Source organism: Tasmannia lanceolata, unplaced genomic scaffold (assembly GCF_043159265.1).
Source record: "Tasmannia lanceolata isolate RefF3 unplaced genomic scaffold, GAP_Taslan_0.1 ptg000034l, whole genome shotgun sequence".
Lineage (NCBI taxonomy): Eukaryota > Viridiplantae > Streptophyta > Magnoliopsida > Canellales > Winteraceae > Tasmannia > Tasmannia lanceolata.
Genome location: NW_027518711.1, coordinates 426,028 through 570,206, shown reverse-complemented (window position 1 = coordinate 570,206; position 144,179 = coordinate 426,028). Strand labels below are relative to the sequence as shown.

Below are 144,179 nucleotides of genomic sequence, written 5' to 3'. Positions count from 1 at the left end.
TGCATTAAAATTTAAAAACTCATCTTAAGTTTCAAATAAAATTATGTGGATCCTTTTTCCAAAAACTTAACATTAAATATACATGAATAAATCATGTGAAACTGTAAATTCTTAAAACTTGTATTTCAAATTAGTCATGAAGTCTTATTTTCTACTTGCAATCTGTTAACTAACCAACTTCTCCAAAAGCTTAAGCTAGTGGAGAAAGGCATAATAGCTCTTTTTTTTGTGGGCTGACCATCGCATGTGGATTTTTGCTATCCGGGAGGTTTGAACTCGAGACCTTTGACTCTGATACCATGTTAACTAACCAACTTCTCCAGAGAAGTTGGTAAGTTAACACAATCCTTACCTATATTAACCCTTCTCCCTAACCTACTACAATTCTACTCTTTCTATATACTTCTTGTTCGCTTCCATTAAGGCTTCTTGAATTCCAAAGACACTTCCTACACATTTTCTTTTTACTTTCTTTAGAGCATTTCACTTCCCGCATTTTCTCTTTTCTGAACCCTTTGCTTCTCGCTTTCGCTTCCCACATCGCTTCTCGCACTCGCTTCTCACTTAGGCAACTATGTTTCATCTAAGCAATAACACTTCCCTAGCTGTTGTTAGTGATTGAACCAAGTCTTGTCTATCTTAGATATCAAGGCATGAGCCTTCATTCATGGCTCTGAAACTCAGATAGGATGGTGCCAGTATTTTCCTGCTTTAGGCACACCGGTGCACATTTACATCTTTCATTCATTCTTGTTTCTATACACAAAAGACCGAACTACCCCTCATATACATGAACTCTATAGGGTGTAATTGGTTTGTTCTGGGTAGAAGTTGAGAGAGTATGTGACAGGACTTCGAGGTTTTCTCTGCTTGCTGGTCGAGTTTCAAATTATTAGATTGAATCAAATTTCTGATAAAAATGTCTGCAGATGTTCTCATCAAAGGGAAAGTAGATTATGGTGCATGTCAGGTTACTAATTGGTGTAAGTTTGTCTAGATTTGCATAGATTGGGTCTTACAGCTTTCATACTTGAAAGTTTAGTGTTTTTTCTTTTGTTGGTATGGCTGGAACCCAGGCTTAGTGTTAAATAGCTCTTTTTTATTTAAAATATTTATGCTTATGTTTATTAAACTATTTGTGATCAGTTTGTCGATTAGCCACTTAAGTTATAATCAGTTTGTCGATTAGCCACTTAAGTTAAACAGATATGATCATTTCTACTATGCCCTGTTAGTCTCCTTTCATTTGCAAAAAGTAAGAGCGTAAGCGGAAGCAGGAATCTATAGCATTGGATCCACAAAGTGGTTCTTTTTGGGCCCCATTGGTGTCTTGGATTCTTATGAGACAAGGCTAAGAGTAGTTCTTCAGGGTTTAAGGATATTTGACCCTGCTCTTCTAGATCATGTCTTAGTGGAAGGTGATTCCCTTAATGTGATTAGATTAAAGGGAAACCTATCTCCCCCATGGCGCTTTGCGCATTGGATGGATGAGATCATGGACCGGATAGCAGGATCAGCTGTTTCCTTTTGCCACATTAAAAGATTGGCGAATAGTGAGACTGATAATGAGTCTGATAGGCTTGCCAGTGGGACTTTGGAAAATTTTGACTTACTTCCACCTTGAGGGATTATATTTGTATCTATTACCTGCTTTTCTCTTTGTATTGACCACCTTGGTCGCTGGATTTTATCATATATAGTTAGATGTTGGATAGAACATTGTCAAGTGGATTACTGGTAAAGCATGGCTGCTGCTGGACTTTCATATATAGTTAGATGTTGGATAGAACATTGTCCCAAGTCACGAAATCCAATTGCAGCTTCGTCCACCTGTGATGACTACATATGAAATGACATTTAAATCCACATGTGCTGAAAATCAGCTGATTGTGGAGGCAGCTCATGAAATCCACTGGCACTTTGGTCATTTGGTGTGTGGGTGAGATTGATAAGCTGGGTGCTGAAGTTTATACTTTTGTCAAAAAACTGCAACTGTACAATGAGGAGAGAAACTTCAAGAAATTCCTTCCTATTTGGTTTGGAAACTCAAAAAGGTTTAGTGCTCATGGCGTTCCTGCATTGTAAATTTCCACGGTAATTTGTTTCATGATAAGTTAATGCATCAACTCTTTGGTGGAGGCCCTTAGTCAGATGATGACTAAGGCAAATAGATCGGGCTTGATTCGTGGGCTGCAAGCTGGACCTACTGGTGAAGAAATTACTCACCTCCAATTTGTGGACAACACACTAGTATTCTTGCAAAACAACCCCCATGCCATCCCTAACACCATGAAGATATTCAAATGGTTTGAGGTCACCTTTGGCCTTAAAATCAATTTCAGCAAAAGCATGCTCTGGGGAATCAACATGGATTAGCCAGAGATCCAAAGGCTGGCAAGGACAATTGGGTAGTTTTTTAGGGTAGTTTTTTTATTTCTTCTCTCATTTAAAACCCTAAATTAAATTCATTATATTGGCGCCATAAGGGTACTAAATCCCTTAACAAATCTGCGATAAAAGGTGACCAATCTATGAAAACTTCGAACCTCAGAAAGTGTAGTAGGAACTGGCCAATCATTAATTGCTCTCACTTTTTCAGGATCTGTAGAAACACCCTTTTCCGAGATGATAAAGCCTAGGAATATCACCTGGGTTTGCATAAATGAGCACTTCTTGAGATTTGCATAAAATTTAGCATATCGAAGAATAACAAGAACTTGCCTAAGGTGATCCAGATGTAATCCTTTTGATCGACTAAAGATTAAAATATCGTCAAAATAAACCACCACGAGTTTGCCTAAGAACGGACGTAATATCTGTGTCATTACCCTCATAAATGTGCTCGGAGCATTAGATAAACCAAAGGGCATGACTAACCATTTGAATAATCCGTCTGGTGTCTTAAAGGCGGTTTTCCATTCGTCTCCTGGACGAATTCGAATTTGATGCTAACCACTACGTAAGTCGATCTTACTGTACCAACGCGACCCAGCTAATAGATCTAACATATCCTCAAGACGGGGAATGGTAAATCTGTACTTAATTGTGATTTTATTGATAGTGCGACTATCAACGCACATTCGCCATGATTCGTCTTTCTTGGGTGTAAGTAATGAGGGTACAGCACAGGGACTAAGGCTGTCTCGGATCACACCACACTCTAGTAATTCCTCTACTTATCGATGTAACTCTGCTCTCTCAAGAGGATTCATGCGATAGTGTGGAACGTTGGGCAATTGAGAAACTGGAATCAGGTCAATTGCATGCTGAACATCCCTCATGGGTAGTAATTCTGCAGGGAGCTCATCAGGAATTACATCGTGAAATTCCTGTAAGATCTGATTGACCTCAGGTGGTAGGACAACAGGTTGCTCAAAAGAGAGCTGAAGAGCTCCTTCATCCACTAAAGCCAACTTGTGTCCTGTCTCGTGACTTGCTTCTTCAAATTCTTTACGGTTCAGAATATGGAGACTCTTTTGTTTAGCGGGCTTTGATGGTGGAGTAGGCTTAGAACTCTTAACCTTATCGACAGGTAGCGTGGATTTTAGCCTAATTGTTATACCACGGTGCTTAAAGACATGAATTTTCTTGCCCATGATGAAGTACATCCATATCATAAAGCCAGGGGCGGCCGAGTAAGATGTGGGCAACATCCATTGGTAGGACATCACACCATATCTTGTCGGAATAATCTCCCATTCTGATGGGGACAAGACATCGCATTCTGATGGGGACAAGACATCGCTGGGAAACAGGAAGGGATGTCTTATCAACCCAAGCGACGTTGTACGGCTGCGAGTGTGGCTCAGGTTTGAGCTTCATCTTCGTAACACCTGCTTGGGAGACTACATTCATTGAACTTCCTCCGTCGATGACTATCTTACAGACTTTGCCTCCACAATCAAGATAAGTGTGGAAAATGTTAGTGCGCTGACAATCATCTTTTGCTGTAGGCGTAGACAAGATTTAACGCACTACACCAACATGTTGACCATCAGGTGCTTCATCAAAGTCTTCTTCATCTGTCGAATCATCAGGTTCAAGTGGCACGATTTCTTGCTCGTAATCTTCGGCTTCATAATCTTCACCATGCTCCTCGTCTATAGTAAGTGTACGCTGAGGACAACGAGAAGCCAAGTGACCTCTCTTGTGGCAGTTAAAGCACTCTGGACCCGATTGAGATTGACGGGTGTTTGAACTCACAGGATCTTGACGGAAATTAGAATTTGTTGGACCTGTATTTTGATTTGAGCTAACTGCTGGACCAAAGTTATTGCTACCTCTAGAAAAACTGTTTGTGTTTGTTGAAGCAACTGGTCCTGACTGGGCGACTCTACCAGTCTGCTGTGAGGACCATGATCTACTCGTTTGGGTCTCTCTCATTTGGGACATCCCACCTCCGGGGTTAGAGTACTTAAAGTACTTTTCGTACTCAAGAGCCCTATGAATGACATCCTCGAAGGTCTCTGGAGCATGGAGCTCAACCTCTTTCATAATATCAGGTCTCAACCCACGTATGAACCTAGTGACAATCATGGAAGACTCTTCCTTTATATTGCATTTTAGCGCTAGTTCTTCAAACTTAGTCAAATACGCAGCAACCGTCAGGTTCGATTGCGTCAAGTCTAACACTTTTCCCCTAAGTTGAGATTGATAGAAAGGGGGAACATACTTAATCCTTAGTCTAGTCTTCATCTCATCCCAGGTGAAACCATCTAGTTGTCCTCCAAGACCTAGATCCTTTTGAACAGATTGCTAATGACTCTTGACTAATCCTACCAGCTTTATCTTACAAAATCGCACGTGCTGGTGATCATTCATATTATACCACTCAAAGAAGTCTTCTAGGTCTGCTAGATCCATCCTTCCATCAAAACTGGAAACTTCAAGTCTAACCTGTTTAAAGACATCCTGTTGGTCATTGTTGTTCCGATCTAGAGGTCGTTGATCGACACGACGATCCTGATATCTACCTTGAGGATTAGGTGGATCATAATTGTATTGATCGTCCCTGTGAAATTGTGCTTCTTCAACAAAGTCATCAACGGTTTGGTTGACAAAGTGTTGCCTACCATTGTGACCTTGCACATTGACTGCCCTAGGGTTGACTTCTCTCCCTATAGGTGGCTGGCCCTGGGGAAGAGGAAGAAGGCCTCTTGGACCTATAGAGTGTCTAACAGCACTATCGGATTGGCCTGCGTGAGACCCAGGTCCTTCCACGTGAGTGGTAGACCTGTCGTCGAACTGGCTCTCTATAGGGCGTTTGCCCATTGAGGTGTTCTACTGTTGCCAATCCTCTTTGATTTGTCCTACCATAGCTTCGACTTCGTAATTCTGTTATCAAATTGTACTACTGATACCTTTAGAGTGTTCAGTTCGTCTTCTAAGGATTTAATTCGATCTTCCATTTTGGTTTGGGAACTGGTAACTACACTCATGAAAATGGGTGAGAGGATGAGGGCTACTAAAATCTATGGATAAGAGGAGGGGAGTTTGCTGATATACGGCGCAAAATACTAAAATTAATGCAACTAAAACTATGCTAATGTAATGCAAGGAAATATAAGGAAACAAGTACGTAATAAAGGAAACTACTTAAGGTTGGTGTAAAAAATGGGGTCGGAAAATCAGGGTACAAAGGGGTTTTAATGTAGAGGAGATAAGGGTTTGATGAAAACAAGATTTATGTGGGCCCTTTTTGCAATTTAACAGTGTAACTACCAATATAAATATTGAATCACGAATTCAATAAGGAAGATACGTATCATGGTAGCCTACTAATTGCCTAAGAAGTCTTGTTGGTCTTCTTGACAACTTGTCCGTCGTGGATCGACGATCGGAAAGATGTGGATCGGATGAAAGAGCGTGATCAACGGCTGTGATTGCTCCTTAAACTGTGCTGAAAGTCACTGTCTGCTGCTGAAACTGATACGGGTGTGTTCTACTAATCAAGCACTTCAACTTTCGTGTTGAGGCCGCAGACAAATTGCGAGCGGAAATAGCCCGAAAGTAGAGAGGCAAACTAGATAGAGAGAGGAGAGAAAACAACTATATTTTCTTCTCTTTTCTGAAATTTCTGAATTTTTTTTTTTTTTTTTTTGGGGGCGTGGGGTGGTGCCTAAAGGTAAAAAGAAGAGGGGGTTAAATAGTGCTTATAACTGGAAAGGGGTGCCCAAGGGAAGAATGGCAGTTGGGGTAATAAGACTCCTTTTATTTTCACCGGTCACTTGTACTGATGAAATAAGAGGGGGTTGTCCAAGAAGAATGTGGGGCTGATAACTGGTTTTGATAAATGAAAAGGAGTGTGCAAGGGAAAAAGGGGGGTGTTGAAAAATTTCCCTTGGGTTTAAGAAATAGGATTATACCTTTAATGGGACTCTACTGATACCTATCTAATGCAACAGAAAAAAGGGAGGTGGGGTATATCTTTTACTGTGACTTGTGGGTTACCAAATAAGGATAACTATTGAAGTTAACTTGCCTTTTCTTTTCTTTGCTTGATATCTCTCACAGAAACGTGCCACTCACGACTAAGGATAGAAACTTGCCAATCACAACCTAGGGTTCTGTTGGGTAGAGGAAATCACTCCGCCGAGGTGCGGAAGCTCCGGCAAGGGTGGGTTGTCGACGGCTCCGGCGGAAGCTCCGATGGAATTGAATTCTTTGTTTTTTTTTTTTCTGTGAGTTAGGTTTTGGACGAATCTGGGTGATGGTTCGGGTGAAATTTTAGGGTCGTTTGTGGCTAAGAAAGAGGAAAAGTAGAGGTGATGGTTACATGAATATATAGCTGCTACAAAAGGGTTTCAAGATGGGGGTTTGGGAGTTAGGGTTTTGGGTGGTAAAGGGCTGGATTATAAGGTTTTGAAGGGTAAGGTTTTGGGTTCACTAAAAGGTTGTGGGTTGAAATAAGATGGGGTTAATTCAGGGCAGCAGCACAACCCAGAAATCGGGGCTGTATTTGCAGCAGATCCTTGGGGAAAGGGGCTTGCAAACCTGTGCAAATATGGATGTTGGTGTTCGGGGGACTTGCAAGGCTCTTGATCTTCACAGTGACGCTTGGATCTTTGGCTCTGATACCAAATTGATGTAGGCTGGGAGGAGAAATTAGAAGAAGAAGAAGAAGAAGAATTAGTAGAAAAGAGAGAGAAGAATTGGGGAAGAGAAGTAGAAGAACACGAGGGGAAGAATAATTCACTCAATTCAATTGTATTTCATGCAAAAGTGTCTAATAATCTGTAGTTTAGCCTATAAATAGGCAATTAACAACCAAAGAAATAGAAACTTACTAAAATAAGATTTCCTAAAAGACTAAAACAACTTAATGACTAAAATATCCCTAATAACATCAAGTAATCCCAAAAATATCCCTAACAACAATAAAATAACCATAACATAAATAAAAAGATCCCTATGGGGGCCACGAGTGCGACTCCGTCTAGCATAAACGCGCAATGGGCGTTGATCTCCATCATTCCTATTCGAACTGCGTTGGGCTTTTGAGAACAACTAATGTCCCCTAGTTGTCGGAGGGGACTCTACCAATGCCGTAGCCTGGGCCGCCGGTTTCTCTAAGGGACCCTGGAGATTGCAGGAACTAGTTGGGGAAGGATTGGATCTGATAAGGGTACTTGATCCGAGGATTGAACACCGTAGGCGATCGGCGAATGAGGTAGCGGACAACTTACCTAAGGCTGGAGCCCAAAGGGAAGAAATTGAAATAGCATCCTTCGTGTAAGTAAACCCAATTCCGGCTGTTGTAAGGATGGAAGGATTAATCTAGGATATTGTACTTAACTCTAGCTTTTGTTCCTTCAATTTGGTTTCGGGTATGCCCGGGCCTTTACTCTAATATTTTGTAAAGCAGGTTGGGACTCTTGGTCCTGAATGCCACCTTAATATTAATGAAACATGTCGACTTTCAAAAAAAAAATGTGGGTAGGTAAGGTTGACTATCCATGAATGTAAAAAAACTTTAATTAGAATAAAAGATTCCCATAAAACATACACTGAGTGTTCCTTCCTGTTATCATTTCGATAGTTTTGTTTGTATATACTGATTAACTGTTTAATTTTTCTTACTATCATGTAATGCAGATAAGATCATGTTAGCTGAATTTCCAATTGCATTTAGACTACTAGGCCACCTTCTTATTGGTGTTGTAAGGATATACTCAAAGAAGGTTGAGTATCTTTACCACGACTGTAATGAGGCTTTAATCAGAATAAGAAATTCCTTTACCTCTGGAAAAATCAGCTTATCTAAGCAAGCAAGATGGGCACCATATTTTTCTATCACTCTGCCAGAGAACTTTGAACTCGATGCTTTCGATCTGGAGGACTTGGAAGATGGTCAAGGGTAAAAACCTTGTTTTCCTTAAATTGTGTTCATATTTTCCATTCTCTTCCATCATATTTATGCATTCTTACCTATAATTTGTTTTGCTGACTTTCCAGTAGCAATATCAAACCCAGCGAACAAATCACGCTCAAAGGTATAAAACTTGTAGTTGCCTTTGCAACCCTGTTTGATTTTTTTCATTCTGTATAATTAAATCCTTTCATGAAACAGAGGTGTGGACAGGTGAAGCAAGTTGGAGGTCCTCTCATGGTGAGGTCTGTACCATAGTGTGCTCTTAAGTGTACTCTACATAACTAGGGCAGTCCACTTTATAAAAGTATTAAAAGAGATGTGTATCATAGACATGATTGCATGGCTACTTGGTTAAAACCTTATTATGCATGTTGTTTTTTTTTTCTTCTTTTGGGTATTATTCTTACAATACTTTTGTGACTGTAATGTATCTCTATTTATATAGATAAGTTTTACTTAACTCATTTGAACAGACACTATATGCTAATATATCCTGCGAACTGGCATTTCCACCCATTTGTTTTAAAAAAATTTCCTTGTCGACCAATAAAAACTCTGAATAAATGAGATGGGGATGGAAAGCACCGAAACAGATGCATGACAATATCATTTCCCTGCTGTGTTGCATGGATTCCCCTATGCCGTATCCATCTCAACACGTTTATGCGCGAATAGGACATGGATTTGCGTGGAACACATCTGGGTTCTTGCTGTAGCCATTGTCTCTTTTAAAATGTGATTCCTATATATATTTTCCCTTTAAATGTGTTTTCCTCTCAACCTTTGTTTTATAAATGCACAACCCATCCTCATAATAAAAAACCTACCGCCTCAACCCTCCATCCTCGAACATCAACCCCCTTCCACCCTTCTTCGTCTACTCTTGATAAAAACCTCAGTGCCTCAACCCTATACCTTCAATTCTTTCACGAATATATATATATATATATATATATATATATGAGGAAAGTGTTTCTACTCGGTCCCCTAGATAAGCTTATCTACTCCTCCCTTTAAAAAAATACAGTGGGCCCACGCTGTTTGGATGATCCAAAGCATTCATTTGATAGGTCTTAACATAGATAGGGTGTGCCCAAAAAAATCAGCACCAAAGGGTCATCCTAGCCCTTCGTTTTGTTGGGCACACCGTGTCCAAAATGGACGCATATAAACGTGGACGTTTATATGTGTCCATTCTGGGCACCACAAGGCACTACAAAACGAAGGGCTAGGATGACCCTTTGGTGCTGATTTTTTGGGCACACCCTATCTATGTTAAGACCTATCAAATGAATGCTTTGGATCATCCAAACAGCGTGGGCCCACTGTATTTTTTTAAAGGGAGGAGTAGATAAGCTTATCTAGGGGACCGAGTAGAAACACTTTCCTCTCTATATATATATATATATATATATATAGAGAGAGAGAGAGAGAGAGAGAGAGAGAGAAGTGTATCTATTCGATCGCGTAGGTACACTTTTCTCATACAAGTATAGAGAGAGGGGGAGGGGGGGGGAGGAGAGAGAAGTGTATCTATTCGATCGTGTAGGTACACTTTTCTCATACATACATATATATATATATATATATATATATATATATATAGAGAGAGAGAGAGAGAGAGAGAGAGAGAGAGAGAGAGAGAGATCCTACTCCCTGGAGTAGATAACTTATCTACTCCGTGGACTTAAGATACAGTGGGGCCCACATTTTTTGGGTGATAGCATTCATTTGATGGGCCCGCACATAGATAGGGCATGGAGGCAAAAATGGATGGGTATAAGCCTCCACACATCTGTCCATTTTTTGCCTCCACAAATTGAAGGGTTAGGATGCTTCTATGGAGCTGATATTTTGGGCGTATAAGCCTTCACACACATGTCCATTTTTTTGCCTCCACAAATTGAAGGGTTAGGATGATTCTATGGAGCTGATTTTTTTGGGCACACCCTATCTATGTGAGGGCCCATCAAATGAATGCTTTAGATCACCCAAACAATGTGGCCCCCACTTTATTTTAAGCCCACGGAGTAGATAAGTTATCTACTCAGGGGAGTAGGAACTCTTTATATATATATATATATATATATATATATATATATATATATGAGGAAAGTGTCTCTAGTCTCTCCCCTAGATAAGCTTATCTACTCCTCCCTTTAAAAAAACACAGTGGGCCCACGCTGTTTGGATGATCTAAAGCATTCATTTGATAGGTCCTAACATAGATAGGGTGTGCCCAAAAAATCAGCACCAAAGGGTCATCCTAGAACTTCATTTTGTTGGGCACACCGTGTCCATTCTGGGTACCACAAGGCACCACAAAACGAAGTTCTAGGATGACCCTTTGGTGCTGATTTTTTGGGCACACCCTATGTATGTTAGGACCTATCAAATGAATGCTTTGGATCATCCAAACAGCGTGGGCCCACTGTGTTTTTTTAAAGGGAGGAGTAGATAAGCTTATCTAGGGGAGAGACTAGAGACACTTTCCTCTATATATATATATATATATATATATATATATATATATATATATATATATATATATATATATATATATATATATAGAAAACAGTTCCTACACATATGTGTAGATAAGTTATCTACACACTAGCTTAAAATACAGTGGGGGCCACATTATATGGGGGATCCAAACCATTCATTTTAAAGGCCCTCACATAGATAGGGTGTCCACAAAAAATCAGATCCATAGGATCATCCTAACCATTCGAACTTTGGAGGCAAAAAATGGACTAATTTGTAAAGGTTTAAAGACATCCATTTTACCTCCACAAATCGTAGGGTTGGGATGATCCTATGGATCTGATTTTTTGTAGACACCCTATCTATGTGAGGGCCTTTAAAATGGATGGCTTGGATCACTCTAACAATGTGGGCCCCCACTGTATTTTAAGCTAGTGTGTAGAGAACTCTCTACACATATGTGTAGGAACCGTTTTCTCATATATATATATATATATATATATATATATATATATATATATATATATATATATATATATATATATATATAAGAAACCTTTTCCTGATATATATATACAGACACACATACATATACACATAAGAGAAAAGTGTCTCTAGTCGGTCGACTAGAGAACCTTCTCTTGTCCGCCGACCAAAAACATAGTGGGCCCACATTATTTTGATGATCCAAAGCATTCATTTGATGGGCCCTGACATAGATAGGGCGTGCCCAAAAAATCAGCTCCATAGGATCATCCTAACCCTTCGATTTGTGGAGATTAAAAATGGACAGATTTGTGGAGGTTTATACGTGTCCATTTTAACCTCCACAAATCGAAGGGTTAGGCTGATCCCATGGAGATGATTTTTTGGGCACACCCTATCTTTGTCAGGGCCCATCAAATGAATGCTTTGGATCATCCAAACAACGTGGGCCAGTGTGTTTGTAACCTCCACTGTCCATTTTTAACTTGCAAAATCGAAAGGTTAGAATGATCCTATGGAGATGATTTTTTGGGCACACCCTATCTATGTCAGGGCCCATCAAATGAATGCTTTGGATCATCCAAACAATGTGGGCCCACTGTGTTTTTGGTCGGCGGACTAGAGAAGGTTCTCTAGTCGACGGACTAGACAAACTTCTCTCTCTCTCTCTCTCTCTCTATATATATATATATATATATATATATATATATATATATAATTTTTATTTTAGTAAATAAAAATTATCGAATCCACTGATCTTACTTTTTGGGGTTTGTTGGGGTTTGCCGAATCTTTGTCACCTCGAATCCGTGTCAGATCCCAACACGCGTATCCAAATCCATGCAACACAGTTTTCATGTATCTTCTAGTATCATCATGTCACCGTATTGGACACATTGTCTCAATGTTTGATATGGAATATTTTTTCCATGTGTAACTCAAATTATATTCAAGTTTCTCTCATGATTTGACAGTTGAAACTTCCCAATACCATCTAGCAGGAGGATCTTTCTTGCTCCTCTTATAGAGTTTAGCTGTCTATTGTTATGCGTACTAACCCTTAGCAGCAGTCACATGCTACACATAATAACTTTCTCAGAAATTCAAGTAAGTATCTATGCACAGATGTGGTATGATCGTGGCGGGAGCACAGTTTATCGCGAATCTAGCTCAACTGGCTTTACACTGGCAGAAGAGTGTGTATATTAAGTCCCATCTTCTTTTCTTTTGTATGATCTCAATAAAGATGCAGTGCTGATAAATATTTTTTTTGCAGAGTTTTTTCACCTTTCCCCATGGATATTGATCTGGAGATTAGTGATTTGCATAACATAAGTGGCCTAGAAGCAAGCATGGAGAAGCTACAAGACAATCAGCCACCTCCTGAAAAATGTCTGGACCATGAAAATTTTTGCTGGGAGGTGGAATCTTTGGACCTCAGTGAACATTCTGATGATCTGGGTAATCATGGAGAGCAGATAAAATTACAGGACATGACTCCTCCGGATATTGGAAGATCTCATGTTCCTACAGGAGGATACCTAGACACTACAATACCTGCTGGCACTCCTGAGAAATCTGACTTCACTTATGCTTCAGGTTGGCAGCTGAAACCTTTTGAAATAGTAATCTAACTACTAATATTGTGGAATAAAATTTTCTTGTGTCAGGGTGCATATATATATATATATATATATATATATATATATAGAGGAAAGTGAAGCTACACCGCCGGTGTAGCTAACTTAGCTACACCGCCGGCTTAAAATACAATGGGCCCACATTGTTTTGGTGATCCAAACCATTCATTTGATTGGCCCTCACATAGATAGGGTGTCCACCAAAAATCAGCTCCATAGGATCATCCCAACCCTTCAAACTGTGGAGGCAAAAATGGACAAATTTGTGAAGGTTTTTACACGTTCATTTTTGCCTCCACAAATCGTAGGGTTGGGATGATCCTATGGAGCTGATTTTTGGTGGACACCCTATCTATGTGAGGGCCAATCAAATGAATTCTTTGGATCACCAAAACAATGTGGGCCCATTGTATTTTAAGCCGGCAGTGTAGCTTCACTGTCCTCATATATATATATATATATATATATATATATATATATATATATATATATATATATATATATACATATAACAATGCCATGAGTGCCACTCAAAAGTAAGTACATACGTCCAAAACATATAAAATGCAGTTAATCTATTATATATATATATATATATATATATATATATATATATATATATATATATATATTAGATATAGGGATTTGCTAGGGGCCATTGCAGAAGGCATTTCACGCCTGGATTGTTGCATGTGAGAGCAGCCACATCAGATGAATTAAATGAAAATGCAACAGCCCAGCTGCGAAATGCCTTCTGCGATGGTTGCTAGCATATCCACACCCCCCCACCCAACGCACACACACACACACAATATTACAGTTTGAGTGTATTTCTCGGTAAAACTGCTATTAAATTGAATGGTTTGCTATTCAAAGCGTACGATTCTCTTATTTCGATATTCCGATTGAATCCCATTTTACCATATTATGAATGAACTCTGTCTTAAAACACACGAACCTTACCATTTGGTCAAAAAATGATGGCATATAATTTTGTAATTGTCAGTGGTTTTAAAGTTAGTTTTTTTTTTTTTGTGCCGGGGGGGGGTTGAAATTGATTTATGTCCAATGTTTGATTAGTTTCGATGCTCCATGTAGTCCATTTCTTTTTCTTCTCTTTTTCCCCATTTTTGAATGTTATCAGTCAATATTTATTTAGATGCTCTATATGGTTCATTACTCCATACAAATTCATTGAATACTAACCAAATTTTGGAATGTTAGAATATGACTAATGTGGGATATCTGACATTTCCATAATTTAGAAGTATTGTTAAAAATTTAAAATTATGTTTTAAAATCCACTCTGGTCTTACTCTTATGAAGAGACCACAATATTGTCTAATTAAAAGAATTGGGATGGAATACAAGGGGGATGAGACTCATGATGTGTGTATGCCATATATTCCTGTAACCACCACCTCTACTTTTCCTGAATTTATGGTTATTATATATTTTGACTAATTGCAACTAATTGAAGTTATCATATATTTTGACTCTAGTTTGACGACATTTGTTATGATGCAGTGGCTAATATTCCTGAATTTATGGTTATTCCTACTCCGACTATAAAAGAGCAAGAACGGATGCCAAGGAAAAGAAAATGGTCCTTTGATGAGACCACAATATTGTCTAATGAGTAAGTGGTGGTAACATTATAATTATTTTACTCTTCAGTTGTTTTGCAGAGTACTTGTTGTGATCTTGGGTTTTGTATAAATATCAAGGTTTTAAATTTCGGTTTGGGTTCAAGTCGCCATTGAAATGGAAACATTTCAGTTTCGGTTAGAAAATTCTGTAAAAATCCTGTAAAATCACGTAGCCGTATATTAATGATAGAATTTTAAGATGAAACTTCAGGAAATACTTGAATAAGCACGGATACCCACTTAGAAACCATCACATAAGCAATACCATAATAGTTTAATAACATCGAACCCCAACGACATGCGTTGTCACATGTCTGATATCTTGGTATATACCACATTTTGCATGTAATTCATGATATTTTATAGTGCGTGAAGTCTGGTATTTTTCAAAAAGTATTGCAGGGCCCACTTCATATGATCATCCAAACCGTTCATCTGCCGGGCCACAATGTAAATAGGCTCTACCCCCATAGATCGTTTCCATAAGATGATCCCACTACTCCGATTTGTAGAGGGACTGCAGATTATATCAATCTCTATAGATCGGAGAGTTAGGAACATCCCATGGAGATGATCCACAGGATACAACCTATTTACATCGTGGCCTGTCAAATGAACCGTTCGGATCATCCTATAAAGTGGGCCCCACCGAATTTTTTGAAAAATAATGGACTTCACGCCCACACAAAATATAAAAACTCATAATTCATATAAAAATGTATACATAATACATACACCACATTGCGCATGCAATTCATATATATATATAATTATGCCAGATATATTGATTAGTATACCCCTAATGTACGTATGACTTGTATTTCTGTATGCGTTTTCGCTTTTGGTATTATTTCTGTGGGGATGGAAAACGGAAACATTTCTGCAATTTCATGATGGGTTCAGTGGCAATTTAAAACCATGATAAATATTAGAATATAGCAAAATGTAGATTACCTGCAGTATCTCTCTTAGGGTTTTAATCGTAGCTGGAAGTGAAATAAAATGAACTAGCAAGGGAATTACTAAAGAACATATAGGACTTCCCATAACTTCCATAAAAGGTAATCCGCCAACTGAAATATAAGTTAAAGTTCCCTTATATAAAGGAGCAGGAGAAATGCACTAACCAACTGTCCGAAGAACCTTCTTGTTTTATTTTTTTTTTGTTTAATAATTTGACAATAATGTTAAAGATTTTATAAAGAACGAAAAAACGTACAAAAGGAGAAAAATTGCCCCATTACTAACGCTTCCCTTCATAAGCTGGCTAAAGAGTTCGCAATCTCATTAGGAGAGCATTAGCAAAGTTACATTAATGTTAGGTATGACAAACTGTGTTTTCCAACACTAGTCCATTTCATTTGTATCGTAGTACCTGAAATCATGTTATTCTATCTCCTTTTTTACAGGAAATTGAGGCAGGGGTTACATGATGCAAGTGGCTTGGTAAAAAAACGGATGAAAGCTCCTCATACAGCTCTGGATGCCTGTAAATCCTACAGAATCTCTAATCTATGCCAGATTTTTTCAGAGCCTTTGATTCTTTGTGAGTTGGCGATCATTTATGTTGCAGTTGTTTGATGCTCGTCCCATCTCCAAAGTCGCATAATTAATTTTTGTACTTACAATCCATTTTCCTAGCAGGTAGGTCTTTGCTTCTTAAGGCTCTCTTCACGAATGAACATTTCATTGCACCGGCTTGCACCAATTTAGATGATGCAGGATATGAAATACCTAGTACATCTTCAGATCATCAAGCTCTTATTGATCCTTCGACACCAGTGGCATCTTCAGAGGCTCCCACAACTAGCAAGCCAAAAGAAGTGAGATTTGAACAATCAATTGAAAGTGAGGAGGAGCTATCTGCTCTTGATTTTCTGGATATTGAGCTGAATCTAATAAATGAGGTAAAATATATTTATTCAGTTTCTATTGTAAGTCCATACAACTTAAATATGGAGTCGCATTGTCAGTGTTAAGGAATCCAGTGGCATCAATCATGGTCAGAAATTGATTGACGCCAGCTGCCCCTTCTAATCAACAATTCCATACAAATGTAAATAATTTTAAATATCAAATTATTCCCTTGCATAAACTGGGAAATCCCAAAACTTGTAATCTCATACTTCTCTATATATTCAAGCTCTCCCATGAAAAATGGCAGGAGAGAAATTATTCAATCAATATATGATTTCATGGTATCAGAGCCTATAGTTGTGGAATCCTTCTCTTCTTTGTTTCTGCGGTTTTTCACACCAACCAGGTCTTCCCTTCTCATCAACTTATAGATCGAACTTTCTTCATCTCCTTTTCCTCTTGTTTCATTCAACTAGCCACCCGACTTCCCCATACTATCCCACGTGAATCCTATTATCTTTTACTCATTCTACCCTCCCCCTCAATCTCACCTTTAATCTATCCCACAACTATACCTAGCATTACATGGCCCATCTACCTTTAAACTCAAGCACCTCCTCCCTCCGCATGGGGGATGATCCTGTAGCCACATCTCCTCTACTAGTTGCACAATCTCAATAACTCTTTACTCTTCTCAGGCTCCATCATGTGATCGCTCAAGCTTGAGCGCACCAAGTACCTTCTATGAAAATCACGGTTCCTTCTTGTTAGGAGATAAGGATGAGAGGAGAAGAAGAAGAAGAGTGAGGGAGAAGATAGTGAGATTCTCCACTAAGGAGCTCTTCCATGTAATATGATGTATATATAGGCCCAACTAGGGTAACATGAGTACAAAGACTACAATACTCCTCACTAATACATATAATGACTAAACTACCCTCTAACACACTCTTCAACACTCCTCAAGCCGGGATGTATACACTATGGAACTCTAGCTCGGTACGAAGAAAACTACAATACCCATACAAACACCTACAAAACCCATACAACAAAAAAACAATAAGCAATAATCCCGCACACACAGCCAGGTTGGTATAACACGCCCTCTCAAGCTGGTGTGGTGAATAAATAATGTAATGCATAATAATAAAAGACAACGGCCACCATGAGAGTACAATCGTCAAGATCAACGACCCTTAACAATGAACAGCTCCCCCTAAAGCAGCACTACGGTGGGAGCGATCACAATAGGGCCTCCCCATGAATCAAAGCACGACGAACAAATCCGCATACCAATGAGCAATGGAGGTGCTTCGATAGGAAACAACAACGATCCTCGAACAAAATAAGGACACCAAAGGCGCGCACATGAGCAACGATGAAGCACCATGAGAAGATATCCGCTGAACAGAACATCGCCATGAGAAGAACCACCAACTAACCAAGAACGATCAACCAACCAACAAGGCGATATAAAGATCAGCCCATCACAACAACCAACCAACGACAACCACACAACACGTCCCCTGGAAGAAACAACAATAGGGTCGAAAGCAACACTAACGACCGTGTATATAGCCCCAACAACAACAAGGCAGAAAGCAACGCTAACGACAGGGCATATAGCCCCAATAACGACAAGGCCGAGACCAACACTAACAACCGGGCATATAACCCCAATAACGACGGCTGAGAGCAATGCTAACAATCGGGCATATAGCCCCAACGACGACAAGGCCAAAACCAATGCTAACGATTGGGCATATAGCCCCAACAAAGTAGATTGCAACGCAAACCACTATAACCACAACAAAGGCGTAACACTACGCAAAGCAACTACACTCACCATGTAGAAGCAACAACAACATCCACCAATAACGGCGATCAATAGATCAAAAGAGGCGATAAAAAATCAGCCCACCACCACAACCATCATCAACCAACCAACTAACAGACCACAACCAACAAACACCAACCAAACACTAGCCAATCACCAACAACAAGCCAACCAACTCAACTAATGACGATCACAAACCAACCACAAACACAACCAACCAACAATGAACACACACGAACAACAAACCAAACAACTAACCACACCACAACCAACCCCCCAAAACCAACCAACCAACCCTTGTCCACCAACAAACCAACAACCAAACAACAAACTAAAAGACTACCAACAAAGACAACACCACGACAACAAGAAGGCAACACCAAAACCACTAAACAATAACAAGACCACACCAAGACAACACTAAGAAAAGATAACTACAACAACTACATACTAACACAACTACATGATAACACTCCCCCTCAAGTTGAAGGCCGAATGCCTTCAACTTGCAACGAGAAAAAAAAACTTTCAAGGCACGTCACCTCTCTTAAACATTTTATTAAACACTTAGTGTGCACCTTTGACATCAATATAAGACATGGAAAACTATGAAAAGAACAAGACAACAAAACAAGGACGCAACACACTCCATCCATGGAACTACATGAGGGCTACACCACTTCCGCTCAAGTTGAGGCTGAAGGCCTTCAACTTGCAATGAAAACACGACCTTCAACACACAATATCCCTCGTGGACATTTTAACAGACACTTGGCGTGCACCTTTGAGATCAACACAAACGACTTAAGAAACAACGGATATAGAGGGATAGAACAAGAATTGGGATGGAGTACAAGGGGGATGAGACTCAAAATATGAAAAAAAAGAAAGGATTTAAATTATAAAGAAAGAAATGATGGGGAACTAGAATGACCCCAACAAGAGGGGATTGATAAAAAACCAAAACAAAAAGATAGATTGGAGTGGGCGGCTAGAGTTAGGTTTGAGGAAAAAATCCACAAAGAAAGGGGTTCATCTAGTCTCGTCGCATCTGCAGATGGTGTGATTGGGGTGTCCCGTCTCGCGTCTTGTCTCGTCGCGTCTTCAGGATCATTCTCTCATTTACGGCAACAGAGAGAGAAACACAAGAGAGAGAGAGATGGGAGAACTCTTCTTCTTTTCCTTTCCCTTAGGATCTTAGCTTTGATATCATGTTAGAAGATAAGGATGAGAGGAGAAGAAGAAGAGTGAGGGAGAAGATGGTGAGATTCTCCACTAAGAAGCTCTCCCATGTAATATGATGTATATATAGGCCCAACTAGGGCAACATGAGTACAAAGACTACAATACTCCTCACTAATACATATAATGACTAAACTACCCTCTAACACACTCTTCAACACTTCCAATCCTTAGGGTTCATTATCTCCTTGGATTTGTCATCGGGGACTCCATCATTTTTTTGAACAGTTCATTGGAGACTCCATTAGAGACTCTTTATCATTTTTTTGAACAGTTCATTGGAGACTCCATTAGCCCCCTGATACTACTACCATTAGGGGTGCAACTTGGGTCGGGTCGGGTTGGGATTTTGCTAAAAAATGCATAGGTATTAACCCAAACCCAACCCAATTTTAAGGTAAAACCTCGACCTGAATTCCAAAAAATCAACCCAATTTGCACCCCTAACTACCATCTTCTTGTGATAGTGCTACTCTTTCTTTTTTTTTTTTTTTGGGGGGGGGGGGGCCGCGGCGCGCGTAGGTAAGTCGGGTATGGTACTCCTGCTGTCAACCCTGTATATCACACATGGGTTCATCAGGATCAATTGATCATCAACTGGATTATATCATCTCTCTCTGGAGCATGGTTTTAAATTTCGGCCGAAATATTTCATTTCGGCCGTGACCGAAACGAAATTTACATGAAGTCATTTCTTTACAAGATTTCAACGAAAATTTCGGTTTCACCGAAATTTCGCCGAAATGTCACTGAAATTTCAGTTGAAATTTTGGTTTTAGCCTTTTTTATAAAATTTCCACCGAAATTTTAAATAGATCTACCGAAATTTTAAAAAAGTCCACGAAATGTTATAATTCCCATTGAAATTTATGAAATATTCACCAAAATAGCCAAAATTTCCACCGAAATTTTAGACATTTCGGTCACAATGAAAAAAAAAAACGAAATCATAATCATATTTTTACATGATTTCGGCCGAAATTTCGGCCCGAAACCGAAATTTAAAACCTTGCTCTGGAGGACCATTATGACATGTAGTCGGCCTCTCGTCTTCATAAGCAGTTTGGTAAACATTGGCAAGGTTTTAAATTTTGGTTTCGGAATGCGTTGAAATTTCAGCCAAAATTTCGAAATTTCATTGAAATCTATCGAAATCAATTTACTTTATATTTTATCCCGTACAAAATTTCAGTAATTTCAGCTGAAATTTTGGGATAATATTAAATAATAATTAAAACACAGCTTTTTTTGGAGTTATCCCTTAAATTTCCGCCCGAAATTTCGGGGAAAACAAAATTTCGATCGAAATTTGTTAACTTTTCGATTTAACCCAATTTCGATTTCGGTCAATTTCGATTTCAGTCTCGACTGAAATTCTGAAATTTCGGACTTCGGTCAAAATTTAAAACCTTGGACATTGGAAAAGCTCTACGCGCCCTCTCAAATTCATATCATACATCTCTGTCGTCAACTCAACACCTTTTAAAGGGCACTTGCTCTGAGTGACCATCTTCACAATGCCAAATCTCTGGTTGATAACCTTGCATTTTGTAGTTATCCCATTGCTGAGCCCGATTTAGTTGTTAGCATCCTCGTCGGGCTTAGAGAAGAATATAAAACGTTGGTAATCACCCTCAATGCCAGATTTGAATCACTTCCTCTTGATGACCTCCATGGCATTCTCTACAACCATGATGTGTGCATGCAAATGCAATTAATGACTCTCTCTTCCTCTTGATGACCTCCATGGCATTCTCTACAACCATGATGTGTGCAACTGCATGCAAATGCAATTAATGACTCTCTCTGACATTGCCTTGCTAGAAGAAAAGTGTGCGTCTATTATGGCCACTCGAATCGGTGCTGCCCATGCGGATATCACCCTTGATCTGAACTCGAGGTCGAGTTCTTTTCAAGAAGGGGTGTATGATGCAAGTGCATCTTGACGGATCATGAAGATCAATGGCCAATATTGTCAGATCTTTGATTGGGCTATCCATGACCTCATATCATCAATCCGACGATCCATATCGTCAATCAATCCCGACATAATGTTGGATCATGTTTTTTAGAGGTAGATCACCCTGAGATCATAATTATCAGACAACGTCCAAATCAACGGCACAAGTTGATTACTACGCTTCAAGAGTCCTAAATTAGTTTATTTTCTTTATTCGTTATTTTTGTATTTTTAGTTTGCCAAATTTTAGAGATTGACTTGGACGAAATTAAGATTGAGTTGGAAAAAGTGTTTTTAGGATTTGTAGGAATTGTAGAGAGATTTTAGGGAAGTTAGAGATATTTTAGTCTTTTGATTTCTATCGTCTAGTAGTAGGATTCCTTTGCAAAGTCTATAAATAGACTTCATTGTAACTAGTTTTTTACATCTTTTGATTAATAAAATCTATAATTTTGGTCTCTCGATTTGTCCTTCAGAATTGTCCCGCCATTGAAGTCTCGCTGGTCGCCGGAAAATCAAGCCACCCGCTACTTATTTTGGCCGGGTTTCGAAGGAGCTGCTTATCACCATTGATGGAGGTAAGCCTCCTTTCTCCGTGTTTTGTTTGATCTCAAAACCAGCCCTTTTCCCTTTGTTTCTAGTGAAATCAGTCCCTAAAATCCCTCCCTTTTTGTCGTCTAACCAGCTACCCCTTTAAACTCAGCCTGTCTGTCTTTCGCATTAAAATTCAGCCACCCTAAATTGCCTAATGCAACCCTTTCCGTTAGACGCCACCTACAACTATCTCTCCCTTAAAATTTCAATCAATTAACAGTCCCTTAAATACCATACCTATTCTATTTACTCCATCAACACCTCACAGCCCATCTATTGAGCCTTTATTTTCAATAGCTCATAGCCCCATTAAATAGATTGCATCTTCTCTTGAAACCCCATAACGATACCCTTTAACCGATTACACTTTCACCTCCTATTATTTCTTGAACCCACCTTTCTTGATTCATTAACTACCAACACGCAAATTCTTTAAAAACACCAAGATTCCCTTCGTCAAAACCGGCCCCTTCTTGCCCATACTCAATTCACCCGTCTTTAATTTCGTAAATACTTTATTCTTGAAAACAATTCAAGAACTCCCTTCTTTCTTTCTTTAACAACCTTCAACCACTGTCAACCCACGAACCACCTTTTACCTTCAACCAAATATCCCTTCGGATTCCCTCTAGAACAACCTACCCTTCAATTAATAATTTCCATTAGTTTCATTTACCTGTTAATCCCTTTGAAGTGTCTCTTTCTACCCTTTAGTAGCCATTTTCCTTAGCATTTCTTTCCCTTGACCCCTAAAACTTCTGCTGTCCCTATCTGCCCCTGCGTCAGAAAGCTATGTAATGGATGTCCTTAACATGACCGAGATGGTCATTCATGAAATGGAAATTAGTTACCTAATCTCAGGCCCTCCCTAACTGTTCCCTCTTTAGTATGATTCTGTCCTGTAAACTGGCTTCATGCTGCATGTGTTGAAACACTAAATTTAGAATTCCAGTCTTCAGTGGGACCCTCAATCACCAAGGACACCTTTTGCCTTTGTTCTCCTACCTAATCAGCTTTAGAGAATCGTCCTCTATCACATATTGACCTGGGAATTGGGTTATAAGAACTCTAATGGCGAAGGCTATGCCTTCATAAATTCATTTATGCTCTAAGGACCACAGAATGCTTATCTCACCCTTCCTATGTAGTCTCTAATCACTCCGCCAATGCTGCCGGTCCAATGTTACCTAAAAAGCAGAGTAAATTAACTAAGCGTGGAAAAGATTAGCAACTTATATCTTTTCAAAGATACTTAAGTTTTTTATTGTGAGAAAGTCTGATGATAGACAGAACAATATATAAATTTTATATTCATCCTTGCTTATTATATAAATATCTATCTTCTTCCCTACTCCTTCATGATTAGGCTAATTTTTCTGATAGTACCAAAACATTGTTTCTCTATGCAGGAGGTTAGTTCTAATGAAGGCTCTCACGACCAAAGTAAGTCCTACCAGCTTTTATTTTTTTCTGCCTTTCTTTTTCGGGGGTCCACGTTTATTAATTTTTGTTGTGTTAGAATGGTTGGTTTTTTTTTTCCATGAAATATTCTCATCTAGTCTCATATTGTATCTCAGATAGATGGTCGACTAGAACCAGGTAAGGTGGATGGAGCTTCTTCCGGTTTTTCTGTTTAATGATGGGTCCAAATTCTTCTCATTATGCTCATAGTCATCTCCCACGGGACTGTGAATTTGCAGGGCAGTGGCAAACTATCTGCATAACAACTTCATAGGTGGGAAGGAACAAAAACAGAAGGGAATGCTAAGTTTGACCAGAGTTCTGGAAGGGAATACCAGAACAAAATGTGCTAGGCTGTTCTACGAAACACTGGTATGCTTGCTCACTGTCTCACCATCAATAAATGTTTGTGACTGGAAATTTTTGAAATTCTTATTATAGCGTAGTTGGTATTCAGATTAACTGCTAAAGTGGGTTTCTAATTAAAGTCATGCATGTTTCAGAACTTCTCTACTTAAATAGGGAGAATTATAAGTCTAGAATTACTTGGGAAAACTACAATCTAAAGAGATAGTTATGTTACTTGGGAAAACTACAATCTAGAATTACTTGAAAGACTTGGCCTTTTCACAGATTCACTTGTATTGGAGCTTCTTTAATTGTATGGAATGCATCTTGACACAGGAATTGAAAGAAGACGCTAGTTATGTTTTATGTTGATAATATTTACTCATTATTTATGCATTTGATATGTCTCATGATATATGCAATTGATATATTTCAACATGTTTGCAGTCTGACATGTAATCTTGTTGGGAAAATTTTGTGAAACAAATATAGAACCCATGGAATTACATAAGTTGTGAAAATTGTTGATTTACTCAACTGTTAATAAGTGAAAAATAATCAGGTCAAGTGGTAGGCAGTGGCTACTTCCTGTGTATTCGGTGAGTATGGTATTTGGCAAGGTTGTAAATTTTAGTTTCAGTGTCGGTTTCGGTCGGAACAGAAACGGAAACATTTCGGTTTCAGTGGAAATCTTGTAAAATCACGGAAACATATGGAAACATATACAAATGATGAAATTTTTTAATCATTAAAAAAACATATGCAAATGATGAAATTTTAAGATGGAACTTTGGGAAACGCTAGAATAAGCAAAAATACATACTTAGAAACCATCACAAAAGCAACAAAACCTTCCATAATGGCTTAATCACATCAAACATCAAGTGACATGTGTTCTTGCGCATGGGTAGAACAATAAAGTCAATAGAAGTATAAGAAAATACAATGACCAATCTTCCCTGACGCAGCCCGGAGCCTACGAGGATGGCCAAGATTCTTTGGTCTCTGCACTCCGTAGTCTAACCAAAAACTCTTTTTTTTTGAAAGGGCAAATAGATAATATAATAAGAAACGGACAAAAGTCCCAAGAAAATACAAGATAAAAATAAACATAAACTGTACAGTGATAAAAAAAACCGGAATCTCAAGCGGGGAGATAGTCAAACTGTTCTAATCTCTCCCTATAGACTCCATCTTTGGCTCGAACCTCCGTCTCATTTGCATTCGAGATCCCAATGGGACCTAAGAATGCCCATACAACCCTCCCTTGATCATCTCTTAATACCCCTCCAATACCAAATGGTCCAGGATTCCCCATACTAGATGCATCAAAGTTAAATTTCAAAAACCATGTGCAAGTGGTTCCCATACTTGATCCACCTTCGGACTTCCCCTATCTCCATTGCATATCATCAGCCAACCATGCCACAAATCAAAGGCTAATACAAAAGCAAAGCTGGGGGTGAGTCTCACCTAGGAGATGATGAGCTCAACAACTTTGTTGAAAAGGAAAGAGGGCCTCCTGGAGTATCCTTTGAAGACCCTAGCATTTCTTTCCTTCCAGCACCCATATTATAGCTAGAAAGGAAATACTCCACAAAATTTCACCCTTACCTTTCCATAGACACCACTCCCAATGTTCAAATAGTTCTGATAGCTTTGCCCGGAAAACCCATGGTACACCAAATCTAGATACCAACATGTTCCATACCTCTCTTGCTACCTTGCAATGCAGGAGCAAGTGATCCACCGATTCCTCCTCCTCTATGCAAAGGGCGCAGTGATAAACAATTATAATATTCCTCTTTCGTAGGAAATCCACTGCCTGAATTCTCTCCATAATAGCCGTCCATGCAAAGGCTTGCACCTTGGGTGGTGCTTGTATGCTCCATACCTTGGCTACTTTGAAAGATACAGCATGAGGCACTAGGTGATGATTGAAGGATTTAATAGAGAAGTCCATCCCGAGTCCCAGATCCAAATTCTTTTATCCGAGCTAGAACGATTGATGTAGATCTTTTCCAATAAAACCAACAACCTGTTCATTAACTCAAGCTCTATGTCAAAAAAGTCCCTTCTAAACATCAGTGCCTAAACCACCCCATTCTCACTGCGAGTAAAGCAATCCCTGACCACAACATCTTTAGGTGTTGCAACCACAAACAAATCTGGAAATATATCCGACAACGGTCTAGAGTCACACCATGGATCCAACCAGAATCTAACACGATCCCTTTTGTATACCCTGAATCTTACGCCTTTACCAAATTTCGATTTAAATTTTATCATATCCCGCAATATAGTGGCACTTTTCTTTTTTATAATTGTCAATCGATTCCCATCTACCTGTCGCAAAACCATACTTACTTTCAATCACTTTCACCCAAAGCTGAGAGCCTTCTTTCCCAAATCTCCATAGCCACTTTCCCAATAAAGCTTGATTTGTCTTCTAGATTCTGTGAATACCTAGACCACCCACCTTGATGTGCTTACCACCCATAGGAATCTCCTTTGGATTTTTTTCAATCTTAGCGCCACATTGACATGACATTTGACCAATGGAAGTTTGTAGATTGGGATATTAACTAAAACAGCTTTGATCAGGGTGATTCTACTTCCTTTAGAGACAAGATTTCTCTTCCAAGTGTCTAACCTCCTCTCTACTCTTTCAACAATATGTTCCCAACTTTCCTTTTTAGGTTTACCCGCTCCAAGGGGGAGGCCAAGGTAAGAAGAGGGGAAAGAGTCAACCGGGCAACCCAAAATGCCTTTCAAACCCAAAACTTCTTCTTGATTCATTTTAATCCCGGGTACCTTTGATTTATAAAAATTTGATCTTTGACCGGTAATCGCCTCATAACATCGAAGAGTGGCTTTGAGATTTGCAATCTTGAAAATCTCATGAGAGCTAAATAAAAGTGTGTCGTCACTCAATAAAATAATCTCAATCATAAAGTAAGCATAAAGAAAAGAGAAGGGATAGAGAGAAGTGCTCCAAGAAGTAGAAGACGATTGCACACAAGATTTATAGTGGTACGGCCTTAAACCCAAGACCTACTCTACTCTTCTCAAGTTTGGTTCCTTGAGGCAATCCACTATACGATCTTCCTTTCTTACCGGACTGGATCAATGAACCCTCTTACAATGCGATTCACCTCTTTTAGCGGGCCGAATCGGAGACCCTCTATAAAACACTTGATTCTCCTCTCTTAACGGGCCGATTCGAAGACCCTCTCTCTACAAGCTTGATTCTCCTTTCTTATCGGGCCGAATCGTAGACCTTCTCTTTACAATGGTTGAAGGAAGGAAGATTGAGCACACTTCTTTAGCCTCTTTGTAGGCTTGATTTACACAAATAAAGCTCACTACAAAACTCTCAAAGAAAATTACAAGTAAAGCTTAATCCACTCTCAAAAGGGTTTAATCAAGATCAAGACACAAATGAGGTTGAGAGAGTGATTTCCTTATTAGAGTGTGATAAAAACCCTTATTAATGCTCAAGGAATATTTGGTGAGTCATTAAGAGTCTCCATGAGGACTCGCAACTCATATATATAGTGGAGTATGAAATATAGACTTTTTAGACTCCCCAACGGTCATTACGAAATTGTCGCACGGAATTCCGTAGTGGCCGTTGCCACTTTTATTTTTTCAAACAGAACATTTCATGGAATTCCGAGAAAATTCTCGGAATTCTAAGAAAGGCATTTTCAGCAGATTTTCCCGATTTGTAAATTTCATAACTCGTTTCTTGTCGGATTTTGACGCTCTTATACTTGATTTGAATGGAAATGATGAGATCTTTCTGTTAAAAATATTTGCATATATTTTGGACCTGTTATGATAGGATTTATGTGCTGGATCCATTTTCAAGTGCTAATTTCATGTCTTTCCATTTTGAAACTTAACTTAGCACTTGGGCTTTGGGGTCATTTGGTTTTGGGTCACTTTTGAAAACGTTTTGGGGTATTTTTTAGTGTGCCTTGATCAAGAAAAAGTCTTAAGAGAGAGGGATATACATTCTACCATTCGAAGCACTATCTTGAATGACTTTTCTCATAGTCTTCATTTGATCTTCACTTTAAGTGCAAGGCTTGCTTTGGGATCTTCAAACTTGAGCTTCTTGCTTTGACATCTTCCAAGGATGATGCCGCCAATGTGGTGAAGCTCTTTTCCCTTTGAGCATGTTGATCCTCAATATTTGGCCTTCATTGATATTCCTTTGAATGTTCACTTGCTTGGGATGCTTGAATTTGAGCTCCACCTTGGATGTACCTCCGAGGCATGATGAATCATATTTGTCCTAGCTCCTTTGACATGTGAATGGTTCATCCTCAAGTCTGCCATGTATGGTAGTGTGCTAGCATATGTCAACTTGTGAAACCTGTCTATAGCACAACACTCAAGGTAACTCGTTAGTCCATAAAGGACTAATCAATTTTGGTTTGTTAGTCATCAAAACAAGGTGATTAGTTGAACCCATGGGGAACCCTTGGGCTAACAATCTCCCCATTTTTTATGATGACAACATAATTGATTAGGAGGTGAGTGGAACCTCTGTAGAGGCATATATGCATAAGATAATGTTTTACCACTCCCCCTTAACATATGCACATACCAAAATATCAATATATAGTATGCAATGCATATGGAATCATGGACAACTAATCAATTCTACAAATTCTCCTCCTTCTGGAATCACCAAAAAGGGCAGACTATCCATTTAAGCACAATACTTGACATAAGAGATATTCAATAGGCACTCCCCATAACTTCTTATCATGGATGCTAGATAAACAAGTTATAGGAGCATAAGAACATAGGAAATTAGATGAACTAAGACAAAGTAATCCTATGTTGAAAAATTAAAGAGATATACCATTTTAAATTAGTTTTAGGGTGTATATGAAGATATCAATAACCCTATGACCCATTCAATTAGAAATAGATATGACAAGTTAAAGTTTATTGTATACTTATCATGAGAGAAGTAATGCAATTTCAAGGTATAGCATGACAAGCCCCCATATTTTTTTTTTGAGTATGTAGAGAAAGATATGCAGTTTAATAGTATGAACATTCTTAACACAATCCTATGAAGCCTATGATCGTATATGATTTGACAGCTAAGCTTCCCCCTAAATTTTGTTATGCGTGAACATAGATCGATCATGGCATGGCATAATAAGCAAAAAGATTAAGAAGATATGACATTAAAGGTTCTATTATGAAACTATCATGAATATAGGATAATCAATCTTGAAATACACATGATAGGAATATGGACAAGCAACACATAGAGATATGATTTGCATTTGCAAGACAATTCTATGTCTGGTCCTATGTGGAGCTATGTAAGATGGGCACATGCAACGGATATAGAAATACTACAAACTAACTCTATGGCCTATGAGAACATGAATGATATGTTAATTTAAGCTCTCCTAATGCTTATCATAAGAGATTCAACAAGAAAATTCAGACAAAGTTCATGATAAGCAGTAGTTTTTTTTTTCGATCTAGAGGATTTGCAATTTAAGCACAACTAATGGGGCAATGGACATTGTGAGCATATCACTATGAACCATATAAACATAAAGATGAGACACTTTGGCTCTCCCCCAAAGTATTTGTCATTGGCCTTGGGTAAAACCTATGAAGCAGGGCATGACAGACATGAAAGCTATTGGTATAACAATGATAGCTCAACTAATCAATCTTATCATGGATATTGATACGAATAGCTTCAAGAGCACATGATAAGTGTGTGAATTCATAGGAAATAGAATTATTACAATGATACAATATCCTATGAATGGGATTCTAAGAGATTTACAAAATTAGATTTAGAATGAGATACTTATCAATGGTAAAAATAATAAACATGAGGCCATCCAAGATAAGTTTAAAACATGGGAAAGATATGAAATTAAGGCACAAGTTAAGGGCTTTTATCAATACAAAAAATAAGAGATGTTCTCAGAATAGGGACACAAGACAAGCCCAACAACACAAGTGAAGCTATGTAGCTTTGAATGTGAGTACTTATCATATGTGAAGAGATATATACTTGAAGAAACATATGATAAGTCCAAGATAGGACACATATAACTTTAAAGCTCTCTTTTTGTTATTAACTCATACATGGTATGAATCTAAAGGGCTGTCCTAAATTAGTCTCCAAGGGTCTTTAGGTGAATAGTTGAAGGTGAACCCTTGGGCTACAGTTGCATGTTTGCTCATACTAAATAGAATCATGGGATAACTAAGCGAAACATGCTCCCCCTGAATATGTCAATATAGTATACATATAGTAAGGCAAGACACATAAGACTGATCATGGTTTAGATGCTGGCAAGAAGCCAAAGGAATTAGATGTCTTAATTAGGGTGATGGTACCGTTCCTTCAAAAGATGGCATGAGCACCTATTGAATAGCTTTTAACTTTAAGGTTTAACATCTTTACCATGCAGCTGATACGGATCAAGGGGTAATAAATATATATAGAGTGCTACATATTACAAGTTTACAACCATCAAACAAACATACTAAGGATAGTAGATACAACCATCTAAGGAACATATCCTAGGTGAAGCAACTCTAAGACAAGTAGTTCTTTTCATATTTTCTTATAGAAGCAAGCTAGTTATCATTTTAGGGAATGCTCATTTTCATTTTCTTATCCCTTATTAAGTTGTTTAATGTGTTTTGATGGATTTTAGTTTAAAAGATTAAATTATATTAACAAAACACATTTTAGCCCATTGCACATATTTCTAAGTTATATATCTCACCTTTAGGCACAAGTTGGGCTTATATGACTAAAATCTTATGATTTTAAATGAGATTTTCAATTTAAATTAAACGATCTCATGGGATTCAAGGTTGAGTGTTTTGAGGAATTTATGATTTTACTTAACTCAAACTTATATGATACATAGTAATCTAGCTTAAGAGTATTCCAATATGATATACATAGATCACATATATATATAATAGGCAAAAATTTATCAATTCAAATCAAATGCCTTTAATTAAAGGGTTTTAATGATTATTACTATTAATGCTTCCTCTTTAATTTGAAGTTCACACAAATTTGGATTATTCATGATTATTTAAACTTTGTGAACTCATCATAAGTCATATGGATACAATATATGTTCAAATATGAAATACACCCCATAGTGACAATATGTTGGATTCCCATGTGCACTCTTATGTAAGATTTACATGATTTTTCATTTTCCAGTGCACCTAAGTTTGTTGTGAAGGGTTTTAGGTGATTAAGCACTCTTAGAATTTCTCTTTCTTTAATAAAATTTCACTTGTTTGCATATTTAAGTTCATCTTAGAATTCTTTAAAACAAGTGATATCAACTTATAGTTTTCATGTCAAATATACATAATCATATAAGGTTCATAGACATGACTAGTTCAATGAGAGGATAAGATAAATCATATAGATTTCTCATATTGAACTAATATCATTTTTCCTTAAATGATGTAAAATTTTAAGTTCAAAGGAATTATTTCAAAAGCCAAGTGATTTCAAAAATTTCTCATAGATGAGAGTCATCTTAGGCTAATGAATCAACTTATGAATTTCTCATGATATATTTTTATAGATTTTGAAATTCATTAAGCTTTGTGTTTTGACCCATCTTTGTTTATTTAGATTTTCTTATTTTAGCTTCATAATCATTTAGTTCTTTAAGGATTGTGAAGGTGACTTTTGACTTGAACCAAATTAAACCTATGGGTAAGTTATCATAATAAAGTGCAATGATGAATCTCTAGAGGGATTGCCCACTAAGTTTGATTTTCCAATTAAGCACAACTAGCTAGATATACAATTTTATATCAAAATTGAGTGCAAGGTATCCAGACAAATATGATTTGGTACTAGATCAACAATCAATACTTAGTATAAAGTGACTAGTATCCAAATATTATAAGATATATCTTTAAGGCATAACATGATTAGATACAAGAATGCCAAATTCATGTAATATGTTGTATCTAATAAACTTTGACTAGATATATGATATTTAATTATGAAGCACTTGATATCTAGCAAACAAATTTCAAATGATATAGACATTTAAGCACAACTCCTAAATCTACTAAGACCATGAAATAGATCAAGTAGGGGATTTTGGAACCCAAAACCAACTTGGGTCCATTCAAGTTTGTCCTATACAATGAATCTATACAAACTTGTTACTTTTTACAAATCTATGTCTACATATAGATTTGTAATGTCCAAATTTACCACAAAAATCACAAGAATATGAGCTAGTAGATGAGGAACGAGATGAACTACAAGAATGGTTATGAGAACAAACATGATTAGCTTTTTCTTCTTGTAGCTTATGATTTTCCAACATAAGTTTATCCTTTTCTAGTTCATCTCTTCAAATTGTTCTTTCAATGTGCTAACTTCAATAGATGAACTTGTCTTTAGTTCTTCTTCTTCTTGTTTAAATTTCTTGTGTTCCAACAAAAGTTTTTCTACTTTATCACTAAGAAATTTATTTTCTAAGATTAAGCTTTCATTAGTAGAGGCAAGTGAATCATATTCTTTCTTTAAAATGTCAAAGTCTCTAGTTATGTTTTGCAAAGAATTTTTCATAGTCTTATTTTTTTATATTTGAAAATCCAAGTTTTCATAAAAATTTTCACATGCAATTAACAATTTATCATTAGTGAATTCATGTAAATCATCATCAAAATTATTTTCTAATGCCATAAGACAAATATTTTCTTTATAGTTCTTTTCAAGTGTAGTCCAAATTTCTTTGGCATTTTTGCAAGATGAAATGCTTTCAAACATGTCATATGGTAAAGAACAAAAAAGTGCAATCATAGCTTTTGAATTCAATGAAAACAACTTATCATGATCACTAATTTTTCTAGATTTAGAGTTTAGTACAAAACCATTTTCAATTACTTTCAATAATTCACTATCTAGACTCTTGAGATAAGACCTCATATGGATCGACCAATATCCATAGTCGGTTCCATCAAAACAAGGAAGTCTAGAAGCTATTAGGTTGCCAATATAGATCTTTTCTCTTGAAGAAATTTGAAAGTTCAAAAATCTATATAAGAGCCTTTAGCTCTGATACCAAGTGAAATCCCAGTAAGCAATCCAAAGGGGGGGGGGGGGGGGGTTGAATTGGTTGTCTTTAAATGTTTTGCCCTTTTTAAAAACAAACTTTTGCTATTTAGATTTCTAATGTTGATTTTAAATATTTAGGTTGATTAACAACACTTAACACTCAACACTAGTTAGTCCCTAGTTAATCCCTAGTTACAAGTTGTTTACTTAATCAAGACAAATTGATTGACTTAAGATAATAACAATGATAAGCATTTAATCCCTAGTTAATGCTTGATTAAGAAACTATTCGGCCTATTTGCAAGATGTTCATATTATGCCCAATTCAAAGTTCTGCAAGTAAATCACTCAAGAAAATAATCCCAATCATAAAGTAAGCATAAAGAAAAGAGAAGGGATAGAGAGAAGTGCTCCAAGAAGTGGAAGACGATTGCACACAAGATTTATAGTGGTTTGGCCTTAAACCCAAGACCTACTCCACTCTTCTCAAGTTTGGCTCCTTGAGGCAATCCACGATACGATCCTCCATTCTTACCGGGCCGGATCAATGAACCCTCTTACAATGCAATTCACCTCTTTTAGCAGGCCGAGTTGGAGACCCTCTATACAACACTTGATTCTCCTTTCTTAACGGGCCGAATCGAAGACCCTCTCTCTACAAACTTGATTATCCTTTCTTATCGGGCCGAATCCTAGACCCTCTCCTTACAATAGTTGAAGGAAGGAAGATTGAGCACACTTCTTTAGCCTCTTTGTATGCTTGATTTATACAAATAAAGCTCACTACAAAACTCTCAAAGAAAATTACAAGTAAAGCTTAATCCACTCCCAAAAGGGTTTAATCAAGATTAAGGCACAAATGAGGTGGAGAGAGTGATTTCCTTGTTACAGTGTGATAAAAACCCTTATGAATGCTCAAGGAATGTTTGGTGGGTCATAAAAGTCTCCATTAGGGCCCAAGCAACTCATATATATAGTGGAGTAAGAAATATAGACTTTTTAGACTCCCCAACGGTCATTACAGAATTTTCGCACTGAATTCCTTAGTGGCCGTTACCACTTTTATTTTTTGAAACAGAACATTTCATGGAATTCTGAGAAAATTCTCGGAATTCCGAGCAAGGCATTTTCAGCAGATTTTTCCGATCTGTAAAATTCATAACTCACTCATTTCTTGTCGGATTTTGACGCTCTTAAACTTGATTTGAATGGAAACGATGAGATCTTTCTATTAAAAGTATTTTAAAAAATATTTGAAAATGTTTTGGACATGTTATGATAAATTAATGTGTTGGATCCATTTTCAAGTGCTAATTTCATCTCTTTTCATTTTGAAACTTAACTTAGCACTTGGGCTTTGGAGCCACTTGGTTTTGGGTCACTTTGAAAATATTATTTTGGGGTATTTTTTAGTGTGCCTTGATCAAGAAAAAGTCCTAAGAGAGAGGGATTTACATTCTACCATTCGAAGCACTCTCTTGAATGACTTTTCTCATAGTTTTCATTTGATCTTCACTTTAAGTGCAAGGCTTGCTTTGGGATCTTCAAACTTGAGCTTCCTACTTTGACATCTTCCAAGGATGATGCCGCCAATGTGCTGAAGCTCTTTTCCCTTTGAGCATGTTGATCCTCAAGATTTGGCCTTCATTGATATTCCTTCGAATGTTCACTTGCTTGGGATGCTTGAATTTGAGCTCCACCTTGGATGTACCTCCAAGGCATGATGAATCATATTTGGTCTAGCTCATTTTACATGTGATTGGTTCATCCTCAATTCTAGGCCGTGTATGGTAATGTGCTAGCATATGTCAGCCTGTGAAACCTATCTGTAGCACAACACTCAAGGTAACTCGTCGGTCCATAAAGGACTAATCAATTTTTGTTTGTTAGTCATCAAAACAAGGTGATTAGTTGAACCCATGGGGAACCCTTGGGCTAACAATGACCTTGTGTATTACCCTTTTAATACGGTCAGCTAGCACTTTGGCAAGAACTTTATATAGACATTTGACCAAGCTGATAGGACGGGAATCTTGCACCCTTGTACCTCCCTTAATTATAGGAATGAGGGCTATGAAAGTGGCTCTCGTCCCTCTGTCTAGCTACATCCCCATATGAAATTGGTGGGAAAAATTAATCACATCCCCCGTGACATACTTCCAACAACGTTGAAAGAATGCCATACAAAATCATCGAGACCCGGTGCCTTATCCTTTCCCAAGGAAAAAACTCCCATCATGATTTCCTCCTCAGAGAAAGGGGCTTCCAAAGCCTCTCTGTCCTCTTGCTCAAGACACCCAAACTCCACCCCTTCCGGGAGTGGACGTAAGACCTCTTTTGAAGAATATAGATTCTGATAAAATTCCACAATTTATTTGATAATGCTTTCGTATCCTCCACTAAGGCACCGTTCGCCTTCAAAACTTCTATCCGATTACCCCTTCTGCGCACACTAGCCATAGCACGACTCTTGATTTTTGGCTCCATGGTATTTCATCTTGCAAGATGATACGATTATGTTCTTCCTTTAACTTTCCTGCTTCTTCCACTTCATCAACACTAGTCTAACCCACTTCATCCTTGTCAAAAATTTCCTTGATGCAAAAAGATAACCATAACTTCCTCTCATTTTTCTCTCTGGCATTTTCCTTGTTCCACTCTTTCAACTTTTGTTTCACAAATCTGAGTTTTGATCCGATGACCACATCCGCCTTTCCAAAAACCGTATGTTCATTCCACCATCCCCCCAATTTTTCCTCCATCTTAAAATTTTCCATCCAAGCCAAATCAAATCTGAAAGGTGAAGGGCCCCATGACTCAAGTCTCGGATGCAAAAGAATCGGACAATGATCGGAGATAGAATGCTGAAGTGCGATATGACAGGTTTCCAGGAAGCTATCAAGCCAAAGAGGGCCAAAAAAGAACTTGTCGATTCTGCTTTTGCTATTGTTTCTGGACCAGGTGAATTGACACCCATCATGGGCAAATCAATCAGTTCATGCCTTGCTATGAAGTTACAGAAAGCTATCATATTTTGGTTAGATCTTGTACTTCCCACTGATTCCTCCACCAATCTAATCTCATTAAATTCCCCACTGAGAGACCAAGGATGAGACATTTTACCTCTAATCACATCCAGCTTCCCCCAAAGAAGATTTTTTTTCCGACCTTAGTTCCGGCCCATAGATGCCAGAAAAGATCCAAACAGATCTATTGTTGACATCTCGAACAACAATAGATGCTGAAAATCTACCACACGAAGAATCAATGAGCTTAAACTTAGCCTCATCCCAGAGAACAATAATCCCTCCTAATGCCCCAATCACATCCCTTAATAAGAAATTCCAGTGACCTGGAGTACCCAAACTCTTTATAGCAGCTCTATTCACATCAGACCACTTTGATTCTTGAATGCTGAGAATGCCCGGTTTATATTTTCTAAAAAGGTCCCTGACTCGAGGGCCCAATCCATTGCAATTCCAACATAAGATCTTCATGATAAATGAGCATTACCCTTGCTTTTGCCCTTGGAAGCACTTTTACTGCCTCCACTCAATTCAATTCCCCTATTCACCGAGGATGCCATCCCATCATAGTTTACATCAGATTTCAACCTGGCCAATTCCCTCATCATTTTCTTGGAAATTTCATTTACTGCTGAATCTGATTCACACCGGAAGGACATCTCTCTGGTCAACCTCCCGATACATTTTCTTTAACTTGCCCAATAATCCCGAATATGATAGGCTCAATTCAATACTGGTTTCCATAACATGACTGACAAAGGATTCTATTATGTCACTCTCTGATTCAATTCTCCCTGCATGCTGCTCACTTTCAGATTGATACACAACCATTTGTAACTCAGCTTGTGCCATTTCTGAACCTTCCACTTGCGGATCATTAGTTTTCATGAACTTCCCAGACTCTGTATCTATGTCAAAAAAGCTTTGAGCCTTATCTGGGGACTTGAGAGAAAGGGGACAATGGGGAGTGATTCCTGAACCTTCCTAGCATGTCTCCTAGCATACGTTTGCACATTTCCGACATATGTATGTACCCTTCTAAACCTACCCTAAACCTAGTAGAAATATTTTCCAATTTAATCACATATTTTAGGATCCAAAATCCTACGTCCCTTACATAGATTCATCCTACATCAACTTGGTATTAGAGGCTTAGAGCTGCATATACAGTGATCTTTCTTAACCCGTTCTGCATCTTATTGGTATTAGAGTCTGGGTTAGAAATTTAGAATAGCTATTATGCATTGCAGAATTTTTATGGTAAGATCAAAGTCTATAGATCGTAATTCATACACTATAAGGATTAAAGATATACCTGATTTTTATGGAGTAGTTGAATGGAAATGTCTTTATTGGTTAAACATGGTGCAGAAGTATTTGTGGCAACATAACGCTGCGATGATGAAATGATTTTCATTGCTAAGCTAACTTTGGTTGAGCGCGTGCCAGAGGGAGGTAGATGACATTGGATCAACAACTAAGCCTAACAAGAAACCCACTCATCAGTCGTTGGATCGACATGAAGAACTGGATTTTGAAGATTTTTGCGCCAAAGACTTTTCAGAGATACTAAAAGCTACAATCTAGAAGGATTCAATAGGAGAAAGCCAAGAAAGCCAAGGCTCGTGCAGAGAAGCTATTTGATTGTCTTAGGATCCAGAAAACTTGGTGAAACTATCAGGCCATGCGTACAAGAGACAACTGAATTCGTCCATCTAGATACAGACTTGGGTGTGATAATTGATAGTTTGGAAAGCGCTCGACATCAAATGACATACGAGAGCTGGACTTGTCATCCAACGACTATTCCCACAGTATCTGGCTCTCTCACGTTCACTTAAAGATTAAGAAAATGACCTTCATAGCTCAGATTCAGTCTCACCAAAAGTTAGCCCATAAATACTAAGAATCAAAAGGGCAACAAGTGTTATCAAACATTTCTGGAAGAGGAGAATCGTTTGATATACTTAGTAGGAGCGTCAGATGATGTGTAAGGAAGTTTTTGCCTATGTTAAATTGTAGAATCACGTTGAGGAGCTTGAATGAAAACTGCACTAAGGCAACTAAAAATTAACATGGAAAAAATGTTGACGGAAGAAAATGAAATTTTGGGATTTGTGTTGCAAAAACTACAATGTCAATTCAAGGAACTGGCCATGCTTCTGATAGAAGAGCAAGAGTCTGTGAAAGGAGAATTCATTCAAATCGAGAAGAATATTTCTTTCGATACATGCTCATCAAAGTCGTCAATCATCTTATATGGACCCCTTGCGAGTATCTACTATCGAATTATGAACACGTGAGCAGATGTCTATAGGCCTACAGAAGCGTAGGGATGAAATTTCTTTTTGTCCAAAGTCCAAACTAATGTAGTAGAAGGATTACATTGAGAGCACACCTTCTAACCATATCATTTCCAACCAACGACATGATTGTTCGAAGTTATTTGTCCGTTGTGAGTACCTATTTTGTTCTAAATGACAACCGTATTCGATACGTGCAAGATTCCAATTGCAGAGCTCCCACCTTTCATGCCAATCCTTATATTCAACTGGGACAAATCTTCTCAAGTGGGGGAGAATGATGGGACCATCCTAGGCCCCACATTTTTAAGTGTCTTAAATTATAGAAGGGGTGCCAATGTCAATTAAGGTGGGAGAATCAAATACATTAAGTTTATCTTTACTCCAACTCAACAAAACCTTTGTCCCAAACTAGTTAAGTTTATCTTTACTAAATATAGTAAATCCGTATTTAATAAAAATAGTAATTTCTGGGTTTACTAAAAATAGTGAGTTTGGGTTTACGTAAAATAGTAAGTTCTATTTTACTAAAACTAATAAGTTTGAGTTCTAGTTTGTAGAGACTTTCTAGTTAAGTTTAGAGATTATAATTTTTTTCAGTTGGTAATTGGGTTCTGCTAGAATTAGTGGACAGGAGACATGCTGATTTGTTTGTTTATTTACAGTACTTTGACTACATTTTCTACAAGCCACAGACCATAGTCCATGCGGGTGAGGTGGGGAGGCAAGGGCTTGCAAAGTGTTGAGGGCTTGCATCTATGGCAGTTGGCCACTAATATAGGTCTTTTTAATGAAACAACTACATTTAGACACAAAACTAAATGTCTCTATGTTATTCCATGGCCCGTTCTTGGGATGAGACCTCTTCTCATTCCCTTGGTTCCTTCCCCTTTGCCCTTGGAGTGCTTAGTATCAGGGTTGTTCTTCTTGCTTGTAGTGTAATTCATCATATTATCAGTTGTCTAGTATCAGCTTGTGCAAATGCAACATCTTGAACTCTTTGATGCTCTGCCTAGGCCCAATTTTTTTTTTCATTTTATAAATTGGAAGAGTTTGTCCTCCTCTGACATGCTCTTAATGTCTAGCATCAAGGCAGAGAATTTCTTCACATAGTCCTTGATTGTCTCCCCAGACCCCGCAATGGCGGGAACCTCATGCACTGGGCCGCCCCTTTTATTCCCTGATTGTCCTTGCATGCCGGAGCCGCAAGTTCTTACGAGCCATGAACTATACACTATTTGCAAAGAAATGTGCCTTCAACTCTTACGGTCCTTATATGTGGCTATAATACACGCCCAACGTGGATGTCTTCTGTAACGACCACTATTTTCCCTTTTATTTTTTTCTTTCTTTTAAATATTGATAATGCCACGCTAATTAAAAACCACTTAATTATAATGATAATGACACCCTAATCGAATCACTTAAACATATTGATAATGACACCCTAATTAAACAACTTACACATATTGATATTGACACCATTGATGAAGCACTAAAACATATATGGAACCAAAGTAAGAAACCCCAACTTAAAAGTAAAATAAAATATTTTATATATTCCCCTCTCTCTCGCACGCCGCGAGATAAAAGAGAGGGAGAGAGTTATCGAGAGAGAGAGAGAGAGAGAGAGAGAGAGAGAGAGAGAGAGAGAGAGAGGAAATTAGGGTTTCTCAAATTGGTTTTCTTTTTCCAAGTAAGTGATCCAAACTTTTATTTTTGATGAATTTAGGGTATGTAACCCATGTTGTATTGTTGTTTAGACAATCTAGTTAGGGTTTTATGATTTATTTTGTCTCTTTAAAAATCAAGAAGCTTGTTTTTGAAATTCTTTTTCAAAATCTAGTGCCATAGATATAGGTAATTCTCAATTTTTCTATGTAAAACCGTATAGGTTTTATGTTAGAGGTTTAGGGAAGTTTGTTTTGGAAAATTTAACCATTCTTGTGTTCTTTAAAAATTTGTAAGGCTTTTAATTTGAGCAATCAGCATGTTTAGGGACTTGTTTTTCAATGAAATTGTGATCTAATCTATGTATAGTACATATTAGTTATCAAACCTATAGTTTTGGGTGTTAATATAGTGCATGAGAATTTAAAGATGTTTTTTTTTTTTTTTGAAAAATCAGCAGATTTTAATGATTTTTAGGGGCTGTTTTGTATAGCTTTCTTCCCTATAAATTGTATAGGTTTGTAAGTTTGATCCTTGTAGTTATATATATAATATATATGTGGGTTCTAAACTTAAAAAGGGGGATTCTATATAAAAATCAGCAGTTAAAAGTGATTATTTTGCATAGGTTTTATTAAGTTTTGTATGGATTTTTCCTACTTACATATTGTATAATTTATAGGTATTGTTTTATGTGTTGTATATGTACTATATGTGATGTTATTGAGTCTAAAGGGCTGATTTGTATAAAAATCAGTAAATATTATTAAGGTTGAGAACTGTGGTATCCGTGGCAGCCATTAAAATACTAAAAGACAAGGGGAGTTAGTGCAAGTATCAAAATATAATTACGATGAATCCTTTAATCATTAAAACACACATAACACAAATAAGCCCAAAATTTCCAACACCTTGATAAAACGAAATTTAACCAATTGACTTGAGAAGACAAGTAGGTTAGTTGAACGAGAAATTTTGACACTATTGATAAGTAATCTGTACAGGGTATTTTCCTGACTAATTCATAGAGCTTCATGACCTCTTCTCACTCGAAAACCGAAGGCAAGTGATAGTTGACTTATTTTATAATGGCATTTTTAATGGTTTGATATTGTAATTTTGTAACATGCATGCCTTTCGTCGTTCATGTTTTAGAGTTGCGAAAAGTAAAATTTGAAAAGAAAATCGTTGATGGTTTTTGTTTTAGGCCGTATGTATATACTGATGTTGTTCTTCAGTATTAATTTGGTAATACTCTGGCCTATATATATACATAGTGTGTGTGTGTCTATATATATGTATAAATATATATACACACATGAGAAAAGTGTCTCTCGTCTGCCGACTAGAGATCATTCTCTAATCCGTCGACCAAAAACACATGGGTCGCACATTTTTTGTGGTGATCTAAAGCATTCATTTGATAGGCCCCATCATAGATAGGGTGTCCACAAAAAATCAACTTCATATGATCATCTTAACCCTTCTATTTGTGGAGCTAAACAATGGACAGATTGGTGGCGGCTATAAGCCGTCCATTTGAAGCTTCACAAATCGTAGTGTTGGGATGATCCTATGGAGCTGATTTTTTGTGGACACCATCTTTATGTCAGGGCCCATCACATGAATGCTTTGCATCACCACAAATAAGGTGGGACCCATGTGTTTTTGGTCGGTGGACTAGAGAATGATCTCTAGTCGGCGAACTGGAGAATGATCTCTAGTCGGCAGACTAGAGCTTATATATATATATATATATATATATATATATATATATATATATATATATATATATAAAGAGAGAGAGAGAGAGAGAGGTTGCTGACTTGCTGCTAACGTTAGCATAAAACAAGGTCGGGCCCACATTGTTGAGGGGACCCAAAGCATTCATTTGGAAGGCCCTTTCATGGATAGGGTGTCCACCAAAAATCAGCTCCATTGGATCATCTCAGGGTGTCCATTTGTAGGGTGAAAAAATGGGCAGATTAGGGGACAAATAGTATCTGTCCATTTTCACCCCCACAAATGAACATCCTATGATGATTCAATGAAGCTGATTTTTGGTACACACCCCATCCATGATGGGGCCTTTCAAATGAATGCTTAGGATCACCCCAATAATGTGGCCCCACCCTTGTTTTATGCAAACTGTTAATCTACATGGTGGAGGAGAGAGAGAGACATGGAGAGAGAGAGAGAGATGAGTGAGAGAATGAGAGAAAGAATGAGACAAAGAAGGAGATCAAGATAGGCGTGAGAGGGAGAGTTCATAATTAATTTCTCTCCCCTCTCACATTATAAATATATATATATATATATATATATATATGTAGAGAAAACATTTCCTACACACTTGTGTAGGTAAGTTACCTACACACTAGCTTAAAATACAGTGGGGGCCCACATTGTTTGGGTGATCCAAACCATTCATTTGAATGGTCCTCACAGAGATAGGGTGTCCACAAAAAATCAGATCCATAGGATCATCCCAACCTTACGATTTGTGGAGGTAAAATGGACGTGTATAAACCTTCACAAATTAGTCCATTTTTTGCCTCCATAGTTTGAATGGTTGGGATGATCCTATGGATCTGATTTTTTGTGGACACCCTATCTATGTGAGGACCATTCGAATGAATGGTTTGGATCACCCAAACAATGTGGGCCCCCACTGTATTTTAAGCTAGTGTGTAGGTAACTTACCTACACAATATATGTCTCTATATATATATATATATGTATATATGTCTATATAATGAAATGACTAAATTGCCCTTATGGCATCTAACACTCCCCCTCAAGCTGGAAGGTATATATCATACATGACGAGTGAATACTGTGCAAATTTCACCACTTTGAATCCGATGACGAAAGATCGAGTGAATACTGTGCAAATTTCACCACTTTGAATCCGATGACGAATAAAGTGACAATCTACTTCAATATGCTTGGTCCGCTCGTGAAATGCTGGATTCATTGTAATATGAATTGCAACCTTATTATCACAATACAATTGTGTTGGAGATGTCGATGTGAACCCAATTTCTGATAAGGAGCGAAGCCAGATTAGCTCTCCGCTCGTGAAATGCTGGATTCAACCTCTGCACTTGACTTGGAAACGACGTCTTGCTCTTTTACTTCTCCATGACACTAAATTACCTCCTACAAATGTGCAATTTCCAGTAGTTGATCTTCTCTCTGCAGGAGATCCTGCCCAATCTGCATCACTGTATCCTTCTACCTTTTCATCTCCATACTTTCTAAAGCACAAGCCTTTACCTAGAGTACCCTTCAAATATTTGATAATTTGAATAATAGCCGCCCAGTGAGAAGGACGTGGAGAACTCATAAAACGACTAACCATACCCACTTCAAATGATATGTCTGGCCGGGTGACGGCAAATAAATTAGCTTACCAACCAGTCTTCTGTAACGACCAGGATCATTCATCAACTCCCCCTGATCAGGAAGAAGTTTAACATTTGGATCCATAGGAGAAGCTGCAGGTTTCACACCCATTGATCCAGTCTCCTCCAAAATATCTAACATATTTTCTCTATGATAAAGAGAGACTATGACGTGAGCGTGCTACCTCAATCCCAAGGAAATATCTGAGCTGACTCAAATCTTTAGTAGAAAATTCTCCTTGGAGAAAGGATTTCAATTTTTGTATGCCAGACCTGTCATCTCCTGTAATTACAATGTCATCAACATACATAATCAGAAGAATATATCCAGCTGCGGACTTGTAACTGAACACGAAATGATCAACAGCACACTGCTTCAATCTAAAACGCAAAACCGCAGTACTGAACCTTCCAAACCAAGCTCTCGGTGATTGCTTCAAACCATAAATTGCCTTCTGAAGACGACATACTGAGGAGAACATCTCCCCCTAAACAACGTACCCAGGAGGTTGCTCCATATAACCCTCCTCAGAAAGATCACCGTGGAGAAAGGCATTCTTCACATCAAGTTGATACAGAGGCCAACCACGATTAACTGGTAGAGAGATCAGTACCCGAATTGAAGGAATTTTGGCGACGGGAGAAAAGGTCTCCTGATACTCGACACCAAATGTCTGAGTATACCCTTTAGCAACATGACGAGCTTTGAGACATTCTACCGATCCATCTGGAAGATACTTGATGGCAAAGACCCAACGACACCCAACAGGTCGTGCTCCAGAAAGGAGAGGAACCAACTGCCAAGTTTTATTTGACTGAAGTGCAGCCATTTCTGCGACCATGGCAGCTCGCCATCCAGGATGATTTAGGGCATCCGTAACTGACTTAGGCAAAGTAATCGGGCTAGAGACAAACGAACGAAAAGATCGTAAAAGATGCTCATAAGAAACAAAATTAGAAATGGGATGTGCAACAGTACAAGACCGAGTACGGCTAGCAGTGGGTGAATCTGCAATAGGAGAACAAATACCTGAAGGAGGACAGTCTGTCTGCGGAGGAGGATTAGTTGGCTGAGAGGGTGCCTCATTCATAGCAAGGGGCAGAGATGGTGCTTCATTCGTAGGAAGAACAACCTATCGAGGTCTCCGAGTATAAGTTCGCACTTCAGATTCAGTACTTTTCCCTGAAGAACTCGGGGCGGGGTCAACAACAGCTGTAGGTATAGGTAGAGAAGGCAGAGTGGGCTGGGCACAGGAGGACCCATCACGATAGGAACTGGCACACTGGGTACGTTAACTGACAAAGGAGGAGGAGAATCAACCGAATATGGCTGGTCCTAAAAAAACGTGACATCTGCAGAGACATGTCTTTCAAAGACGTGGACTATAACACTTATAACCCTTCTGGGTACGAGAGTAACCTAGAAAGATACGCTTCTCTGCTCAATGCTCCAACTTGTCAAGACCAGGAGACAAGTTCTGAACAAAGCACGTACAACCAAAGACACATGGCAATAAGGGAAACAGATCTCCTAAAGGATACAAGACTGAAAACGGTGTTTTTCCAGATAAAACAGATGAAGGAAGATGATTCCCTAGATAGCATGTTGTAAGAGCTGCATTTCCCCAATGAATCTTAGGAACTTTCATCTGAAACATAATGGTCCGAATCATATCAAGTAGATATCGAATTCTCCTTTCAGCAACACCATTATGTTGCAACGTATATGCACATGACGACTGATGAATGATACCACGAGAAGCAAGAAAATCATGAAATCCATTATCCACAGAGAAATATTCTTTAGCATTATCAGTACGTAAACAATTAAGGCAACAGTTAAATTGGTTAGCCACTTCAAAATAAAAATTATGAAAGGCATTAAAGACTTGAGATCAATCTTTAAGTAAAAACAACCAAGTGGCACGAGAAAAATCATCAAAAAATATGATAAAATATTTAAATCCATTTATTGAAGTAGTTCTAGAAGGACCCAAAACATCAGAATGTATAAGTTGAAAAAGATGAGACACTTGACTACTAACTCGAGAAGGGAAAGACACACGATGGTGTTTTCCCAACTCACACGACTCGTAATGAAAAGACGGAACAGAATCTGGAACAAAAGAGGTTTTCCTAAGCATGTCAGCAGGTGGGTGTCCCAAACGACAATGCCACTGATAGGCATCAACTGAAGTACGAAGTGCGACACCAGCTCTGGCTTGGTCAAGGTAATAAAGGCCATTAATCTCACGGCCCAAGCCAATCCTCATCCCAGTCTTCATGTCCCGAAAAACACAATAGGAAGAAAAAAAAGGAAACAGAACAATTTAACGACTTTGTTAATTGGCTAAAAGATAACAAGTTAACAGGAAAAGAAGGGACGTAAAGAACATAAGACAATTGAAGAGCCGTTGAGGTGGAGACTACACTCATCCCGGATACAAGAGATGTAGTTCCATCTCCTAAAGTAACAGTACGAGGACCCACAGAAGGAAATGACTGGAAGGAAGAAGAATTGTAGGATTACCAGTCATATGGTGTGATGCTCCTAAATCAATGAGCCATGATCCAGAAGAAGTATCAGAAAGAAAACATGGGGGGCTACCTTGATGTGCAAATGTGGCAGCTAGCTGCTTCCCTTTTTCCCGGAGACGTAGCAAATCATCATATTCTGCACGGGGGATTACCATGGTGTCAGGAGTCATAGATGGAGCAGCAGAGGAGGAAGGACTATTAGAAGCTGCAACAGAAGCACTCGCAGGTTTGTAGGGACGAAACTCAAGATGTAGATCATAGGAATAATCAATAGTATGTCCCTCCATACGACAACAAGTACAATAACGGGACCCACGACCATGGCCTCCTCCATCGCGGCCTCCCCCTGAGTCACGGCTACTGCCATGGCCACGCCCAAATCGGCCTCCATCATGACCACGATCACTCCCGGCATAAGTCACATGAGCAGACCCATCCACCATAGGGTCACTATGCTGAACTACTCTCATTCGTAAAACCCTAGAAAATACATCTGCAAGGGTGGGAATCGAACCAGAACTGACAATCTGCTATCGGAGTTGGAGATAGGGCCCAACGAGTCAAGAAATCTAACCACACGTAACTCCTGACGTTTTTTAAGTACGACAGGATCTGTAGTAAACAGCATCAATAGATCAAGCTCCTGACAAAGTGCTAGATAGTCCATGTAGTGGCTATCCACCGGTTTGTCGCCTCTTTGAAGGCTAAACCACTCGGAAAAACGATCACATATACGCGTAAGATTATCCACCCCAGAATACATCGTAGCCGTCTGCTCCCAAATCTCTTTCGACGACTGAAGATACATCAGAGAAGTAGCAATATTGGGTTCCATACAACCCCATAGAAAAGAACGGATCACAGCATCGTCCTCACGCCACTGATCATAAGTCAAATTGCTGGTAGCCAGTCGCACACTCTAAAAAACTGGATTTCCTACGTCCTAGTAAGAGTAGACAGCCATCTTCCACGGGGGATAATTAGTCCCATCTAGCTTTATAGAATTCATCTGAAGGGGAGGTTCGACATGGGAATAACTAGACTGGCCACTGTATGATGAAGAACGAATCTCAACAAACTTATTGTCGGCAGGTGGCTGAGAAGATTGCTCCACAGATTCCATAATGAAGGCCCCAAACAACTTGAATAACACCACTATGAATATTCCAACACCCACAACACCACAAAAAAAGTACCCACCAACCACAATAGAAAAAAAAGTCACTAAAATCTCCAACACATCAAGTTACGATAAAATAATCACCAACAACCAACCACGACACCACCAAAACCACTGATATCATCCAATCCAATGACAAATCCACAACAGTAACCAATCACCATCAAATCACAAACAAGTCACCCACAACACCCACATATGCTATCTCACACAGTAACACACGATTCCGGGATAGAAAGATGCGACAACATCACAAACATACATCACCAATATGAGAGAATCAACAAACAGTAGTCCGGAACCCACCACGAGATGATAAAGAGCGAAGAATACCTGTTTAGATTATGAATATGAAGGGTTGGAAGTGGATTAAAAATGAGTTTAGGGGCTGATTTGTATAAAGTCGCGGGTCAAGATTAGGGTTTGAGGGTGAGAAGATCAAAGAATAAAGTTTTGAAAGGTACGGCTAAGGTTTAGAGGGTTAGAGTTTTCATTATTCAAACTAAAATAAATATGTTTTTTTTTTTTTTTTGGTTTTTGGGTTATGCGCTCAATATTTTTAGAGGTCTTGGAGAATTTGATATGGTCACTTCTAGTGGTAGTGGTTATGCGTACAGTTAGGGATGGCTGGGTTATGGATGGTCACTTCTAGTGGTAGTGGTCATGGGTTTGGAGATTTGGGTTTGTGGATTTGGATGCCTAGGGTTAGGGTTAATAATCATATCTTCGCCTTCACAGAGAAAAAGAAAAAGAAATTCTTGGTTATTCAACCTGAAGCTCTGATACCATGTTAATCTATATGGTGGAGGAGAGAGAGATGGAGAGAGAGAGAGATGAGTGAGCGAATGAGAGAGAAAGAATGAGACAGAGGAGAGCAAGATAGGCGTGAGAGGGAGAGTTCAGAATTAATTTCTCTCCCCTCACATTATAAATAAATAAATATATATATATATATATATATATATATATATATGTCTATATAATGAAATGACTAAATTACCCTTATGGCATCTAACACTAACGGTAGCAGCAACATACGTGTAGCTACACATATGTTGTAGCTAACTTAGCTACACCGACGGCTTAAAATACAGTGGGTCCCACATTGTTGGGGTGATGCAAACCATTCATTTGATGGGCCCTCACATAGATAGCGTGTGCCCAAAAAATCAGCTCCATAGGATCATCCCAACCCTACGATTTGTGGAGGCAAAAATGGATGTGTAAAAACCTTCACAAATCTATCCATTTTTGCCTCCACAGTTTGAAGGGTTGAGATTATCCAATGGAGCTGATTTTTTGGGCACACCCTATCAATGTGAGGTCCTATCAAATGAATGGTTTGGATCACCCAAATAATGTGGGCCCACTGTATTTTAAGCCGTCCGTGTAGCTAAGTTAGCTACACGTATGTGTAGCTTCACTTAACTCTCTGTCTCTCTGTCTCTCTCTCTCTCTCTCTCTATATATATATATATATATATATATATATATATATATGAGGAAATGAAGTATATGCAGCTGCACAAACCATAGTGGGGGCCACATTTTTTTTTTTTTTTTGGGGGGGGGGGTGTCCAAAGCATTCATTTGTAAGGCCCTTCCATGGATAGGGTGTGTACCAAAAATCAGCCCTATAAGATCATCCTAACCCAATCAAAGTTAGAGGGGAAAATGGACAGACACTGTTTATGCCCATTTTTTCCCTCCACAAATGGCAGGGTTAGGATGATCCTAAAGGGCTGATTTTTTGTACACACCCTATCCATGGAAGGGCCTTCCAAATGAATGCTTTGGATCCCCCAAAAAAGTGGCCCCCACTATGGTTTGTGCAGCCATGCACAGATAGCTTATCTGTGCAGCTGCACATACTTCATTTCCTCATATATATATATATATATATATATATATATATATATATATATAGAGAGAGAGAGAGAGAGAGAGAGAGAGAACGGTTTATACACACAAGTGTAGATAAGTTATCTACACACTAGCTTAAAATACAGTGGAGGGCATATTGTTTGGGTGATCCAAACCATTCATTTCATTGGCCCTCACATAGATAGGGTGTCCACAAAAAATCAGCTCCATAGGATCATCCCAACCGTACGATTTGTGGAGGTAAAATGGATGTGTATAAACCTTCACAAATCTTTCCATTTTTTGCCTCCACGGTTCGAAGGGTTAGGATGATTCTATGAAGCTGATTTTTTGGGCACACCCTATCTATGTGAGGGCCCATCAAATGAATGCTTTGGATCATCCAAACAATGTGGGCCCCCGCTATATTTTAAGCTAGTGTGTAGATAACTTATCTACACTTGTGTGATCTTATCTTTATCCGAATTACATTCCCAATATGATTAATTAATTTGGGCAATCACTTTACATACACCACTTCTACGATAAATGCACTTGAGTGCATACACCAATGCTAGTGTGTATATCCTCCTATTTTACACATAATTAAATATAAATATATGTGTGTGTGTGTGTGTCCATGTACTCAATAAATCCAAGACCCAAATTCTTCAAGAATTCTTATTGGTCAAGCAATTTATGAGTGGGATCATCATAGGGATCCAATGACTCATCCTGCAGGACTCGAACAGTCCCACTGCGACCAAGCTCTGTAGTTCAACTACGATCGCACTTAGGCTAGTGGCCGCCACTAGAGCATTGCCCTAAAGATGAGTGTCAGGTTACCAAATTACCCTTTTATCAAATCTCCGTGTGTATATACTATATACTTCCTCTGCTCCTCATTTACATGGCCTGGTGGTCCTATGGGGGTGGACGTAGTTATTATCCCTTGGCCCGCCACATGGTATACCTTCCAATTCATTAGCAGTCTGGACCATAGTTAGCAAAACTCCGTTTTAAATGCGTTTTTTTCTTTTTTTGAAAAAAAATGTGTTTCATTGTTGTGCCGTTTAAAACTTTTACAACCAATTAAACTCCTTTTTTTTTTTGAGGCAAATGTTTTAAACATGTTTAAAATGCGTTTTAAACACGTTTTTTTGCTAACTTTCGAATTTTACCCCCGCCATATTTTGTAAATGACAATTCTGAACTCATTTTCTTGTATTTCCGTTTTTTTAACTACGGTTTAACCAATGCCGTACTAAACTCGCATTTTTGCCGTCCCCTTTTTTTGCCGAATCACGTTGTGCTAACTATGGTCTGGAACCTCAATGGATCTGGAAATTCCATTTAAAACATACATATATACACCTATCTGTTTGGAAATCCATTTGATAAACTATTTATCAAATCACAGGGCCAGGTTTTCAAAGGTCTGTATTGTGATTTAAACTATAAATGACCTTCCTCTTTTCGAGTTGGTGGATTCCTTCTTGGGCATCCTTATTGATCTCGTGCTTTACCCTATAGTCCAGCATACCCAAATATGATTCCTGATCAAGAATCAAGATGGCCAAAACTACAGGGCTGGCTCACAGACACCATTTTCAGTGCGTGAACCATTCATCACACCCATGTTGCTTGCTTAGGGTCTCTAGCTCAGTGACCGAGATGAGTCACGCCAATGCATGTATGGGATAATACTAGTTGTGTGCCGGAAGATACGTCCAGTCTCAACCCCAACTGGGAACGTTTAAGATCTGCAAAGGACTGGAATGTCATATCCCCCCTCCCCCTTGAATCTGTGAATCCCTGGACATGAAATTCCTACTTTTCTACCTAGGGAAAACATGCGGTCGTTATATAAAGCACGTTTCGCATTCCTTCTTCTTTACCTAATAGATGTTATGAAATCAATCGACTAAAATGCATTCCTTCTTCTGTACCTAATAGATGTTATGAAATCAATCGACTAAACAAGAATTATTACATTAATACTGGCTTTTAGGGCGTATAGTCTAGCAATATGTTTCCCTGATATCAAGAGGGTTTATTTTTATTCTTAGAAGGTCTCCATCATTGCTCCTCTTGTCATCACCAAGGACTTCCATTGCTCTTCAAAGTGGAACTATTCTTGCTCTTAACACTTCAAGCTTCTCTCCTACATGAGTACGGTTTGATGCCAACTCACTCAAATGACTTCAGTATGACTCGAGATTAGCAAGGTGTTCTTTCGTGGTTCGTTGTTGCATGGTCTTCTCAAGTACCTTTGGTTGTTGTATAGGCTGTCCAAGTCCACTCTTCAGCATGCTATTGCTTATCCACTTCTTTCTCAGATATAGGAGCTTGGCTCTGATACCATCAGTCATGGCCCTACAGTCTTTTGACTTGGTATGTGTGACACTTGTGATCATCCCGTGACAAGACGAATCAGCTAAGTAGAGTTGAAGGGTCTTTAGCATACATGGTAAGCACAAAAGGAAGGTTATGTTAACACAAACAATGAAGGAGCCACAGGCATTGGAGATTAGGAGTCTGATGATCTGACGGTCATCTTCAGGGTTACGTCTCGATGGAGGCCACTGGTCCAATGCTTTTGTAGTCTTAACTACAGAGCGAGATCGCAGTGGGGCCCATCTTTGGGTTCTGCAGGATCGACCATCGGATCCCTGCTACAATCCTACTCATTACTCGTAGACCCGTTTACATCCTTCTAGGATCAATGTCCCGCATTTGCTAGATTGCACGGACAGATGGGATCCCTTGTATTGGATATAGGGGAAAGGATATACACTGTTCGTTTGGTGTATGTACATAAGGACATATAAGGTATATACATATTAGTTAAGTGTTAACTAATGGTTAAATGAGGAATTTAGAACTAATTAAATGGAGCTTTAATCTCATTGGATGAGGGTGTTCAAGTGGTGCAGAAAATAGAAAATGCAAGCATTTAGAAGTTTAGAACATCTAAAAAATGCATCATAGAGCTCTTTATGTTGGCCGAATTAATTTTTGTAGGCCTATACGCCTATTATCTTTTGGACGGGATGTCCTTTCGGTATGGGACGATGGCCATGTGGGTCACCTTATGATGGTCTACAAGATCAAAGTTTTCGATTCGACATGACCACGTGCAGGACTCGGCCTAAATGATTTACATTAGGATGGATCGTAACATTACTGTTTTGTCTAGTCCCATTGTTCTTTCTATCATAGTTTTAAATCTCCCCATGTTATTATTGTTATCGTCAACTTGCCAAGTAGACTCCTTTTCATCTTGTCTGTGTTCTTGTCCAAAGTGTACATTTTTTTCATATAAAACTCCTTCGATTCTCCTAGGTCATGATGGTGTCAACCGAATATAGAGTTGGGTCAACTAATTACTTGATTGTGCCATGCCAAGTTGGCTAAGATTAGCTTTGTTCACATTTTGGCCCACATCCATATTTTGAAACACTGAATTTATACACAGATAAAGGTGTCAGTGGTTTGCAAATGATCTTTATTGGTGAAGTAAATGTACACAAATTCAAAGGGGACGTCGGTTTCTTGTTGACTAGAATACGATCCATGTTAGGTCTGGCACGCACCACTCAATGGACAAGCAAACTAAGAGGGTAAAGGGGTAAGGTGTCTACCCACCTTAGCCAGAATTGTCCTCCAAAGAATACGACTAAGAATACGACACGCGGCATGCTGATTTGTTTGATTATTCACATTACTCCAACTACATTTGTTACAGGCCACATGCCATAGTCCATGTGAGCTGTCGCTAGACAAAATGGCCGTGACACTAATCAATCAAACCTAGCTCCATCACCTAGGCTAAGGTACTTAGGGCCTTAGGATCATAGACAATTGCTCAAGGTTCTAGGCAAGCATTACCAGAGTCAAGGTGACTGTACGTGATTGGAGGTGGGAATCTGGAGGTGAGAATCACCACCAAGCCCAAACTTTGCATGTCTGGTTAAATAGTTCCATGCTACTCGTGTAATTTTTTGTATTATTTTATGGAAACTAATACTCATGCCCTCATGTTTTGAAAGATGCACCCCTCTTATTTTCAACATTTTCACTGGTTGTTACGATTCCCAACAAGCTGTCAATAGCCAATGAGAAACATTCATGACAGAGAGAGGGCTGCATCCACCAGCTTCCAATTTTAATTGCCATATTACTTTCTTTATTATGGAATTACTCATACTACTCTTGGCGTCACAAACTATTTTTATCAAAAAAAAATCCCTGATTCACTCGGGGGAGTTCCTTGTCGAGTCAAGGAGTTTTTAAAAACTGGTTTACGTCATTTCCCGCCGCCACGCTGCCACCATCTCCGGCCACCGCCGTCACCTCCACCACAGACAACGAAACCCCACCCCATGGCTACATCAAACCCACATTTCAAGAAAAAAAAACATTGATAAAAACAAAATAAATCCCTAAAATATTAGGGTTTATGTGCAAATCATGATAATGATGTGAATGAAGACAAATAGAACTCCAAAATCAAGGGTTTATGTTGCTAAATAAACAAGGGTTTGAATGAAACCCTAATTTTCAGTTTTAAAGTATGAAAACCCTAATTTCAGTTGGGGAAGACGAGGGCATAACGGTCATTTCCCCCTTTCCGTCCACTCCGTCACCTTAAAAAAACCCATGGAAAGTTGAGGGGTGTCGTTGGTAACTTCCAAACCATAGGGTTTAAAGTGGAAAATGGCCAAACCACGGGGTGTTTATGTAATTTTCCCAATATTTTTATATTTATGTAGAAATGTGTCCATGGTATAAAGTTTCCCGCATGAGTCTGACACCTCTGTCCAAGCTTTATTGTCCTTCTTAATCAATGTTTCAATTTGCAACACAAGGAAAAAGTATGATATTTTTAATCTCAAAAAGAAAAAGAAAATGTAATCTGGCTTAGTAGTGAATTGCTTATTTTGATTTTTATGACTTCTACGGACATTCTTCATTGACGAATTGTGAAGAGCGGACATAAGCCCTTTGGAACATACAGCAGTGCTGCTAAATGAAAAGCTTCTTGCAGGTTTTGAAGAGTGAAGGGTTTATATATATTAAACAAGAATCCCCTTACGGCGAGATTCTCCTGCTCCCAACTCCACAAACGGAATTTTACTGTTCTAATGAGAGCACCGGCATATGTACACCATGCCGAAAGCCGCATTAGCCTGCAACACTTGAACCAAGAGAAGAGTTTGTTAAGTGCAGTGCCTGGAATTCGCAATTTATGTTGGAAAATCGTGGTGGTAGGAAGCTTCATGTTCTATTTGTATGTAGATATTGACATTTTTACTGTTATTATGAAGAGAAGACATGTCAAACGGCCTCGCATAAATTAGGCCTGTTGTATTATGAAGATATTGATGCTGTGAGACTAACACTAGAAATTTCATGTCAATGTATATAATAGAGTTGCCACCAGCATTTCTTGTTTCTTTAGTCCTTCCTCTCAATTACAGGGCATGATTTGTTCTTGGAACTGCCTTCTTTATAATAGCCCTGTTTCTCCTTTTCTTGGTTTTCTCTTTTCAGTTTCAAAGGCTTCTCACTGGCATTGGGGCATTTTGGTTTGGGAATCATTCAAAATACAGCACTAGATTAGAGAATTGTTAAGGCAGAAGAATTCCCAGTCTCTTCTGTTATTCGTCTTTATCTTTTCTTCTCTCTAATTCTTTCTGTGAGCAAAGGGGCTAATTTGGTCGCGGTGGAAATGCCCAATTTTGAAATGACATGTCAATATCGAAATGTGAGAAAATAGTAAATCAAATGAGACAACCCTTAGTTACACTTAGCCTTAGTTTGGATTGCAAAAAAAAAATTATTTCCACGATCTAGAGGGAAATGATATGATTATGATTTATTTGGGCAGATACTATCATAAACTGATGGTCCCTGTAAGTAAAAATTGAACTAGTCTGGTTCAAGTTCGTGTTTAAAAGAAGGAAAATATAGAAATATTTTTCTTTTCCAAACTTTTCTAGAATGTTCCTGCAATCCAACAAGGCCTTAGTTACATAGTTCGGATTGGGAATAAGACGAAAAGGCAATTGTTCTAGAAAATCAGGAAATATCTGGGAGGTCGATTTACCTGCTTTGCCCTGAAATCAGACATTTAACTATTTGGGAAAATTACATTTACACCCCCTCTAGTTTCTGACATATCCACTTCTACCCCTATAGTTTAAAACGTGACAAATACACCCCTGTAGTTTCAATTTGTTTAAGATTTGCCCCCTCGGCTGAAGGTTCGTCGATAGATTGAAGGGTTAGGATGATCCGATGGAGCTGATCTTTTGGGCACACACTATCTATGTCAGGACCCATCAAATGAACGCTTTGGATCATCCAAATAATGTGGGCCCATACCCGAATCCAAATACTACCAAAAAATCATCCAAATAATGTGGGCCCACATTGTTTGGATGATCCAAAGCGTTCATTTGATGGGTCTTGACATAGATAGGGTGTGCCCAAAAAACCAGCTCCATCGGATCATCCTAACCCTTCAATCTCTGGACGAACCTTCAGCTGAGGGGGCAAACCTTAAACAAATTGAAACTACAGGGGTGTATTTGTCACGTTTTAAACTATAGAGGTGGAAGTGGATATGTCAGAAACTAGAAACTAGAGGGGGTGTAAATGTAATTTTCCCTAACTATTTTGTGAAGAGTTGAGACTAATCTAATTAGAAGGTGTGGTTTCTAATCTCAGCCGTTCCCAAAATAGTGAATGGCTGATTTATGGGTGACACACTTAGTCGTCATGGAGGTAAAACCATGGTTTTAAATTTCGACACCAAAACCCATAAAAAACTGAAACGGTCATTTATTTCAACAGAAATTTGACTAAATTTTTTTTTTAATATTATTTTAATATTTCACCGAAATTACCGAATTTCGGCCGAAATTTAATATTGAATAAAATATTACTTTCGGGGTTTTGTACCAGATTTCAACCGAAATTTCAAAATTTCAAACTCCGAAACCGGTACTGAAACCGAAATTTTAACCCTTGGGTAAAACTACCTCATGTAGTCATGTTTGGGAAAGACCATGTGTTTTTTCTGGGTGACACACTTACTGACCAAATATATGCGCTTATTTTTCTTAATGGGCCACAACAAAAGAATGGAATGGCATTAAAGTGCATATATTTCCTAAATTAAGTTAGAGTTCAATTTTCACCACAATATCTTTCCCAATAATTTTGAATTTCGCATGAGATTTATAAATAACACTAAGGGTCTGTTTGGATACCTCCTATTTTGTATTTGGATTTGGAATTGAGTTTTGAATACAAAATGAATAGGTCCGGCAGCTCATGTAGAGGGAGACAAAGAGGGAAGGGGGTAGTTTCTATTGGAGGGGAGATGTTGAGGAGCAAAGAGGGTGAAGGAAACTGCTAGATCTGTGAATTTCCGACTGCTTATTTTCACAGCAAACTTAGAAATCTGATTTTTTTCATTGTCATCTGCTGAATTAGAAATCCAAGAAATTGATCCGATCCAAATTACAATGCAAAAAGGGCTGCAAATGTGAGAAATCAAAATCAAAATCTTCTCAGCATGCAAACAGGCCCTAACGAAATTGGTGAATTATTCCTCGGTTTCATGGTTATTTCAGAAAATTTTGTAAGTTTTCTGCCACGTTTGGACTCAAAACTGATAATTGGACTCAAACCTTTCCACGTTCGAAAGCTTGTTTTATCTCCATCTTAATTACTTCTCCCACATAATTGCAAATAATGATTATTATTATGATTAGGGGAGTGATAAATCGATCCCCATATATCTTAAATCGACCCCCTGTGTCTTTCTCTCTCCTCTTTCTCTCTCTAATAGGGACTGTTTTGCATTAAAGTAATTAAAATATGGCCTAAAATTAGGAACTCTGTATTAATGAGAATTTGTATGGTGGAAGGCCGCCCATCCACGTGCAGCCCAAAAATAACTGTGGAGCCCAATTTTTTTGGTGATCTAAACCGTTCATTTGTTGGGCCATGACGTAGATAGGGTGTGCCCAAAAAATTCTTTCCTATAGGATGTTCCTAACCTTCAATTTGTGGAGGTTTAAAATGGACGGCACAATATAAAAACCTGCACGGATTGGAGGATTTGGGTCATCCTATCTACATCCGGGCCCAACAAATGAACGGTTTGGATTGCCCAAAAAACGTGGGCCCTACTGTTTTTTGGTGTTTCACGTGCATGCACAGCATTCCCATGTAATTTCTCCTGTTTTGACAGGGGCTTAGGGACTTTTTTATGAGGGTAACATGTAGCGTCAGCAAGACTGTGTCATATGATCAATTTTGCGGCAAAATTGAAGCCAACCTTTCAAAACCGAGTGCAACAGGGCTGGTTTTTGTGGCTCACTTGCACCATGTGATGGGCGGTCAGATTAGGTAAAGGTGGGTCCCACTTTTGGCCTATCCAATCATCCAAAAGTGGGACTCACTATAGCATCTCATTTTATCACATTGATAAATATTAATATGATGGGTGGTTGGATCTCATAATGGCCTATGTGACGGAGGGTTAGATCAAGGAAAGGTGTGAGTCACAGCGGGTCCCACTTTTGGCTAATATGAACCGGACCAAAACTGTAATAAAATGAGGCGGGTCCACTTTTGCGTCTCCAAGTTTCCAACCCGTGAGTATTTGCGGCGTTTGTCATTTACATAAAATGAGGCGGGTTCACACATTGGCGCAGATAGGGGGCATTTTAGTCATTTACTTGATTTCCGTTTGGATTCCGTTAGGCTCTGTTCACTTGTTTTCCTGGAAAGGAAAGGAAAAGGTTTCCAAGGAATCTGACATGGCAAAAACGAAAAGGAATCCAGGGAAACTGTGAACGAAAAGGTCTGAACACGCGTACAGGAAATCTTGGGAAAGGTGCAAGGAAAAGGTTTCACTCGCTTGTTAAAAATAATGAGAAAGATGAACAAAATCAAAAAGAGCGGTTTTGTTTATTGTGAAAGATGAACCCACATTTAGAACAGAATAATGAGAAAGATGAACCCACATTTAGAACAAAACGCTCAAAATCTGTACAAAAACAGTAATGAGAAAGATGAACAAAGCAGTCCTTGCCTAAGGAAAAAATCAGACAAATCCTTGAGCCATTTCAACCAAAAAATGGGAAAAAATCAAAGAAAGCTATGTCTGAGACTTGCATTAGCCATGAAAACCTAGCAAAAAAAATGATCTTTCCTTTTCACCTCGAATCCCACCAACTCTAGCCCTCAAACCCACCTCAACCCAAAAGACCATCCCTCGGACCACTGCAAATAAATTTTTCACTGGAGAGGGGGTTTCCCCGGGAACACCACAGAGGAGGAGAGAGAGGAGAGGTTGAGAGGGGGGTTTGCGAAAAAAAAAAACAAAAAACAGAGGAGAAGGAGAACGAGAACGAGAGAGAGGAGAGGTTGAGAGAGGGGGGTTTGCGAAAAAAAAAAACACAGAGGAGAAGGAGAAGGAGAAGTAGAGAGAGGAGAGGTTGAGAGAGGGGGGTTTGCAAAAAGAAAAAAAAAAGCAGAGGAGAAAGAGAAAAAGCCGAGAAAGAGGAGTACCTGCGGGTACGGTTATCGCCGAAGGGGGGTTTTGGCCGGGAGCACGACAGAGGCGGCGAAGGTTTTCGCCGGGAGCACGACAAAACCGTACAAAGCTCTCGTCTCTAATTTCTCTCGAAAGCAAATCCGATATATTTATGTGGGAAAAGGAATCCAGATGGAGAGGGAAAACCCCATTTCCACGTAATATTTAATAAATTCCACATCTGATATTATATTTTCCCTGGAAAGAAAGTGAACACCAGAATTCTGTTTTGTCAAGGCCTTGCCAGGGAAAAAATAAGCTATTTTCCAGGGATCTGCTTTCTAGGGAACGCAACTGAACATAGCCTTAGGTAAGGTGTCTAGAATCTCTAGTAGATGATGACCTGATTTGCACAAGAAACCAAACCAAAGTAGAAGACTCTTTCAGCAAAAATGTTATTTGGTGGGACTATTTTTGCAAATGAACAATTACCAATGGGAAACATAAAAATGAGCGAATTTCTAGCTGGACGCACTTTTTTAAAAAATTACCAAGGAGGGACAAAAGAAGTCTTGTCTGTAAAAGTTGGACGAAAATGCCCTTTGGCATTTATAACACGTTTTCACCTTGTTTTTTTTCCTCTTCCCTCTTCTTTTACTTTTCTATTTTCACCTTTTTGATTTTTTACCATGCCAGTCATCTTCCTCCTCGTTCAGCCACCATTGTCACCGGCAAGTCTTGAAAGGTGAGTTCTTACCATCTATCTCTCTGTATCTAGGTTTTGTTTTTTTGTTTTTAGAGTTTTGCACTATTTTTCATTCCTCTGTTTCAAATTTATCATGTTTTGGGTTTAAGTAGTTGGAATTTTAGGGTGTGTTCTGGAGATAATGCATGGATGGCTTCACTCACTTGTTGGAAGACAAATGGATTAATTGTATAAATTTTTTTTAATGTAATACATGAATGGATAGCTACACATTTTTTGATGTAATTTTTTTTTTTTTGTAATACATGAATTGGGATGTAATAAAAGAAGCACATTTAATGAATACAACATCCATTTCTTTTGTTATTTCTATCATGAGCAGAATTATAATGCCATTAGAAGAGTTACTATAGCAGGGGGTTTTGTAGCAGAAGGGGTTTATCAACTCTCTGGAAGGGGGTTAGCAACTCTCAAAAGTAGGGTTACCAATTTCAGAATGGGGTTATAAACCCTTGGAAGGTGGATGAGGGTATTGGAGTTTTAGAAGGGAGTTTTCAAGTCCCAGGGATTTGGGTTATCCAGTATAAAAAATGGGGTTACCAATTTCCAAATGAGGTTATGAAGTCCTTGAAAATTGGCCGAGAGTACTAGAGTTTTGGAAAGGGGTTTTCAAGTCTCTGGGATTGGGGTTATATAGTTTCAAAAATAGGGTTACCAATTCTGAATGGGCTTATCAAGTCCCTAAAAATTGGCCGAGGGTACTGGAGTTTTGGAAGGAGGTTTTCAAGTCTCTGGGATTGGGGTTACCAATTTCCGAATGGGCTTATCAAGTCTGTAAAAATTGGCTGAGGGTAGTGGAGTTTTGGAAGGGGTTTCATGTCTCTAGGATTGGGGTTATCTAGTATCAAAAATGGAGTTACAAATTTCCAAATGGGCTTATCAAGTCCCCGAAAATTGGCCGAGGGTACTAGAGTTTTGTAAGGAGGTTTTCAAGTCTTTGATATTAGGGTTATCTAGTATAAAAAAAGGGTTACCAATTTCCGAATGGGCTTATCAAGTCCCTTTAAAATGGCGGATGAGGAAGAAGAATCGTAGGGTAGAAAGAAAACAAACGGTCATAATGAACGAGTGAAAAAACAAGAAGTAAAAACGTGTTCATAAGGGAAAAGGGCATTTTCGTCCATCTTTTGTCCCTCCTTGGTAATTTTGAAAAAATGTGGGTACAGCTGGAAATTCCCTCATTTTTGTGTTTGGTAATTGTTCCTCTTGCAAAAACCCCTAAGATCAAATGGAGCAATGTTATTCACAAATAAGCTTAAATTAGAGCAATCTTATTTGCAAATAAGATAAAATTAAAATAATCTTACTTGAAATTAAGATTAAATTAAGGTAATCTTATTTGAAAATAAGGTTTCTCCATTGTGACCAGGTGGTCACAAGTTCGAGTCATGGAGACAGCCTCTCTACAAAGCAGAGGTAAGGCCGCATATATCTAGCCCTCTCCAGACCCCGCAATGGCGGGAGCCTCATACACTGGGCCGCCCTTTTTCTATTTGAAAATAAGGAATAATTTTGGTGGAATACAAATTGACGCATAAGCTTATGACATTTAAATCTTTCCAATTAATTAATGATGTTGATGTTCTTTGTTGAATGCCAGTTATCATTCTAAGAACCAAACCATATGCCTCCTAACCCATGGCAGATACATGCAGGGGTAACCAGAATTTTGGCGAACTTATTGACTTGGTCATTCTAAGAACCAAACCATATGCCTCCTAACCCATGGCAACTGAACATAGCCTTAGGTAAGGTGTCTAGAATCTCTAGTAGATGATGACCTGATTTGCACAAGTAAACCAATCGATATAACCCGATTTGCATATATGGAAAGTAGAAGATTCTTTCGGCAAAAATGTTATTTGGTGGGACTATTTTTGCAAAGGAACAATTACCAATGGGAGACACAAAAATGAGGGAATTTCCAACTGGACGCACTTTTTTAAAAAATTACCAAGGAGGGACAAAAGAAGTCTTGTCTGTAAAAGCTGGACGAAAATGCCCTCACGTTTTCACCTTGTTTTTTTCCCTCTTCCCTCTTCCCTCTTCTTTTACTTTTCCATTTTCACCTTTTTGATTTTTTACCATGCCAGTCATATTCCTCCTCGTTTAGCCACCATTGTCACCGGCAAGTCTTGAAAAGTTGAAAGGTGAGTTCTTACCATCTATCTCTCTGTATCTAGGTTTTGTTTTTCCTTTTTTTAGGGTTTTGAATTATTTTTCATTCCTCTGTGATTTTTCATGTTTTGGGTTTAAGCCGTTTGAATTTTAGGGTGTGTTCTGGAGATAATGCATGGATGTCTTCAGTTACTTTTTGGAAGAGAAGTGGATTAATTGTATAAAATTTTTTAATGTAATACACGAATGGATGGCTACACATTTTTTGATGTAATTTTTTTTTTTTTGTTGTAATACACGAATTGGGATATAATAAAATAAGGACATTTAATGAATACAACATCCATTTCTTTTGTTATTTCTATCATGAACAGAATTGTAATGCCATTAGAAGAGTTGCTATAGGCAGGGGGTTTTGTAGCAGAAGGGGTTTATCAACTCTCTGGAAGGGGGTTAGCAACTCTCAAAAGTAGGGTTACCAATTTCGGAATGGGGTTATAAATCCTTGAAAGGTGGATGAGGGTACTGGAGTCTTAGAAGGGGGTTTTCAAGTCTCTGGGATTTGGGTTATCTAGGATAAAAAATGGGGTTACCAATTTCGGAATGAGCTTATGTATCCTTGAAAATTGGCCGAGGGTACTGGAGTTTTGGAAGGGGGTTTTCAAGTCTCTGGGATTGGGGTTATATAGTTTCAAAAATGGGGTTACCAATTTCTGAATGGGCTTATCAAGTCCCTAAAAATTGGCCGACGGTACTGGAGTTTTGGAAGGGGGTTTTCAAGTCTCTTGGAGTGGGGTTATCTAGTATAAAAACGGGGTTACCAATTTCCGAATGGGCTTATCAAGTCCGTAAAAATTGGTCGAGGGTAGTGGAGTTTTGGAAGGGGTTTTCATGTCTCTTGGATTGGGGTTATCTAGTATCAAAAATGGAGTTACCAATTTCCAAATGGGCTTATCAAGTCCCCGAAAATTGGCCGAGGATACTGGAGTTTTGTAAGGAGGTTTTCAAGTCTCTGAGATTAGGGTTATCTAGTATAAAAATGGGGTTATCAATTTCCAAATGGGCCTATCAAGTCCCTATAAAATGATGGATCAGTAAGAAGAATCGTAGGGTAGAAAGAAAACAAACGGTCATAATGAACGAGTGAAATCTTTTGTCCTTCCTTGGTAATTTTGAAAAAAATGTTGGTATAGCTTGAAATTCCTTCATTCTTGTGTTTGGTAATTGTTCCTTTTGCAAAAACCCCTAAGATCAAATGGAGCAATGTTATTCACAAATAAGATTAAATTAGAGCGATCTTATTTGCAAATAAGATAAAATTAAAATAATCTTGCTTGAAATTAAGATTAAATTAAGGTAATCTTATTTGGAAATAAGGTTTCTCCATTGTGACCAGGTGGTCACAGGTTCAGGTCACGGAAACAGCCTCTCTACAAAGCTCTGTAAGGCCGCATATATCTAGCCCTCTCCAGACCCCGCAATCGCGGGAGCCTCGTACACTGCCGCATATATCTAGCCCTCTCCAGACCCCGCAATTGCAGGAGCCTCGTACACTGGGCCGCCCTTTTTTTATTTGAAATAAGGAATAATTTTGGTGGAATACAAATCGACGCATAAGCTTATGACATTTAAATCTTTCCAATTAATTAATGATGTTGATGTTCTTTGTTGAACGCCAGTTATCATTCTAAGAACCAAGCCATATGCCTCCTAACCCATGGCAGATACATGCAGGGATGACTTGTACTATATAAAATTTAGTTAGCCACTCAAGTCATGTTTGGAAATCATGAATATTATTTTTCAGTCACGTAGCACCATCTCCTGGCTCGTGTCCACTCAATTTTCACCCTCTTTCCCCTGTCCCACCATTGCATAAACTAATATTCCGAAGAAAAAATTTCAAGGCTGCCAAACATGGGCGTGGCAAATAATTCTGAATTTTTAAAATATTGTGATATCTTTGTAAAATGACGAAAACACAAATTATTCTAAGATTTTCAAATTTTTAACACAATAATTTCATGATACTATTTTTATTTTTTCTTAAAAAATATATAATTTAAGAAAAGTCAAGAGGACAAGTATAGTAGTATTGGGTGTCCCACCATACAATGGATCCCATCAACCAAATCTAAAGAGTCTCCAAGCAGACCTTAAAATATTTATGGCCGAGTCTATAACAAATACAAACTAACCGTTTGGTGGCCTTACAAATGGGGTGGAGGACTTAAAAATCGACAGTAATCTTGGCATCAAGCTGAGAGAATTCTTCGTAATAGGCCTTAAAATGCTCATAAGAATGCCTTACATCATCCACGGCGCACATTTCCCTTATGCTGTGCATTGACAATTGTGGGGCACCCACATCTACGGTGCGGATTCCGGTTCCGCTTGCTAGTATGGGACCGATGGTCGAACCACAAGGCATGTCATTGCGAACCACAAAATCCTGCAAAAATAAAAAATAAAAAATAAATAAAACATAGTAATTTGACTTCAACTCATGTACAAGATGTTACAGGATACTCTTTTTACACTACAAGAGAGTGGCCCGGCGTAGAAAGGGCGGGGGTTCAATATATCATTTACCTTGTTGTTTCGTTCAAAACTTCAAAGGGAAATGATATTTTCTCCCCCTTTTCTTCCCCTGGAAACTCCCTTGTAGTGTAATAAATACACTTGGACATATGGTCATTGCTATTGGTTAAAAAAAAGGCACACTTTTTCATATAACCTTTTTTATTTTTGCTTCTTGCTATAGTTTTAATGTGAGCAGGGCCTGGCTACATCATACCCATCACCACTATAAGCATGGCTGTACAGTCAAATGATCCCCACCATCCATATGATGGGCGCTACCATGGAAGGGCCACTGTACAAAATCACAGCCATTGGATAATTCTAACCTATCTGGAGGGGCTTTTAAATGTCCCATTAAACGAAAATAGTTTACCAATCCATATTCAAAGAAGAAAAGCCCACTGTTGTCATGGTTAGGATCAATCAATGAGCAGATTTTGAACCAGCCCTTCATTGTAGGATCCACAATTTGGACGAACTGATTCATTCAATAATACAATAATACAATAATGCAGCCATGTGTACATGGTGATGGGCAATGAACACATCTTGAGTCATCAATCGTTATGTACAAGGAAGGGGCTCCTGATATCTTTATACCCATCAAGACATATTCTTCTTTTTATAATGCATATATATACAGTATATCTTTTAAAATCATCATATAAAATGCATGTCCATGTCAGCATGTCCTCCTGGGATTGGGTGTTTAACACCTCATGCCCATGTTGGAATCCAAAATTTGAATCCAAATCTTGCAACCACTAAAAAATGGGAAAAAGTTACTAGTACTAAATACAGACATAATACAACCTTTTTTTTTACCTGCTAAGACATAATACAACCTATCATATCTATTAAAATCAATGCCCACATTATCGAGTGACCATCGGAAAACTGACCTGAATAGGAAGGTTGTGCCTCTTTGCAATCTCCCGAAATATGAATGAGGTGACTGCGTTGGTGGCATACCGTTGATTGGCATTGTGTTTGACAACAAGGCCTCCATGCAATTTTGGTTGATGATTTTCTTCATGTTTGTCCTTATATGGGGGAAGGCGCGTTAGGAGACTAGCATACTATTACTAGGCAAGCATTTCATCTTTGAAATTAGAAAAATAAGGGCATCACCTACCATGTAATTAGGGTGCAAGGCATGTGCCATGTCAGCAGACACAAGGAAGCTCCTCTGTATTGCTTTCTCAAGCAGCTGAAAAGCAGTAAATGCAAAGCAAAATAATTGTATGAACGAGGATTATAACATCAACTCAACAAACGCTTTCGAGTATTTTTTTTTTGAGACCATCCTGGTCTTGAAGTTGTAGTCCATCTTTTTGCTATTCAATAAGGTTTCCAATATTCTGATAAAAAAAATTCCAATTCAACAAACAGTAAACAAAAAAGTAGAACACTCAAATCGTGCCCAACCTTAATGATATCCATGTGAAAAACAAAAGTAGAGACATTGCGCAAGTAATTGCATGCATGAATCCATAAGCAGAAGTGGCAGTTTTAATAACTCAATCAAGTATTTGGCGAACTTATTGACTTGATTTGACAGTGACTCATGTTTAATTGGGGTAACCAGATTTTTTCTTTTCTTTTCAAAAGGGCACAGGGTGAACAAATTTTTCAAAACCTGAAAAAACTCGATCAAGTACTCAACTCTCAATGCGACTACCTAGTCAAAGAGAAAAAAAAAAGGTTGAAAGATGAGTGATTCCAAGGGAATTTTCAAGTTTTAAAATCTAGACTGATAGTAAATGAAATATAAACATATTTGTGAGGATGTCTGATGACTCTGGTCTATTAGACATGAACTGGTCACTGTCAGTTGGTGACCTTTTTGTTTGCTATTTAATGCAGATTGATTAAGCTTTCAAAGCAAGCACCATAGAGAATGGATATTTTTTCTTGGTAGGTTATGGAGGGAATTTATTGAATTAATGAAAGCACATAACCAGCTAAATAAAAGAAAAAAAAATAGTATCACTAATAGTAAACTGGCAAAATTAGATACAATGCAGATATAGAGAAGAGAACAAATACTACCTTGGAATCTGAAGGGCTGAAGAAGTCTGTTATTCTTGATAAAGCATCTAACATGGCAGGAGAACCAGCTCCTTGCGCTGAATTAGATCCCACTTCCTCGTGATCAAACAATGCCACCATCCTTACACCAGTCTCATTATCAAGACAACTTTCGGAAGATGTTGAGTCTATGAATGCCTGAAATTAAATTCAAGTTATGGCATAAATCATACATTACTAATAACTGATAGGCCAAAACAATCGTCTCTTTTCTTACACAGACAATAATGATCCAAGTTATACAACAGTAAAAGGCGTAGAAAATGGTTTTTTGTCATCTGAGATGGTCATAGTGAAATAAGATTAATCCAAATGATGAGATAAAAAATACTGAGAAATGACTTCTGGAACTCTATATTACAAAGATTCTTGTGAATGTCGGACCCATCTCGGATTCCAATACTTCAGGATTCCGTGCGACACTTTTAAGTCTCTTTTACCCTTTTTTCCCGAATGCTACTAACACAAATTTACAATTACAGCATGTTTTGAGCTCTATCAATCCTAATAGTAAGCATTTATATAGAAATAAAACATGATATTTGCTTAACCTATTTAAATTTTCAATATATTACTGGTTAAAATCATGTTATTATGTAAAAAACTTAAAACTATAATAATTGATTAAATATTTTGGCGAATCCACACATCTTTCTTTTCCAGGTTTGCTGAATCCGACACTCAACACTCGTACCCGTACTGATGCAACAGTGTTGGAACTGTAAATTCAAGTCATCTAAGTACTGAAAGGGTGGCAAGTAACAGCTTAATGGACACACCAAACTAGCAAGTCACGTGAAATGTGAAAGACACTTGTCACAATGCACTTCCTTGCTGATCCACACAGGATTCCATGTGCCCCATGTTATTCGGGTCAAAGCGCCAGCTACAGCTAATCATACTCTTGGCTACCAGACTCTAGCCACCTAGGGTGCTTCATTCCGCTTCGTCTAGCAGCACGATGCTTGTATTGGTCTCCCACAACCCGTTTTCACGGATTAAGCTGATCCCATGCAAGAAGTCCATGTGTGTCTCACAACTAGAGCCAGAAAGTCAGCATAATAATGCGAGATTTAACATTTAATATGGAAGCAGAATGTGTGTCACACTTTTTTCCTACTTTGGCTCATCGTTCCCTGATCAATACTGATGCAGATATTAGGATTTATTTCCGTATTATTTAGTTTCTAGTATTTTTATTTCCATGTTATTAGTTTTTAGGCTTTTATTTTTCATATTATTTAGAATTAGGGAGTTTAGTCGTTTAGAAATTCTTATTTTAGTAGGCTTCTATCTTTTAGGTTGTTAATTGCCTATTTATAGGCCTCTTTACAACTTTATTGTAAACTTTTGATGAATAAAGATTGATTGGCTTCTCCCCTCTACAGTTTTCTTCTCCTTCCCATGTTCCTCTTCTCTTCTCTCTTAATTTCTTGTATTTCTTCCCCTATTCTTCTTCTATTCTCTTCTTCCCCTACCCTTCTTCCCTTACTCGTCTTCTATTCTTTTCCTTCTATTCTCTTCTTCTTCTTTTCTTCTCCTTCTAGTCTCTTCTTCTTCTTTTCTTCTATTTCTCTTCCCTATCCTACATCAAATTTGGTATCAGAGCCAAAGATCCAAGTCATTCTGTGGGACTCGATCCCGCAAGAGGGGCGCGACCCGCCTCTTTCTTGGTCTCTCGTACCCACGCGAGCGGCGTGTGCTTTTGATTATTGATATGAATCATCTTTTCCGTGAACTTAGGATCACTAAAGAAATCTGAATTTCACACAAAAGAGAATGACCAGAGTCGCCACCTAGGTAAGGGAACTATGACCCATAAGTGACACTGCAATGATCTGCGATCCCAGAAGTCTAGATCTGTTACATGATTACGAGAATGGAAGGTGTTAGGCACCATTCTCTCCCAGTAATCCAGTCTTCAATTCCAAAGGTTAACTTTCTCGAATTTCTTTTAAAATGATCATTTAAACTCTCTCAATGTAATCTACTGGACATGCACCCTAAGTGATCTAATTTCGATGTGATTCCTAGATGCATCATTTGATCTTTTTTATTTGGATTGGTTCAATCTATGTGAAAGTTCTCCTAAGATCTAATTTGGGGGAAATCCTAAGTGATTTAAATTAGTTAATTTAGGGTTTGAAAATGAACAAGAAATAAATAAAATACAACCCTAAAACCCTACTGGAATGTGTGTAGGGTCGACTTGAGCTTGGAATGCCATCTAAGTTGCCTACATACCCAATCCTCACTGGGATCAAAGTCGACGTAGTTCGGTGACCTAAACTAAGCTACATATGCCTAACTCATCTAGGACACCGATCAAGACTGGACTTAACTGTTTCAACAGTTTATGAAAGATTAATTAATTCAAGTTGATTAAGTTTTATTATCTTAGGACTCCATCTAAGATGCTATATAATTCTATCTAAATACAACACACTCCCTAAACAAATGAAGGTGGGCCCTACATCCTAAGTTAACAAGGCATGTCCTATAGGGAAAGAGGGTTAACTATGTGAAACATAATCTAAAGCTTAGTTACTAACAATAGCAACCAGCTGTGATGTTACTTACCAGACTCCTAACTCTAGGACTCCCTAAGACCTAAAATTCGACGTGACCTAAGTGTTCCTAAAGGGGGCTCTAAAGGCTCCTACGGGGTGGAACCATGATCCAACAGTTCCAGGAGTGATCTGACCTTGAGTTTGACCAACCCAATTTATTAAGTTGGTAATTTCCATCTTTTAGGGGTCCCTATTACCTAGAAATCAGGGCATTCTAAGGCTCTAAGGGTAAATTCAATTAGGCTATGATTTTGACCAAAACGACAAGTTGTGAAGACTCTTAGTGATTTTTAGGGATTTTTAACTTAAGGATTATGATGCTTCTGGAAAATTTTGATGTTCTGGAATTTTTCAGGATTTTATGAATTTTGGTTAATTTTTATTGATTTTTATCAATTTAGGCAATTTATCAATGTTCCAAAGCAACTTATGGCAAATATAGCCCAATTCAGTCCAAAACGGTACTGGATGTGCTCATAACAGTAAGAAATTACAGTAGAAATTTCAGGCATTTTTACTGTGTTACTATTTTTTACAGATTAGGCTAATTTGAAAAGAAAATCACTACAATTATCTAACCGTATCCAAAAATTATGAAAAGGTATGTGAAGGAAGGACCACTATATCTTATTACCAAATTTCAGCCTTAGAAAATTTTGTTTTCAACAGAATCTTTACTTTGAGTTAAAAATCAGTTATTTTCTCTATCAATTTACCGATATTAATGAATAATAGGTTCCAAAACACCTCTAAAATCAACCAAATTTTACTGGAACATTCTAATAACATTATTAATCCCATTCCAAGAGAAAAATATAAAAAATTGTTGGTTTTAATATCGAAATTCATCACCATGAGCAAATCAATGTTTTGACTATAAATCTATGAAAACAACTGATTTTTCTAAATTCCAAAACACAAGTCTACTAAGATATATAAGAAATTAATTCCTGAAAAGTTTTGGAAATTTTCAAGGTCTTTTGCTATTTTTAGTAATTAAAACAATTCTCAAGTAATTTATAAAAATACCAAATTACGCCGAAAATTCTTGAAAATTTATGTGTGGCCTTAATACCTTAGAAAACTACTATAAACAAATTTTCAGCAATTTTGGACGTGTTTTGACATACTTTGGATTTAATCTTTCGGGAAAATACCCTTTTCTGGGCAATTTTCGAAGGATTACAAAGCTAACCAAACGTGTCAAACCTTGCTGGAAATTTCGATTTCCGGTCCTTTTTTTTAATGTGAATTTGACTTAGGAATCGAAAAATTCGGAAAAACTTTGAGTTTTACAATACTTGCTTTGAAAAGTGGGTTTCAACCATCAATTTATTAAAATCAACTTGAATTAGCAAAAATAATTTTCCTTCAGCCAAAATATAGATAATACCATATATTAGTTCCTTCCATAATATACTGAAATTTCGCAAAAAAATTCATTCATATGCTTGATGGTTACATACAAAATCTCAAAATCTTAACCATAGGCATGCTTCTAGTTCTTATTCTAAAAGAGTTAGGGTACCAACCTTTGATCGCTAATCCAAAGTGTTATGGCCAAATTCTCCACAAGAGAGGGTTGGACGAATTTTTTTTGGAGAGGAAGAGCTGGACGAATTTTCAAGAAGGGGAGAGAGTTGGACGAAATTGTGTGTTTTTCAATGGGTTAGGATGGCCACTTATTTATACATTGTAGCCATCCTATTCCTTTGGGAAGGGATAAGCTCAAAATTCAAATAGGACTCTTCTCAACGGTGGAGATGAATAATTGTGATGGACCCACCAATAAGGAGATGATCGAATCTGACTTAGAAAGAGATGGGAAATGTTTTTTTAGCTCTCCCTCTTTTGCATGATTATCATAGATTAGCACAATCACTTAATTGCTCTTATCTTTTTCGATCTAACGGTTCTCATTAGTTTGATTAAAACTAATTTAAAGAGGGATAAGGATGCCACATCATTTAATGGTCTCACTATAGATAGTGGACGAATTCTCCAACTCTAAGGAAGAGTTTATATTGAATACTCCTTGGTTGCTTCTAGAACATCTTTTAATCCAACGAATGAGATGAAACCTTGAGATGATGGGAATCCCATTGGAATAAAACATGTAAAAACTAGACCTGGCAAAAGCGACCCGTGCCCGCGGGTCGACCCCACCCACCCGCAAATTTGCGGGCACGGGTCTGAGTTTTAGTGACCCGTCAAAACTAACCCGCGAGTGACCCAACCCGCAAAAACACGGGTCGGGTCAACCCGCGGGCACGCGCTCGTAGTGGGATTTGCTAGCGTCCTTCGCAGAAGACATTTTGAGGAGGAAAAGAGGACGCTAGCAAATCTTTAGATCCCCTTTTTCACACCACGTTCTTCTACTTATCTTATCTCCGGTGGCTCCACCGCTTCTTAATCCGCCTTTGGACTTCTTCTCCGCCTTTAGCTTCTTCTCCGGATGGGTTTCTTCTCGGTGCCCATGGAGGAAAAGATGATTATCGATCGCGTATTTTAGGCTCCTCCATGGCCGGGTTTCTTCTCAGCTTTACTTGGCTTATTTTTAGGGTTTTGAGTGCAAATGGATTGATGACATGACTAATTTTAGGCATGGATCGATGACTTGGCATTTTAGGCATTCGATCACAAACCATCAACGGTTGTGGTGATTTCTCTGAAAAGCAACATAAGTACACAACGTTGAGAAATGATTTCTCGTCAGAACAACGAAATATCAAATATGCCATTGTCAATGTACAACAACCAGTGATAACATTTTCCAGAATAAACAACGGTTTGAATTTGCGGGTGACCCGCGGGTTGACCCGGCCCACCCGCGGGCCGCGCGGGTCACCAAAATTCTGACCCGCAAAAATGCGGGTCATCTCCTGACCCGACCCGTGTGACCCGCACCCGCATCACCCGCGGGTTGACCCTGCCCGACCCACCCGTTTGCCAGGTCTAGTAAAAACCGATTGGAAAGATGAGAGTCCCATGGGAAATAAATATGTAAAAACCGATTGGGGGAGAAATCCGATTGGATGAGGGATTCAAGGGAGTGTTGGCCACAATTTATGGAGTTGGCGCCACTTTTTTAGGTGAAAAGTGAAAAATTAGCTCCTTACTAAATTTACAGGTGTACGAGTAGTTATTAATTCATAATACCAAGTATACCCCAACCACCTTTTGAAACGATCTCAACCATTCAAATGACAGGCTACATAATGCATGTAGATATTACCTCCAAATCAGCCCCTAATAATGATTCAACCGTCGATTTAATGGACCATATAAAATAAATCGATTTGTAATCCATATACCATTTTCATCGGATAATCCGAACCCTTGATTTGACAAATTAAATGCACATCACCTTGTAATTCATACTTAGACCAAAATAAGATGATCTCCACCATCCATTTGATGATCCACCCCCTTAGTTAAAAGAAATAAAACTATATCCCTTTAAAGTAGGCTCACTAAATGACAAATAAATGGGGGGAGAGAGTTAAGATGAGAGAGAGAGAGTTTAGAGAGAGATAGAGAGGGAATGGGCGAGACGAGATTATACCGTGTGGTACTCAAAGATGGAAATCACTTTTCCTCGACAATGATTTCTCGGAGAAACAAATCCAAGGAAAGTAAAGTAATGAGGGAAATGTTTTCCTGGAATAAGAATTCCAAGGAAAATACCATCTCAATCACAAATGCTCAATCTTTAATGAGAGCCATCGATTTCGCAGGTAATCTAAGCCGTTGTACTCTTAAGTGATTAACGATCCGAACACTCCCATCTTGACCATCGGGTTGAGATAAGACGATCTCGGCCGTTAGTTCATAGAACCACAGTCCAAAGTGATCTCAACTTGCCGATCATCGGTAATCTCTTATCCAATACGAGTGCGGGCAGGAGAAAAATAAGGAGGTAGGGCCACGATAGGAGAGGAAAAATAGGAAATGGGAGGAACAAGGTATGGGGATGACTCAGGGGGTCCTAGAACATTAGGGCCATCCTAAGAACAAGGTGTCTTTATGTAGGGTAGGAATCTTTCACACCAGCCATGTCCTAAGATGTAAGGACTCCTACATTATAGGAGCTTTTCTAAATCACTTCACAATTACTCGAGATATATGACGTTCTTTCGAGACACAAAGGGTGTCCTAAACCTTAGGGAATAGCCTAAAATGTAGGACTCTCCTAAAATTTAGGAAACAGCCAGAAATGACTCCAATTGCTGGGTATTCTTCACGGGTTCAGAGCTTTTCACCTAGAATATAGGGACTACCCTAGAACGTAGGACTCTCCTACAATTTAGGACATTTCCTAAACTTTAGGGAATGGCCCGTAATGGCTCAGAGTTCTAGACATTCTTCCTGGGATCTGAAGTTTCTCCTAGAAAGTAGGAACTACCCTAGAATGTGGGACTCTCTTACAATTTAGTACATTTCCTAAAATTTAGGAAACGGCCCGAAATGACTCAGAATACTAGATGTGTTCCCCGGGTTCGGATTTTCCTCATGAAATGTAGGAACTACCCTAGAATGTAGGGCTCTCCTACAATTTAGGGTTCTTCCTAAAATTTAGGAAATGGACCGGCATGACTTGGAATAGCCTGGGCAGTCTTCACTCTTGTGAGTTTTAGCATGGGAATCCTGACTTCTTTGAAACGGAGCTAAATGGGGGTGTCTACTAAAGGAAGGTGATCCCTTCCGGCAAGATCGCCATGCACAGCGTAACAAAAATCGAATAGAATTTTAAAATTTTCTTTTGATCTTGCTTTTGCCTAAGATCCTAGAGTCTAGATTAATTAATTAAGTTAATCAAACATAAATAAATACCTCTTTGAAGAAGAAATCAATGAATCACGCTATTTGATCTATCCTCGAACGGTTGCAATCGTTCTAAATGCCGCGGACCCCGCAAGTTGAACCGATGGATTCTTTTTCTTGCTTAGACTATTGTGGATGTGAATAACTATTATTCACCGATTTAAGGTCTGATCTAATCAGTACCTTTGTTGTAGAGAATAGAGAAATTGATTTGAAGCCTTTCTCTTTGAAACTATTTCAATCGGAAGAGAGATAGAGAGGAAAAGAGGGATGAAAAACTATTTTCCAAAGGGGGGAAGCAAGGGAGAACGAATTTTTGAGTATTCCACGCTTGAAATTTTGTTCTCCCCTCTCTCTTTTATATAAAGTAGAGTTTTAGTTTGATAAATCATTGTTTCTCTCTCCCAATTCTAATCCAATTGAGAAACCGACTTGAATTGAGACTCCTCGAGTGAATGGGACTCTCCCAAACCTCCAAGGCTATATGGGGACACTAAAGATACATGGGAGAATGCGTATGGAGGCCTCCCTCCAGCCCTTGTGGCCTTATCTCATAAGAGTTGGTGTTGGAAACAAATTGCTTGCTTTGTAGATCCTACAATTTAGCAATTCTTATCCAACAAAGAGTTTGACTGCAACTCAAAGTCCTTGAGCAATTGAGGCTCTTTTCCCCAGCTCTCCAACTGATTTAGAAGTGTTGTGGGCCCCACAAACCTTATCCAAATGTGTAGTCCTATCCCAATTCCCAATTCCGTTTCAATTCCGCAACTTTTGCAAAACTGGTTTGGGAATAACTATCCTCATTTGGATTACACATTATTATGATAATTATTAATCAAATTAATAATACATAATAATGTATAATAATTAAATAATTAATTAATAATTTAATCAATTAATAACTCACATCTAATGGGAGTTATTTCGGCTCCAATTTGTCTTCGAAAAATTCTCTTACTGTCTTTTGTTACTTTCCTAACAAAGACATATATATATATATATATGAGAAAACGGTTCCTACACATATGTGTAGAGAGTTCTCTACACACTAGCTTAAAATACAGTGGGGCCCCACATTGTTTGGGTGATCCAAGCCATCCATTTTAAAGGCCCTCACATAGATAGGGTGTCTACAAAAAATCAGATCCATAGGATCATCCCAACCCTATGATTTGTGGAGGTAAAATTGATGTCTTTAAACCTTCACAAATTAGTCCATTTTTTGCCTCCACAGTTCGAATGGTTAGGATGATCCTATGAATCTGATTTTTTATGGACACCCTATCTATGTGAAGGCCTTAAAAATGAATGGTTTGGATCACCCAAATAATGTGGCCCCCACTGTAGTTTAAGCTAGTGTGTAGATAACTTATCTACACATATGTGTAGGAACCGTTTTCTCTATATATATATATATATATATATATATCTTTAATTAATATCCACATTAATCTAACGGATCATATCCGTCCGTGCAATTACATAAAATGCGGAACCCTGATCCATTTGGATGTTACCGAGTCATTCGAATTGTGAGTGGGATCATCGCAAGGATCCGACGGTCAATCCTGCAGAACCCTATGGTGGGCCCCACTGCGATCTCGCTCTGTAGTTCAACTACACTCGCATTAGGTCAGTGGCCTCCATCGAGACGTAACCCTGAAGATGACCGTCAGATCATCTTACCCCTAATCACATCATGTATGTGCAAGTCCTTTCTTCGTAATCACATCTACTGAGTTGAGTCATACAGGAGGTGGACACCATTTACCCCCTTGGCCCACTCTTGGTATACTACTTTGGTCAAGCGGTGTTCGGCCTCCAAATGCATTTGCAAAATCCTTTGAAATCAATTCAATATTTCATAAAACTTTCCGATAAACGTTTTATCAAATCTGCTTGGCCAGGCTATTTAATAGGCTTGCCGCTCTGACAAAATTGTAGATGGCAATCCCTAAATTTTAGGGCGAAGAATCCCTTGTTGAGTATCACTATTGGTCTCGAGGGTTTGCTCTAGGATATAGCTCTATCCGAATGTGACTCTAAAAATAGAATCACTATAAGATAGACTAACACCCTAGAACGGACCGGCAAACCAATAAGATCCCTCAGGTCTAAAGACTTATGAAGGGTCCTGTCTGGAAGAATTTTATACTTTCTTGTCCACAAGTTGTTCTTTATTTGATCCGGTTTGGTTACGCGATCCAATCGTCGCACCCACTCTTCTTGCTTAGGGTCCACTACCCAGATGACCGAGATAAGTCACCTTACGTCACGTGCATGTAGGCAAGACTGGTGCTAGTTGTATACAGAAAGAGATGTTCAGTCTCTTTCCCAACTAGGAACTATTAAGGCTTGCATAGAACCGAGATGTCATATCTCCTTGCTCCCTTGGATCTGTGAATCCTTTGAGCATGGCATTTCTACTATGCTACCTAAGGACGAACCTGTGTCAAGCACATCACACACATTCATAAATATAAATGTTAACAGGTCTTTAGGTCTTTATTGTAATGCCCAAGGGCATACTTGTCTTTGTACTTCACTCTTTATTATTTATATTACATGAGTGAGGGGGAGAACCCTAACTCAATCTTTTCTCTCACTCTTTACTTTCTCTCTTTTCTCTACCTCTTTCAACATGGTATCAGAGCTCTAGGGCATGGATGCCTAGGGCCATTTTTTTTTCTTTTTTTTTCTTTTCTTTCCTTCTTTTTTCCCTAACCCTAACCTTAACATCCACCTCCATCTTCTCCATCCCCAACCCTAACCATAACCCCTCCATTCTTTGCTACAGTACCCGCTACAGTAAATCGCTACAGTACCCGCTACAGTATTGCCACAGTACATCGCTACAGTACCCTCTTTTCCCCACTCTTCCCTGCCCTAATCTGATCCATCATAATCTCTTCTTCTTCTTTTGGGTCATAGCTCTGCCCTATATTTTCTTGTTCGGCTTGATCACTATCTTCATGGGGTTGTTCTGGATTTGTACTTACATCATTGCGATGTTTGTGGCTCGGAGTTGTCTCGACTTTGTCTTTATGTCGTGAGGCTATCTCATGCCTCCCTTATGCATATGTTGTCCTCACGAAGCCGCGGTCTATTAGCTTGCTTATAGTCTTCATCCTTGTCTCTACTTGCTCGTTGTTGGTCCTCTTCAGTCTTCTTCCCGGTCTCTTATGAAAGATACCCCTTATATTGAGGACCCTACTATTCGTACTCTAGCTATGGCTACTAGTTCCCAGCAGCGTCAGGCTGCGTCGTCGTCTTTATCTTCGGTGGATGCGTCATTCCCACCGATTACCACTTCCCGTCTTGATGGATCAAACTATTTGACTTGGAAGATTGTTGTGGAGACATTTGAAGGCCCGACGAAAGATTTCTATTATTCGTCGTGATCCCCCTCCTAAGACTGACCCTACCTTTGATGATTGGGATGTAGATGATGCCCTTGTTCGTACACTTCTATGGCAGAGTATGACCCCTGCCATTGCTAGCACCATTTTGGATCACCCTACTGCCAAAAAAGGTATGGGAGCACACTGCGGCATTATATTCTGGTGAGGGGAATGTTGCCCGTCTCTGCGACACTTATTCGCGCTGGATGGGTCAAAGGCGCGGTGATTCTACAGTCAATGATTACTACAGACAGTTTGTCTCCTATTGCCAGCAGCTGGATGCTCTTATGCCTCTCACCATTGATCTTACCACGGCAGCCAGACAGCGGGATCAGCTCCGTGTTGTTCATTTCCTTGAGGGTCTTGGACCAGAGTTCACTCATCTTCGACAGCACATCCTTGGGTCTGGTACTGTACCATTAAAGTATAAAAGATAAATACTGCCTTTCTCCAACAGCTTAAGCTTTTGGAGAAGTTGGTTAGTTAACATGGTATCAAAGCCAAAGGTCTCGAGTTCAAACCTCCCGGACATGTGCCACGTGTTTGCCAAGTGGGCCACACGTGCAGGGAGTGTTAAAGTATAAAGGATAAATACTGCCTTTCTCCAACAGCTTAAGCATTTAGAGAAGTTGGTTAGTTAACAGCAAATACCCATTCAAGTTGTGAAATAAATCTTTATTGATTAGAAAATGTCATTCAACTGGCTTTCCAGGGCATATACTCTAACATCTACACATTCCTTCAGCCGAACTAAATTCCTCTTGCTTTCTTGCTGATTTTACAGAGCTAAAACCCTAGCCTTGCAACCCTAACCAAACCTTAACCCTCACCTCCTTAAAACCCTACAGCCAAACTTGCTTTATTGCTGATTTTTCTCCGGTCATATAGCTACAAACCCAGTCACCTTCCTTGTTAAATCAGCCTACAAAACCCTCCTTCCTTCCACACCTAAACCTAGTTATAGCCACCCAAAACCCATATCCTAACAGCCACCTCTTATCTTCCCCTATATTCAATCAATCGATAATAACCCACAATCTTATTTCCCTTGCCTCACCATAGCCGATCTTTACCTCTTCGACAGACCACCTAATGACCCATCAAGCCTCACCCGGGACCCTTCTCTAATCAGACCCTTTAAAACCCTGCAGAAAAATCACCCCTAACAGCCACTTGCAACCCATATATCATCCAATTCCAGCCCTTAAAACCATTCAAATCTCCATCCATTAAATTACTTCCATCCACCATAATCTAACCCTGAAATTTTCCATCACCCAGAGTTACATTGAATCAAGCCCAAACCCTCAACTTTACACCTCAAAGACTCCCACTCCGGCAGTTCCGACCTTCAAAATTGGTTGCTCCACCTAGCCAAGAAGCTGCCACCGAGGTCTCAGATTATCTTGACTCATCGTACGCTTCTGTTCCTCCAAGTTCGCTCGTGGCCGTTGATTTTCCGGACGAGAACCCCATCCTCCCTTCTTTGTCGTGAGGAAGGAGACTCACACGAGAGTTTCCCTTTTGGTTGAATGTCTTCAGAAGGCAACTTTCTTATTGCTTAAACCAACAGGTTACCTAAAAGGCAGCAGGCTACCTAAGGCAACAGGTCGAAGGTAAGTAGGTGTCATAATTAGCCATATAAGTTACCTTGTAACTGGTGGTAAAAAGAGTCACTCTATTTATTTTTGCTATCCGGATACCACCACAAAGGCAAAAGCAAAAGGAGGTTGCTTGTAATGGAAGGAAAGTTGTTACTTCTAGAGCAAGATAAAGAAAGTAGCCTTCTTACATAAGGGAGAAATTATATCGTGGCCAATCGTCTAATCACAAGGGCAGAGAGAGAGAGAGAAAACCTGCCACCTTGATTTTAGATCCAAAGAAAAGTAAAAAAAGGGGGCTTTTGATGGATTTAAAACCAAGGGAGGGGGGTGTTTTCTCTCTCCGACCTACACGTAAAGGTCGGCCACCATATAAAATCTCTACATATGCAACCTAAGGTGTCATTATCATTCAGCAGAGGAGAAAAGGTAAGTTACTTTATTTGGTCACTTACATATTAGCCTGATAAAGTAACTTGAGAAATAAAATTTCTACTTTATTCATCTTAAGTGGTCACGTGCCACTTAAGAAATAAAGTAACCGTATTTCTACCCCCCCCCCCCCTTTCTGCCTTGGGCAACCCCTCTTGTTTTTAGGATATACATTAGTTTGGGCACCCCCTTTTATTCCCTCGAGCACTCCTTCCCATTAAGCAAACCAGTTTACATCCCCCCCCCCAAAGTTTTTGCCTTCAGACACCCCAAAAAGAAAAAAAAGAAAAAAACAAAGAAAAAAAAATAGAAAAAAGAATTTTCTCTCACTCCACTCTTCCATCCTCTCTCTCTAGACTTGCTCTCCTCTCCCCATCTCGTTCTCTCTCTTCACTTGGGCAAGTTCTGCTCACAATTTGATTTTGCCATCAACACGAAAGTTATTCGTGACAACTTTTCGAGCATATCCAGACTACTTTCAGAAGTCACTAGCGCCAATCCGAGCCATTCAGGCCTCCGATCTGAGATCCGTGAAAAGCATTGTGTTCCATTCAACATGACAGACAGATCAGACGGTTGACTTCATTTTTCGACATCGATCCTTATGGCTCCACCATTTGTTCCATATTTTGATGGGTACGACGATAGTTATTTGAAAGGCCAGACTCACTATAGCTATTATGAGGATGCATGTCACAGTGGATCTATGCCTTGGATGCTTATTATGTATACTACGACTATGATGACGGTGCACCCATCTACCGACTTAGAAAAATTGTAAGAGGACAAGCTCAGTCATTTTGGACACACGTGGTGACACAGCGCCGTAACTTAGGCGAACCTCCATACAGTAGATGGGAGGATGTCCGTTATAATTTTCTGAGAGCTTATGCCCCAATGCCTCTTTATCGGTCCAGACGGATAAAATACGAGAAGAGGCAGCTCGCCGTGAACAAGCAGCCGCATCCCGCCGTGAACGAAAAGCCATAGCCTGCCGTGCACGAGAGACCGAAATTGAAGCAGAAGACGAATATTTGGAGCGCCGCATGCATAAGAAGGAAGTTGCGAACATTATTGAGGAACAAGATGCTAGTGTTGATGAGATCATTATAGTTGAGTCCTTGATTATGTCAGATACTGAGTCCAATGATGGCAGATACTGAATCAGAGATGTCCGATATAGAGCACGAGGGTCCAGTGATTGCTGAGCCCAACGTCGACGAGCATGACGATTCAGAGATTTCCACAGGGCCAATTGCCGAGCATCTAGAGAGAGCTCTTGACACTTCCACAGTAGCGGCAGATATTGTGTTAGAGTCATGTGAGGCTATTCCTTTGACATAGTCGACTGAGCACCGTCATGAGTCAGAGGCGAGTGACCTGACTGATGAGCAATTACCTGAGGTGGATGATCGAGAGCATATTGATGAGGATTTTAGCACTGGTCGACAACATTGAGCTAGATACGCCCCTAGCAGATGATTTTATTGATGCTCCCATTGAGCCTAATGAGATACCAGTGGGTGTTGATCTTTTGGAGGATGGTCATAGCTTGATACTACCTACTGCTATCATGCCGATCCAGGAGGAGTACGTTGCCATCTTCCCAGCTTATTTGATTGTCAAGAGAGGTTCGCATCTTTATGATTCTGCATGGATGATCTTTATGATTCTGCATGGATGATTTCTTTTGTAGTACTACGCTCGCATTCCATACCACTTTCACATTCATCACGAGCATTGTACAACAATCCAAAGTTCGAAGGATTACAGCTCCTACTGCTTGATTGGGTCGTGCACATATTTGATCCAGGAGGACTAGAACCCGAGGTCGAGTTCTTTTAAAGGGAGGGAAAATGATGCAGATATTAGGATTTATTTCCGTATTATTTAGTTTCTAGTATTTTTATTTCCATGTTATTAGTTTTTAGGCTTTTATTTTCCATGTTATTTAGAATTAGGAAGTTTAGTCGTTTAGAAATTCTTATTTTAGTAGGTTTCTATATTTTAGGTTGTTAATTGCCTATTTATAGGCCTCTTTACAGCTTTATTGTAAACTTTTGATGAATAAAGATTGATTAGCTTCTCCCCTCTACAGGTTTCTTCTCCTTCCTCTATTCCTCTTCTCTTCTCTCTTAATTTCTTCTATTTCTTCCCCTATTCTTCTTCTATTCTCTTCTTCCCCTACTCGTCTTCTATTCTCTTCTTCTACTTTTCTTCTTCTTTTCTTCTCCCCTTTCTTCTATTTCTCTTCCCTATCCTACATCAAATTAATTAATTTGATGTAGGATAAGGAAGAGAAATAGAAGAAAAGGGGATAAAAGAGAAGAAGAAAAGAATAGATGAGAAAATAAGAGAAGAATAGAAGAAGAATAGGGGAAGAAGAAGAAGAGAGAAAAAGAGACGAAGTTAGGGACAAGTAGAAGAGAGGGAAGAATAGAAATCTGGGGGAGCAGCTCTCAATCAATTCAATTAATCATCCAAGATCACAATAAAGTTGTAAAGAGGCCTATAAATAGGCAATTAGCAACCTAAAAGATAGAAAGCTACTAAAATAAGAATTCCTAAACGGCTAAACTTCTTAATTCTAAATAACATGGGAAATAAAAGCCTAAAAACTAATAACATGGAAATAAAAATACTAGAAACTAAATAATACGGAAATAAATCCTAAAATCTGCATCACATACTCAAAGTTGCAAATAGTTGTTTCAATAAGCGAACAGATTATCCATCAGTCATTTAACCTTTCATACAATTCTTACCCAAGAAATTGACCAACTGGCCCTTATCCAAAGGTAAACAGATCATGGGCATGATATTCATGTTTGTTGGCTTATGGGGGCCAGCCATCCTCCATGGGGGGCTGCCTTATGGGGGCCAGGACCTCCCGCAGCCTTGAAAAAGGGATTGACAGCCCGGCCTGGGGTGCAACCATGAGGTTTGTAGCACCTTCTGCCCATCCCTCGCTCAGTAGTGAGCTCTGCGCTGTCGTTGATAGCAGTACAGGGTGCTTTGCTGTGGTCAGCCTAGACTTTTAAAAGAATTAGTTGTGTCTCACCCAGCACTAATTGGTTAGGGAAAGTTGGTTGCCCAATTGGTTTTGGAAAAGTTGGTGGCGCTAACGATCCTACAAGTGGTATCAGAGCGAGGTCTCAAGTTCGAGACTCCCCGAGGTAGTTTTGGATTTGTGGGCGTGGTGTGGGGTGGGGGGCCTTAGTAGTGGGCTCTATGCGGTTGTTGGTAGCAGTACGGGGTGTTGTTCCCATGGTCAGCCTAGAATATAAGAGAATTAGGTGTTCCTCACCCAGCACCAATTGGTTTTGGAAAAGTTGGTTGCGCTAACGATCCTACAAGTGGTATCAAAGCGAGGTCCCCCGTTCGGGACTCCCCAGGGTAGTTTTTGGGGTTGGGGTGGCGGGGAGGGGAGGGGAGATTGTTGGTATGGGGGCCAGTCGTCCCCCTTCAACGGTTGGCTTACAGGGGCCGGAACCCCTTGCGGGCTCTGAAAAGGGCTTGACAACCCAGCCTGGGAAGCACCCATGGGGTGTGCAGCATCTTAAGCCCATCTCTCACTTTGTAGGGGGCTTTGTGCTGCTGTTAATAGCAGTACGAGGTGTTGTGCTGTGGTCAGCTTAGATTTCAAGAGAATTAGTTGTGCCTAACCCAACACCAATTGGTTTTGGGAAAGTTGGTTGTGCTAATGATCCTACACTTGCAATCTTGTCCTTTCATAGAAAAATAAAATCTACTATACTTTCTGATCAGATCTCGAATGATGCTATACATCTCAATCAACCAAACTACTGGTCATCCCATGTTTGCAACTGTCCGCTCCACAATTCAGCATTTTTGTAGTTGAATTTTATATAACTTAGACTATAACTTAAACTGGGAACAATTTATTTCAACGACATTCAGATGTCCTGAGACATTTCGCAAGAAACCCCCTACGTATGAACAGACGCAATATAGTCCAGATGAACGAATCTTGTCATCTCAACCTGACATACAAGTACATCGACCGCACCATGTGACCTAATCTGATACACAGACTACCAAACAGGGAAACAGGTACAAGTAAGGCTTGATTAGGCAAAAGCAATTTAAACATCAGTTTTAATTTGAGCCAACACAGCAGTAATTGATCAATCTGGGATGCAAGATAATTTGCATGTGAGGCCTCGATTTTCCACTGAGATTGATGTATTATCTTAGACGGTAACTCCCAATCCCAGATGTTGATTATGGAACCCAGTTTGTCATGGAAGGTAATGATATAAACCAAGCATTGCTTATGTTTTGAAGATAACTTTGCTTGTGAATTTATAGTTCGTTTTAGCCCTAAAGTCCATTCATATGATCTTAGCTCTAAATGTTGGGTCGAATTTACACTCTTCAGAACTGAGGAATGAGGATCAATTCTGACCATTTCCGTGCTGAATTCTAAACAGAAGAATTTCAATGATGCATTCTAAAAAAAACAAAGAAAATCATCCAAGTCTTGCCATGCTTTTCTATGATAATCTCTATGCTGCATTCTAAATAAAAGGAAATCAGCTAAGTCTCACCATACTTTTCTATGATAAACTCTCTCAGCTACAGTTCTTAATGAATTAAGTTTTATTGAATCTATCAGCAGAATTTGATTTCTGGATATCATTTATAGAAATCCACCTGAATGGGCCGTTTTCTCATTTCTGGGTATTTTAGTGAAACATTGAGTTCCTCAACATTCACGAAAAAAAATTTGTTTCACATGATTTTCAGTTTAGAATTGCAGCCATTGATCTAATGTTCTCCAACTACTTGCTGAAAAACAACATATAATGTAGAAAGTACAAGACTTTATTATAATACTAACCTTCAAAGAGCAAAATGACATGCAAAGGTTATCAAGTCTTCCAGAGAATATGAATTCCTTCATAGCACCCCCTATAATGCTTGCTTGAGCATCACAAACTTGTAACTCAAAATCGCATATTTCATCAGGTTCACAGCAAGCCTGAGCTGCAAGCAGCTGGAGGAAAATGGAAAAAGTCATCAACCAACGTACGAAGAAATTCATATTTAAAAGCCAAAGATGGAATCAATGTTGAGGAACAATATAGTCATTCACATCCTCCACTCTTCTGTCGGCCATCTAATTACCTGTAATAGAATCAGATGATGCTTATTTGTGTCAGCATTACTTGTTTCTTTTAATTCCTTTCCATTACTGACTAAACTGTCTTGAGATGCCACCTTTTGCAGCTCACCCTGCAAATGTCGTCCTAGTTAGAGGCAAAAGAAATATTCATAAAGGGAGAGAGACTTGAACAGAAGTGTGGCTGTATTTAAGGGAAAATAAGGAAAGACGGATGAGGAAGGGTGCATGCAACAGCCATGAATAGGACAAAAGAGATATCCATCCAGCAAAGATGTAACAGCCATGAAATTAAAGAAAAACAAAATCCTGGTTGCCATCAAGGTTTTAAATTTCGGTTTCGGAATGCGTTTTGGTCCTCACCGAAACCAAAATTTCGGACGAAATCTTTTAACGCCTATTTTATCTCGTACATAATTTCGTAATTTCGGCAAAAAATTCGGGATAATATTAAATAATTATCAAGAATCCAGATTTTTGGGTGAAATCCATTAAATTTCGGACGAGATTTCGGGATAAGCGAAATTTCGATAGAAATAAAGTAACGTTTCGATTATTATACATTTCGATTTCAGTCTCGACCGAAACCCGAAATTTCGGATTTCGGTCGAAATTTAAAACCTTGGTTGCCATAGTCCAAATCATATATCCATTCTTTTTAACCAAACCATAAATTTATCAACAGAAAAACAAAATTATATAAGCTGCAGAAATTTCCACAGATATAATACATCTATATTTATGCCCTCTTCTGCTGACGAAGGCTACCTCGTTTGCATCAAATCCTACCAATATGTTTTCTCAATTTTGGAGTACATAGGAACTACTGTGTGATTCTTAATGTCCACATTATTGAAGATGTCCTAAATTTTATGATATGATTTGCAAGGTCAACTCTTCTGGCATATTATTATAAGCTCAACATATAATGCCCACCCCCCCTTTTTCTCTTTTGGCACATACTCAACTCAACTAAGCCTTTGTTCCAAACTAGTTGGGGTCGGCTAATGAATCCTCTTTTGGAAACTAGTTGGGGTCGGCTAATGAATCCTCTTTTGGCACATAGGAACACAAAATGCCCAATCAAGATGATCAACCCATGAACATCGAAAGACAGGCACTACAGCATAGAAAGCAACTAGCTCTACAGCAGAAACATACTAAAACCTAGTAAAAAAATGGTACTCAAGTATATAATCTCTGATTACAAGATTTCCACTAGACATTTCTTCATTACCTAATATGTCAGATTCCACATTAGCTTCTCTTTAAGCATGACAATATTGTATATGGCCCTCTAGTCGAACTAACACTTAATAGAAAACATCTGCAAGCTTGATTGGAGATCCCACCCTCTCTCTGATCTACCTAATTACGTTTAGAGAGTCACCTGTGATATACAATTAGTCATTCAAAAACGGAATAAGAAGCTAAACACCCTGCCTAGGAGTCTACAGTTCCACTTAGAATTCTTCTCTCCCAACTGTGCAAAGGCATGTAAACCCACACCGTTTCCATCTCTTATGATCCCTCCAATGCATATTCCCCACATTTCCCCAACTTGAACAGTCAAAATTCATTTTGACACTCCCCAATGAATAAGGTTTCCATCTTGGAACAATCTTCCTTTTAGGAACAATACTATGCAGAAAACACTTATATTTCCTCCGGATCATCCACGCTTGTGCATTAATAGGTTCATCACTATGATATAGCCGACACCTTGAATTTACTGCTAACACGCATGTCGACATGTGTCAACACTGACACGTGTCGACACATATCGACACTCTTTTCAAAACTTTTCTAAATGTATTGCTAGTGAAAAAAGGGGGGCCAATTCGAGAGGCTCCCGCTATTGTGGAGTCTGGGGAGGGGCTAGATGTACGCAGCCTTACCCCTACTTTGCAGAGAGGTTGTTTCTGTGACTCGAACCCGTGACCACCAGGTCACAATGGAGCAATCTTACCATTGCGCCAAGGTTCGCCCTCTAAATGTATTGCTAGTTGTGTCCTAATATAATTTGGGTAGGTCGACACTTTTTTGTACAGTGTCAAGTGTGGCTGGCATACCGTTTGATTCTCTTTTATTAGTAACTCTTTGTCTAATATGTGTTGTTACCTTCCTCCCCTAAATAAATGCTTCCAATATTATATTCATTGTATGCCATTTGTCTCTTTCTTGCTACATATTGGAGACTGAAAGAGAACTAGATTTTACTGATAAATGCATTATTATTTGATTATCTCATTTTTGTTTTAGATTTGTAGTTGCATAATCATACAATTTATTAGTTTTTTTAATGAATATAATACTTATCTCGTTGCAAATTATAATTATTAATCAGTAATTAAATACATATGTGTGTGCCCATGTGTGTGTCCCCTTTTCTAGACTTTTACACCCTGTTTGGTTGCCGGGTTTTTTTTGTTCCTGGGAGTTATGTGGGAGAGTAAGTTAAATTTTGGTCCCATCCCATGTTTCGGAGTGAGACTCTACGGATTTTACATCTTTCAGGCAGTAATAGGGAGTGTGTGAGGACTGTTGGGTAGTGGAAAAGGGATTACTGCATGTTATAGGAAAGTTGTACAGGTTTTAAATGGATTGATAACAGATTAAAGGGGACTGTTATAGGCTTTGGGTGGATAGAAATTTACAGCAGCTGATAAGTTTGGGTTTAAGGACAGTTATATGTAGATATGGAAGGATCTAAGGGGCCCTAGGGTTGTTTTTTTAAGACTGACTGCCATTTGCAAGTCAGACAGTTGAGAAAACTGCTGATGCTCAATTGCAACTTAGGATTTAGTGGGCCAGATCCTGGATCTGAGATGATTTCAGGTCAGATCTGGAATGAAATCAGTAAAAAATCTGTAATAGAAATTTATGACAGATCAAGAATAGAGCTGTAATAAAAATTCTTTCAAATGAATGCTTTGGATCACCCCAAAAATGTGGGCCCAAATTGTTTTTGGGCTCCAGCTCAGATAAGCTTATTTGAGCTCAGAAATAGTTTTCCCATATATATATATATATATATATATATATATATATATATATATATATATATATATATATATATATATATATATAAAAGAAAAAGAAGAGAACTACAAAGTTCTAAAATCCTATATAAAAACCTAACACGTTTTTTGAAAGAGAACGAAATACTAAAATCTAATGACTAAAAGACTATTTCCCCACTTCAAATTATAATAATACATGTGTGCGGCCTATTTAAAATACTTATAACTCAAAGAATTTAAGTGATTTTGATGGAAAAGACTACTACTACACCCTGACTTAAAAAGACGTAAATAATATTCTACAAACTAAATAAGACACTTTTAACATTAATGACGAGCCACATCTTAATTTTTTTATTCTTCATGGCATCTTAGATGATCCTCGATCATTCTCCACAGCTTAAAAAGAACTCCACTCAGAGTGAAGAAATCTGATCGATGGTTCATCGATTCATTAAAGATCTTGTTTTACTATATCGGCGTCCCTAGCCCAACTAGAAGGGCATTTTAACAATCCAGAAAGGTTCTCGGAGTTATACCACGAAGCTAGAAAAGAGAGACTTCTTTAGAAACAAAAGCGTAGAGTTTTCACCGAAACAAGAACAAAGTATCACTCCTTTGAATAGACAACATTTTTTCATAGAAATCTTATAGCGTCGAACCTAGGTTTTCTCTGATACCAAAGTGATGGAGAGCCATAAAAAAAAAACCAAAGTGATGTAGAGCCACTACGAGACGGAATAACAGTTGACTCTGATCCCCAAATTGATGTAATTGGTAAGGGAAGACAATTGGATATGTAGCTCTGAATCTGATACCAATTGCCGTAAGAAGGCCAATTGACAAAGATTTCTTTAGTGTTCAAAGCTGGTAGTAATAGGCTAGGAAATGAGTGAGCTTGTCTTGGTAAAAGTTTAGGGACTGTTAAGAGATATTGAAGGGACTGGTGGTATAGGGTAAAGAGAGGTGTAAAAGGTTCGTAAATTGTATGGTATAATGACTTTAGGACTGGTTTGATTTTAGGAGGAAGATTGTGGAGAGTTTACATCTTTCAGGCAGTAATAAGGTAATAAGGAGTGTGCAGGGACTGTTGGGTAAAGGAATAGGGATTACTGCAGGTTGTAGGAAAGTTGTGCATGGTTTATTGGACTGGTAACAGATTAAAGGGGACTGTTATAGGCTGTGAGTGGATAGAAATTTGCAGCAGCTGCAGCTGATAAAGGTTGGGCTTAAGGACAATTATAGGTAAGAATGGAAGGATTTAAGGGGCTCAAGGGTTGTCTTTAGCAAGGTTACCAGAGCAGGAATCGAAGGCTGCCGGGATGGTCAAAAGCGGGAATCATGAAGTCGCCAGACATTCGCCGGGGAGTTGGGAATCGCAGGGGAATCTCCGGGGAATCGCGTTTCACATAACATTAAACCGTGGTTCCCAAAAGTGGAAATTGCGTTTCAAGGGAATCCGAACCCCGACTCCCAAATTTTGGTGATTCGAAATGATTCCCAATAATGAATTGCGTACTAGGGAATCAGGATTCTCCGGTCCAAGGTGCGATTCCTTCTTCCTTGGTTTTTAGCACTGACTACAGATTGAGAGTCAAACAATCAAAAGAAATGTAGATGTTACAATTTATTATTTAGTGGGTCCAATCCTGGATCTAAAGATGATTCCAAGTTAGTTCTGGAATAAAATCAGTAAAAATATGTAATAGAAATTTATGACAGATGGGTTAAAAATTTATTATATGTAACAAAACTAGGGTAAATTTTGCAATAGAAATCTGTAACAGGCCTGTAGGTAAAATATCTATAGGATTTATGGGACAGGCTAGGGAAAGATATGGGATTAAAGGTATCGAGAAGGTCTGGGTTACAGACATGCAAGGTAAAAGGATGGCCGATGGGCTGTAGGAACAACTAAAGGGGTTTCTTAGACTGTTTGAAGATAGGAATTTAGGTTTTGGTTGGGCTACGAAGAAAAGGAGGTTCGCAGCTAAGCTTAGGGTTTAATAGTTGTGGGTCAAAGTCAAAGGTTTAGATTTGGATTGGTGGTCGATGGAGAGGTACAGATCTGGAAGTTTAGAAGATAGAAGAGAATAAAATTTTTAAATACAAAGAATAGAGAACGGCTAAACTGTATTTACACCAGGCTTCTAAGGCATGATTCCAGGCTTCCTAAGGCATCACACCTCAGTGTTGAGGCATCCCACCTATATCAATCCAAAGGCATCCCATCCATAGATCTCCAAGGCTTCAATCCCACCTAGATTGAATCCAGACATCGCACCTTGAGGATGAAGACTTCACACCCACAATTTTGCAAAGCAGCAAACCATCCGTATTTTTATTCATTCATCTATGATAGCATCAGAGGGAGAGCCTTGGCGCAGCAGTAAGGTTGCTCCATTGTGACTGGTGGTCACGGGTCCGAGTCACGGAAACAGCCTCTCTACAAAGCAGGGGTAAGGCTGCGTACATCTAGCCCTCCACAGGCCCCGCAATGGCGAGAGCCTCGTCCGCTGGGCCGCCCTCATCTATGATAGCATCAATAGCTCTAAAGATTAAAATTTATATAAAATAAAGAAGAGAGCTAGACAGTTCTAAAAACCTAACACCTATAACACTTTTGGACTAAAATACCCTCTAATGACTTAAGGCTTTAAAATTTTTGTAATACACCTATAGGGCTTACTTAAAACACTCATAACTCTGAGAACTTGAGTGATTTTGACAGGAAAAGACTCTACCAACCCCTATGACTTCAAAAGACTTAAATAACACTCTAAAATTTACCATTAAAAAAAACACCCTAAAACCTAAATAAAACTCCTATACCATTTGTTAGATTAACACGTGAAGTTGCAGAGATGAAGATTGAGGAGAAGAAGAAGAAGAAGAAGAAGATTTGGGTTGTGAGAGAGGGAGAATCATTAGAGTTCTCTCCTCACCCTCACGATTATTATTTTATATTAAAACTATATGAAAAGACAAAACTACCCTTATATGTTTTAACACTCCCCCTCAAGCTGGAATGTATATATCATTCATTCCTAGCTTGTTACATGCATCCTTTAATTTTGCAGGCCCTAACGCTTCGGTGAACACATCAGCAAGTTGATTTGTGGACCTAGTAAACATGGTGCAAATCTCTTCTCTTTGGATCCTCTGACGAATGAAGTGACAATCAACTTCAATATGCTTGGTTCGCTCGTGGAAAACTGGATTGTTGGCAATATAAATAGCTGACCGGTTATCACAATACAACCGTGATGGTCCCGAAGGAGGAAAACCAATCTTTGACAAGAAGGAACGCAACCAAATCAACTCTCCAGTAGTATAGGACATAGCTCTGTACTCAGCTTCTGCACTAGATTTAGACACAATATCTTGCTTTTTACTTCTCCAGGACACCATATTACCACCAACAAATGTACAGTAACCAGTTGTGGATCTCCTATCTGCTGGAGAACCAGCCCAATCAGCATCAGTGAATCCTTCTATAATCTCATGTCTATTCTTTCTGAAGCATAATCCCTTTCCTGGTGTGCCTTTCAAGTATCGAACAATTTGAAGTACGGTAGCCCAGTGAGATGTGTGAGGAGAACTCATAAACTGACTGACCACTCCTACAGCATATGAGATATCAGGTCTGGTAACAGTCAAATAAATCAACTTTCCCACTAGTCTCCTGTATCGACCTGGATCATCTAATTAATCTCCTTGTTCAGGAAGAAGTTTGACATTTGGGTCCATACGAATAGATGCTGGTTTTATTCCCATGGAGCCTGTCTCTTCTAAAATATCTAAAGTATACTTTCTCTGTGACAGGGAAAGACCACGTTTAGAATGAGCCACCTCAATTCCAAGAAAATACCTGAGACGACCCAAGTCTTTTGTCGCAGATTCTTCCTGAAGAAACTTCTTCAGTCTATGTATTCTGTCTTGATCATTTCCAGTAATAACAATGTCATCTACATAAACAATTAGGAACACATATCCTGTACTGGAATGATGGCTAAACACGGAATGATCAACTGAGCACTGTGTCATACCAAACCGCATAATTGCACCACTAAAACGTCCAAACCAAGCCCTCGGAGATTGCTTCAACCCATAGATTGCCTTCCTAAGGTGACATACTGATGAACCCATCTCCCCCTGAGCAACATACCCAGGAGGTTGCTCCATTTAAACTTCCTCAGTGAGGTCGCCATGAAGAAAAGCATTCTTCACATCTAACTGATAAAGTGGCCAACCACGATTAACAACAATGGAGATCAGCACTCTGACGGAAGGTATTTTGGCTACAGGGGAAAATGTCTCCTGATAATCCACACCAAACGTCTGAGTATAACCTTTTGCTACCAGCCTGGCTTTGAGACGCTCAATTGTCCCATCTGGTTGATACTTAATAGCAAACACCCATCTACAGCCAACTGTCTGCGCATCAGAAGGTAACGGAACAGGCTGCCAGGTTTTATTTAAGTGAAGGGCATCCATCTCGGCATGAAAGATGATCATAAGAGACAAACTTTGAAATAGGATGAGCAGTCGTACGTGAACGAGTACGAGTAGCAATAGGAGAATCAGAGATAACAAGGGAATTACCTGAGGGTTGGTCATCCGACAGAGAAGTAGGATTGGCTAGTTGAGGAGATGGAGGCAGAACTACCTGTCTCGGTCGTCGGCTATATACTTTTGGCGCATTCATGAGAGGAACGTCCGGAGAATCTGGAACAGGTTTAGTCGAAGAGGAAGAATCTTTCATATTTGCGTCCGAAGGAAACTCAAGGCTATCAGGAATACCATTCGAAGCAGGGATAGGTAAAATTAGACTTTGGGGCTCAATGGAAGAAACCTGAGAATCTAAAAAATAGGGAGTATCCTCAAAAAAGGATACGTCTGCTGAAACAAAAGTCTTCCGCAGGGTAGGACTATAGCATTTGTATCCTTTCTGAGTCCTAGAATAACCCAAAAAGATACATTTTTCAGAACGAGGGTTTACTTTGTCCAGTCCTGGGCCTAACCAGTGAACAAAGCAAGTACATCCAAACACACGAGGCAATAAAGGGAAAGGATTACCCAGTGGATAAAGAACTGAGAATGGGGTCTCACCAGAAAGTACAGAAGATGCAAGCCGATTCCCTAAAAAACATGTTGTGAGTACTGCACCACCCCAATATACCTTCGGTACTCGCATTTGGAACATGATAGTGCGAGTTATATCTAAGAGGTGTCGGATTTTGCGCTCGGCAACCCCATTCTGTTGGGAAGAATAAGCACACGAAGACTGATGAATAATGCCTCGAGAGTCAAGAAACTGATTGAAGCCATTACTACTGGAAAAATACTCCTTGGCATTATCAGTACGAAAATAAGAGACAGAGCATTTAAAGTGATTCTCAATTTCAAAATAAAAACTACGAAAAGCAGTAAAGACATCAGAACGTTCCTTGAGAAGGTATAACCATGTATTGCGTGAAAATACCGATAACCATATAAAGAAGTAGTTCGGGCAGGACCCCATACATCTGAATGAATAAGTTCAAAAGGTCTAGATGACCATCTACCACCTCGCGAAGGAAAAGACACTCGATGGTGCTTTCCCAACTCACAAGACTCACATGAAAAAGACTCCATAGATTTATTAATAAAAGGAGATTTTCTTAATTTGTCTACCAGAGGATGACCCAGACGACAATGCCACTGATAAGCGTCGGCAGAGGTACGAAGTGCAACGCCAGTCGGTAAGGAATCAAAGTAATATAAACCACCCATCTCACGGCCCCTACCAATCCTCTTCCCAGTCTTCAGATCCTGAAAAGTGCAATAGGAGGGAAAGAATGAAACAGAGCACAGCAAAGTTTGTATCAAATGACGCACAAATAATAGATTAACTGGGAAGGAAGGAACATAAAGAACAGAGGATAGTAAAAGACCATTAGAGATGGATACTACACCAACCCCAGAGACTGGTGATGTAGTCCCATCTGCTAATGTCACAGTACGGGGCGCAGTAGGCGGTGCTGACTGGAAAGAAGAAAGAAGTTGAAAATTACCGGTCATATGATGAGACGCCCCTGAATCAATGAGCCATGATTCAGAGGATGGACGAGAAATGAAATAAGATGAGCTACCTGGCTAAACAAAGGTGGCAGCAGGTTGTTTGCCTCTATCACGCAGACGGATGAGGTCTTCATATTCGGCACGACTGACTATCATCTGATCAGCAATAGGCAAAGTGGCAGCAGGCAAATGTGCAGGAGTAGCAAGAGCAGAACTAGAACCATCAGATGTAGCAACAGAAGCAGTAGGTCGAGAAGGACGAAGCTCTGGATGTAAGTCATAACAATCAATGGATGTCCCTCCAACCTACAGTGAGTACAGAATCGAGACCCACGTCCACGACCAGTCCAAGATTCCCGACCACGGCCTCGTCCAATAACTTCTCGACCACGACCACGGCCCCACCAACCACCACGATCAGCACGGCCAGATCCTCGGCCACGGTCAGTACCATAAGACATAACTAGTGCAGAGCTATCCAGAGTATTATTCGTCATCGGAAGAGCCCGCATACGCTGAACTCGAGAAAAAGTCTCCTGAAGTGAGGGCAAGCTACCAGAACCCACAATCTGCTGCCGTAACTGTAGGAAATCTGAGCCTAAAGAATCCAGATATCTCACTACGCGCATCTCCTCCTGACGGCGCACAAGTTCAACAGGATCGACAGTAAAGGGCATGAGTAAGTCCAACTGCTGACAGAGAGCCTGATAAGAGCTGAAATGGTCGGAAAGAGACAGGTCACCACGCTGGAATCCTAACCAGTCAGAGAACAGATCACACATGCGTGTGACATTATTAGCACCAGAGTACAAGGTTGCAGCATAATCCCAAACCTCCTTAGAAGAGTCAAGGAACATCATATTTGCGGCCACTTGAGAATCCATACAACTCCAAAGAAAAGATCTGACTACAGCATCCTCTTGTTCCCATTTCTCAAATGAGGGATCCATAGTTGGAGGAGGAGGACGTTCTAGAAACCGTACTTTCCCACGACCAAGAAGATAAGTACGAACGGCTCTCCTCCAGGGAGGATAATTCTTCCCATCCAAACGAATCGAAGTCATCTGAAGAGGGGCTTCAGCATGAGAGTAGCCAGTAGGACTTAGTGCAGAGGAAGAAACCACATCAGTTTTCAAGGACGCCATCGACGACGAAGATGTGTCAGTGGGTTCCATAAACAATTTCTGAATGTTGGAAAACAATAAAGGAGGAAAAACTAAAGATCTGGCAAATACGGGAAACAAACCCGAATATCAGACCACCACAAGTGTAGTTGAGACACAAGCCTGAATAGCCACAAGCAACAACATACAGAAAACACCACCACCTAGTATCAATAAACAAACCACTAATAAAGCTGCCACACGAACAAAGTGAGAGTCACATCAACCGTCAACACACGACGACCACCAACAAGCACATAACCAACACGGAAATAATAATACGAACAAACACCACGAGCCAACCAACACCCATATATCCAGTACACCAACCACGAAAAGTATCGAATCACCAACCACAACATCAACTATCATCACCAACGAACAACCACAAAATCCTTCATGAAGACAAAGTAACCACAAAATACAAAGAAGGAATCAAGAACACCTATGCCTCCTCAATCAAGGCATAAAATCCCTAAAAAAAAAAAAAAATTTCAGGACCACGAAGCAGAGAAGAGGGCGTGAAGGGTGTCATACCAAGGAAGGAGTGCGTGGGGGGTTGTACGAAGCAGAGAGATGGGGTGGGTGGGTCGTGACCAGCAGAAGATGTGCTGGAAGGTGTCGTACGAAGCAGAGATGGGGTGTGGAGGTGGCAGCAAGCAAGCAAGGAAGTAGAGGTGGGGTGTGAGGTGTCGTACGGAGCAGGGAAGAGGGTTGGGAGTGTGTGGTACGAAGCAGAGGAGGGGCTGGGTTTTGTGTAGGTTAGGGTTAGGGTTAGATTTTCGTATAGGTTTATTGTAGGGTTAGGGTTTTGAAGATGAAGGGGATAGTGTTGATCTACATGGCTCTGATACCATGTTAGATTAACACATGAAGTTGCAGACATGAAGATTGAGAAGAAGAAGAAGAAGAAGAAGAAGAAGAAGAAGATTTGGGTTGTGAGAGAGGGAGAATCGTTAGAGTTCTCTCCTCACCCTCACGATTATTATTTTATATTAAAACTATATGAAAAGACAAAACTACCTTTATATGTTTTAACACCATTATTGATGGACTTCATCTTCTTCTTAACTCCATTCTACATGACATCTTGGATGCTTCCCCATCAATGTTACATAATTATATTTATATGGCATTTAAATATGTTAATATGTATCATACATAAATATTTATATAAATTGCATATGAAACGTGGTATATATTGAATTATTAAACATGCAAGAAAGCACATGTCACTGGGTTTTTTTATGTTGTTTAACCACAGTTGCCGGAAATGCCTACAACAGGTGGGAAACGCATTCCCAAAATGTGAGAAAAATTGGAAAAATATTTCAAAAACGCATGGGAAACGAGCAGGAAACATATGGGAAGCTTATGTGAAACATGAGTGAAATGCATGAGAAACCTATGGGAGGGGGTGACAATGTATGTGAAACATGAGTGAAATGCATGAGAAACCTATGGGAGGGGGTGACAATGTATGTGAAACATGTGGGGAACTTACGGAAATTGTTTTCTACAAATCACACAAAAAAATGTAAAATAAATAGAAAAAAAGAAAAACAATAGTATGTATAGTAATAAAAAATATAAATAAGTAAAACTAAAATATGTAAAGAACAAAAATCATCTCTGTATGCCTCTAATTTAAATAAAATTATGCAAAAATTATAAACACGTGTATTAATGCAAAAAAAAAAACTAGTAGAAATTTGAAATTAACAAATTTCAAATCTACAAACACATATTTCTTGTTTTACTTGTGTTCCACGTGTTTCTCTATCGTGCCTAAAACATTTCTAAGATGTTTCTCAATGCGTTTCTCATATGATGTTTTATCGCTTTCATTTTTCTAGTTTTTTTCTCCATTTTTTGTGTTTCCCGCTTTTGCTTCATATTTCGCTTCCCGAATTCGTTTCACAACTTGGTAATTATGTGTTAAACAATTATGGGTGGTTTTTTGCTTGTGTGATGGTTTCGAATGTGCATTTGTGTTTATTCTAGCCCTTCTTGAAATTCCATTTTAAATGACCATGTGTATATGATGGACATTTAAGTGTGTATTTATACTTATTCTAGCACTTTTTTTAACAAAACTTATTCTAGCACTTATTAAAATTTCATCTTAAATGTTCATAATGTGTATATGTTTCCATATGTTTCGGTGATTATACAAGACTTTTATCAAAATTTCTATAAAAACTCATCATTTTTTCAGTTTTGTCACAATCGAAATGCATACCAAAAACAAAACTTGATATCTTGCTTATAATAGGTCATATCAGTAGCATCAGGGTTTTAAATTTCGTCCGAAATTTCAGATTTCGGTCAAGACCAAAACTGAAATAGCTGAAATTTCGAAAAATTTCGGTGAAATTATAGATAAAATAATAATTTTTTATTCCTTTAACAAATTTCAACCGAAATTTCGGCTAAAAAAATATGACATTTCGAGCTCTTCTACCAAAAATTCGGGATTTCGGCTAAAATTTTGGTTTCAGTGAGGACCGAAATTACCCCCGAAACCAAAATTTAAAACCTTGAGTATCATGACGAGTGAATATTTGCAGTTATGATCTGTTGGATCAGCATCCAGGTCTCAAAATTCAACCATGCATACAAAATCATCAAGGATAAACTATGCACCTTAATTGTTGTTGCCAACACAGGGACAAGATGACTGTGAGTGTTAACCTTGAAGCCATCTGCATTCCTGCCAATAAAACATAACAAGAACATAAAAAAAGTGACTTTATTTAAGATAAGTGCTAGCAGCATGCTTCAGAAGGATGTCATGCTGGGACGGCCTTTGGCTGCACGGCTTGTATGTGAGCCAGAACACAACCCTGAATCATTCTCCTTTGTCTACTCAGCTAGAAAGAAAATTAACTTCAGGAAAAAAAATACAACAATATTTTACAATTGGAGCAAAATATCCCAATTCATAATAAACTTACGACCAACTTCAAAATTCACAAAACTTATCTTCCCTGTCTTTCTCTAGATGGTGGATGTGAGACATCTGAGATACCAGATAGAAGAAAAGAAACCACAACTATTTATGCAACTAAAGGACATGAGATGCCAATACAAATAACCCAAAAGACAAAAATCATTTGGTGATGGACAATAGATATTCGCAAGTAACGAAAGAAATATTGAAACTAGTACCACATCATCTCTGATCCCAAAAATTAAAGTTGCTTCGTATTGAAATCATACAACCCAACATGAACCAAATCTGAGTTTAGAATTAGGATGTCAAATAAAAGACTCAACATACCGATCTAGATGAATTGCCAAGTTAGGTATTCGCATTATGGGCTCCTCGATCCTAACAAGCCTATGCAAGTAGGAAAGAGAATTATCTTTGCCTTCCTTTATCATCAACCGCCCAGCAATAGTTAAGTCACGATCAAACCATGTGTGCCACAACCCACTTCCATAAGTTTGGACACCTATCTCCAAATACCCCCCTTTCGCTACCTGAAGAAACAGAATAACATAGTCAAACAAATCCAATGGCCACCTGAACCAGGTATCTGTAACACAAAGACGATCTCATTTAACAAAAAGTTTCAAAACCATAGAGAGCATTTCGACCATTCACTTGATCAGTGAAAAGATTTCATTTGCAAATTTTAATGAACTTTGATTTCTAAGAAATTAAAATAAAATTCAATCATAACACAAGGATCATTTGCAAATTTTCAACAGAACACAGATCTATCGAAATAGAAAATAAAGAAGAATAGAACAGGAGAAAAAAATGAAGAAAACGGTGTGTTAATTCGAGGAAACTCAGCCTCCAATGTTAGAGAAATAGGAAACAAAACGTGACTACTGTTTGCTGAACAGCCATACGACATCTACATGTTAGAAAAAATAGGGAGAGCAAAATAGGAAACAAAAATCAGCAGAATAGGAAAAAGAGAAAAAGGAAACCTACTGCAATATGGAAATCTACTTTTAAGGAAAATCATCTAAATAAGGAAAACATATTTGTAACATCCCCCGCCCTTAATTTCAACCTTATCCTCAAGGTTGATTACCAGAAATTTCTACTGGAGGGAATGGTAAGGCTCCTACGTGGCATCTTCAATGGTAAAGAGCCTCAATCACTGCTCGATTATTACGCTTGACAATCTGTTGGTCCCAAATAGCATGTGGCTGGGTTTTAACTTCACCTGTAGGAGATGTCTGGTAGCTGACTTTGAACAATGACATTGATGCAGGACAATCAAATGTTGAACTGATACTTTGCTCTTATGCCAAATCTGATGGAGGATGAGTCTATAGAAGGGACGCTATGGGTGAAAAGGATGGGTAAAAATTAGGTTTTAGTTCCTATAATATGATTGGGATTTGAAAAATATTTCTACTAGGCGCAGACCTATGTTGCATGGATTCGGATTCGCGTGTCGGGATCCGACCCGGATTCGAGGTCTTGGATTCGGCAAGCCCCCAAAAGTAGGATTCGGATTCAGTAATTTTTAAATAAAATAAAATTTTCAAAATTAAAAATTTTAATGTGTGTGTGTGTGTGTGTGTATATATATATATATATATATATAGAGAGAGAGAGAGAGAGAGAGAGCATGCATTTGCTGCGCTCGAGCGCAGCACAGAAACAGGGTGGGGCCACATTTTGGGTGGGATCCAAAGCATTCATTTGATGGGCCCTTTCATGGGTAGGGTGTCCACCAAAAATCAGCTCCATTGGATCACCTTAGGGTGTCCATTTGTGGTGCCAAAAATGGACAGATTTGTGGACAAACAGTATCTGTCCATTTTTTGCCCCACCAATGGGCACCCATTGGTGATCCAATGGAGCTGATTTTTGGTAGGCCCCCTATCCATGATGGGGCCTTCCAAATGAATGCTTAGGATCACACCCCCCCCCCTGTTTCTGTGCTCGAGCGCAGCTAAGCCTAGCTGCACTCAAGCGCAGCAACCCTTTTCTCATATATATATATATATATATATATATATATATATATATATATATATATATATATATATATATATATATATTTATATATAGGGAAAGGTGAGCGTACTCGGTCGAGTAGATAAGCTTATCTACTCGGTCAAGTTAAAAACAGTGGGGGCCCACATTTTCTGGGTGATCCAACCATTCATTTGAAAGGCCCTTACCTAGATAGGGTGTCCACAAGAAATCAGCCTCATAGGATCATCCTAACCCATCCAACAGTGGAGGGAAAAATGGGCATATTTGTGGACAAACTGTGTTTGTCCATTTTTCCCTCCACATTTGGATGGTCGAGGCACTAGGGTTTTTATTAAAAGAGTATGGGTTGTGCTTTCATATAAAAAAAAGTTAAGAAAAAACATTTAATGGGAAAATTACAGGATTCGCATTTTAAAAAAGACAACGATAATCAGATTCGCTCAAAAAAACAGGAGTTGTGCGGAAAAGAGACAACGATGAAACGGATTCCCCCGAAAAAATAGGATTCGTGCGGGACACGGCTACGACAAGAATCCGGATGTGTCCCATGTGAATCCATGTCCGATTCGCATGTGGAGACATGTCGACACGGATTCGGCATGGGGGGCAAAAAATCCATGCATGAGGAGCGCAGACATATGTCGGGAGGCGTTCAAAGAATGCTAAGAAGCTTTCGAAGGATGCCGGTTAGGTGTAAAATGAGTTTTGGAACAAAACGAGAGAGACGATAGGGATGGATTTGAATGATGTTTCTACAGTTGAGAAAAAAATTTAGCGGATATTTTAAGGTTTTGTATAGAAGATGAGCGAAAAATAATGCAAGAGTGGTTTTCGAGTTCCCGAGAAGGTGATTTATGAGAAAAACTAGAAAAAAGAAACATGAAAGAGATAAATAGCAAGGTCGGAATCTCACCAACCAAAACCCAAGGCATCACACCAAAGGGTTCATAGGCATCACACCATGGGGAAAATCAAGGCATCGGACCTCGGCAAGAAGTAGACATCACATCCACATAAGAGGAAAAACTTCAAATCTTTTTTCATTCATCATAAAATAACATAGCATTCATACCAGAAGGAAGACATATAGGCATTAGACTCGTTCTCTTAGGGTTTCCGGCGAATATCTCCAGCGTTGTAAGGGCTCAAGCCCTTCTTGATCCTTTTGTTCTCTTAGGGCCCAAGCCCTTCTCCATTTCCTACTCTAGGATTAAGGTATCAAGGAACAAGATGACTTATAAAGACAACCAAAATGAGGGACTTCCAAGGCTGGGAGATTGGACGTGCAAAAGATGCAGGTATATGAACTTTAAATGGCACAAGGCGTGTAGAAGATATAATGCGAAAAGGTCTGGTGGACTACCTTTGCCTCCTAAACCTAAAGGTGAACCCCTAAACCACCGTAACTTGGAGGAGGTAAAGGTTTGGCCAGACTCTGGAAAGACCTCATGTATTTATAGAAATGGAGCACCGATTATATTACTAACTGGAGAAGAAATCGATGAGAGGAAGCAGATTTTGCGCTCATGCTTAATTGGGAGGCCTAAACAGTATGAGTGGAACCTGGAAGACCTCTGGAGATGGGCCAAATGGTTTTGGGATATCCCATTTCTCCCTAAACCTTCCATACTTGCTTCTAACGAGGTCCTCTTTATGTTTGAAGAGGAGAGTAAGGCATCCAGATTACTGCAAATGGGGGGGAACGCATGTGGAAGCCAATTGTTATCCCTTAGAGCTTGGAATAAGGACTATCAACTGGGTTCTAAAGCAATCTGGGTCAAGTTCCTGGGAATTTCTCTTCATGCATGGGCTATTTCAACAGTTGAAGCTCTGGGGGCGATTTTTGGTGAAGTCCTTGAAACGGACATGAAAGGGCTCCACTCTGATTGTATGAGACATGCGTCGGCAAAAATTCTTGCACCAGAATGGAAGTTTAGGATGCCATTCGTGGACCTCCAAGTGCAAGATTCGCTGTTTAAAATAGGTGTTGAGGTCTTTCTCTCCCAAAGTGTGGGCAAAGACGAGATTCGAGATCCTGCTAGGAATGCAGGAGAAGAACCAGTAGATCCTCCCCCGGAGCCAGAAAACCATCAGCCATCTTTAATCGTGCTGAATCAAGCTATGGTTTCAAAGGAGCACAATTCGTCGGCGGTATCTGAAATTTCACCCTCCGATGACTCGCTAGCTTTTGAGAAAATGACTATTGGTTCTTTGGCCACGTGGCAGCCTGGTAATACGATCCAGGGTGAATCAGATCTCATGCCTCCTATGTGGGCCCAGAAAGAACTTTCAAATTTCAAATTTCAAATTTCAAAAGCCACTGACAGGACCGGTTAAAGCGGTCTCTAGACCGGACATCATCAATAGGGCTTGGAAGGAAGCATTGAATACTGCTAAGGGGAGTGATTTGACAGCCCTACCCTTACCTTCGGCAAACCTACAGGAAAAAGTTGTTAGGGCCCTGCGAATTCTAAAACAGTAAATGAAAAAGTCAGGAGTCTCGAGACACTTCGTAAAGGGACAAACACAAAGGTGGAATCCAGCAATCAAGGGAAGAGATCTAATCAAACACTGGGGTTGATATTTATCAAGGAAGCTCCTAGGAAAAAGGCCATATTCAGTTCTGGGAAAGTGGGTGCTGCTCCTTTGGGCGGCAACCACCAGGGAATTCATGTCTAAGAGAAAGGTGAAGTTGTTGGGAGTCCTAGACCCCGCTCCCAATGAAGCTAGGATTTTGGAATATCAGGGGGTTAAGGGAGGATAAAAAGACTCGGGCGGTTAAAAATCTTATTATCCATAATAAGCTTGACCTAGTGGCTGTCATTGAATCAAAATTAATGGGGGTAGATGATTCAATCATTAATAAGTCTTGGGGCCAAAATCAGAGAGAATGGGTAGCAAAAGATGCGGTGGGCACAGTAGGAGGCATAATTATAATCTGGAAAGAAGGCCGCTTTCATCGGGAGGTAGTGTATGAGGAGATTTTCGATATCAATCACCTTTTCTTCTTCTGATTGGAATGAGAGGTGGATGCTTACAACTGTCTATGGGCCAGCTAAAGCTTCTGAGAGAAGTGAACTATGGAGTGAACTGAGGACCATCAGAGAAAATTGGCAGAGTCCGTGGATTATTGGTGAAGACTTTAACACAATTTGTTTCCCATCAGAGAAAAGTTCTCACACCAGAATTAGTACTAGCATGAGAAACTTCTCAGCCTTCATCCAAGACCATGAACTGATAGATCTCCCCCTTGATGGAGCTAAATTCACATGGTCTAATAACCAGGATCGGCTGGTAATGAGCAAAATCGACAGGGTTATTCTTACTCGAGAATGGGAGGAATGCTTTCCTCTGCTATCCCAGAGGGCGCTCCCAAGAACGGTGTCGGATCACAATGTTGTGGTGTTGGATATTTCTTTTTTCTCTGGGGGTCCTCGACCTTTCGTATTTGATTTGGACTTTTTGGAAATACCAGGCTTTGATGATAAAGTCAAGCAATGGTGGGAGGAGTTTGAAATCAGGGGCTGGAAAGGCTATACACTGTGCCAAAAATTGAAGGGGTTGAAATCTAAAATTAGAGAATGGTGGATGAGGAGACTATCAAAAGTAAAGAGGAGATCTCTAATCGCCTGATTACGCTGGAAAACAAGGAGGAGAATGGAATGTTAACAGCAGAGGACAGAATGGTGCGCCTCAAACTTTTGGAGGAGCATGAGGCGATGTTACGAAGAGAAGAAATCAGGTGGAGACAAAAATTACGAGCGTTGTGACTCAAAGCAGGGGACAGGAATTCAAAATATTTCCATAGAACTACAAATTCGAGAAGGAGAATAAATTCTATAAATTGTCAAAAAGATGGGAATTCCATTATAGAAGATCAATCAACCATTAAAGCATCAATTGTGGAGTTATATTCGAGGTTGTACTCTAGGGCCTCGGATTGGCGCCCTAAGTTGGCCGGGATCCAATTCAAGTCCATAACTCTGGCACAAAAACAACTGCTGGATGGGAATTTCTCGGAGGAGGAAGTGGAAAAGGCTAATTTTTTCAATGGCGGGGCACAAAGCCCCTGGGCCGGATGGTTTCCCAATGGCCTTCTTCCAACGGTTCTGGGATGTTCTCAAGGGGCATATTATGGCCTTCTTTTATGAATCTCAGCAAAGGGGCATTATTAGCTATGCTTCTAAAGCGACTTTCATTACCCTAGTCCCGAAAAAAAAGGAGTGATTGGGATTAAGGACTTCCGCCCAATTAGTCTAATGCACAGTGTGGCAAAAATCGTTGCAAAACTGTTGGCGAGAAGGGTGAAAAAGGCCATGGATGGGATTAGTTCCCATTTCCAAGGAGCATTTGTTGAATCAAGGTAGATGTTGGATGGGGTTCTCATTGCCAATGAAATAATTGATTCGGTTAAGAGGAGTGGACAAGAGGGATTACTGTTCAAGACAGACATGTGGACTGGGATTTTCTTGACTCTATTCAAGAAAGGATGGGTTTTGGTCCAAAATGGAGGATGTGGGTCAGATCACTTATATCCTTCAACTCATTCTCAGTATCATCAATGGTGCAGCCGAGGGATATTTCAAGGCTTCTAGAGGGATTCGCCAGGGGACTCCCTAGCCCCATATCTTTTCATTATGGTGGAGGCTCTTAGTCTGTTGTTGTCTAAGGCAAGCAGCTCGGGACTTATTCGGGGTCTCCAAGCAGGACCTAATGCCACGGAAATCACCCATCTCCAATTTGCGGATGATACACTGGTATTTCTCCAGAATAGCCCTCAAGCTATTCCTAATATTATGAAGATATTCAACTGGTTTGAGGCTACCTCGGGTTTAAAAATCAACTTAACAAAAGCATGCTTTTGGGTATAAATATGGATCCGTCTGAGATCCAGAGGCTTGCAAGGACAATTGGTTGTAGTGCTGGTTCTTTCCCGGTGACATATTTGGGCCTTCCCTTAGGGTTTGGAATCCCATCACCTGCTCAATGGGACCCGGTGGTAGAAAGAATTGAGAGAAAGTTGGCTACATGGAAGAGGAGATACATTTCATTTGGGGGCCGAATCACTCTAATAAAAGCGGCGTTGTCTAATATGCTGGTCTACTTTATGTCCCTTTATAAGATTCCAGTGAAAGTTGCTTTGCGAATTGAACAAATTCAGAGGAATTTCCTTTGGGATGGAGGTGGAAAAGAAAAAAAGCTGAGACATCTGGTTAAGTGGGAGAAGGTGACCCAATCCAAGAGGAGCGGAGGTATTGGGATAGGTAAAATCAGACTGCGGAATAAATCTCTTCTTGGTAAATGGTTTTGGAGATATGGGCTAGAAAAATCGGCACTATGGCACCGAGTAGTTGTGGCAAAATATGGATCTGAATGGGGGATTGGAATAGTAAAAAACCAACAGGAGGGAAAGGACCGGGAGCATGGAAATCCATATGTTCCGTCAAAGATGAGTTTGATCGTAGAATCAGGTATAATATGGGCACTGGTATGAATGTGAGATTTTGGCTAGACCTCTGGTGTGGGAACTCCTTACTGAGTATGGAATTCCCGGGATTATTCCGAACTGTTGTCAATCTAGATGCAACAGTGTCAGACTATCAGTGAGTGAAGGTCAATCAGGCAGGGGCTTCTGGGATATAAGATTAAGGAGGAACCTGAAGGAGGAGGAGATTCTCGATTTACAGAGACTCCTTCCTTTACTGGAGTCAAAGTACTGCACCCAGTTAAAAGAGGATGAGAGGATATGGATGCCGACACCCAATGGTGACTTTATTGCCAAATCCTTTTTCTTGACCTTAAATGATAATCAATCCTCTCCAATCAGTCGCATATGGAAATCCTTAGCACCTTCAAGGATGGTCGCGTTCGGATGGACGGTTGTTCATTGGAAATTAAATAATTGTGATCGTTTAAAGAGGTGACATTTTAGCTTGCCCAGCATGTGCATCCTCTGTACACAGCATGAGGAATCACTAGATCATCTTCTGTTACACTGCCCATACTCATACCATCTATGGGTAAAGGCATTGGGGGCTTTTGGTATGTCCTAGGTATGCCCTCAAATAATCAGTTTTTTTATTCTGGGCTGGCAAGCTGGTCCCTTTGGAGTATTGGTAAAGCTCTATGGTTGACCTTTCCCTATGCTATAATTTGGAATGTGTGGAAGGAAAGAAATAGGAGGATATTTGTGCTAAAAAGTAGAACTCGTGCTCGTCTAGCGGCGGATATTAAAAGCGAACTAATTTCTTGGACAAAAGCCAAGAAACAGTTTACCTATGGAATTGATGATTTGGTAAGAAACTGGTGGGCTGTCAATTGGGACAGGGCAATCAGAACCAAACCTAAACCAAAATGGGTCCCACCACCACTAGGGTGGCTAAAATTTAACTTCGACGGGTGCTCATTAGGTAACCCAGGGAAAGCTGACATAGGAGGAGTGTTCAGAAACTCTACTTCTTCGATAGTCGCTACTTTTTCTGGGCCAGTTGGTATCTGCGATGCTAACGAGGCGGAAATCATAGCTCTTCTATTTGGTTTGCGATGGGCCTTTGAGAATAATCAACGACCCTTAATTGTTGAAGGGAATTCTACCAATGCAGTGGGTTGGGCATCTGGATCTTCCAAGGGACCCGGAAGTTACAGGCTCAAGTGGCTGAAATATTGGACCTGATGAGAGTGCTCGACTCGAGGATCGAGCATCGTAGACGATAAGCGAATGAAATGTAAGTAATAGCCTTTCCGTAATTTAGAAGGAAAGTCTGAAGAGTTTGGGCTACTATAATCCTTTTCCAATATATTACCCCTGTATTGACCTTGGGCGTGCCCAGGGGTCTCCCTTAATAGCAGGCTGGGACTACTGGTCCCGATTGCTAATTCAATATCAATGAAATATGTCGCTTTTCAAAAAAATAAAATAACATAGCATTCTTTTTTCAAAGTTCCCTAAGGCTTACAATATATAAGAAGAAAGAAGAGAACTGGAAAGTTCTAAACCCTAAAGAAAACCTAATAATTTTGGACCAAAATACCCTCTTATTAGCTTCCTACTTAAGAACTCCATAGTACTCATGTGGGACCTCTTTAAAACATACATAACTCAAAGAACTTAAGCTATTTTGATGTAAAGACTCTAATAGCCCTACTATAACTTAAAGGACTTACAAAGCACCCAAAACATTCTTAAAAATTAAAATATGGCCCTCCGATGGTCCCCATCATTCTCCCCCGCTTGAAAAGATTCGACCCCGCCCAATAAAATGATTGGCATGATGAGTAAGAGTTCTTCAACTGGAATCCCCGCACGTGTCGCATACGGTTGTCCTTTCCAACACTTCCAACGCACAACTAGCTTTAGGCAATCATGTCGTTGGTTTGAAGTAGTGTGATCACCATGTGCGCTTTTGATGTCTTCCTGATGGCGTGTCTGCTTAGGCAAAGAAAAATTGGGTTCTTCTGTTCCTTAAGTCTGCAGCCTTCTACTGGTGTATACTCGAGCAAGTAGTAAAAATTTGAAAAGGGTCCAAACATTACGATCGATGACTTTCTTGATGTAATCTGAAGCTCCTGCTGACTACGTCAAGCGAGTTTCCACTTCCAAAAGTGTGGTTTGACCGTTGTTGCTCTCTTGATCCTCATATAATGTTCACGAATTAACTTCTGTTGAAACCAGCTTTGAAGGATGACAATCGCTTTCTGAAACCTAGTGTATACTTATGAGCTAAGTATCGTAGAAACCAACTTTGTATCATGATAGCGACTCAGGTCCGTTGCTTTAATGGCACACTCCATAGAAGGTATCAACAATGATTGTTTCGGCACATACTCCAAACTCTATGTAACATGTGGAATCTTGGCTAGAAGAGATGCATAAAAACCTTGGTAAGAATGATCCAAGTGAAATAGAAAACCATCAAGTTTGCCGTTTAAGTTTTCCAATATCTCATGTCTTCGATCTTCAGTGCATCTAGACAACATGATTTTGACCTAAGCTCTGATACCAAATTGATACAGGACGATCGAATGTTGAACTAATACTTCGCTCCGACGCCAAATCTGACAGAGGATGAGTCTATAGAAGGGACGCTAGGGGTGAAAAGGATGGGTAAAAATTAGGCTTTACTTTCAAAAATATGATATGAATTGGAAAAATGTTTCTACTAGATTAGGGTAGGCTTAGAGTTGTGCAAACATATGTCGGGAGGCTTTCGAAGGATGCCAGAAGCTTTCGAAGGATGCCGGGAAGATGTAAAATGAGTTTTGGGACAAAAGAGAGAGACAAGGGATATGGATGGATTTGAATGATGTTTCTACAGTTGAGAAAAAAAAATTAATAGATATTTTAGGGTTTTTGTGTAGAAGATAAGAGAAAAATAATGCAAGAGAATTTTTCGAGTTCCCGGGAAGGTGATTTATGAGAAAAACTAGAAAAAAGAAACATGAAAGAGATAAATAGCAAGGTCGGAATCTAACGAACAAAACCCAAGGTATAACACCAAGGGGTTCCTAGGCATAACAAAATAGAGAAGATCAAGGCATCGCACCTCGGCAAGAAGTAGACATCACATCCACATAAGAGGAAAAACTTCAAATCTTATTTCATTCATCATAACATAACATAGCATTCTTTTTTCAAAGTGCCCTAAGCCTTACAATATATAAGAAGAAAGAAGAGAGAACTAAAACCCTAAAGAAAACCTAATAATTTTGGACCAAAATACGCTCTTACTAAATTCCTACTTAAAAATCTCGTAATACTCGTGTGAGACCTCTTTAAAGCATGCATAACTCAAAGAACTTAAGCTATTTTGATGTAAAAAGACTCTAATACCCCTACTATAACTTAAAGGACTTAAAAGCACCCAAAACACACTTAAAAATTAAAATATGGCCCTACTACGGTCCCCATCAAACATGCTCTACCAATTTCTTTTTCAAGCATGACACATGGAAAACAGGGTGTATTTTTTAACCATATGAGAGATCTACTTGGTAAGCAACTTGTCCAATGCACGAAATATTGACGGATAACTGTCGATACTGTTAAAGTATAAAAGATTAAATAACACCTTCTCCGATTAATTAGTTGTTTCACATGGCAACAGAGCAAAGGTCCTGAGTTCAAACCCCATAGCAAAAATCCACATGCAATGGCCAATCCCAAAAGAGAAGCCACATGTGCCACATGTAGGCCAAACCGATAAGAGGGGCCACACATGAGGGGAAGTGTTAAAGTATAAAAGATTAAATAACTCCTCCTCCAACAGAAGCTTTTGGTGTAACTAGTTGTTTCACAGATATGACTGTAGACGCAGGAATACCGAATCACCAACTTGGAATTCTCCCTTAGTTTGATGTTTATCCACTTGTTGGTTCATGCGAGCTTGAGCACCATGTAAATTGTCGTTAAGAAGCTGCAGTATACGGTCTCGTTCATGTAAGTCATAGTCAACTTGGTGCGCATTACAAGACCAATAGGTGTAAGAAATGATGAGAGGTGAGGCAGGCCCATACACAATTTCAAAAGGTGTCCTCTTTGTACCGGAATGATAAGTCGTGTTATAACACGGTGTAAGAAATGATGAGAGTTGGGGCATGCCCATACAGAATTTCAAAAGTTGTCCTCTTTGTAGCGGAATGATAAGTCGTATTATAACACCACTCAGCCCAGGGCAGCCAACGGACCAACTCCTTGGGCCTATCACCTGTGAAGGAACGTGTAAGCCCAAGGGTTCCCTACGATCACTTTACTTCATTACACATGCACATCACTATGAATGGCTTGGAGACCCAAGTGTATACTACTTAACTAGGAAGCACGAGTACTCTCCCAGGGCTCCCGTACCAGACACGTATTGGGTGCGGGTACGTCCTAGGTACGTACCCATAATTAGAAAGGAAAAAAACCCAAGTTTGGTTGTTGGGTGCGTGTCGAGTGCGTTTAGGGTGCGCACCCACGTGTACCTGAGACACCCTGCTTCTCTCAGCTGGTTGACACATCCTACTTCTCTCAGCTGGTGTAAATCATTCCTGCTTCTTCTATCTCCTCTCCTGTACTTAGCATCTACATGTAAACCATTTAAGTAAATGGCCATTTACTTAAGATTTACATGTAAATAACGGAATACCCCCCATTTGGATTTATTAAAAATAGTTTCAAGACCCAAATCTAATCTAAAAGAAAAAAAGTCAGCTCTCCTGTTCTAGTACAAAATTCAAAGAAAAAGAGTCGGGTCAAAATTTTAACTTTCATAACTTCCAAACGGAGGGGTTTTTTCAAATTTTAAAAATTCATAAAATCTATCATGTCCAAACATTATCAAATCCCAATAGTCCGGTATAAAAAATCTCATAATTTGGTCTCTAAAAATTATTCATCTCGTCAGGCATTGGTCAACACACTGGTCAACACACTGGCGACAGACCTTTTTTTCTAATGAATGATGTATTGATGCCTCATGTTATGAAATATGGAACTTAATCACTTATGGAATGAAGAGTGATATTAGAATTTTCCATTTCGGTGATGTTATGGTTATTTAATTACTGTCCAATTATTATTTTTATTTTTATAAATATATAATAAAATATTAAAATATATTATTATATTCGACGTACCCGAATGTACCCGCACCCAGTTTTTTAGAAAATCATGTACCCACGTACCTATGTCGTGTCGTACCTGCACCCTGTACTCGTACCCATGCTTCATAGCTACTTAAGAAGAACTCAAAGTTCATGGGAGCAAGTCCAAAATGTCATTCCCTAGAAGATCCTACAAGATGGAGTTCATATTTGAAGATCTTAAGCAAGTCAAGCATCAATCGGAACTCATTAAAGATTTTTTTTTTTTTTTTAAATGGCAGGATGAATTCATTAAAAAGGAAGAGGGTCGAGGTGGACCTCAACCAAAATTACAAGGAAACAAAACAACAATAACATTGAAGATTATATTCAAGAAGAAACCCAAGAGATGTCATTTCCTATTCTAGGTTGTATCTCTAACCCTCTTATGGCTTTCCCTATCAAGGCACACTCTAAGACCCCTCGAAATTCTGTTTGCAACCTTAGAGTTAAAGTCCCGAGGGTTGCAAAGTTTTCGTGGAGTTTTTAAATGGAAAATACATTTTTCATGCAACCCGGTGGACCGACCCTAGGTCCCAGGCGACCTGCCTTTGTAGACGGAGAAATATAAAAAATGAACAGAATGTGAAAGGTGGGCGCCCGGACTGCTCCGAGCGACCCATCCTGGTTGTTCGCCTTAATCCTGTCGACCGACCCACCTTAACAAGCTTTTTTGAAAGAAAAAAAATGTGAGCAGCGAATGAGCCGAGGCAGACCAAACCACCACGGTCGACCGAGTCTGCGTGAAAATAGATCTGTTGGGGCTCAACGACTACTTTTCAAAATGACTCAGTTTTTACAGTTTTGCCCCCCAACGGCTAGTTCTTTTAAAAGGCTATAAAAGGAGTTTTCTACCACTACTAAAACTTGATGAATTGATTTTCTAAACAGCCCAAGGCCCATACAAAATCTTTTTACATTCTTTTGGGTTTACAAACTTCTCACCAACCACCTTGTGCCTTGAACTTGAAATCCTCAAGAGTGTTGGTTAAGGAATTATAGTGTATCTTATTTGAGAGAGTTTATAGTGAGCCTTATCATTGTAAAACCAGCCTACAAGGAGACACCATGCCCATCAAGTTCTTCTTCTTCATTGTATAAAGGGTCTACGATTCGGCCTGTCAAGAAAGGTGAATCAGGCATTGTACTTGAAAAAGGGTTTGTTCCCTTGGAGTTGCGAAGTGAATATTGTACGGCTTGGGGATTCGGCTTATAGTGGAATCCTACATTAGTGGAGTGCCCAAGGAGATAAACTTGGACGAGTGGAGTAGGTCTTGTTGAATAAACCGAACCACTATAAATTCATGTGTTCTTCATTGTGTGGTATTCATCTCTTATTCCATCTATCTCTTACCTAATTGTACATCATTATTTCTAATTAGCTTGTGAAACATCTTTCCATACCTCATCTTGCTAATTATAATCGTCTTGATAATCAAGTCTTTAACTTAAGAAGAAATAGTTGGAACTTATCTTACTCACTTGGTCTAATCTAACATAGTCAATTCGAGAATAAAAGGGTGCCTTCGAAAGGGTATTAAAAAAGGCAAAATTTTTAATTATAACCAATTCACCCCCTCTTGGTTGCCTAACCCGCATTTCACAACGCAAGTAAGTTTCAAAGCAGTGGTTGACTACCTCAATTTGGCCATCAGCTGGGGGATGGTAGGTCATTCTCATGTTTTGCTTAGTCTCCTCCAAGCAAAAAAACTCCATCGAAAACTTGCTAATGAACACCAGGTCGTGGTTACTAATGATAGACTGAGGATGCAACTTAAAGATGTTATCAATGAATACTTGTGCGATAGCAGCAATATATGGGTGAGATAGAGTGCAAAAGTGAGCGAACTTTGTAAGATGATCGACGACCACAAATATGACACTTTTCCCTCGTGAAAGAGGCAAGCTATCAGTAAAGTCCATGGAAATATCGACCCAAACTTGTGTCCGAATTGGCAATGACTGAAGAACATCTGGACTTGCCACTGTCTCACCTTTGTTTCGTTGACATACCTCACATTCTTCCACATATTTTTTGACTTTTCGTCGCATCCCATTCAAATAGAAGGCGGGTATATATACCCACTTGTATGTGCAAAGGAACCTTGAGTGTCCAGCAGAAGGTGATGCATGGAGTTCCTGAAGTATATTAGCTTCTTAGAAGAGTGAGTAGACAACATCATTCACCCTTTATATCTGAGACATATCGAGTCCCATAGCTTGAAATGGCAGTGGGGTCTTGCTGTAATTTATGAATGATGCTCTGAATTGAAGGATAACGAGTCCACTCCTTACAAAATGTCTTCAAGGTCATTGCAAAATGCTCTGAATAATCCATTCTCCAGTATACAAAATAAAGCTTCAGCCACTACATTTTCAACCTTCTTTTTATAAATGATTTCCTAAACATAAACCATCAACTTAGAGACTCATTTGTGCTGCTCCATGGAAGAAATCTGTTGCTCCATTATGTACTTTAAATTCTTATGGGCAGTCAGTATTGAAATGTCGCCCGATGAGATATGGCCTCCACTTTGTGATTGCGTGGACGGTAGCCATCATTTCCTTGTCATACATTGACGCCTCCTGGTGTTTAGAGGACAAGGCCTTGATTGTAAATATTAAGGGATGAACCTCCTGCATCAGTACACAACCAACACCTATGCAGATGCGTCACACACTATCATAAATATTTTGTTAAAACTTGGGAAAGAAAGAACCGGTGTAATGGAGATTGCCTCTTTTAATTTTCCAAAGGAATCCTCATCCGCATCCCATTTGAAGTTGTCCTTCCATAGTAGAGCTATTAAGGGAGTACCTATTTGCCATAATCTCGCAAAATTTTCTGTAATGGCTTGTAAGCCCAAGAAATCCCCGCAATGCTTTGATTGTGGCCAATTTAGCCAGCTCGACCGTAGCTTTAATTTCTAAAGGATTTGCTGCTAGCCTGTCCTTTGAAACAATATTACCAAGGTATTCAACCTCCGTTCTTCCAAAGATCCATTTCGATCTTTTAACAAACAAACAATGCTCCCATAGGACGGTGAGAGTAATTAAAAAATGATGCAGATGATCTTCTGTAAATACCCAAAACGCCCCCAAACCTAAATTCACTTTTCTCTTTTTGGGAGGGGTGTTTTTGTCCTCTAGTGTTTGGCTTTGATTAGGGCTTCTTAAAGAAAGCCTATAAATATATCTTTTGAGAGTTTAATGAAACCCTAAACTCTTTTTCTACAGCCCTAAGAGAGGATTTTCGTGTGGAAGGAGAAGAGAACCAACTTTTGGGATCGGAGGGCGAAGATCAAGGTAAGAACTATCTTCTTTATTGATTTATGTTATTAGAAACCCTAAAACAAGAATTATGTGATCTTAAAAAGATGAAAGCGAAGGTTTGATTTTGTTTAAGATGTGCTTTAGGACTGATCTCAGATTCCTTAGGATTCGCTTTGTTATGGAATCTCTAACAAGCCTAAGATCGGATCGTTTTGGTTTTAGAAAAGTTTATCTTGAAGGGTTGAACTTAAAAGTTTAGATTATTTTTACAATAATCATGTGTTGATTCGAGCGTGAAATTAGATTAGTTGGATTCATCTCGTCGATACGAATCCAATGGATCCGACCACACGTGAATCGGAGCTAAAACGAGAAAGTTATGGTAAGTAGAAGTTTTGGTAAAATCGGGGACGAATCTGGAATTATCGCAAAGAAATTGTGAAACTTCGAAAATTCATAACTTCTTCGTTTCTTGTCCGTTTTCGACGCTCTTGTACTACGGCTGCAACTTGGGTCGGGTTTTACCCGGCCCGCATCAACCCGACCCGAAAATAGCTTTGGTTGGGTTCATGTTTCTCGGGTTTTGGGTCGAGCCGGGTCTACGATCCAAAAGCCCGCATTAATCTCGGGTCGAGCCGGGTTTGAAGAGGCCCAACCCGACCCGACCGGACCCGAGTTACTTAAGTTATAGTATGTATTTTTGTTCTAAATCATTGTTACTTTAAAAGTGAAAACTTAAAAGTAAAACTCACGGACGCACGCAATCACAGGGACTCTTTCCATCTTCTGTTCGTTTCCCCCCCTTTAGCTCTAGGGTTCAAGTTTCAACTAAATAGTTAATGCACTAAATAGTTTGTTGTTTATCTCATATGAGTATAATCATTTTCATTTGGTAATGCACTAAAGTGTTTGCCATGCTTGAGTTTTTCTACTTCTATGAGTTGAGTTGCCTTGCCAAACAAGAGTTTTCCTTAAAAAATTGTGTCAACGTAAAAAAACCCGACCCGACCCGACCCGAGATTTATCAAGGGTAGGGCCGGGTTTTGGAATCATGGGTTTTCCGGAAAAAAACCAGACCCAACCCGAGATATTTCTCGGGTAGGGTTGTGTTCTTCAAAACCTGACCCGCCCGACCCGAGTTGCAGCCCTATCTTGTACTCTACGAACATGCCAGAAATGAGTAATTTTTGTTAAAAATAGTTTCAAAATTTTTTGAAGATTCTATAATAATGATAATTCCAAAATACTAAAAAGAACCCTAGGACGGTTCACCGATTCTTTTCAAAAGAGGCACCAAAGGGTGTCTTGTGTCAGTAGGAGTATATATATGGCTGATAGGAGTTAAATTAATGATAAAACTCATGGCGAATATTCATACTCTTTATTGTAGGTAATTAAGATAAATGTGAAAAAGAAAGTATTCGTCATTGGAGGTACGTAATTTCGTACCACTTTAGTGATATGATTCGTCATTGAATGATGTCTTTTTTTATTACAACTTTCTATTCTCTTTGAAAATATGAAACATTTGATAGCCTTAGACTTTGATTTGGGTCTTGCATGCTTACCCTCATTGATTACAATTTATTGAATTTTGTATTCATTGATAACCTATGATTTTGCATTGAATATGTGACCCTCTCAGATATAAGAACCTTTTGATCATTGTATACCCAAATATTTTTAGAAAACCTTGTGGAACCAATGTGAACCACAATCTTTGGAACTTTGCATGAACCTTTCGACCTTTTTGAATATGTGAACACCTTTTGTGGAGGCTTAGGTTATATGTGAACTATAAGGGCCCGCACCAATGGGGGTTCGTTGGCTTTTGGGTCCCGTCAGTGGGTGTTATTCGCTGACCCTGTCGACGGGTATATGAACTTAGAAACTAGTTTTGAACCGCGGGCAGTCGGGTAAAATAACTCGTTTTTTGGGCTACGCCGATGACCTTTGGGTGATTTCGTACCTTTCTTATCGCTTTCAGTGATCCCTTAAGACTTTGTGACCTCTCTTATTGAGACCCACTTTGATGTGAAACTTTGAAATATGATTCTGTAAGCTTTGCTTCTCAGTTATTGTATTTGTATCAGTTACCTCATATGTAGTCTTTTCCATCTTCGTTTGCCTATTTACCCTCTCTCTATGTAACATGCCTTCGACCCCACTTTTGTGGTGCGTCTTTATGTACTAAGCTTTTTAGCTGACTGTGGTTTATCATTTTCAGACATTGACCTTCGTGGTGCGGACGAGGGAGCGCAGGCGTGATTTAGTGACTACCAGCTTTAGTTTATTCTTTTAGTTTCATTAGATAGTGAGTATTGTTTACGCATTATTGAGACTACATTATTTTATTTCTTTGTTGGTTATTGGGGAGAGTGAGAGAAGGATTAAATATTGATTATTTGGATTATTTATGCAACTTTGGACCTTTATTAATGTTATGTTGTGGGTGGTTTTATTATCGCTTTGTTAGCCTTGTATACTTGTAGGGGTTCCTTGCAGGTGTACGGCGTTGTCATGTTCCTAAGCCTTAAGTGTGCGGCTTGGGGGCGTGACATCTTCCCAAGACGAACTGAATATCAGAATAACGTCAAAGAAAACTAAAATAAACTTAAGGAGATATGGTCAGAAGTGGTCCTTCGTGAGGTTCTGAAAAGGTGGATGGAGCATTTTTTAGTCTGAACGACGTCATTAAAAATTCATAGTGACCATCATGCGTCTGAAATGGCTATCTTTAGAATGTCCTCATGAACACGACTCTAGTGGTACCCCGAGTGCATATCCAACCTCGCTTCCAGGGCATGTTCTTCTAAGGACGACACATTCTTACTTCTTGTAGGGGGGGGGGGGGGGGGGGGGGGGGGTTAGTCACGCGGGATTTTAATGTGCGGACAATAATGTGCGGGCTTCTCCATATTCAAGGTTTTAAATCTCGGTTTCGGTTTCGGTACAAAATTTCGGACGAAATCTTGTAAAAATTTCACCGAAATTTCCTAAATTTCACTGAAATTTTACCGAAACGAAACGTTTCGGCCGAAATTTCCGAAACGTTTCGGCGAAGTTTGGTACTTTTCCGACTCACTGTGAATTTCGTTTCATTTTCCACTGAAACCGAAATATTTCTGCCCGAAATTTAAAACAATGTCCATATTGTCCATGATTCTTTGGGGACTTGGACTTTAATGTGCGGACACTTAGGACTTTCGGGACTTTGGCGGGGACTTTTTAGAGTCATGTGGACATTGAAATCACCCGTTAGTCATCAACAAATACATGATTTTGAAGTCATAGAGTTTTAATAATCAATTTTTACTATGATCCCATGAATTTGTGGGCCTCCTAAAATATCTACGCAATATTGTGCATTTGTGGGTTCTACTAAAGTAGTTATTTCAGTTTGGATAGCGTTGGAGGCTCTCATCTGTCTAGGCCAATGTTAAGTTATTTGTTAGATTGATCTAAACCGTCCACTTGATAGGGCTTGGTTTGGATCTCCTATAGCCCCAAAATCAAGCCAAATATGGCGGCAATCTAAAACTGCCCACTTGATAGGGTTGCTTTGGATCTCCTGTGGAGACCACAAGAGATCCAAAGCAAGACTTATCAAATGGATAGCCGGATCATTCCAAGGTGGGACACACTATACCTTTGTGGAAGTGTCCTATCACATTTATAAAGTAACCTTCAAAAATAGAGAATTTAATCTCAACAGGATTCAAAATAAATGAATGGGTGATTTTAGAGCAACATAGCTCACATAGCATAAACCATCACCTTTCTAATTTAATCTCAATTGGTTGCAAAAGTTTACTAATTCTAGTGCTGAAATCAAACATTATGGCAGACACTTAATAATCAAACATTATGAGAAACTTATAACAACAAAATTATGAGGGTTTCAACTTCAATTAAACATTCGTCAACACAAACATTCATCAACATCCAATTATACAAAAAACCACCAAAATCAATGTTATATCTCTTGGTTCCTGTGATAGTGCAGAAAACTCAAGCAAACTGAACTGAGGCTCAAGGTTTTTTAGCCATACAATTAAACAAACAGGTAGGATGCATCAAATTGGATTGAAATATTGGGTTCTCTGTCCTCCTGAATTAGAAAAAATAAGCACATGACCATCTGGATTTAGTACCCTTTTATAAATGGATACAAGGAGATTCAAGAGAAATTGAGCCCATTAGGAATTTTATACTGTAGAGGACAGTCAAGATCTAAAGATTAAAAAGAAAAAGAAAAATTGCAACTATAAAGGCTCTCCAAATCTGACCCTGTTTCACTAAGATATGAACCTGAGCCATATATGATTATTTTCAACTCAGAGTGCAACAAAATTGAAACAAAAACAACTGATTTTTTTCAAGATAAACAGCCCTAAAGAGAGCATAAAGTTCAATGTAGCCAGTCCTATATTTCAGCAAAACTAGAGGAAATCCATCAAGCACAAAAAGTTGTAGAAACGACATTATTTCTGACATCTTTCCATGATTGAAAAAAAAAGAGCAGAAAGAATAAAACAAAACAGAAAGAATAAGAAAAATTGCAGAGCAGAAAGTTCAGTGAAGATAAAAAAAAAAGCAAAAAGAAAAAAAAGGGGAGGGAAATCCCTCAAACCTAAGAGTGTAAAAATGAGAGATTGAAGAAAGAGAAGGGGGAAACCACAACAAATCCCTTTCTTCCTTTCTTTTTCAAGACCAAGCTTTAAATCTCATTTTCTTCCTGGTAAATCCTCCGCCCAGAAAATACTTCTCCAGAGAGGGGAAAACGAGAAGGAGAGCAAAGAAAACTTTTCGAAACCCTAAAAACTGGAAACCATAGAGGGGAGAGAGAGAGAGAGAGAGAGAGAGAGAGGAGACCGGTTCTTTTTTGCTATAGATTAGGGTTCGTTCCTTTTCACAGAGATGAGGGTTGCGAGAGGGTTGCGCAAAAATATGCGAGGACTTTTTAAAGTTTCACCTCGGTGAGGTGAACATTAGAAGCGGTTCTTTTCACATAACTTGTGACTTTAAGTTCACTCAAGGGTGAAAGTTCATATTTTTCGGAATTTACCACTAACAGTGCATTTCAGAGATCTCGCAAAAAGACACCTACGACTAACGGCGGTTCTTCAAATCCGCCAAAGGTCACCAAAATAAATCGAGACTAATACACCCACCCCCCCCACCCCCCCCCCCCACCCCCCCCCCAAGTAGTCATCGAATAAGACTTTAGATCCTTGATACCAAGCTCATTATTTTGAAGGAGCATTAGAGGCATCCACCAGGGACCTGGCTATAATACCAACTTATAGAATACAGCTCTATCAAAACAGAAAATAAAGAAGAAGAAGAGAATAGAGTATAAAAAATGGAGAAAACGGTGAGTTAATTCGAGTAAACTTGGCCTCCATTTTGCTAATAGCACCAAAAGTGATTATTGCTTCCTGAATAGTTAATTCGAGTAAATTCGGCCTCCAATTTGCTAATAGCACCAAACATGATTAGTGCTTGTTGAATCGCCATACAACATCTACATGTTATAAAAAATAACGAGAGCATAATAAGAAACAGTCATCAGCAGAATAGGAAAAGGAGAAAATGGAAACCTACTGCAATATGAAAATTTAGTTGTAAGGGAAATCATCTAAATAAGGAAAACACACTTGTAACAGTTTTCCATTATTAAACTTATTGAAATTGATCAATAAATAGCCATCCAAAATTATTTTTTTCCCCTAAAAAGTTCCGCAAAATTCAAGAAGAGATGAAAACGCAATTACCTTCGAAACCGGCTTAAGTTTCAAACACGGACTATCCGTATGAGCGCCGACGATATGAAATCCATTCCCAGCAACATACCTTCAAAAAATTCCCCAATTTCAGCAACACAAAAATTTTAAATATAAAAAGGGAAATTAGTTGAATTTCCAAAACTCTTCATACTTTTTTCCAATCGCAAAGGCGACGATGGTGGAATAATTCCTTGTGAAGAAATATTTCTTCCCGGACTCGAGATTCCAGTCTTCTCTCTCCGAGACCTGCTCGAATCCAGCCTCCTTCAAACGCTTCTTCGCCTCATCTAAAATAGGAGCAGCTATTATAAACCCTAGAAATATCTAAGTGGCATGGCTAGGGAAGAAATGAAACCCTAATATTCTAAAAAAAAAAAACTGCGTACTTCTCGAAGAGGGACAAAAAAGAGAGAAATAAGAGAGATTAGATTTTGGAGCGAGTATTACCAACGGCATGAAAAGCTGTGGGAGAAGCGTTGAGAAAGTCGATGAGGTCGTTAACGACTGTTTCACCTTTGCATGGAGCCGCCATGACTCAGACCGATTGCTGCTTCAATGGCGTTGTGCTGTTTTTATAGGGGAGTCTCTGTTTTTTTCCGTTTGTGTGTAATATTTTATGGACGAGGATAAATTCGAACCCCTGTAGGATAGATAATTCACACCCTTAAAGGAGGCGATATAGCAGACTTTAACGCTTTTTAACTAAATTCATTTTAGATGGTTAGAATTTACCATTTATATACGAGAATAGAGTTGTGTCAACTCATATAGCTTATATAAAGTGGCGCTTAAAAACATAAGGGACTCACTTCCTAACCCTTCCATTGGTGGAGGTTGAAATGGATGAGTCTAAACCTCCATAAATCTGCCCATTTTTAACTTCCTATGGACCTGATTTTTTGTAGGCATCATATCCATCTAAGGACCCTTTCAAAGGAGTGGTTTCGATCACCCCAAAAATGTGGGCATATATATATATATATATATATATATATATGAGAATAGAGTTCCTAAGGTGTCACCTCATATAACTTATATGAGGTGGAGCTTAAAAACATAAGGGGCCCACTTTGTTTGGATGATCCAAAGCATTCATTTGATAGGCCCTCACATAGATAGGGTGTGCCCAAAAAATTAACTTCATAGGATCATCCTAACTCTTCCATTTGTAGAGGTTGAAATGGATGGGTATAAACCTCCATAAATCTGCCCATTTTTAACCTCCATAAATTGAAGGGTTAGGATGATCCTATGGACCTGATTTTTTGTAGGCACCATATCCATCTAAGGGCCTTTCAAATGAGTGGTTTGGATCACCCCAAAAATGTGGGCCCCTTATGTTTTGTGAGCGCCACCTCATATAAGCTATATGAGGTGACACCTTAGGAACTCTATTCTCTCTCTCTATATATATATATATATATATACATTTGATCGGTTAATATTTTTTATTTATTTTACATGTAAAATGATAATTCCACCCCTTTCCTAGAATGTCCTTTTAACTTTTTTTTTTTTGGTCGATGTACTGTAGCGTGGGTTTCACGAGTTGGAAATGAGCTGGCCGAATTTGTGCTTTGTGAGGTTGCTTTCTTTACCTCTTTGCTATTTGGATTCTCATCATAGAAGCGACAGTCATTTCTAGTACCCTTTTCAGCGAATACCGAGATTTATTAAAGTTTGGGAAATGATATTCCCCTCCCCCCTCCTCTTTAACGTTTTCTTTCAAAGGCAAGAAAAAAGGTTAAATGGGGTGAATTTATCCTCAAGTAGGAACCATTCTCACGGAAATCGTTAAAAGGGGAAAATATCATTCCCCTAAAGTTGCTCTTTCTTTTTTACTTGGGAGGATACGTTTTTCTTTCCTTTCTATCCCTTTCTAGCGAATAGTGAGATCTATTCACTGCCCTTTCTTCTCTTGGGCACCTCTTATGGCGTGAAAAGAGAAGTAAAAAATACACCAGAGGGGTGGCCCGGGGAAAGAAAAGGTGTTAAATATAACACTTTCCTATAAAATGTGGGCAGTGATAAATCGACCCCCATATAGGGCAGTGCTCGGAGAGAGAGAGAGAGAGAGAGAGAGAGAGAGAGAGAGAGAGAGTCGGGGTCAGTTTAAGATATTAGGGGTCGATTTATCACTGCCCTAAAATTTTATCGAAGATTAAGGCCCTTTTCGTTTTGGATTTTAAGAATTGATTTTAAGTCCAAAATCCAAAACGTATAGCGTGTAAGTAGCTACTTTTAACAATCTTTTATATAGATGAGATAATAGTGCAGCTCTATATTCATGATGCATCAAGAATAATCCATGATCAGATACACAACAGATCTAATAAAAATCAACACTATAGATCTATTAGTCTAAGGATTTAACCATGTAAATAAACTGGAATACAAAGAAGAATTAATGACTTTTCTCGATCAGCCATAGAAGTGATCAATTAGGCTTTATCTTCTACTACCTCTTTGGTTTGCCTGATCTTTAGTGGAAGTCAATAACAAACAATAATTGGTTTAATCTATTGGGGGTTGATAAATTCAACCCCTTTCAATCGGTAATCGCCCCCTTTAACAGCACTTTAATGAAAAATGGTAAAATCTCTCTCTCTCTCTCTCTCTCTCTCTCTCTCTCTCTCTCTCTCTCTCTCTCTCTCTCTCCCATGGTTTTAAATTTCTACTGAAATATGACGGTCCAAAAATTCGGGTTTTGGTGGAGACTGAAACCGAAATGGCACATTGTGGGACCCGATCCCGCGAGATGGGTGAGGCGCGAACCGCCACGCTCTCTCTTGGTCTCTCGTACCCACGCGAATGGCGTGTGCTTTTTATTATTGATTTTAACTACTCAACCAAGCAGGTAGCAACCAAGCCATAGGGTGCAAACAAACGTGCAACCCAGTACCCATAAGGGCAAGGGTAAGCCACTGAGCCTAGAAAGGTGTGATTTAATTCATCTTTTCCGTGAACTTGGGATCACTAAGGCAATCTGAATTCCACACAAAAGAGAGTGACATAGTCGCCACCTAGATGAGGGATCTATGACCCATAATTGACCAGAAGTCTAGACTCGTTACCTGGTTACGAGAATGTAAGGTATGGGGAGTTACCACCAGATGCACCATTCCTGCTCGATAATCAGTCTTCAATTCCAAAAGTTAACTCTTTTGAATTTCTTTTAAATGGCTCATTTAACTTTATATTAATGTGCGAACTACATGACATGCATCCTAAGATCTAATTTCAGTGTAATTCCTAAATATGTATCTTGATTTTCTTAATTTGTTTGAATTCAATCTAAGTTAAAGTTCTCCTAAAATTCTAATTTCATGGAAAGTCCTGAGTGATTTAATTATTTTTAATTTAAGGATTAATGTACAAAACCCCACCACTTATGTGTGGAGCCGACTTAGGCTTGGTATGCCACTCAAGTATCCAAGTTGCCTACGTATCCCAGCCTCACTAGAATCAGAGTCGATCGTAGTTCGGTGCACCTGAACTAAGCTACTCATGCCTAACTCATCTAAGACACCGATTTAGACTGGATTGACTGTTTTACAGTTTAAGAGAAATTATTTAGTTCAAGTTGAGTAGATTTTATTATCTTAGGACTCCATCTAAGATTCTATATGGTCCTACCTAAGTGCAAGACATCCATTTGACTGATGCAGGTGAACCTACATCCTAGGTAACTAGGCTTGTCCTATGGGAAAAATGGGTGACTAGTGTAACTAGATCTATTGGCACGGTTGCTATCCATAGCAAACGACCGTGATGAGGCTGGACTCCTGACTCTACGACTCCCTAAAACTTAGGACACAACGAGACGTAAGTGTTCCTAAGGGACCCTAAAGGTTCCTACGATAGGAGATCGTAATCCAACGGCTCCTAAGACGCGGATCGAGTTAATTCGATTTGTTAAACTTAATGATTTTTGATTTTTGAGAATTTTCGATTCCTAAACATCTAAGGAATACCAAAGGCTCTATGGTTCGTAAGTTTCAGCCTCGAATCGCAACCATGGAAGGGAATCGTGCTCTCAACACTTATATAATTTAGCACGTAAATTATAGTATCTTATTGCCTGGCATATTTCTCAGGATTTCCGTGGACAATAGACCTCGGAGCCAATATCATACTATAATTTACGCACTCCAATTATGCATGATTAATCGCAATTAGTATACGATAACGGTTGGGATCTCGGCAGTTAGACTATCGCGGTATAGCGAATTTACAATGGAGATCTATGAATCCTAAGGTTTCTGTTTCAAACAAGTTAGGGATTAAATTCATGATGTAAAGTTAAGATTTATTTGAGGTTTTTACCGACTTTTGTGTTGATTTGCTATTAAATTATGATTTATTAACATTAAGACCAGATTGCTTGGATTACAAAAAAACCCTAAGAAATCAAATCCCAAATCAGCTGAAACTTTTCCAGTAACAAGATATGGATGATTGTGGCTTATTAAAAAAATTTCATGAATTATATCATTAAGATTTGATATCAATTTCTGATTTTTCAAAATTTAAATCAGATTATAGATTAACACAACAACTTAAAGTATATCAATTTTAAATTAATCCAAACTTTCACAGAATAGAGATCTAGATTATTATAGCTTATTGGAAAACTTATATGAATTTTCATTAAGATTTGATATCAATTTCCAATTTCTCAAAATTCAAATCAGCTCATAGATTAACACACTAACTTATAGCATATCAATTTTAAATTAATCCAAACTTTTACAGAATAAAGATAATAATGAGATTAGACTACGGTATGACTTTCATAGACTTTTATTATGATTTGATGTCAATTGAAATTCACATAAAAATCGGATGAAACCAAAGAATTACTTAAAAAGCAAACCTAATAGTATCCTAAAATCAAATAAAAAATTCCAATAGATATATAATAGATTATAAAATTTTCTATCATAATTTCAAAACTTAAAAATTAAATCTCCTCCATAAAATCGATTTTTAAATAGAAAAGGGGAATTTGTTTCTTAGGAATTGAAACCCATTTATTAAAATAAATTACAAAACCATATTAAAACTTTGCAAAACCAATTGAAAATTTTTATCTCACATTCCAGTAACCAAAGTTATTGGTTTGTAAAGAAAAATTTTAAAAATTTACTAATTTAATACGAAAATGAATTACTGCACGTAAAACGAAGAAGCGATTAGAAAACAAATAAAAAAACCTTTTTTTCGAAAAAAAAATTTCATGAGAAATTCAATTTATTATTGAACATTAATTCTGGAGAGTTTCATCAATTTGTAAAACAGTCTTATATTTATTAAAAATGGCCAAAATTTAAAATAATTTAAAACCGGATTAAACTAATTCAGAAAAATCTGAAATTTTTTGGGTGTTCTGAAAATCAAAACATTGGTTTGGAAACAAGATTTCACAAATTTTGGACATGGTTTGATATACTTTTGGATTCGTTCATCAAGAAATAACCCCTTTCGGGGTTATTGTTTGAAAAATAGAATGAAAATTAAAACGGCCAAACCGCGATTGGAAATTAAGTTTCCAGTAGTATTTTATTTTATAGAAATCTCAAAAATATCAGTTTTTAAGGAAACCCACGTTTTCTAACAGTTGCTTTGATAATCCGATTTAAATCCATATTGAATAAAAAACAAAAGAAAATCATTATTAAATGGAGGAAATTTAATTTTTTGGTGAAATTTTAAATTTTGAAAACTTATAATCTATATTATAACATACGGGAATTTCAAAAAAAAATTCATTGATTTGATCTATCAAAAGTAAAACCGTAGCATGCTTTTCTACTTTTGATATTACAAAGATAAAGATCCTACCGTTGATCGCGTTCCTTGTCTCTAAGGTGCGTAGATCCGAGGTATACGCTTTGTCGCACCATTTTCTATGATGAAAAAGACCCAAAGATCCTTGATGTGTGATTTGTTGAAGAAAAAAATGGATTTTAAGAATCCCTTTTGTGAAGAACCCTTGAGAGATATGAACACACTTCAAGATAAGAGTTTTTTTTTGGAGGAGAGAGAAAAATGACGAATTTGGATTGTTTTCAATCCTTTCTAGGATTGTTTGCTTTGATTTTTATACAAAAAAAGCTAGGGTTAAGAGAGAAATAGTAATTTCCAATGTGAGAGCTCCCTTTTTGGCTTGTTTCCAATTTCCCCCTCTAGCTTTCTTTCTTTCTTGTTTTCAAATTGGATTTGATTACAATCTTAATTTCTTGTCAATCAAGACATGTATTCTCATTCCACATTGCTTCTTTGGAAGAAAACATTTTTAAGCAATCATTCCTCTTTTCCTTTCTTTCATTCTTTTTATTTTTCTTTTAACAAATAAGATGTCACAAGATGTCACCATTGTGACATCATCAATGTTGGGTGCTCAACTCATGTGGGTCAACCATGTGGGCCGCCCACCATGGTGGTTGACCCATATGGGTGAACCCACATGAGCTCCATCTTTGCGGGCTTTAGCCCAATGAGCAATTTCACACGGGTTTCGGGTTTTTCCGTAAAAAATCAATAAAATCTTTCTAAATTCAACATTATATATATGGACCCAACCCATTTGACATTTATATTGCACCCTCACACATGATCGGACCATCTTTTTTGGAATATAATTTTTCGGACCAAAATGCCCTTATTTGACTGTTAGACATCCAAATACGACCAAAATACCCTCAGATTGGTTCACCCCTAAAGGGAAAAATTAAAAATGGAAAGTCTTTGTGGTCAAACTTCAAAAATAAAAACTTTTAAAATTGGGTCCTTTCGGTGAGCAATATTAAACAGGATCATTTGGTATCCCCTGAAAATACCCAAAATGCCCTCAACACTTAGAATTTCCAAATTAAGCGAAACTCCTGAGAAATTCTAAATTTAGCAGGTTTTCCAAAATTCAGGAAATTATTCATAATCTCTCAGACATATTTCGGGGATCAGAAGAATTACACAGGAAAAGACCAAATTACCCCGAGGTGCTAGAATTTGGCGAGACTAGGGAAAACTCTGAGAAATTCTAAAAATAGCAGATTTTCAAAAATTTATGAACGGACTCAAGATTTCTTAGACACAACTTAGAAACCAAATATGATATGTTTGGAAATGTCTAAAATACCCCCAAAGTGCAAGACTAAGAGAAACTCTTGAGAGATCTAAATTTAGCAGGTTTTCCAAATCTTACGAAATTACTCCTAATCCATCAGTCGTACCCTCGAGATGGTTTTGGACATATGAGAAATGATTGAAATATCCATAAGATGATGGAGTTTCTAAAAATAGCAGCTTTTTCAAAATTTGTAAAATCACTCAAGATTTCTCAAATATAACTCGGGGGTCAAACGAGACACATCGGGAATGACCAAAATACCCCTACAATGCAAAATAGGCAAAAATGAGGGAAACCCTGAAAATTCTAAAAATAGCAGATTTTTTCATTTGCTTGAAAACTTGAACTTTCATCTTTCAGAGGCCAAAAGAACGCCCTAGAGACCTTCAGGATCGCGAATCAACTTCAAAACTCCCATAATGAAATGAAATCTACCCTAAAATGCATGGATGCCTAATCTAATGCTGAATACGGATTCAAAACTCGATGATACTACCGAATCTTTTGCTTTTTAAAGCGTAGCAAAATGGGGGTGTCTACACACATACCCAAAACGTGGCTTTATTTCGTACGAAATTTTGTTATTTCTGAAATTTCATGCAAAATTTTAGGGATTTTGACCAATGTTTTGGAATTTTTAATTATTTTATAGTTATCCCGAAATTTCGACCTAAATTACCAAAATTTCAATGATTTCGATAACAAATAAAATATTCTTTTTATTAGTCCGTCGGATTTCGAGCGAAATTTCAAAATTTTGATTTCGCAGGGGTACGAAATGTCTATCGAAACCGAAATTTAAAACCATGCTCCCTCCACAAACCATTCCTAAGTCTCCAAATACACAACCCTCTCTCTCTCTCTCTCTCTCTCTCTCTCTCTCCACAAACCATTCCTGAGTCTCAATACACAACCCTAACTTCATTAAGGCCCTTACTAAGCGGAAAAATGACTAAACAAAGAGAGTGAGAGAGAGAGGCAATATTTTAAAAAAATGCTCACATGTTCCTAGGCCATTGATCCATCAAGCCTAGGCAACACCATATTTAAAAAAAAAATGATAAGGTGATCCTAGGCCATTGATCCATCAAGCCTCCTTTACTGATTCACCATGGAAAGGATAAGCCAGTGATTTTTGTAATCTTTTATGTTAGAGTATATGCCCTGAAAAGCCAGTAGAATGACATTTATTAATTAATAAAAGCTTATTTCATGACATGAATGGGTAATTATATTAATGAATGTGCGTGATGTGCATGTTTTTTGACACAGGTTCATCCTGATGATTTTTCAGTTTTTTTAAGCAAAGCTGAATTTACCAGTGCAAGTTTAAGCAAAGCAAAGCAAAACTAATAGATTTTTGTTTGTTCTTTCATGATTCATATACACTGCATATTTTGAGAGACATAGAGTTTTACTTCTAGTTTAATAACAGATTTAAAAGTAGTAATCGAAATTGATGAATTATGTTTGGAAAGCTGATTTCGAAGATATACTGAGTTTAGATTAGGAGTTATATAGTTTGCTAAATCTTGATTGATCTGTATGAATCTATTTACTATGTATTGGATGACCCTGATACCTGTCTCCACTACAGCCTAGCACATCTCATCTAAGAAAGTAGTAAACATCCACATGCATGCTGCAGCTAAGCAAATAATCAAATATCAACAGATGGTAATAGAGATAATATGCAAAAGAGAGTAAGCGAAAATACTGCAGCTAATCATGTATAAGCAAGTAATCTAGAGATAAAATGAGCAGATAATGCTATAGCTATGCATGTGAATAATCATGTAATTAAAGTAAGAACAAACAAGTAATGATACAGCGAAGCATATGAAGAAGCATGTGATCAAAGAAAGAAATGACCAGTAATATGTAAACAAATAAGCAAGTATAAGTATGTGATTAAAGCAAAGCTATACTAAATAAATCAAACAACAAATCAAAGAATCAATAAAGGGATTAACGGAAGAAAAGAGGCTTGATAGGCTTGAGAGGGTAGTCATCCTTACCTATAGCCTGTATCCAATGAAATCAACTCTTATAAGAGTGTTGACTTCATAGTGCCGTCGACAACTACCTTTTCTTCCTTGTTATTGGTTGAAAACTATTTTTCCTTAGGTTTTCAAAAACGGTTTTATTAATTTTGAAAACAAGGTTTAAAAGGTTTTTGTCTGAAAAGGTTTGAAAAGTTTGTTGAAAGGTTTATTGAAAAGATTTGTTTGGAAGGTTTATTTAAAAAGGTTTGACTGGACTTGGGTGAACCCAAGCTGCCTACGTACCATGTGGAAAGGGATCAAGCCAAAGTAGTTCGGAAACAGCTTTTTGAAATACGCTCTTAGTGTTTTTTAAGTTGTTTTCATCTTTTATGTTTTTCAAGTGTTTTTATTATTTTTAGGTGTAACGACCCGATTTCCAGAACCAGGCCGCTACACCTATTTTGACAAATCACCTGAATTTTTTTTTTTTGAAGGAACAACTTAAATGAGCGGAAGCATTCACAATAATAAAATCCATCCATAATTGTAAAACTCACTCTGTTCCAATTTAAAGACCTAGCATTCCAAATAAAATTTATTACAGCCCGAAATTTAATAACTTAAACTGAGTTTAATAAAACGACAGGTGACCCATTTGTCACCCCACCCTCTCTATTTATTTCCCCATTCCCGCTTTATTTGTATGTCTTCGTTCGCGAAGGCTCCCTCTTCTACTAATCATGTGGAGGGAAATGTAGCAACGTAAGAGCAAGGAAAAAGGGCTAACGACATAAAAGCAACACGGTAAAATAACTATAAAAATTCTCAATGATCAATATTAGAATCCATTTTAAACTATACAGTTTTTCTCAAATCCTACATAAATGAGACATAACTACATTGGCATTTTATTTATTCAAATTACAAGAAGAAATATAAGTGGAAATAAATCAAGCAATATGTACTCTCATCCCCAATAGTGATACGGCAATTCCCAATAAAATCATGTTCGGTGGCCTTCCAGCCTGGCCGTCAACTATTGACCATCAAGGAGTCCTCCGTCCCCTAATGAGACGTGCTCCTTTCTAGGGTTCTCTTTGGGTCACCATATGGTTCCACCCGAAAATGCATTGTCAGCCAGGTGTCGTACGCTCTCAGCCTGGGTAACTTTTGGCTTTTGCCCAAGGATGAATCTAAGGGTCTGCCTTAGTCCTCCCTCCCTCATTTCCAAATCCTAGAATGGCATACAGAATCTACAATTTTTCTTTATGAACATGCTGGGTCTATTTTAATTTACAACTTTATCTAACATAAATCATAGCAAATTTGCTTTCTAAAATGAAAGTCTAAAGAAATATGGTATTGAAACATATGCGATGCCTTTACCTTCTAACACAGTCATATATCAAATAATCATAGGAATTACACTGAGTTACCGTTATGAAGCGAGTCCATATTCACTTGCCTTGTTTTTCCTTGGTGTTGGTAAGGAACGTCTCTATAAGTTGCGGAGGCAGCAATCTGTACAAAATATCATCATACGATAAGTGTTCTAACCACCGTTCTAACCATCCTATTTATCTTGTTAGGTTTAATTGGGTCAATTCTGTTTTAATCGCGATGTTGCAAATTTTTGAGTTTATATCGGCTACTCGTCTTCAAATGATCAAAAGACTTATCATATATATATATATATTAGGTATCGAAACATGCCACTGAATATTAATGGCATTCAGTAGATGATATTTCTGCCTCCTTATTATTATTTTTTTTTTTATCCTAGCCACCCTCCCCGTAGTGTAATTTAATATTCATATATGGTTACAGGAGCTGTCCCGCTCACCTAGTTTATTAAGCCATGTTCAGGGGCATGCCCGGAATCCAGTACATCTACCCGTATAAACCCACACATGTGTTTCTTTAAATACAACTACTCCCACTGCCATGGAATAATTTGACCCTTATATATGTATAAAACCCATATATGTATAAACCCATATATGTATGGAGTCACGTATATATATAAACCCATATATGTATAAAACCCATATAGGTATAAAACCCATATATGTATAAAACCCATATATGTGTGGACCCACGTATTTTTATAAATATATATATATCAGTGTGTGTTTCATTAAGTACAGTGGGTGTGTGTGAATATAAAAAATGTGGCTGTGAATTAAAAGAAAATGGTTGCACGGCCCACCCATAGGATGATCTCACCGTCCAACTGATGGTTCACCGAAATCCAATGCATAAGAAATTTTTTTTTTCTTTTTGACATATGATCACACCCCCTTTCTTCCCTGGACCTCCCTCTTAACACAAAAAAAGATGCTAATAAGGGTGGCCCAAGGTAGAAGGAGAGTGGGTTTATTCATTCCCTTTTCTTTTCCCTTTTTTTTTTGTTGACTTTATCCTCTTTGCCTAACACATACGTTTTTGGGTTTTCTTCTTTTCTTTTTTTTTTGCAGGTTTTGGGTTTCATGAAGGTGGATGATGAAGATGATGGCTTAACTTAGAATTGAAGGCATTAATGGGGTTCAAGATTAGAGGCCATGGGATTTGGGTTTTGAGCTCTCACAAAGGATTTTGAGAAAACAGAAGTTGCAAAGTATTCTTATCTGTGTTATTTTCATTTTTAATTGGCTGTAATTAGGGCTTAAATTTTTGGATTATAATCAAGCAAGAGTTTGGAGTTAATAGTACTTACTTGGATTTAGATGGAAAGGTAACCCTAAATCCCCTTTTCTTCTTCTTCTTCTTCCTGTTCTTCTTCTTCTTCTCTCTCTCTCTCTCTCTCTCGGTTTTTTTTTTTTTGTTTTTCTTTTTGGACGGCAAATCAAAATGGGTAGAAAAACCCATACGTTGGGTTCTTTTAAAACCCACAAATTAGAAAATTTTTTTTGTCTTGTTTCCCTTTTCCCCTTTTTGCTTCCTTATTTGATATGGCCCTAATAGGAAGTATTTTAAGTTGATTTAACTATACTTAGAAGTAATTTATTGGATTCTCTCATTAATCCAAGTTTCTAAATTTGTTTCCCTTTTCCCCTTTTTCTTCCTTATTTGATATGGCCCTAATAGGAAGTATTTTAAGTTGATTTTACTATACTTAGAAGTAATTTATTGGATTCTCTCATTAATCCAAGTTTCTAAATTAAGTTTCTTAGTAAGCAAGAAATGCCCTAAGGCTATACTTAACTACCTAAAATTTTGGATTTACAGTGATCTACCCAATTTATATAATTAGGTTATCAAATCTGATCTGGGAGATTTTAATTTAGTGTGTACCTATGGCATACAAATTTAATTGGAGGGTTTTAAATATAATTACAATATCTAGTAAATTTGAGGTCGTTACATTAGGTGTTTTCACCCTTTTAGCTAAAGGGAACCTATAAGACAACACTCCGTACTCCACAGCCTGGCGAAATGTCAACACCAAGGATAGAATCCCTGAGGCTAAAGGAAAATTCCTAAACAAGTGAACTAGAGTCCATGAAATGAATGATAAGAATCCCAAGAAGGAATTGACATAATCTAATAAGACTGAGCTAGTCTCTAAAGAAGAGGAGATAAATTTCTAAGCTAAATGACAGACTCCTAGATATAGACAGAATCCTAGGCTAAAGGATTGACTCCTAAGCTAAAGGACTGACTCCTAGACTATAGGATAGACTCCTAAACTAGTAACTCTAATAAGAAGGGGAGTAAGGTGGTAATGAGACTGAGCAGGTCTCCTAAATAAGGGTTCCAAGTGACCTTATCATTGCCCCTGCAATGATAAATAAGAACAACTAATAAGACTTAGCTAATCTTTAATCCATAGGGGATGAATAACTAAGGAGACTCAGTCAGTCTCCTAAATGTGGACTTCTAATGAGACTAAGAAAGTCTCCTAATGGTGGGCTCCAGGTATCCTAATCACAGCCCCTGCTATGATAAAGAAACATGTTCGTCCAAGGGTTCCCCATGGGTTCATTCAATCACCTTATTTTGATGATTAACAAACTCAAATTGATTAGTCATTTATGGACTAATTGTTTGCCTTGAGTGTTGTGCTGTGGACAGAAAATTCACAGGTTAATCCATGACAGCACCAACACACCACTGATGGCCTATGCTTGAAGATGGATCAAATGCAATGCAAATGAGCTAAAGCATACTTTGATCAATCATACCTTGGAGGATCAACTAAGGAGAAGCTCAACATTAGTCATCTCAAAACATTGAACAAACAAAGGAAGATCAATGAAGGCCAAAGCTTGTGGATCAACAACTTGCAAAGGAGCTGGTGGTATCATCCTTGGAAGGTGTCAAGCAAAGGGCTCAACTTTGAAGATCACAAAGCAAGCCATGCACTCAAAGAGAAGATCAAGTAATGGCTACCTCAAGAATTCATTCAAGAGAGTGGTAAAAATGGTAGATTGTATCACCTATCTCTCTTGTATTTTCTCTTATCGAGGAACATCTTAAAACCCCTTAAAAATATATTTTCAAGAGACTAACACACCCTTTAATGACTTAAATGGATAAGTGAATGGCCATGGTGGTGTACCAACATGTTGGGACCCATATGACATTCAACACAACATTGAACAAAATAGAGTTCCGAAGAAACAACCTGGACCAGTAACTAAATCCTATCAAAACTTATTTAAAATATTTTCAAATATTCTTGAAAATATTTTTAACATATAGCTCTCATTTTTCTCATATCCGTAGAGTACAAGAATGTAAAAATCCGACTAGAAATGAGAGAGATATGAATTTTACAAGTTGGAAGTAGATTGCTGGAAATGCAGTCTCGGAACTCCGAGACATTTCTTGAAGCTCCGAGAAAACAACCTGGGACAAAAAAATTATAGCCGTTGTGGCCGAACGGCTAATTGACTGTTTGACTCGAAAATGACTGTTTCGCACCTAAAACGGTCATATTGAGTTAGGACTTCATATATACCCATTCAAAGGGTCCAAAAGACTTGATGAACATGTTCCAACCTTAACAAACCCTAGAAACTCACTTGCAACCATTTTTGGGTTAATTTCTCTCACCACTTCTTTGTGCCTTGATTTGTGAAAATTATTTGAGATTGGTTTAGGCTTTGAATTGCAATTATTTTTTGAGAGAACCTTGTGGGAGCTTCATTGTGCATTGTAGCCTACTTAGAGGCAAAGTATTTGTCTTTTTCTGAAAGCACTTAGATCTCGGCGGTGCAGGAGAGACAAGAAAAGTGGAAGGGCATTCAGTTTTAATTCCCTTGGGTGAAGGGTTTAGTTCTCGGTCGTGTAGGAGAAACATTGTAAAGGTGGCAAGGGCATCCTCGTTTAATTCCCTTTGGTTGTAAAAGCCTTAGAGCTGGGCGTTGTAGAGGTCTCAATAGTGAAAATCCTCAAGTGCGATCTTTAGAAGAGTGGAGTAGGCCGTTTGCCGAACCACTATAAATCCTTGTGTCACTTGTGTTGGTAATTTCCTTTCTCTCTCACCCTCTCACTCTATTATTTGTGCTTGCATTTTTTTTATATATTTAGAATTGTGTGAGTAGTTAGCATTTTGGTTTTAATTGAATAATTATACCATGCTAACTAGGCTATAAATCACCTAATTAAGTTTTGCTAATTAACAAGGGTTTTGAACTTATATTAATTTGTAATATTATTTAAGTTCAACTATGTCAAACTTAATTAAACAAGGGATAAGTCTTGGGTGAAATTTTAGAAAATGTTCTTAAAAGACAAAAGTTTTATAAACATCCTATTCACCCCCCCTCTAGGTTGCCAAGCCAAGTCACTCATCGGATTTCAATTGGTATTAAAGCTAGGGCTCTTGATTAAGACCCTAACCGGTTAAGAGTTAAAAGATCTAATTTTTGACAACTTTAAAAGATGGGATCTAGTCTACCTTGTCTTGATGGTTCTGATTATGGATCATGGTTGATCCGTATGAAGACTTATCTTTGTGGTCTAGATAGTGATATGATGAAGATAATTCAAAATGGTTTTATTTTAAATGCTGAATCTAGAAAAATAAGTGATTATGATAAAAAGTTATCTTCATTAAATGTAAAGGACCTTATTGCTATATGTTGCTCCTTACCACCACACATTTATGAGAAAGTATCCTCATGTACTAATGCTAAAGAGATTTTGAACAAACTTGAAAAATCTAGTCAAAGTGAAATCCTATGCTTAAATGGAATAATTGAGTAATCAAATGAAAATGCTTTGAAAAATATTGATTTCATATTTGAAGAACTACATTGTGCTTTTTAAGATTTGAATAAGAAACTTGAGGATCAACTAGCTAAGAATTCAAACTTGAAAAATAATTTAGCTAGTATTTATAAGGAGTTTAGGTCACTAGAAATAGATCATGCACATCTTAGTGAAGAAAATGAAATATTTAAAAATAATTTTATTGAACTAAGTGATACCATTGCTTCACTAAGAGAAGAAAATCGACTCCTTAAAGAAGAAGAAGAGAAAATCAAAATACTTTCATCTCTTGAATCATTGAATTTTAAAATGGAAATAAATGATTTGAAAATCAAGAATGAGAAACTTGAGTTGGACAATTACAAACTACAAGAAAGTGTAAAACATAATTGTCATCATGACCATTCTTATAGATCATCATGTTCATCATGTCCATCTAACTACTCTTATGCATCTTGTGATTATTGTGGTAGAATTGGACATTACAAATCTAAATGTAAGTTTAGGTTTGTAAGAAGTACCAAGTTTGTATGGATTAGAAAAGATTCATATTATAGGACAAACTTGAGTGGAACCAACATGGTTTGGGTTCCAAAACCCCCTACTTGATCTATGTATGACTTAGTAGATATATGGATGTGCTTCAATGGTTATATTATATGAAAATGGTTGCTTGGATACAAAAATATCTATCTTTCTTGAATGCCATGGATCCATATTTTGTGCTTAAATGGCTATCTTTTTGAAAATCCAAAGCCTATATGCTTAGAATATTTATATTAGACTTTGACACATGGTACTAAATTGTCATATCTATTGGAAAAAGGTTCCCTAGATATCTCACTTGATGTCTAGTTTAGGCTTGAGCTAAAATTGTCAAATCCTATGGAATGTATGCTTCTAGATACAATATGTTTGGTTCCCATATATCTAGTTAATTTTGAGCTTAAATGCCATATCATTTGTGTTTATTTGGGTGCTAGATGTCATATTCTTAATTCCTTGCATCTAGCCTCATATGTGTTTTAAAGATCACATCTTTTTTTTAAGAAACAACTTATAGATACAATAGACTTATATTGTTCGATTCTTGTGTATCTATATGTACTACTCTAAGTGCACACACTAAGACTTATATCTTCTTGCACTTAGTGAACATCCACAAAAGAAAGCCACTCCAGAGAACTTAAAGTGAAAAACCATAATTATGCTTATAGGAAAATCAACCACATCTTTTTGCCCATGTGTTCAAATTAAATCTTCAAGTACATCTTCAAAATTTGAACCTATTTTGGTAGTTGCTAGGAGTCAAGTTAAATGATCATATCATTCTACCAAAACCAAAAGAAAAGAAACCCATAGGTTCAAACACTTGAACTTCAATGAAATTTTTTGGCAATCAAATAGTACTTGAGCAAAAATTGAGAAAATGCCAAAGTATTATTCTTTGAACTCTATTTTGAACAAAAGTGGCATTTGCTAGATTATTTGATATTTAATGTATTTATAATATTATTTCTAGCAAACTATGGATCTATGTGTTATGTCTAGAAAAAGTAATGAATATCCTTCCTTAGACATCTTTCTTGCCCTATGTGAGCAAATATGGTTCCAAGTCCCTATGCACCTAGTTGTCCTTCACCCACTCACAAGTCTTTTCTATTATATGCTAAAGTGTCATCACTCTATATAATATGAAGTCTTTGATGAGTCATGTGTATTTGTATTCCTAAAAGCTTATAATGAATAACCTCTCGTGACTAGTATGGAACTAGAATCTTAGATGATATGTATTTAGTCATGGTTGTTCTTCTTTGAAATACATATGTCCAAGGTGCCCACTTGATATCTATCCTTAGAGTCCTTGGATCCATCCCTAGATTCTCATAGAATATATTTTGTAGGAAAAATTAAAAATGGTCTAGATTAATGCATTTAAGTAAAATTGAAAATATCTTGTGAATCTAGTATCTTATTGGGCATATTTCACCTTAGTGGTTGATACCCTATACTTTGTGATGGGAACATGTGTCTCCCATTTTTGGTTTTTCATTGGCTTATGCACTTTGTGCTTAATGCCTTTTCATTATATGTGGTTTGAGGATGTAGGGTGTAGATGGTTAGACCTTATACTTCATGTATCATGATCACCTTGTCCAAACATTGTTGACTATCCATGAATGCTTTGATACGGATCATATCTTTCTCATAAGGTATACTCTCATCGTCATGAATCATGGATGTCTCTCTAAGACATGTTATTTCATTGACAACTCTTACTATGTATTAGTCCTATAGAATTGAACTCAATTTGGTATATATATATATATATTCTATAGTTATCACCCATTGTTTGATAATATCTACACGTATGAGATGTTAAACCTTAATCTTAAAAAATTACTCAATTGGTACCCTTAGCCTTCTTAGTTTCTAAGAGGGAGACGGTGCATTCACCTTAATTAAATTACTTAACCATGTGGTCTTGTGCCAACATTTCAAACATAAATAGGTATACATTTATATGTGATCTCCATAGCTAGTTATGTATGTTACATACTTAGGGAAGTAAAGCTTGAATTTGAAAATATGATATCACATTTAGAGGGAGCATGAGCCAAAAAATTGCAAATCTTTTGTGCTATGCATGTTTATCATGATGAGCTAGACTATGATTATCATTTTATCATGATAAATCGACACTTGGAGAGTAAGTGTTATTGTAGCCCGAGGGTTGAGTCTAACATGTCATCTTTTGAAAAATATATCCAAAAACCTTTGGAGTTTATGCAAGGACATCCCTTTAGATTTATACATTGCATGATTCATTTTCAAATGGGGAGCTTAAAGGTAAATTTGTCCTTAGTTACTTATCATATGATTCATAATGTGGTTATCACCTCACATATGATAAGTACACTCATTTGGAGCATGGTTGCTCCATATGGGTTGTTCCGGCTTGTCTTGTGCTTTTATGTGTATTTTTTAATTTAAGACAAGAAGCCTATAGCCTAGGTCTTAGTGCCATATTCTTCTAGGCTTGGATGGTCTAATATGATATCATTTATTCTGGTGGTAAAGTATTCCATTGTCATATCTTTAGCCTATTGTGTCATGTCATACCTTAAATCTTAGGTTTATCTAAGGCCAATGACAAATACTAAGGGGAGAGCCAATTGTTGTCATCTTTATGTTTATATGGATCATTGTAAGATGCTTACACTATCCATTCAAATATTTCCCCACTAGTGGTGTTAAAAATTGCATATCTTTCTAGACATACATTCATAGGAGTGAACTAAAATTGCTAATCTTAGTTTCTATGGATTTGATTGCTTATCATGTGTACCTTCACTTGGATATTTGTATTTTCATGATAAGTTTCACTGTCATGCCATATATCCTAATAGTTAGCCATATTATGATCAAATATCCATTTCTATGCATGACAATTTAAGAGAATATTTTTAACTTGAAAAATATATATTCTTACTTATCATGATGAGTCTATAACTACACATCATCTTATGATAAGATTCTAATAGGAATTTAAAAAAAAGGGGGCTTATTATGCTAAACTTTAAATTTGCTTGTTTTTCTTTCATAATAAGTAAAATAAAAGCTTTAACTTGCAAATCTCTTATTGTATTACAGGTCATAGGGTAGATTAATATTGGTTTTAATCATATACTATGATATACCCTAAACATTTATGCTAAAATTGAAATGTCTCTTTGTTTTTCCCAATATAGGCTTGATTTGTATTAGGTCATTTGTTTTCTATGTTGTTATTGCTCTTATCATGCCATATATACTATGATTTTTATAAGTAAATCATGATAAGAAGTTAGGGGGAGCATCTAGTCTCACTGAATAACTTTGATGTTTTATGTATTGTGCTTAAATGCTTAATCCTTCATTTTTGCTAATGCCAAAAGGGGGAGAATTTGTGTAATTGATTAGATCCATAATCATATGCATTCTTGTACTATAACTTGTGAATATAACTCACTTGTTTATATAATCCTCATAAGAGGTTCCTCCCTCCCGTCTAATCAATTTCATTTGTCATCATCAAAAAGGGGAAAATTGTTAGCCCAAGTGTTCCCCATGGGTTCATTCATTAACCTTGTTTTGATGATTGACAAACGCAAATTGATTAGTCGTTTATGGATAATTATTTGCCTTGAGTGTTGTGTTATAGACAGAAAATTCACAGGTTAATCCATGATAGCACCAACACACCATTGATGGCCTATGCTTGAAGATGGACCAAATGCAATTCAAAGGAGCTAAAGTTGGATCAATCATACCTTGGAGGATCAACCAAGGAGAAGCTCAACATTAGTCATCTCAAAGCATTAAATAAACAAAGGAAGATCAATGAAGGCCAAAGCTTGTGGATCAACAATTTGCAAAGGAGCTTGAACCAAATGGTGGCATCATCCTTGGAAGGTGTTAAGCAAATAAGCTCAACCTTGAAGATCCCAAAGCAAGCCATGTACTCAAAGAGAAGATTAAGCAATGACTACCTTAAGAGTTCATTCAAAAGAGTGGTAAAAATGGTAGATTGTATCACCTATCTCTCTTGTGTTTTCTCTTATCAAGGCACATCTTAAAACCCCTTAAAAATATGTTTTCCAAGAGACTAACACACCCTTTAATGACTTAAATGGATAAGTGAATGGCCATGGTGGTGTACCAACATGTTGGGACCCATATGGCATTCAACACAATATTGAACAAAACAGAGTTCGGAAGAAACAACCTGGACCAACAACTGAATCTTATCAAAACTTGGTTAAAATATTTTCAAATATTCTTAAAAATATTTTTAACAGATAGCTCTTATTTTTCATATGTCCGTAGAGTACAAGAACGTCAAAATTCGACAAGAAATGAGGGATATATGAATTTTACAAGTTGGAACCAAATTCTTGAAAATGCAGTCTCGGAGCTCCGAGAATTTTTCTCGGAACTCGAAGACATTTCTCGGAACTCCGAGAAAACAACCAGGGACAAAAAAATTATAGCCGTTGTGGCCCAACGGCTAGTTGAATGTTTGACCCGAAATGACTGTTTTGTTGTTTTGCCCCTGAAACGGTCATATTGAGTTGTGACTTCATATATACCCATTCAAAGGGTCCAAAAGACTTGATGAACATGTTCCAACCTTAACAAACCCTAGAAACTCACTTGCAACCATATTTGGGTTAATTTCTCTCACCAATCCATTGTGCCTTGATTTATGAAAATTATTTGAGATTGGTTTAGGCTTTGAATTGCAATTATTTTTTGAGAGAACCTTGTGGGAGCTTCATTGTGTATTGTAGCCTACTTAGAAGCAAAGCTTTTATCTTCTTCGGAAAGCGCTTAGATCTCGGCGGTGTAGGAGAGACAAGAAAGGTGGAAGGGCATCCGGTGTTAATTCCCTTGGGTGAAGGGCTTAGTTCCAGGCCGTGTAGGAGAGACATTGTAAAGGTGGCAAGGGCATCATCGTTTAATTCCCTTGGGTTGTAAAAGCCTTAGAGCTGGGCGTCGTGAAGGTCTCAATAGTGAAAATCCTCAAGTGCGACCTTGAGAAGAGTGGAGTAGGCCGTTTGCCGAACCACTATAAATCCTTGTGTCACTTGTGTTGGTATTTTCCTTTCTCTCTCTGCCTCTCACTCTATTATTTGTGCTTGTATTTTTTTTACATATTTAGAATTGAGTGGGTAGTTTGCATTTTGGTTTTAATTGAATAATTATACCATGCTAACTAGGCTATAAATCACCTAATTAAGTTTGCTAATCAACAAAGATTTTGAACTTATATTAATCTGTAATATTGTTTAAGTTCAACTATGTCAAACTTAATTAAACGAGGGATAAGTATTTGATGAAATTTTAGAAAAAGTTCTTAAAAGTCAAAAGTTTTATAAACATTCTATTCACCCTCCTCTAGGTTGCCAAACTAAATCACTCCTCGAATTTCAAAAGAAATATCTAGAGTCTAGGGTATGTGTCTAAAAGACTAATGAAGTCTTATAGAGGAGAGAAGGAGGGGATGCTACTGAGACTAAGCAAGTCCCCTAAAGGATGAGCTCCAAGTATCCCTCTCATAGCCCCTGCTATGAAAGATGAGATAAATAACTAAAAATATTTCTAGGAACTAAGCAAGTCTCCTAAAAGGGAAATGAGAAGGAAAGAAGGGGTTTCTAATAAGAAACGCCAACCATATTCATTGACAGAAGATAATGTTTACTATAGAGATGCAAATATGCTTACTGCCTGAAGATACTGCAAATATATTTCACTGACATTCATAAGAAAACAAGAAGTATTGATACTCAAACAAGCAAAAATGACAACCATCATCTAAATACAACCGACCTTACAGTTATGATCTGTGAAGTCTTTAGTGTCTTAATGGTGTCTACAAAATGCTATACTAAAATAATAGAATTTAGAAAGGATAATGTTTTTCAAAGATTTATGAACAATCAGACATCACTGCACTGAAAACAAAACATTAAAGAAAAAGTGAACCCTGTTGGAAGACCTATGAATATGAACTTCTTAAACTATAAATTCTTAGTAATATCCTTCAAACATGAGAGCATCATATGAGATCACTTCTTCCTAGTTGACAAAACTCTAAATAAAATTTCTTTTCTAGCCAAAATTCTCATGACTATTGTTGTATATATTATAACATGACAAGTGATAAGGGAGTTCATTATCTAATTATCTATAGGTTTTTAAATCAACACCATCAAAATCGTCTTTTCAATGAGTTCACATTAATTGAGAACAAAACCCACAGGTCTTTGCAATAACTCTACTAGGATTAATATCTCCAAGACTTATTATTACTTCACTGAAAAAACTATCCTGATAACTCTTATGTACACCCATATACCTTCAATTTTTCAAATATCTAATCAGCATAATGAAGATATGATTACAATACAACAATATAGCTAACAATTTATTCACAATCACTTTATTGAACAATATTTGTTCTATGACGACAACTTTCAAAGGCTTAAATTTGTGAAAAAAAATTATTGTACTTTTAAATATCAAAATTATATATTTAAATTTCCTAAGGGAACAAGTGTTCATTCATTCTCCAAGCAACAAGCAACCTATTTGATAACTTCTAGCACAACAGCAATGGCAAAGTTCTAAATTGCAAAACATATTATACTATTTCAATGAATGTTAATGCAATATCAGAATAAAGAGGTGACAACCAAATGCTTCATTTTTCATATCCTCAAGTTAAACCAAATGAATACTATTTTTAAATTCTATGTAATCAATGATTAACTGAGTGCCAAAAGAAATTCCCAATCAATGATCAAGATAATCTACAATCATTTAAAGAACTGCCCAATTCTAGTGGAACTGATATCACTTCTTTAGTACCAAACATTTAAAGAACAACATCCTCCTAATACCACGCATAGCAGGACTCAATTGTTAAACTATTTTTCATTAAACAAAGGGAAAAACACACAACTATGCATGTATCAATTATACTTCTTGAACACAACTCCAACACCAACATAATTAACTAGTTGCATACCAAATGAACAAATCAACCTACCAAATGAGCATAATTATCGAAAACAGAGAAACGAACCAAATTAAATATGACTAATCTAGCATTGCCTTTCATTCAATCAAAACTGTGTAAGTAGCATAGCATGATCCTGCTAGTGTAATTCTCAAAGATGAATAATCAAGAGATTTCATTTGACAACAATACCTGGGGATCAAAAGCATGATAAAAACTCTTTGCATATTACAAGCCTATTGTAGCATTATGTATTATTAACAATTGTAATCTCTTTACCCCACTTTAGAGTCATAATACAATGAAAATACCCTTTTGGTTTAATTCAAGATAATTATATATAATGAAACCTTCTTATACACCAAACTCTTTAACAAACTGCTTTTAGGGGCCTTAAAATTTTATGAAAAATCTTTCAAAATGTGACTCACATATATTCATGTAATATCAGTGTAACACTAAACATGGAGTTAATTATTTCAAAGCATCATCCAAACATATAACTCAAAAGAGGAAACTCAGTCATGAAGGTGTTGTTGTATATAGAGTAATAAACACCATTTAACTAGGGATTCATTCTTAACCACCATAAACATCTCAACTATTCACAAGGTGAACTTTGGTCATAACATCATAACATTGGTGTCTATTTTAGTGCCCTGTGTATTAATGAGATGACCTCTTATGCAAATGTTTTCTTAAACCTGATGCAAATAATAAACATAGACCATGTAGAATAACCCAAGTCCCATCAATGAACACAACAAAATGCACAATCATAGTCATTTTCATGTCTTGACAATTATTTCAACATCTCCTCACTTCGAGGCCCCTAATGTCAATAAGGTTATGTCTCGGTTTCAATAACAATGTATATTTTTCTAATTGACTTTCACACAAAAAAAATTGACAAATAACAATTCAAAGATTTCATGCAAGGAATTTATGCATCCTATATTAATCTCCATACTAGCCAAAATATGATTTTCATAATGACAATAGAATCCAAGCTAACTTCAAACAAAGGTGATTTAAAAAAATCAAACAAACAAGCTGACTTTATTTCATTATTTAACTGATATGAGCACTATTATACTTACTAAATGCGCAAGCTCAACATGACTTATGTCCTCCGCTATGATCTTCATCATTTTTTATGAAAATAAAATTCAAACCCCAACTTGATAAAAAAAAACACTTCTAGTATGTGTAACGGAAGAGACAAGGCATATAACCATGTTATTTAAACCTTAGAAAACATGTAGGTATTAAAATCAAGTTGGAGAAAAGAGTTTTTTTTTTTTTTTTTAAATAAAAGACTGATGCGAAAGCAACAATCTATAAGTATTTTCTCCATTAGTGTTCAGTTACTACTTCTATCTTTGTGAGGTTTCTAAGCAGACCAGCCTAGAAAACAACTAAGGTATTCTATAATCTTCAAGGACAACAAGCTCAGAAGGTTTGACTATTGGAAGCTTGCTTGCCAAACACTAGTTAAAACTCTCTACTCATTGGTTTCAAAATCAGCCACCAAATGTTTTTAAGAAACTTTTTATGCTACCTTATAGTCGAAGCCCAAGGGAACATTACAGTTTTCATCTTCAGTTTAACTTCTTATACCCAAATTTGGCCTCTCAATTGATCTCAAGGTTCTGTCTTAACGACTTTCATTTCAAAATATGGACAGAAATCGAAGCAAGACAAAGGTCATCACATCACAAGACCATAAAAGCCTAACCATTATCACATAAATTTCTTATACCAGTTGAGTCAAGGCTTTAAGTAACCTTTTGAATTTAAGAAAATCTCTAAAAGAAAATGACAAAGTCTTTAAGCATTTTTTATCTTCCAGACAAAGCTATGATATGTGCTAAAAAAACTTTAGTATTTACAAATAATAAGATCAAATAAAGAATTAAAACTTTCTAGACTTTAATCAAATAAATTTGGAGCCCAACTTTTCAAAACAAGCTTTGTTTGCACTAGTCTTTCCCGTCTCCCCATGAGAGATGTGAGGTTTATGATTCATATATGTACATATGATCTGTATATATATATATATATATATATATATATATATATATATTGAGAGGGGGAGATGACAGACTCTAGTATTTCTTCCAACGTTGGGTGATACTGATATCAACCCTCCTTAGGTTGTGTATGGTTTTTCCTTTCTTTTGTGGATGTGATTGCTCATCCTTGAGCTATGTATGTAAATAGGTCGTTTTCTCGGGGATG

The 144,179-nt window shown here is 38.2% G+C and overlaps 2 protein-coding genes across 5 annotated transcripts in view; one reads left to right on the top strand and one right to left on the bottom strand.

The window, feature by feature from the left end:
* The window catches only part of LOC143859585 (sister chromatid cohesion 1 protein 2-like), a 57,238-nt gene extending 2,663 nt beyond the window's left edge, over positions 1–54,575 (top strand). The window contains exons 2-14 of one of the 4 annotated variants that reach the window (XM_077370242.1): positions 8,095–8,356; positions 8,458–8,492; positions 8,570–8,613; positions 12,470–12,540; positions 12,621–12,943; positions 14,512–14,623; positions 16,043–16,179; positions 16,275–16,540; positions 22,006–22,107; positions 23,533–23,566; positions 23,701–23,722; positions 23,824–23,956; positions 54,092–54,575. In XM_077370242.1, coding sequence (XP_077226357.1) covers positions 8,095–8,356; positions 8,458–8,492; positions 8,570–8,613; positions 12,470–12,540; positions 12,621–12,943; positions 14,512–14,623; positions 16,043–16,179; positions 16,275–16,540; positions 22,006–22,107; positions 23,533–23,566; positions 23,701–23,722; positions 23,824–23,956; positions 54,092–54,232 — 1,682 coding nt within the window. In that variant the 3' untranslated portion in view covers positions 54,233–54,575. Of the gene's footprint in view, positions 1–8,094; positions 8,357–8,454; positions 8,493–8,569; positions 8,614–12,469; positions 12,541–12,620; positions 12,944–14,511; positions 14,624–16,042; positions 16,180–16,274; positions 16,541–22,005; positions 22,108–23,532; positions 23,567–23,700; positions 23,723–23,823; positions 23,957–54,091 lie in introns of all 4 variants that reach the window. The other 3 variants (XM_077370241.1, XM_077370240.1, XM_077370243.1) reach the window with 3 other exon arrangements.
* An 8,929-nt stretch (positions 54,576–63,504) lies between these two features.
* LOC143859583 (putative aspartyl aminopeptidase) lies at positions 63,505–119,674 on the bottom strand. The gene is made up of 11 exons (XM_077370237.1): positions 119,486–119,674; positions 119,190–119,325; positions 119,027–119,105; positions 97,665–97,867; positions 97,028–97,094; positions 84,138–84,245; positions 83,851–84,006; positions 66,120–66,296; positions 65,203–65,277; positions 64,970–65,110; positions 63,505–63,936 (listed from the first exon to the last, which is right to left on the bottom strand). The coding sequence occupies exons 1-11, from the start codon at positions 119,568–119,570 to the stop codon at positions 63,715–63,717; spliced, it is 1,449 nt and encodes a 482-aa protein (XP_077226352.1). The 5' UTR covers positions 119,571–119,674; the 3' UTR covers positions 63,505–63,714.
* Positions 119,675–144,179: the final 24,505 nt, after the last annotated feature.

Coding starts and splice junctions, on each gene's coding strand:
- LOC143859583 (XM_077370237.1), bottom strand. CDS start 119,570: ATGGCGGCTCCATGCAAAGGTGAAACAGTCGTTAACGACCTCATCGAC. Junction 119,106..119,189: donor GCCTTTGCGATTGGAAAAAA/GTATGAAGAGTT, acceptor AATTTTTTGAAG/GTATGTTGCTGGGAATGGAT. Junction 63,937..64,969: donor GGCACAACCTTCCTATTCAG/GTCAGTTTTCCG, acceptor TTATTTTTGCAG/GATTTTGTGGTTCGCAATGA.